A 141398-nucleotide genomic window follows, 5' to 3' on the forward strand; every position below is an offset into this window, starting at 1 on the left:
TACATCAGTGTAGAGGTATACAAATTAAAAATTGAAATGAAATATTTCCTTTTAGTTTTGTAAAGGAATGTTAACAGAGAATATTTATTCAACACACACATTAAATAAACAAGGGCATTTTTCACTGACCTGGCTGCATTTGGAAATATTTAATATAGAGGTCAATTTCATGTAGGTGCATATATGGGCATCTTAGAGGGCTTGTATTTATGCTTACTGTATCCATAATGTGAACTGATGGTGACATTCCATTATTCATGTATTATTATTATTATTATTATTATTATTATTTCTTTGTGGAATTTGCAATTATTTATTTTTCATGCAAATAAATCACCTTCCTGAGAAATTGTATGAGCAGAGGCAATAAATATACAAACAAATATCAGAAGCACAAACACACATAAGAAGGCAGGAAGAATCATAGAATTGTAGAGTTGGAAGAGACCCCAGGGGGTCATCTAGCCCAACCCCCTGCAATGCAGGAATGCCTGCTGGATCAGGCCAGTGGCCCATCTAGTTTTCACGGTGGAAGCCCGCAACCAGGAACTAAGTTTGTTTGTCATTGGCATCCGTCTAACTCGAAAGACAATGGAGTGGCCTTGCAGGGGTGAAGTCAAACTGCTGCAATAGCAGCACTGAAGTGACCTCCCAAAGCAGCATCTGTGCACACGCGGGTTGATTTCGGCGCTTCTGTGCACGCGCAAAGTGCAATTTAGCGCTTCTGCGCATGTACAACCGCCGAAACCCGGAAGTCACCTGTTCCGGTACTTCCAGGTTTCGGTGGTCTGCAACCCGAAAAAACGCAACCTGAAGCGGCTGTAACCCGAGGTATGGCTATAATAACAATATGATTCTAAGGTTTGTCCACTGTGTGAGCTATTTTATGCTCAGTGACAGAGTCACTGTGCCTGAAGCTTCTGGCTTAAACTTCAGCTTAGTTGGTAGAGCTCCAGGCGTCAGCAAACTTTTTCAGCAGGGGGCCGGTCCACTGTCCCTCAGACCTTGTGGGGGGCCGGACTATATTTTGGAAAAAAAATATGAATGAATTCCTATGCTCCACAAATAACCCAGAGATGCATTTTAAATAAAAGCACACGTTCTACTCATGTAAAAACACGCTGATTCCCAGGCCGGATTTAGAAGGCGATGGGGCCTGATCCAGCCCCCGGGCCTTAGTTTGCCTACCCATGCTCTAGACTCTTAATCTCAGGGTTTTGGGTTCAAGCTCCATCTTGGCCAAAGATTCCTGCATTGCAGTGGGTTGGACTAGATGACCCTCATGGTCCCTTCCAACTCTGCAATTCTTAGTAAGAGCAGTTCAACAGCGGACTACCTGGGAAGGTTGTGGATTGATCCCATGGAGGTTTATAAGCAGAGGCTGGATGGCCCTCTGTCATGGATGCTTCAGCTGTAAAGGTAAAGGGTAAAGGGACCCCTGACCGTTAGGTCCAGTCGTGACCGACTCTGGGGTTGCGACGCTCATCTCGCTTTACTGGCCGAGGGAGCCGGCGTACAGCTTCCGGGTCATGTGGCCAGCATGACTAAGCCTCTTCTGGCGAAGCAGAGCAGCGCACGGAAACGCCGTTTACCTTCCTGCCGGAGTGGTACCCATTTATCTACTTGCACTTTGACGTGCTTTCGAACTGCTAGGTTGGCAGGAGCTGGGACCGAGCAACGGGAGCTCACCCCGTCGCGGGGATTCAAACTGCCGACCTTCTGATCGGCAAGCCTTGGCCTCAGTGGTTTTTAGACCACAGCTGAGATTCCTACATTGCAGTGGGTTGGACTAGATGACCCTTGGTGACCCCTTAGAACTCTATGATTCTATGATTGAAAGAGCCAGGGGGTAGTGGGTTCAAATCTTCACTCTCAGCCCTGGGTTCAAATCTTCACTCTCAGCCCTACCTACTTCACAGGGTTGTTGTTGGTGATTAAATGTGAAAAGCCCTGCATGCCAACTTTTTTGCTTCTTGGAGGAAAAGGCAGGAAATAAAATAAAATAAAATAAAATAAAATAAAATAAAATAAAATAAAATAAAATAAAATAAAATAAAATAAAATAAAATAAAATAAAATAAAATAAAATAAATACCCCAAGTGCGGTCTGCAAATGGTACCTGAGCCCAACACCCCTCTCCCCATCTGCAATTTCTGGCAACTGACATTCACAGAATCATCGGATTGCAGCGTTGGAACCAAAGGCTCATCTAATTCACCCCCCTACAAGAAGCTCCTTGGATGGGGAAAAAAAGAGAAGTGAATTAGATAAATGCAATAAACAAACAGTACAAAAAATAAAAAAACGTGCTCAGGATATGAAAACTAGCCGGAGGCGTTAAACTCTCTCAAGTCTCCCGCTTTGATCCGAACAAGGTCAAAGCTCTCCATTCCGTGGTTGGGGGTGGGGGTAGGAGAGGGGACGACGACTTGGGAGGTCGCCACGCCTCCTGCCCTGCAACGACCCCACCCTTCTTTTCGGCAGCCGTGACTATTTATACCCTTCGTTTGCAAAGCTTTCTCACACGCGTTTGCGGGGTCGAGGAGAGGTCGCTGTCTTTTCTTCTCTGGGGAACGTGTGGATTACTGGAAATCATCTTTCGTCCAGTTTCCAGCAGCGCCCCTTTGGCTACAGAGAGCAGGATCGTCTGCCTAAAACCCTGAGGTTGGTTCCTTTTTACAATTGCTATGAAGTCTTTTTTCCTTTTCAAATTGCCCACGCAGCCAAATTTAGCTTAAACCGCTCGGTTGTGCTGGGTTTAAGCGACACATGGCTGCAGCGGCGATTTGAGAAACACAATTGCGCACTGTAAACACGTTACCGCATTGGCAGGGTTTTAAGAACTCTTGTAATTTTAGTAAGAACAAATTTAGTTGGTCTCTAAGGTGCTACTACTGGAAGGATTTTTTTTATTATCATTTTGCTTCGACTACGGCAGACCAACACGGCTACCTACCTTTTTTTAGGGACACTATAGAAAATCTGAAGGAAAAATAAGATATGCAGTAGAAAAAAATATGGTAAAGGAACCAGGAGGGGTGGTGGTGGAGGAAAGTCACGGGATTCAGGGAATCCCGGGGGCGGCGGGCGGTTTAATATTGCTTTAGTATATTTTTGTATTTTTCACTTTTGTTACTGTGCGTTTTTATTCTTGTGATATTTGTATAAAACCTAGTAAAATGTTATATATTTTCGCATTACGAAAGGCAGTCCAAAACATCCAGAGGGCAAGCCGATGCAGTTATTTGAAATTATGTTCTGCAAATAACACCATCGGCTTGCCCTTTCGATGATTGCGACTACCTTTCGTAATGCGAAACCTCCAGAGGTCTAGCAACTTGGCGTGCGCTCCCGTTGACGCAGGGATTTGCTCCGGGGAAAAGCGGAGTGTGTGTGGCTCTGTCCCAATTGATAGATCCGATCTTTAAAAATCAAATAGAGATGGGAGTAGCGGGATTGGGGGCCTGGACAGAGAGGGGAGTTTTCTGAAAACTTTTGCCGGCAACCAGAAACTCTTTTCTCTCTCTCCCGACACCGCCGTCGCCAAAAGGGGATGTTTGGCACGTTGGGGAACCAGGGGCGGACTGCATTGCAAGAAGGGTCAGTGGCGCAGCATATGCCGTCGCTGCCCAGGGCAGGCGCGTTCCCAAGGGGCGCGGGGGGCGCGCTCCGAGGGGCGCGGAGAGTGCGCTCCCAGGCGCGGGATAGCCGCGCGCGCGCACCCAGCGATCCGGCTTCCTTCCCGCTCTCTCCCCTGCTTGCTTGCTTGCATGCCTCCTCCAGCCCTGAGCGCGGGGCAATTACGCACCGCCTGCCCGTGACTCCCGCGCCTACAGCCAGGGGAAGGCGAGAGCTGCTGCTGCTGCGCGCTCCCGGCTGGGGAAGGCAGGCAAGCAAGCAGGACGGGAAGGAGACGCGCGCGCACCCATCAATCCGGCTTCCTTCCCGCTCTCTCCCCTGCTTGCTTGCCTTGCCTCCTCCATCCCTGAGCGCGGGGCAATTGCGCACCGCCTGCCCGTGACTCCCGCGCCTACAGTCAGGGGAAGGCGAGAGCTGCTGCTGCTGCGCGCTCCCGGCTGGGGAAGGCAGGCAAGCAAGCAGGACGGGAAGGAGACGCGCGCGCACCCATCAATCCGGCTTCCTTCCCGCTCTCTCCCCTGCTTGCTTGCCTTGCCTCCTCCATCCCTGAGCGCGGGGCAATTGCGCACCGCCTGCCCGTGACTCCCGCGCCTACAGTCAGGGGAAGGCGAGAGCTGCTGCTGCTGCGCGCTCCCGGCTGGAGAAGGCAGGCTAGTGAGCGGGGGAGAGGACGGGAAGGAGACGGGCAAAGCGGCACAGCAGCAAGAAGCTGTAAAAATGTGTGTTTGGAAAGCGGGGAGGCGAAAGCCCTGGGGAAAAATTTGTCTGCAATCACGGGCTTATTCAGGATTTTTGTTTGCTATGCGTTTTTCTTGCTTGGGTTCGGGCAGCTGCCCCCCCCCCCCCACGCCGGCTGCGCCCATGCATGCAAATGCAACAGATTGTGAGGTTGAAAAGGAAACGCTTCAGGGAAACCTCTGCACAACGACAGCCCTTCGGCCCCCCCTCGCTCATGCACGCCACCTATCTAGGCTCCGTTTCTCGCTCTTTGAAATCTCAAGACATGGGTAGGCAAACTTAAGGCCCAATTGCCTTTTAAATGCGGCCCGCGGACGGTCCCGGAATCGGCGTATTTTTGCATGAATAGAATGTGCAGTTTTATTTAAAATGCATCTCTGGGTTATTTGTGGGGCATAGGAATTCGTTCATCCCCCCCCCCCCAAATATAGTCTCCCCCCAGGGTCTGAGGGACAGTGGTCCGGTCCCCTGCTGAAAAGGTTTGCTCTTAAGATGTTCTGCCCTTGGAAACCCCTTTTGCATCCCGTTGGGAGAAAACTGAATGGGCAACTTTCAATCAGAAGCAGGGAAGATCTTTGCTCCCACCTCCCTTTAGAGCTATTTCATAGTCAACTCCCCCTCCATCAAAGGCATGAACCCTTCTCATGATACTATATTCCCATCCTGACTTTTAAACATGCCAGTGTCCATTTTTATTACTCCAGTTTGTATCCAACTAAGAACAAGTAGTTCATAGCTTTCTTAATTTCTGCAGGTCTCCTCTGAGTAAACCTGCTGAAATTAAGAAACCTATGAACTTCTGTGGGGCCTACTCTGAGTAGGACTAGCATTGGGCACAACGCCATATTTTTACGTTAGTTGCAAATTGCTTTGGCACTATTATTATTTATTGTGTAATGGGAGGTTATGTGTGGCTGTGTGTGCAAGTGTAAACACAAAATATATACGCAGCTCGAGTGTGTAAAACAAACAAACTTGTAGTGGTACCTTGGTTTACAACCATAATCTGTTCCGGAGATCTGTTTGTAAACCAAAACAGGTTGTAACCCAAGGCATGCTTTCGCCAATGGGGCCTCCAATTTTTTTCTCTCGTAATAATAAAAAAAGGGTTGTAATCCAAAAAAGGGTTGCAAACTGGGACACGCACTTCTGGGTTTGATGTGTTTGTAATCCAAAACGTATGCAAACCAGACTGTTTGCAGACCCAGGTACCACTGTAGTTAAAAGCAAATATTGAAAACATTCAGAAGATTAAAATCCAGGGCAGTTAGTAAGAAAGGAAACACTTCTACATGTCAGGATTACATGGTGTGTTACAGAAATTAATGGAAAATTTCTAAAAATTTGTTGCCCCCCCCCCCCCGCTAAATGCATTACACATAAAGTTAAGGGAGAAAAAGAGATGTTCAACAAATGGTTTTTTTCTGAGGTAAAGTTAAATTAGCTCTAGAAATGTACTGCAAAAAAACCAGTCATTTTTATCTTTCTTTATTAAAAAAATAAATGTCTGGATAGGCTTGCCTAAACAAAAATGTTTTAAGTGGGTGCTGAGAATAATACAGCGAGGATGCCTGTTTGATGTCAATAGACAGGCAGTTCCAAATTTTAGGTGTTACCACACGCTGCATCAATTTAGCACCTCTTTTTGCTCACCTGTATTTAAATTGTTCTATGTATATTTTTGGGAGAGGCCATTGGTCAGTCTCATCTGGGGTGCAGTTGTCTGGGGTTGCAGGGGGGCGACTGGGTGGTAGACCCATTACGTTTTGGGGAGCAGGGTCCCTAAGACAGCATCCCAGGAGCCCCAGCACCCCAAAAGCGACTTCTGCCTCACCACTGCAAAGTGCTGGTGCTATTTGCCCTCTTAGTAGCTAAATAGGTGCTTATACGCAGACTCACTGCAAAACATGCTCTGGAGCTTCATTAACTGCAAACCCTGAAATTTGGGGGCCCCTCCAAACTGGTGCCAAAGTTTTGCAATCCTTTCGCACTGCCCCTGAACCTTGTAATTGACTTGCCCCTGGTTCATAGTAATACATCAAACTGGGATCGCTAGAACAGGCATAGGCAAACTCGGCCCTCCAGATGTTTTGGACATCGGTTTTATTTGGTTAGATTATAGCCATCATCCCTGACCACTGGTCCTGCTAACTAGGGATCATGGGAGTTATAAGTTCTGTGTTTTTAAAAAATGTTCTTTTTTCACATCCAGACATTTAATAATGTTATGCCATTCTAAATTTCAATCACCCCACAGTTGCCTGTTCTGTAATGTGAAAGGAAGGTTAGAAATGTAGATCCTGCCTTGTTTAGTGTTGTAGCACCTACTCTACTTGCCTTCTGATCAACCGCTTTTACGGCTTAGAAGTTGAGGGAATTTTAATAAGTTTTAGTTTTTTCAAAAAAATGTTTCAAAATACAATGGGGTTCCCTCCCTTGATGTTACAGTATTATCTTTTTTTAATTGATTTGAGGCTTTTAAAAAGCACACACAAAAAACCCAAGCGGTATAGAAATTCTATGAAATAAATTAATGCTATATTTCCAATAGTTTCTGAAACAGTGCCATGACCACACATGTTTCCTATTTCTGATGTGAGGCTTTTGCTTGTGGAAGGAAGTGCAGCAACAGGAAAAATTTGTGTGTGGGGGGGGGGGAAACACATGGTTTGGAGAAGAGTAAGTGACAAACTTGCAGAGAATAAAATCAACTTTTCTGCAAATCATCTGCACCTTGTTGTGAGTTGCAATCACTATGAGGTCCAAAAGACCTTGGGGATCAGTACAGAACCTGCAGGTTCTGACTTGGGAAATAAGGAGTTTCCAGCAACTTGGATGAATCCAAAAACTACAGTGCACATTTAAGCTCATACAAATTGCCTTCCATTAAATTTCAATGGGTGCTTCTATTGAAAAGCAGTGATTGATTGATTTCTCTCTCTCTTTCTCTCCCACCAGAAAAAACTAGACTCTGCTGGATTGCTTCACAGTGACTGCCTCTTGCACAATGGGCAACCTGCAGAATAAGATGGAGAGGACAAACGAAAGGAACTGGTTGGGACCACAGTTCAGCATAAAAGAGGCATGGAGTGGTTCCCAAAACCCTATGGAAGTATCTCCACTGGAGCCTTCCCAAGAGGATCTTTTTGAGTTGGATGATAAGAATTTCGTTCTGGCATTGGAGAGCAGCATGGAGGAAGAGAAGGAACCGTCCAGTTCTGACGTGCTGAACTTGCCACTTCCAGCGCAAGCAGAAGCACATTGTGTCCAGGTTCCCCTGAACAGCACCCCAGGCGAGGTCCCAAAGTTGCGTAGAAGCAGGCGTCTCCTAAGACAGTCCTCCTCCCTTGAGCCAGAGGACACCACCACTATGGAGCCACCAGCAAAAAGGCAGAGGATCTCTTTTGTGTGGAGATACTTCACGACAACAAGCAAATTTGTGGTCCAGTGCCGTGTCTGCCATAGGGCTGTTCGCCTTGGGAGGCCTGATGGTTGCCAACTGGTGGGAACCACTGCAATGCACAGTCACATGATGAGAAAGCACAGGGACGTCCTTGAGAAGGCGTCAAAAAGTGGCAAGACTGCATCTTCCAGGCCTCGAACCCGGTCTGTCTCGGGTACTTTGGGATCTCACTCCGCTCTTAACAAGCCAGCAGGAAGTGGCCAGATGACACCCTCCAGGCCTCACACTCGCTCCATGTCAGGCAGTTCTAGATTGCAGTCCACTCCGCTGACCTGTGTGGCATGCCAGCCAATGGAATTCCCTTTGCTAGAGAGCAACAGCAGCCAAGATTTTGAGTCCAGGGATGGCAACACTATGCTGGTACCGGAGGACTGTGCAAAGGAAAGGGCACTACCAGGACTCAAGGAAGGAGGAGCCTCTGGCTTCAAAAGGCCCCAAAAGAACCCACTTCAAAAGGTTGCCGCCAACATGGAACCATCAGCCCATCGTGGGGAAACGTCTTTTGTGTGGAAACTCTTCGCCAAGGATGCCAATAGCAAATTTGCGGCCCGTTGCAGTCAAACTGTTAGTCTTGGGAAGCCCAGCGGCTGCCAGCAGATGGGAACCACCACAATGCACAGTCACCTCATGAAATGGCACAGAGATGTGGCTGACAAGGCCAAAAGAAGCAGCAATACAACACGCTCCTTCCCTCCTAGGCAGAAAGAAAAGGCAAATGACCGGCTCTGTGGAGGACAGATGGAAGAGCTAGGCTCTGTGGCAACTGACGCAGGGGAAAGAGCAGGGGTAGCTCCTCACGTCGTCCAGGCGAGGGGCAGTGTGGCAGCCTCAAAGAGAACCGCACAGGAGATCCTGGTTGAGGAGGACGTCCTTGGCTCTGATGCTCGGCGCCAACGTTTCAGGCATTTCCGCTACCAGGAGGCCGAGGGGCCCCGAGAGGTTTGCAGCCAATTCCACCGCCTCTGCCAACAGTGGCTGAAGCCGAGGAGACTCACCAAGGCTCAGATGCTGGACCTGGTGATCCTGGAGCAGTTCCTTGCTGCCCTCCCCCCGGAGATGCAAAGCTGGGTCAAAGATTGTGGGCCGGAGACCAGCGCCGAGGCAGTGGCCCTGGCTGAAGGTTTTCTCATGAGCCAAGTGGAAGACCAGAAGGAGGCTGAGGTGAGAGACTGTTTTGCTCTGGTAATTCCGAGGCCCTAAAATCCTTTATTTGCATTTGGATTCACTGCCTCGCGAAGTGCTGATCAATCTTCTAGCTGATAAATTAGACCCTCTCAGGTGCTGAGATCTGCAGATGGGGCCCTCTTGGTAGTCCTGCACCCTCAGAGGTTTGGTGGGTGGCAGAAGGCCTTCTCTGTGGTGGCCCCTAAGCTGTGGCACTCCTTCCCCACAGAGGCACATCTGGTACCTACATTATACGGCTTCCAGCGAATGCTGATGACGCTCATTTTTGCCCTGGCTTTTGAGGTGTATGCCTTTAGGACTCGCCTTCTATGAATCCAATTTTTGAATTGTTTTTAGTATTGTGTTTTACTGCTGCAACCTGCCCTGGGACCTTAGAGTGAAAGGGAGGGTAAATAATAATTATTAATGATGATGATACCGTATTGGCCCGAATATAAGCCGCTCCCTTCCTCGCTTTCTCCCTTCCCGGCCTTGGGGGAGAGGACATGGGACTACGCGTGGGACAGGCACCACTTTGCTGTGCTCCTGGCTGCATACTGGATAATTTTTGTAAGGTTGTGAATATAAGCTGCACTTTAACTTTTCACGGTCGGAATTTGGGGGGAAAGTGCGGCTTATATACGGGCCAATACGGTAATCATAACTTGAACATTTATTCATCTTGCGTTATTTAATGGCACCCCTGGCCTTTGCCTGACCTGTTTCCTGTCTCTCCCTCCCCCCCTCCACTTTCTTGCATGGGTTCCTATCTCAGGCGCAGGAGATGCCATCCACAGCAACCTCACGTTTCATGGAGGCAGAGAACACCCTCCCAGGTGCCACCGAGAGGCCGCTCTTCAGGGAGATCAAGCAGGAGGCTGACATGGGGAACCACCTGTCTGGGTAAGGACCATAACGGAGCAGGCTTCAAGATAGCCTCTCCTTCTCTTGACCATGCCTGGATCCTGTGGTTAAATTACGGAGCCTAAAACGCCTCCCCATTTTCTTTGTCTTCCCCATAGGATGTCGAACAACGTTTGGAGACAGCGAGATGGCCCCAGAGGTTCCTTCTAGGCCTCCTCCTCTTTGTGGTGGACTGGAAATGGCTTCTGCTCAGTTGGAACAGGTATGGGGTGGACAGAATCCTTGGGGAGACGGGCAGGGAACCTCCCAGGTTCCTTTTTCAGACCCAGCGAGAGGTGTGGGATTTGATGGGACATCCTCCTTTCAGGCTCCCGTGTCCCTTGAGGAGGTGGCAGTGCATTTTAAAGAGGATGAATGGGCTCTGCTGGATCCGGAGCAGAGAGCGCTGCACAAAGAAGTCATGGAGGAGAATTATGCGAGTCTGGTATTTCTAGGTAAGGCTCCTCCTTGGTTTTGGCTGCTAGATCCTGAAAGCAGGAATAGTTGCTGCTCTTTGTATGCGGCAGTGCATTGTGGGAAACGTCACGGCGTGTGACAGGGCCTTCTTTCAGACGTCTACATAGCTGTCAACTTTTCCCTTTTCTTGTGAGGAATCCTATTCGGAATAAGGGAATTTCCCTTTAAAAAAGGGAAACGTTGACAGCTATGCGTCTCTTAAAAACTTTACTTTTTAGTCTCATCTTTACAATATGGATTTCCCCTCCCCTTCAGCCAGCTAGTATCTGTTGCTGTTTTACTGATGTTTGTAAACACGTTTTACAGATATTAATTTTCATTATTTTAAAGTTTATTTATACTTTTCAAATTCATACATTTCATTAATTTCACAATCGTTTTAACATTTCAAAGTTTGGCTTCCTCCGCCCCCCACCCCTTCTGCAGTTCCTTAAATTTATTTTTTTAATATCTTCTGCATATCCAAACACATTTAATTTGCTCATTTAATTATCTACTTTAAATATAAACTCGAATGAAACTGCAGGTTATTGCAGTAATCCTGCCAATGTTTTTATCTGTTTGCAATTTATCTGTAAATATTCACTAAGTCATTTCCATTCTTTTATAAAAAGTTTATCTTGATTTCTTATTCTTCCGGTAAATTTCACCATTAATGCATAGTCCATAAGTTTTTGCATCCTTGCTATTGTAGTCGCATACATAAATAAATTTCTATACAATTTAGGTAGTTCTGTCGCTAAATTCCCAAAAGAGAAGGGTTTTTTGTTGTGTTTTTTTTAAGAAAGGTTATTTTGAACATCCTCTTCAATTGATTATATATCATTTCCCAGTAAGCTTACTGGCTTACCATTTTACAGATATTTATTGACTGATTTAATTGAATTTATGCCACGAGCTGCGTTGATATATGCTATGAAAGTGCAAATAAAAAAAATCAAATAAATAAATAGTCAGTTAAATAAGCTCTGGCCCCATCCAAGCTATACATTTAAGGCAGCATTATACCATTACCCAGGCCTATGGCGATTAAATAATCTATGACCTGTAAAAGTGTGGGGACTATTATTCTAATTAGGTTGTCTGTCAGAATGCTCTTTATTATGTTTTTGTCATTGATGCTGCGTAATGTGTTTTAACGTTGTACACCGCCCTGATAAAGGGCAGTATATAAATTGAATAAATAATAATATCTTCTTTCTCTCAAAAAAGGACTACCAGTTTCCAGATCTGACATCGCTTTGCAGAAAGAATGGGAGAATGCATTCACTGAGGGCTCTGAAGAGGAGGAGAAATTAGCAGGTAGGTGCTTAATTGAGATGGGACTCCCTGCATTTTTGGCCTAGCAAGCTATGAAGACACCTGGCAGACATTTTTATTTCTGTGTGACCAGACCCCCATGCCCTCCTTAATTAAACTGGTGGGCACCAGAGGCAGGCAGGACCCTTTTAGTAGTGTCTCCTGCACTCTGGAATTCACTTCTGAAAGATATACAACGGGGGCTCCCCTCAGTTTAAGAAAGTCTTTATAAAAGCTTACCTGTTTTCTCTTACCTGTAACTGAATGCCGAAGAGGTAGCTCTCTACCCTGGCCTTGAGACCTGAGACATGTTTTGAGAGCCTTCCCCTTTCCCAGGACTGTAATTTTTAAAATTCTTTTTAAAACTAAAAATTTTAGATTGTTGTAAACCACCCCAGGACCTGCTGGCAGAGGGTGCGTAATAGATTTACTAATGCTAATAATTTATGCTACTTATTTCACGCACAAAAATACTTAGCACTTGATTATAGAAAAACCTCAAAGCAAGGCACATGTTGTATCATCGAACTACAGCTATTTCCTTGCAGGATTTGGGTTGTGCTTCAGAGTTAAAACAGAAACCAAGGGTAAATTCAAATAATTAAAAATGGTAATAAACTACAAACACATCAGTATTGTAGATATCTGGGTAGACTTGCCTGAGCAAAAACATTTTTAGCAGGCACCAAAAAGAGCACAGTGAAGGCACAATATGCAGGGAGTTCCGAAGTATAGAGACTGCCATACTAAAATATCAATTTCCCCAAAATGCGGAACATATTATGTGGCATGTGCAACAGTATCAGTTATTATTTCCTTTTCACCATCAGAGGCTGTTTGATGGAATTGAAAGGGATCTGCCTCCCCACTTAATATTTTCTGCTTTCTTTGATTTCATTGAGTTTCCTTCCTGATTTGAGGACCTGTTCCTGATTTCTCTCTCGATTCTTTCAGGTGATGGGAGTGATAGTGATGAAGAAAACCGTCCTCAAAGTAAGAAAACTGAACAAAAGCAGAAGAAGCGCTTGACTTCTGAAGGGACTGGCTTCCGTGAAGTTTCAATACTGGCAGAACGTCATGCGGGAAACAAAAGTAATATGGAGAATGGAGAGAGGCTGTTGATGTGCTCAGAGTGTGGAAAGGGTTTCATTGGCTGGCTGAATCTTACTAAACATCAGAGAATCCACATGGGAGAAAAACCACATGAATATTCAGAGAACAGGAAGCCATTCTCTCGCAGCTCAGACCAGGGATTCCATGTTGGCACAAAGCCCTATAAATGCTCAGAGTGTGGAAAGAGCTTTGTTCAGAGCACGTACCTGCGAGTGCATAAAAGAATTCACACAGGGGAGAAGCCGTACAAATGCTTCGAGTGCGGAAAGAGCTTCGGCTGGAGCGGAAACCTCAACAGGCACCACAGAATCCACACAGGGGAGAAGCCGTATCAATGTTCCCAGTGTGAGAAGAGTTTCCGTCACAGATCAAGCCTTAAACTTCACCAGAGAATTCACGGAGGTGAACGCACTTTATAAACATCGAGGTTTTGGTGGAATGCATACGTTAATTCGCATTACAAAACTTGCACTTGGGAGAAACTCAACGGCCCTCCAGCTGTTTTGGGACTACACTTCCCATCATCCCTGACCACTGGTCCTGTTAACTAGGGATGATGGGAGTTGTAGTTCCAAAATACCTGGGGGGCCAAGTTTGCCTATGCGTGGATAGTGGAGCGTGGATATTCTGGTATCCCTTCAAGAGAAAGCACATGAATAACTACAGCAACCTTCACAATCTGGTGCCCTCCAAATGTTTTGGACTACAATTCTCATCGGCCGCGTGCATCACAGCCACTGGGTTCCCCCAAAGAACATGGGTGGTGTTTTGTCTTTTGTAGCAAAAATCCACCTTCCCACCAAAATACAGAACAACCACATAGGATTTGCACCAACCTGGAGCTACGATACTTTTGAATATTCATTTATTACAGTCCTGTTGTATTTGAAAGGAACTATTGGACAGCACTTTGATTGACTTGTTTATTTCTAGAGTCACGTTTTCTCTTACTGGCATTGCATTGCGGTAGGATGTGAGGTTTTTCATCGTTTCTGTGGCTCCTGGGCTGCCTCATGTGTAGCAGGCAAGCCTACTAAACCACAAATGCAATGCAATGAGCTATTTCTGCTTAGTTTTATACACAGCACACACATTTTGATAAATAACGACCGTAATGTTAATTCGCATTACAAAAATTTGTAATGTTAATTCGCATTACAAAACTTGCACTTGGGAGAAACTCCACAGCTAAGAGCAGGCGTAGGCAAACTCGGCCCTCCAGCTGTTTTGGGACTACAATTCCCATCATCCCTGACCACTGGTCCTGTTAACTAGGGATGATGGGAGTTGTAGTCCCAAAACATCTGGAGGGCCGAGTTTGCCTATTCCTGGCTAAGAGCCATGAATTGCATTCAAGAATCCACACAGGAGATGAGTTTGAGATGAGCATCCTTCAGAGCAGACCGCTTTAGGTCGTAGCAAAGAATGCCAGGAGAGCTTGGATATTCTGGTATCCTTTCAGGAGAAAGCACATGAATAACTACAGCAACCTTCACAATCTGGTGCCCTCCAGATGTTTTGGACTACAATTCTCATCGGCTGCATGCATCACAGCCACATAGGATTTGCGCCAGCCTGGGGCTTTGGGGAGTTGTACTCCAACAGCTCGTGACTTTGATACTTTTGAATATTCATTTATTACAGTCCTGTTGTAATCACAGCCACTGGGTTCCCCCAAAGAACATGGGTGGTGTTTTGTATTTTGTAGCAAAAACCCACCTTCCCACCAAAATACAGAACAACCACATAGGATTTGCACCAGCCTGGAGCTACGATACTTTTGAATATTCATTTATCACTGTCCCGTTGTGTTTGAAAGGAACTATTGGACAGCACTTTGATTGACTTGTTTATTTCTAGAGTCACGTTTTCCCTTACTGGCATTGCATTGCGGTAGGATGTAAGGTTTTTCATCGTTTCTGCGGCTCCTGGGCTGCCTCATGTGTAGCAGTGCAGAAAGGCGAGCCTACTAAACCACAAATGCAACACATTGAGCTCTTTCTACTTAGTTTTGTACATAGCACACACATTTTGATAAATAACGACCTTTTGCGTTGCCTTGGCGACATTTGAAAATAGGTCTTGGAGATGCCAGTTTTGTGCGGATGCCTTTTGGATATCTAGACTGGATTTGAACACATCAAAGAAGAGTTTCAATTAAACGTGTTGTAAATTTAAACAGGGAAATCCGGGAGGGAAAGATGGGACTCCACAGCGCCATCTGGTGGCAGTGTTATATTGCATACACAACACTTTCTTTATCAGCCTAGCAGAGTCCTTAATGTGATGAGCACTATGTATATAATGTGTTGTTTGTATTCTTATTTTGTTACTATTTGTATTTGTTATATAAGGTTATTTTTTATCTGTTGAATTTGCAAATAAACGGTTTTTTTAAATGAAACAAAATTTTTTTGGGTGGGGGATTGTGTTATATGATCTCGGCAGCCACTCCCAGTCACCAGTCTAGCTGCCGCATTCTGGATTAGTTGTAGTTTCCGGGTCACCTTCAAGGTAGCCCTACGTACAGCGCATTGCGGTAGTCCAAGCGGGAGATAACCAGAGCATGCACCACTCTGGCGAGACGGTCCACAGGCTACATTCTCTTACAACACATTCTCTTGCCCTTCAGAAGAGAAGGACATCCCTTCCTTCTCCATCCCTTCCCCTTTGAGCTTCCTTATCTCCTGGAAACCTTGCCCTTGGTCTTCAGGATTCCCTGTTACCGACACTCCTATCTCTCAGTTGCTGGATCAAAACCATTTTAAATGTAATCACTCCATTTTGGGGTGGTTATTATATTTACTGCATTTGTCAGACACTTTTTCTCAGTGGGAAAAAAAGAGTCTCAGAGCAACCTAACCAGATAAACTAAAACAGATAAAACCAGATAATTAAAAACATCTAAAATGCTCATCCGGCAACATCCATGCTTTTATCTTGTATTTATTTGTTGTTGTTTAGTTGCTTAGTCGTTTAGGACTCTTCGTGACCCCATGGACCAGAGCACGCCAGGCACTCCTGTCTTCCACTGCCTCCCGCAGTTTGGTCAAATTCATGCTGGTAGCTTCGACAACACTGTCCAACCATCTCGTCCTCTGTCGCCCCCTTCTCCTTGCGCCCTCCATCTTTCCCAGCATCAGGGACTTTTCCAGGGAGTCTTCTCTTCTCATGAGGTGGCCAAAGTATTGGAGCCTCAGCTTCACGATCTGTCCTTCCAGTGAGCAATCAGGGCTGATTTCCTTCAGAATGGAGAGGTTTGATCTTCTTGCAGTCCATGGGACTCTCAAGAGTCTTCTCCAGCACCCTAATTCAAAAGCATCAATTCTTCGGCGATCAGCCTTCTTTATGGATCTTGTATTTATAGTTTGCTTTTATTTTCATTTTATCCCAGAACTGCCCTGAGATCTTTTGATGAGAGATGGCATATAAATCTAATTGAAAAATAAAAAAAATAAAATTGGTTAAAAAAAATCCTACCCCACCTGATTAAAAGATGAGCAGCACCATGGAAGGCACCGGCTTGGGGGGGGGGGAAACACCTTTGGTGCCTGAAATACTTTCATCACATGATGAAAGGTTAGCTACTAGAGATAAAGCAATCAGTTAATCAGGGCTGGATTTAGAAGAAGAGAGGCCCTGGGCTGCTCCACTTGTGAGGCCCCTCCCCACCCTCACAGCTAAAAGAAAATGAAAGAGTGTTATAAACAGAACTGAATGAAGACAAGGATGCTCAAGGGTATTTAAAATTCTGCAATTCTCAATTACTCCTCCAAAGGACATAAGATGTTATTGTTAAACACCATGGTGATTTTAAAATAATGCATAAAATTAACACTGAAAAACTTTTGCAGTAACTGAACTTTGTACACCTTTTGTGGAAGCATTATTTTTTAGGAAAATGAAGTTGTAATGTTATTCTTTTTTTAAAAAAACACACATTGAGTTTACAAATATTGCCTGGGAAGTGTAAATAATATGTAAATAATATGTTCATGATTACCTGACAGTGTGGCACTTTTAGAATTTACTTTACGTTGTCATTAAAAAGTTTTAAAATACGTAAACTACAACCATCAAATACAGTAAGTAAGAAGTAAACTACAACCATCAAATGCAGTAAGGCTAAAATGTTTCCCCCTGCTAGCCTTCCTCATAGGAAAATCATCCAAAACTTCATCAAAATTTGTTTGTCTAAGTTTGTACAGAATGCTCAGTGCGGACACCCTTTCTTGAGACATTGTGGCCCTTAATTCATTTTTAATTCTTTTGAGTCTTGAAAAAAATCCTCTCTCCTGAGCAGCTAGTGACCATAGGGCTAAGAAATAGCTGCAAGATTGCTTCCACATTAGGAAAGGACACCTGGTGTCCCTTGTATATAATTTGATAAAGATGAGACAGAGAGTTCTCTGCTGTTTACAATCCAGGGGTATATAAGATTTCTGAAATAAAGTTTCCTGCAATGCAGGAATCAGAACGCGATCCTTTGCAGCCCTTTCAACTCTGCAGTTCTGTAATTCTGTGTGATATATATATATAAGACATTGCATATATAAATTGCAATTTCAGCTGAATTTGCGGGAACCACTTGAAGCATCCCTTGTGTTGAGCCATTTCCATTGCATTTGTTTATTTCCTCGTTGCAAACAGCTGAAAGTCTGTAAATGTTGATAATCAACTTGATTTTCAGTGGGTGGTTGAATAATTATAATTGCTACTGTAGATACATGCATATAGATTACATAGGTTTTGCCAGCCTTGGCTTCTTTCCTCTCCACCCCACCCCTTTTACATTTGCAAATGAAGCCCATCAAGCCAGGTAATTGCCCAGGGCATTCCCCATTGATAAGCAGATGAAGGTGAGGCTGGTGACCTACTTTTCTGCCCTCAAAGTCAAAGACTTGTTGCCATCCAGACCCCCAGGGGTCAGGTTAGTGATTAATTGGATTAGTTCAGTTTCACAGCCATAGCCTCACAGCTTTTGCCAACCTGGGATGTCCTTTTAAGTTTACAGATAGGTAGCCGTGTTGGTCTGCCATAGTCAAAACAAAAAAATATTCCTTCCAGTAGCTCCTACTGGAAGGAATATTTTTTTCTTTTAAGTTTAGTCAGGAGTGTGTCTGGATATAACTGAAGATTCTTTCTACCCTCTGCAAGGCAGGGTGTGTTTGAAGTTTCAACACTCCAGGTGCTACAGGTCATAAGAAGATTATTTTATTCTTCTTGTAAACCACTCTGTGAGGTTTTTGTGTCGGACAAGCAGTATCTAAATTGAGAATTTGAGAATTTGAGAGATGAATCATTTTACCATTTCTGGGGCTTACAGACTGCCTTTTATACATCAGTGTAGAGGTATACAAATTAAAAATTGAAATGAAATATTTCCTTTTAGTTTTGTAAAGGAATGTTAACAGAGAATATTTATTCAACACACACATTAAATAAACAAGGGCATTTTTCACTGACCTGGCTGCATTTGGAAATATTTAATATAGAGGTCAATTTCATGTAGGTGCATATATGGGCATCTTAGAGGGCTTGTATTTATGCTTACTGTATCCATAATGTGAACTGATGGTGACATTCCATTATTCATGTATTATTATTATTATTATTATTATTATTATTATTATTATTATTATTATTTCTTTGTGGAATTTGCAATTATTTATTTTTCATGCAAATAAATCACCTTCCTGAGAAATTGTATGAACAGAGGCAATAAATATACAAACAAACATCAGAAGCACAAACACACATAAGAAGGTAGGAAGAATCATAGAATTGTAGAGTTGGAAGAGACCCCAGGGGGTCATCTAGTCCAACCCCCTGAAATGCAGGAATGCCTGCTGGATCAGGCCAGTGGCCCATCTAGTTTTCACGGTGGAAGCCCACAACCAGGAACTAAGTTTGTTTGTCATTGGCATCCGTCTAACTCGAAAGACAATGGAGTGCGCTTGCAGGGGTGAAGTCAAACGGCTGCAATAGCAGCACGGAAGTGACCTCCCAAAGCAGCATCTGTGCACACGCGGGTTGATTTCGGTGCTTCTGTGCATGCGCAAAGTGCAATTTAGCGCTTCTGCGCATGTACAACCGCCGAAACCCGGAAGTCACCTGTTCCGGTACTTCCAGGTTCCGGTGGTCTGCAACCCGAAAAAACGCAACCTGAAGCGGCTGTAACCCGAGGTATGACTATAATAACAATATGATTCTAAGGTTTGTCCACTGTGTGAGCTATTTTATGCTTAGTGACAGAGTCACTGTGCCTGAAGCTTCTGACTTAAACTTCAGCTTAGTTGGTAGAGCTCCAGGCGTCAGCAAACTTTTTCAGCAGGGGGCCTGTCCCTCAGACCTTGTGGGGGGCCGGACTATATTTTGGAAAAAGAATATGAATGAATTCCTATGCCCCACAAATAACCCAGAGATGCATTTTAAATAAAAGCACACATTCTACTCATGTAAAAACACGCTGATTCCCAGGCCAGATTTAGAAGGCGATGGGGCCTGATCCAGCCCCCGGGCCTTAGTTTGCCTGCCCAGGCTCTAGACTCTTAATCTCAGGGTTTTGGGTTCAAGCTCCATCTTGGGCAAAAGATTCCTGCATTGCAGTGGGTTGGACTAGATGACCCTAATGGTCCCTTCCAACTCTGCAATTCTTAGTAAGAGCAGTTCAACAGCGGACTACCTGGGTACGTTGTGGATTGCTTCCATGGAGATTTACAAGCAGAGGCTGAATGGCCCTCTGTCATGGATGCTTCAGCTGTAAAGGTAAAGGGTAAAGGGACCCCTGACCGTTAGGTCCAGTCGTGACCGGCTCTGGGGTTGCGGCGCTCATCTCGCTTTACTGGCCGAGGGAGCTGGCGTACAGCTTCTGGGTCATGTGGCCAGCATGACTAAGCCGCTTCTGGCGAACCAGAGCAGCGCACGGAAACGCCGTTTACCTTCCTGCCGGAGCGGTACCTATTTATCTACTTGCACTTTGACGTGCTTTCGAACTGCTAGGTTGGCAGGAGCAGGGACCAAGCAATGGGAGCTCACCCCGTCGCGGGGATTCAAACTGCCGACCTTCTGATCGGCAAGCCCTAGGCTCTGTGGTTTTTAGACCACAGCTGAGATTCCTACATTGCAGTGGGTTGGACTAGATGACCCTTGGTGACCCCTTAGAACTCTATGATTCTATGATTGAAAGAGCCAGGGGGTAGTGCAGGACCTGGGTTCAAATCCTCACTCTCAGCCCTACCTACTTCACAGGGTTGTTGTTGGTGATTAAATGTGAAAAGCCCTGCATGCCAACTTTTTTGCTTCTTGGTGGAAAAGGCAGGAAATAAATAAAATAAAATAAAATAAAATAAAATAAAATAAAATAAAATAAAATAAAATAAAATAAAGACAGACCCCCCCCCCAAGTGCGGTCTGCAAATGGTACCTGAGCCCAACATCCCTCTCCCCATCTGCAATTCCTGGCAACTGACATTCACAGAATCATCGGGTTGCAGCGTTGGAACCAAAGGCTCATCTAATTCACCCCCCTACAAGAAGCTCCTTGGATGGGGGAAAAAAAGAGAAGTGAATTAGATAAATGCAATAAACAAACAGTGCCCATATTTTTCAAATAGCGTGCTCGGGATCTGAAAACCAGCCTGGGGCGTTAAACTCTCTCAAGTCTCCCGCTTTGATCCGAACAAGGTCAAAGCTCCCCATTCCGTGGTTGGGTGGGGGTAGGAGAGGGGGCGACGACTTGGGAGGTCGCCACGCCTCCTGCCCTGCAACGACCCCACCCTTCTTTTCGGCAGCCGTGACTATTTATACCCTTAGTTTGCAAAGCTTTCTCACACGCGTTTGCGGGGTCGAGGAGAGGTCGCTGACTTTTCTTCTCTGGGGAACGTGCGGATTACTGTACTGGAAATCATCTTTCGTCCGGCTTCCAGCAGCGCCCCTTTGGCTACAGAGAGTAGGATCGTCTGCCTAAAACCCTGAGGTTGGTTCCTTTTTACAATTGCTATGAAGTCTTTTTTTCCTTCAAATTGCCCACGTAGCCAGATTTAGCTTAAACCGCTCGGTTGTGCTGGGTTTAAGCGAGACATGGCTGCAGCGGCGATTTGAAAAACACAATTGCGCACTGTAAACACGTTAACGCATTGGCAGGATTTTAAGAACACTTGTAATTTTAGTAATAACAAATTTAGTTGGAATCTAAGGTGCTGCTACTGGAAGGATTTTTTTAATTATTATTTTGCTTCGACTACGGCAGACCAACACGGCTACCTACCTGTAACTTGTAATTTTAGGGACACTATAGAAAATCTGAAGGAAAAATAAGATATGCAGTAGAAAAAAATATGGTAAAGGAACCAGGAGAGGGGGGGAGGAAAGTCACGGGATTCAGGGAATCCCGGGGGGGCGAGCGGTTTAATATTGCTTTAGTATATTTTTGTATTTTTCATTTTTGTTACTGTGTGTTTTTATTCTGTATAAAACCTAGTAAAATGCTATATATTTTCGCATTACGAAAGGCAGTCCAAAACATCCAGAAGGCAAGCCGATGCAGTTATTTGAAATTATGTTCTGCAAATAACAGCATCGGCTTGCCCTTTCGATGACTGCGACTACCTTTCGTAATGCGAAACCTCCAGAGGTCTGGCAACTTGGCGTGCGCTCCCGTTGAAGCAGGGATTTGCTCCGGGGAAAAGCGGAGTGTGTGTGGCTCTGTCCCAATTGATAGATCCGATCTTTAAAAATCAAATAGAGATGGGAGTAGCGGGATTGGGGGCCTGGACAGAGAGGGGAGTTTTCTGAAAACTTTTGCCGGCAACCAGAAACTCTTTTCTCTCTCTCCCGACACCGCCGTCGCCAAAAAGGGATGTTTGGCACGTTGGGGAACCAGGGGCGGACTGCATTGCAAGAAGGGTCAGTGGCGCAGCATATGCCGTCGCTGCCCAGGGCAGGCGCGTTCCCAAGGGGCGCGGGGGGCGCGCTCCGAGGGGCGCGGAGAGTGCGCTCCCAGGCGCGGGATAGCCGCGCGCGCGCACCCACCGATCCGGCTTCCTTCCCGCTCTCTCCCTTGCTTGCTTGCTTGCCTGCCTCCTCCAGCTCTGAGCGCGGGGCAATTGCGCACCGCCTGCCCGTGACTCACGCGGCTACAGTTCAGGGGAAGGCGAGAGCTGCTGCTGCTGCGCGCTCCCGGCTGGGGAAGGCAGGCAAGCAAGCAGGACGGGAAGGAGACGCGCGCGCACCCATCAATCCGGCTTCCTTCCCGCTCTCTCCCCTCCTTGCTTGCCTGCCTCCTCCAGCCCTGAGCGCGGGGCAATTGCGCACCGCCTGCCCGTGACTCCCGCGCCTACAGTCAGGGGAAGGCGAGAGCTGTTGCTGCTGCGCGCTCCCGGCTGGAGAAGGCAGGCAAGCAAGCAAGCAGGGGAGAGGACGGGAAGGAGACGGGCAAAGCGGCACAGCAGCAAGAAGCTGTAAAAATGTGTGTTTGGAAAGCGGGGAGGCGAAAGCCCTGGGGAAAAATTTGTCTGCACTCATGGGCTTATTCAGGATTTTTGTTTGCTATGCGTTTTTCTTGCTTGTTGTTCGGGCAGCTGCCCCCCCCCCCCCCCCCCCGCCGGCTGCGCCCATGCATGCAAATGCAACAGATTGTGAGGTTGAAAAGGAAACGCTTCAGGGAAACCTCTGCACAACGACAGCCCTCGGCCCCCCCTCGCTCATGCACGCGACCTATCTAGGCTCCGTTTCTTGCTCTTTGAAATCTTAAGACGTGGGTAGGCAAACTTAAGGCCCAATTGCCTTCTAAATGCGGCCCGCGGACGGTCCCGGAATCGGCGTATTTTTGCATGAGTAGAATGTGCAGTTTTATTTAAAATGCATCTCTGGGTTATTTGTGGGGCATAGGAATTCGTTCATTCCCTCCCCCCCCCCAAATATAGTCTCCCCCCCCAGGGTCTGAGGGACAGTGGACCGGTCCCCTGCTGTTCTGCCCTTGATGTTCTGCCCTTGAACCCGGAGAAACCCCTTTTGCATCCCGTTGGGAGAAAACTGAATGGGCAACTTTCAATTAGAAGCAGGGGAGATCTTTGCTCCCACCTCCCTTTAGAGCTATTTCATAGTCAACTCCCCCTCCATCAAAGGCATGAACCCTTCTCATGATACTATATTCCCATCCTGACTTTTAAACATGCCAGTGTCCATTTTTATTACTCCAGTTTGTATCCAACTAAGAACAAGTAGTTCATAGCTTTCTTAATTTCTGCAGGTCTCCTCTGAGTAAACCTGCTGAAATTAAGAAACCTATGAACTTCTGTGGGGCCTACTCTGAGTAGGACTAGCATTGGGCACAACGCCATATTTTTACGTTAGTTGCAAATTGCTTTGGCACTATTATTATTTATTGTGTAATGGGAGGTTATGTGTGACTGTGTGTGCAAGTGTAAACACAAAATATGTACACAGCTCGAGTGTGTAAAACAAACAAATTTGTAGTGGTACCTTGGTTTACAACCATAATCTGTTCCGGAGATCTGTTTGTAAACCAAAACAGGTTGTAACCCAAGGCATGCTTTCGCCAATGGGGCCTCCAAATTTTTTCTCTCGTAATAATAAAAAAAGGGTTGTAATCCAAAAAAAGGTTGCAAACTGGGACACGCACTTCGGGGTTTGACGTGTTTGTAATCCAAAACGTATGCAAACCAGACTGTTTGCAAACCCAGGTACCACTGTAGTTAAAAGCAAATATTGAAAACATTCAGAGGATTAAAATCCAGGGCAGTTAGTAAGAAAGGAAACACTTCTACATGTCAGTATTACATGGTGTGTTACAGAAATTAATGGAAAATTTCTAAAAATTTGTTCCCCCCCCCCCCCCCCCGCTAAATGCATTACACATAAAGTTAAGGGAGAAAAAGAGATGTTCAACAAATGGTTTTCCTCTGAGGTAAAGTTAAATTAGCTCTAGAAATGTACTGCAAAAAAACCAGTCATTTTTATCTTTCTTTATTAAAAAAATAAATGTCTGGATAGGCTTGCCTAAACAAAAATGTTTTAAGTGGGTGCTGAGAATAATACAGCGAGGATGCCTGTTTGGTGTCAATAGACAGGCAGTTCCAAAGTTTAGGTGTTACCACACACTGCATCAATTTAGCACCTCTTTTTGCTCACCTGTATTTAAATTGTTCTATGTATATTTTTGGGAGGGGCCATTGGTCAGTCTCATCTGGGGTGCAGTTGTCTGGGGTTGCAGGGGGGCGAGTGGGTGGTAGACCCATTACGTTTTGGGGAGCAGGGTCCCTAAGACAGCATCCCAGGAGCCCCAAAAGCATATTCTGCCTCACCACTGCAAAGTGCTGGTGCTATTTGCCCTCTTAGTAGCTAAATAGGTGCTTATATGCAGACTCACTGCAAAACATGCTCTGGAGCTTCATTAACTGCAAACCCTGAAATTTGGGGGCCCCTCCAAACTGGTGCCAAAGTTTTGCAATCCTTTCGCACTGCCCCTGAACCGTGTAATTGACTAGCCCCTGGTACATAGTAATACACCAAACTGGGATCGCTAGAACAGGCATAGGCAAACTCGGCCCTCCAGATGTTTTGGACATCGGTTTTATTTGGTTAGATTATAGCCATCATCCCTGACCACTGGTCCTGCTAACTAGGGATCATGGGAGTTATAAGTTCTGTGTTTTTAAAAAATGTTCTTTTTTCACATCCAGACATTTAATAATGTTACGCCATTCTAAATTTCAATCACACCACAGTTGCCTGTTCTGTAATGTGAAAGGAAGGTTAGAAATGTAGATCCTGCCTTGTTTAGTGTTGTAGCACCTACTCTACTTGCCTTCTGATCAAGCGCTTTTACGGCTTAGAAGTTGAGGGAATTTTAATAAGTTTTAGTTTTTTCAAAAAAACGTTTCAAAATACAATGGGGTTCCCTCCCTTGATGTTACAGTATTATCTTTTTTAAATTGATTTGAGGCTTTTAAAAAGCACACACAAAAAACCCAAGCGGTATAGAAATTCTATGAAATAAATTAATGCTATATTTCCAATAGTTTCTGAAACAGTGCCATGACCACACATGTTTCCTATTTCTGATGTGAGGCTTTTGCTTGTGGAAGAAAGTGCAGCAACAGGAAAAATTTGTGGGGGGGGCACATGGTTTGGAGAAGAGTAAGTGACAAACTTGCAGAGAATAAAATCAACTTTTCTGCAAATCATCTGCACCTTGTTGTGAGTTGCAATCACTATGAGGTCCAAAAGACCTTGGGGATCAGTACAGAACCTGCAGGTTCTGACTTGGGAAATAAGGAGCTTCCAGCAACTTGGATGAATCCAAAAACTACAGTGCACATTTAAGCTCATACAAATTGCCTTCCATTAAATTTCAATGGGTGCTTCTATTGAAAAGCAGTGATTGATTGATTTCTCTCTCTCTTTCTCTCCCTCCAGAAAAAACTAGACTCTGCTGGATTGCTTCACAGTGACTGCCTCTTGCAGAATGGGCAACCTGCAGAATAAGATGGAGAGGACAAACGAAAGGAACTGGTTGGGACCACAGTTCAGCATGAAAGAGGCATGGAGTGGTTCCCAAAACCCTATGGAAGAATCTCCACTGGAGCCTTCCCAAGAGGATGATAAGAATTTCGTCCTGGCATTGGAGAGCAGCATGGAAGAAGAGAAGGAACCGTCCAGTTCTGACGTGCTGAACTTGCCGCTTCCAGCGCAAGCAGAAGCACATTGTGGCCAGGTTCCCCTGAACAGCACCCCAGGCGAGGTCCCAAAGCTGCGTAGAAGCAGGCGCCTCCTAAGACAGTCCTCCTCCACGTCGCTTGAGCCAGAGGACACCACCACTATGGAGCCACCAGCAAAAAGGCAGAGGATCTCTTTCGTGTGGAGATACTTCACGACAACAAGCAAATTTGTGGTCCAGTGCCGTGTCTGCCATAGGGCCGTTCGCCTTGGGAGGCCTGATGGTTGCCAACTGGTGGGAACCACGGCAATGCACAGTCACATGATGCGAAAGCACAGAGACGTTCTTGACAAGGCGTCAGAAAGTGGCAAGAGTGCATCTTCCAGGCCTCGAACTCGGTCTGTCTCGGGTACTTTGGGATCTCACTCCGCTCTTAACAAGCCAGCAGGAAGTGGCCAGATGACACCCTCCAGGCCTCACACTCGCTCCATGTCAGGCAGTTCTAGATTGCAGTCCACTCCGCCGACCTGTGTGGCATGCCAGCCAATGGAATTCCCTTTGCTAGAGAGCAACAGCAGCCAAGATTTTGAGTCCAGGGATGGCAACACTATGCTGGTACCGGAGGACTGTGCAAAGGAAAGGGCACTACCAGGACTCAAGGAAGGAGGAGCCTCTGGCTTCAAAAGGCCCCAAAAGAACCCACTTCAAAAGGTTGCCGCCAACATGGAACCATCAGCCCATCGTGGGGAAACATCTTTTGTGTGGAAACTCTTCGCCAAGGATGCCAATAGCAAATTTGCGGCCCGTTGCAGTCAAACTGTTAGTCTTGGGAAGCCCAGCGGCTGCCAGCAGGTGGGAGCCACCACAATGAACAGCCACCTCATGAAATGGCACAGAGATGTGGCTGACAAGGCCGAAAGAAGCAGCAGTACAACACGCTCCTTCCCTCCTAGGCAGAAAGAAAAGGCAAATGACCGGCTCTGTGGAGGAAAGATGGAAGAGCTAGGCTCTGTGGCAACTGACGCAGGGGAAAGAGCAGGGGTAGCTCCTCACGTCGTCCAGGCGAGGGGCAGTGTGGCAGCCTCAAAGAGAACCGCACAGGAGATCCTGGGCGAGGAGGACGTCCTTGGCTCTGACGCTCGGCGCCAACGTTTCAGGCATTTCCGCTACCAGGAGGCCGAGGGGCCCCGAGAGGTTTGCAGCCAATTCCACCGCCTCTGCCAACAGTGGCTGAAGCCGAGGAGACTCACCAAGGCTCAGATGCTGGACCTGGTGATCCTGGAGCAGTTCCTGGCTGCCCTCCCCCCGGAGATGCAAAGCTGGGTCAAAGATTGTGGGCCGGAGACCAGCGCCGAGGCAGTGGCCCTGGCTGAAGGTTTTCTCATGAGCCAAGCGGAAGACCAGAAGGAGGCTGAGGTGAGAGACTGTTTTGCTCTGGTAATTCCGAGGCCCTAAAATCCTTTATTTGCATTTGGATTCACTGCCTCGCGAAGTGCTGATCAATCTTCTAGCTGATAAATTAGACCCTCTCAGGTGCTGAGATCTGCAGATGGGGCCCTCTTGGTAGTCCTGCACCCTCAGAGGTTTGGTGGGTGGCAGAAGGCCTTCTCTGTGGTGGCCCCTAAGCTGTGGCACTCCTTCCCCACAGAGGCACATCTGGTACCTACATTATACGGCTTCCAGCGAATGCTGATGACGCTCATTTTTGCCCTGGCTTTTGAGGTGTATGCCTTTAGGACTCGCCTTCTATGAATCCAATTTTTGAATTGTTTTTAGTATTGTGTTTTAATGCTGCAACCTGCCCAGGGACCTTAGAGTGAAAGGGAGGTTAAATAATAATAATTATTAATAATGATGATGATACCGTATTGGCCCGAATATAAGCTGCTCCCTTCCTCGCTTTCTCCATGGCCTTGGGGGAGAGGATGGGGGACTACGCGTGGGGCAGGCACCACTTTGCTGTACTCCTGGCTGCATACTGGATAATTTGTGTAAGGTCATGAATATAAGCTGCACTTTTAACTTTTCACGGTCGGAATTTGGGGGGAAAGTGCGGCTTATATACGGGCCAATACGGTAATAATAACTTAATACTTGAACATTTATTCATCTTGCATTATTTAATGGCACCCCTGGCCTTTGCCTGACCTGTTTCCTGTCTCTCTCCCCCCCTCCACTTTCTTGCATGGGTCCCTATCTCAGGCGCAGGAGATGTCATCCAAAGCAACCTCACGTTTCATGGAGGCAGAGAACACCCTGCCAGATGCCACCGAGAGGCCGTTGTTCAGGGAGATCAAGCAGGAGGCTGGCATGGACACCACCTGTCTGGGTAAGGACCATAACGGAGCAGGCTTCAACATAGTCTCTCCATCTCTTGAATATGCCTGGATCCTGCGGTTAAATTACGGAGCCTAAAACGCCTCCCCGTTTTCTTTGTCTTCTCCGTAGGATGTCAAACAACGTTTGGAGACAGCAAGATGGCCCCAGAGGTTCCTTCTAGGCCTCCTCCTCTTTGTGGTGGACTGGAAATGGCTTCTGCTCAGTTGGAACAGGTATGGGGTGGACAGAATCCTTGGGGAGACGGGCAGGGAACCTCCCAGGTTCCTTTTTCAGACCCAGCGAGAGGTGTGGGATTTGATGGGACATCCTCCTTTCAGGCTCCCGTGTCCCTTGAGGAGGTGGCAGTGCATTTCAAAGAGGATGAATGGGCTCTGCTGGATCCGGGCCAGAGAGCGCTGCACAAGGAAGTCATGGAGGAGAATTATGCGAGTCTGGTATCTCTAGGTAAGGCTCCTCCTTGGTTTTGGCTGCTAGATCCTGAAAGCAGGAATAGTTGCTGCTCTTTGTATGCGGCAGTGCATTGTGGGAAACGTCACGGCGTGTGACAGTAGCTGACAGGGCCTTTCGTGTGGCAGTCTCCACCCTGCGGAACTCCCTGCCTTCTTTCAGGCGTCTACATAGCTGTCAACATTTCCTTTTTATTGCGAGGAATCCTATTCGGAATAAGGGAATTTCCCTTTAAAAAAGGGAAACGATGACAGCTATGTCTCTCTTAAAAACTTTACTTTTTAGTTACATCTTTACAATATGGATTCCCCCCACCCTTCAGCCAGCTAGTATCTGTTGCTGTTTTACTGATGTTTGTAAACACGTTTTACAGATATTTATTTTCATTATTTTAAAGTTTATTTATACTTTTCAAATTTCAACATTTCATTAATTTCGCAATCATTTCAACATTTCAAAGTTTGGCTTCCTCTCTCCCCCCCCCCTTCTGCTGTTCCTTAAATTTATTTTTTAATATCTTCTGCATATCCAAATTCATTTAATTTGCTCATTTAATTATCTACTTTAAATATAAACTCGAATGAAACTGCAGGTTATTGCAGTAATCCTGCCAATGTTTTTATCTGTTTGCAATTTATCTGCAAATATTCACTAAGCCATTTCCATTCTTTTATAAAAAGTTTATCTTGATTTCTTATTCTTCCGGTAAATTTCGCCATTTCTGCATATTCCATAAGTTTTTGCATCCTTGCTATTGTAGTCGCATACATAAATAAATTTCTATACAATTTAGGTAGTTCTGTCGCTAAATTCCCAAAAGAGAAGCTTCTGGGTTTTTTGTTGTTTTTTTTACAAAGGTTATTTTGAACATCCTCTTCAATTCATTATATATCATTTCCCAGTAAGCTTACTGGCTGACCATTTTACAGATATTTATTGACTGATTTAATTGAATTTATGCCACGAGCTGCCTTGATATATGCTATGAAAGTGCAAATAAAAAAAATCAAATAAATAAATAGTCAGTTAAATAAGCTCTGGCCCCATCCAAGCTATACATTTAAGGCAGCATTATACCATTACCCAGGCCTGTGGCGATTAAATAATCTATGACCTGTGAAAGTGTGGGGACTATTATTCTAATTAGGTTGTCTGTCAGTATGCTCTTTACTATGTTTTTGTCATTGATGCTGTGTAATGTGTTTTAACGTTGTACGACGCCCTGATAAAGGGCAGTATATAAATTGAATAAATAATAATATCTTCTTTCTCTCAAAAAAGGACTACCAGTTTCCAGATCTGACATCGCTTTGCAGAAAGAATGGGAAAATGCATTCACTGAGGGCTCTGAAGAAGAGGAGAAATTAGCAGGTAGGAGCTGAATTGACATGAGGCTCCCTGCATTTTTAGCCTAGCAAGCTATGCAAACACCTGGCAGACATTTTTATTTCTGTGTGACCAGACTCCCGTGCCCTCCTTAATTAAACTGGTGGGCACCAGAGGCAGGCAGGACCCTTTTAGTAGTGTCTCCTGCACTCTGGAATTCATTTCTGAAAGATATACAACAGGGGCTCCCCTCAGTTTAAGAAAGTCTTTATAAAGGCTTACCTGTTTTCTCTTACCTGTAACTGAATGCTGAAGACGTAGCTCTCTACCCTGGCCTTGAGACCTGAGACATGTTTTGAGAGCCTTCCCCTTTCCCAGGACTGTAATTTTTAAATTTTTTTTTTAAAATTACAAATTTTAGATTACAGATAGGTAGCCGTGTTGGTCTGCCATAGTCAAAGCAAAAAATTTCCTTCCAGTAGCACCTTAAAGACCAACTAAGTTAGTTCTTGGTATGAGCTTTCGTGTGCATGCACACTTCTTCAGATACCTGAAGAAGTGTGCAAGCACACGAAAGCTCATACCAAGAACTAACTTAGTTGGTCTTTAAGGTGCTACTGGAAGGAAATTTTAGATTGTTGTAAACCACCCCAGGACCTGCTGGCAGAGGGTGCGTAATATATTTACTAATGCTAATAATTTATGCTACTTATTTCACACACAAAAATACTTGGCACTTGATTATAGAAAAACCTCAAAGCAAGGCACATGTTGTATCATCGAACTACAGCTATTTCCTTGCAGGATTTGGGTTGTGCTTCAGAGTTAAAACAGAAACCAAGGGTAAATTCAAATAATTAAAAATGGTAATAAACTACAAACACATCAGTATTCTAGATATCTGGGTAGACTTGCCTGAGCAAAAAACGGTTTTAGCAGGCACCAAAAAGAGTACAGTGAAGGCACAATATGCAGGGAGTTCCGAAGTATAGAGACTGCCATACTAAAATATCAATTTCCCCAAAATGCGGAACATATTATGTGGCATGTGCAACAGTATCGGTTATTATTTCCTTTTCACCATCAGAGGCTGTTTGATGGAATTGAAAGGGATCTGCCTCCCCACTTAATATTTTCTGCTTTGATTTCATTGAGTTTCCTTCCTGATTTGAGGACCTGTTCCTGATTTCTCTCTCGATTCTTTCAGGTGATGGGAGTGATAGTGATGAAGAAAACAGTCCTCAAAGAAAGAAAACTGAACAAAAGCAGAAGAAGCACTTGACGTCTGTAGGGACTGGCTTCCGTGGAGTTCCAATACTGGCAGAACGTCCTGCAGGAAACGAAAGGAATATTGAGAATGGAGAGAGGCTGTTGATGTGCTCAGAGTGTGGAAAGGGTTTCATTGGCTGGATGAACCTTACTAGACATCAGAGAATCCACATGGGAGAAAAACCACATGAATACTCAGAGAACAGGAAGCCATTCTCTCGCAGCTCAGACCAGGGATTCCATGTTGGCACAAAGCCCTATAAATGCTCAGAGTGTGGAAAGAGCTTTGTTCAGAGCACGTACCTGAGAGTGCATAAAAGAATTCACACAGGGGAGAAGCCGTACAAATGCTTCGAGTGCGGAAAGAGCTTCGGCTGGAGCGGAAACCTCAACAGGCACCACAGAATCCACACAGGGGAGAAGCCGTATCAATGTTCCCAGTGTGAGAAGAGTTTCCGTCACAGATCAAGCCTTAAACTTCACCAGAGAATTCACGGAGGTGAACGCACTTTATAAACATCGAGGTTTTGGTGGAATACATACGTTAATTCGCATTACAAAACTTGCACTTGGGAGAAACTCCACGGCCCTCCAGCTGTTTTGGGACTACACTTCCCATCATCCCTGACCACTGGTCCTGTTAACTAGGGATGATGGGAGTTGTAGTTCCAAAATACCTGGGGGGCCAAGTTTGCCTATGCCTGGATAGTGGAGCGTGGATATTCTGGTATCCCTTCAGGAGAAAGCACATGAATAATTACAGCAACCTTCACAATCTGATGCCCTCCAAATGTTTTGGACTACAATTCTCATCGGCCGCGTGCATCACAGCCACTGGGTTCCCCCAAAGAACATGGGTGGTGTTTGGTATTTTGTAGCAAAAATCCACCTTCCCACCACAATACAGAACAACCACATAGGATTTGCACCAACCTGGAGCTACGATACTTTTATCACTGTCCCGTTGTGTTTGAAAGGAACTATTGGACAGCACTTTGATTGACTTGTTTATTTCTAGAGTCACGTTTTCCCTTACTGGCATTGCATTGCAGTAGGATGTGAGGTTTTTCATCGTTTCTGCGGCTCCTGGGCTGCCTCAGGTGTAGCAGTGCAGAAAGGCGAGCCTACTAAACCACAAATGCAATGCAATGAGCTATTTCTGCTTCGTTTTGTACATAGCACACACATTTTGATAAATAACGACCTTTTGCATTGCCTTGGCGACATTTGAAAATAGGTCTTGGAGATGCCAGTTTTGTGCGGATGCCTTTTGGATATCTAGACTGGATTTGGAACACATCAAAGAAGAGTTTCAGTTAAATGTGTTGTAAATTTAAACAGGGAAATCCGGGAGGGAAAGATGGGACTCCACAGCGCCATCTGGTGGCACAGTGTTATATTGCATACACAACACTTTTTCTTTACTAGCCTAGCCGAGTCCTTAATGTGATGAGCACTATGTATATAATGTGTTATGTGTATTCTTATTTTGTTACTATTTGTATTTGTTATATAAGGTTTTTTTTAATCTGTTGAATTTACAAATAAACGTTTTTTTTAAATGAAACAAAATTGTGTGACCAGAGGCCTTGTTTTTATTTATTTTTTAGCTAGTGATTTAAACTCCACAGCTTAAAGCCTTTGAAAAGCACAGCAGCTTGAGGCAGCCGTAGTTCTGAATTGCAGTTTCTGGGATTCGTGGGTGGGGAGAGTTCTTGCATTCAGGTCCTGTGTTTGGGCTTCCCATTAAAGGGATAGCTCCCGTTCACACCATACCTTTAAAACACTATTACAAAGTTGGAAGGGACCCCAAGGAATCTTAACTAAAGCATCCATGACAGAACTCTTTGGTTCAGACTCCTTTACTTCACATTGCTTTAAACAAATGTGCAGGAATCAATATAGGCTTATATTGTTTCTTCTAGAGGACATAGGACCTCACTACTTCTTTAAAAATGAAAGCTGCTTCTGCTTCTTTGGTGAACACTCATAGTCGAATAAGATTGTCTTCCATAAACACGGTTTTAACAGTGGGCCTGTAAGTGAGTGTGGAGGCCAATTCTGGATCCGCACGTCCTTCCACATTGGGGACATAGGTTTCCGGGTGGGAGTTGATCACAGTGAGGGTTTGCTAAGCATGCCTTCCTCTTAGCACGTTTCTCCCTTTCGTCCTGAGTTTGAGCATCTTCAAAGTCCAGGCCACCTTTGGTAAAGGCTGTTCTCCAATTGGAGCGCTCCATGGCCAGTGTTTCCCAATTGCCAGTGTTTATACTACTTTTTTAAGATTTGCCTTGAGAGAGTCTTTACACCTCTTTTGTTGACCACCAGCATTACACTTTCCATTTTTAAGTTTGGAATCGAGTAGTTGTTTTGGAGGGACGCGGGTGGCGCTGTGGGTAAAAGCCTCAGCGCCTAGGGCTTGCCGATCGAAAGGTCGGCGGTTCGAATCCCCGCAGCGGGGTGCGCTCCCGTTGCTTGGTCCCAGCGCCTGCCAACCTAGCAGTTCGAAAGCACCCCCGGGTGCAAGTAGATAAATAGGGACCGCTTACTAGCGGGAAGGTAAACGGCGTTCCGTGTGCTGTGCTGGCTCGCCAGATGCAGCTTTGTCATGCTGGCCACGTGACCCGGAAGTGTCTCCGGACAGCGCTGGCCCCCGGCCTCTTGAGTGAGATGGGCGCACAACCCCAGAGTCTGTCAAGCCTGGCCCGTACGGGCAGGGGTACCTTTACCTTTTTAGTTGTTTTGGAAGATGATAATCAGGCATCTGCACAACATGACCAGTCCAACGAAGATGTTGAAGAATCATTGCTTCAACACTGGTGATCTTTGCTTCTTCCAGTACACTGGCATTAATTTGCCTGTCTTCCCAAGTCGTGTGTAAAAATGATTGGGGGCGCCATTGATGGAACCTTTCGAGGAGTTAGAGATGGTGTTTATAAGTGATCCATGTTTCACAGGCATACAGTAACCTTGGTGGTACAATTAGCTTTGTAAACAAGCATTTTGGTTCCCCTGCAAATGTCCTGGGCCTCAAACACTCTGCACTTCAATCAGGAGAAAGCCACACTTGCAGAGATCTGGCGATGCTGGATTTTGGCATCAATGTTGGCCCTTGTGGAAAGATAACTGCCCAGGGAGGAGAAGTGATTGACACTTTCCAATGTAACACTATTGAGTTGTTTTGTGCTTGTTGGTGCAGCACTTTGGTTTTTTGGATGTTGAGCGATAGGCCAAGCTTTTCATAAGCTTCTGTGCAGGTATTTAAGATGGTACTTTAAAAATGAAAGCTAAGAGTCTCTTTCCCCTGCTAGTGCTGCAAATACTACTCCCCCTCAAATTTGCCACCTTGGACCCTGACCCCATTGCTCCACTCATAAATACACTTCTGCTGGTGAGGGTATGTTTCCGAACACAGCTAGCTATAGAAAGGCACTGGAAATGTACCGTATTTTTCGCCCTATAGGACGCACCGGCCCATAGGACACACCTAGATTTTTTGGGGGGGGGAATAAAGGGGGGGAAATTATTTCCCCCCCCCCCAGGCGCGGGGCGGGGGAAGCTTGGGCTTCCCCCTCCCCCAGCCCCCAGAACGGGACCCAGAGCCATGCCGAAGCTGCGTGCAGCTTTGGCATCGCTCTGGGAGCTTGCGGGGCTGGAGGAGGGGGAAGCCCTCCGCCAGCCTTCTAACCAAGTCGGGGGACAGCGGGAAAGGCACGCTGCGCCTCCCGCTGTCCCCCGAGTTTGCGGGGCTGGCGACGGGGAGGAGCAGGCTACTCCCCCCCCCCCGCCAGCCTTCTAACCAAGTCGGGTGACAGCAGGAAAGGCATGCTGCGCCTCCCCGCTGTCCCCCGAGCTTGTGGGGCTGGCGGTGGGGCTCTCCTGAAGCCTGGAGAGCGAGAGGGGTCGGTGCGCACTCCAGGCTTCAGCGAAAGCCTGCATTCGCCCCATAGGACGCACACACATTTCCCCTTCATTTTTGGAGGGGGAAAAGTGCGTCCTATAGGGCGAAAAATGTGGCGAATTGGTATTTTGGGGCCCCGCTAATTGATTTATTGGTCCTCAATTAGCTACGCATGGCCGCCCACACACTTCCCTGCGAGACTCTGCTCCGTCTCGCAGCAGCTCTTCAGTCACGCCTTAGCAGAGATACGCACAGCGGTGATGAAACTGTCACGTCCTTCACTTAGCTTCTAAACAAACACAGAGTCCAGGTTTGTCCATTTCAGCTCTTTATTCCGACATTCCCCCAGGGATCTCCTGGGCTCCTTTCAGCCATTACCGGCTACGTCTTTCTCCCTCAACGACCAGAGGGGAACAGGAAACTCCTCCCAAACTCCTCCCAGCTTCTAGAACTGACGTCTGAATGTTGAGGCATCATGGGAACTTCTTAACCTGTTAAGTTCCAACCCTAACACCCCCTCTATGCCTCGCATTCTGACGAGACCCTTTTGAGTTCAACACCTTGCCCTTTGCTTTGTGCCCCTTCCCGGCATCTTTCCCAGGCACCTGTTGAACCCCTTCAACATTCCCAGAATCACACTGTGCGACACTTTTTCACGCACCTGTGATCTGATACCCTACTGACCCTTTAAGGCCAGCAGTTGTGTCTTCTCCGTCAGACTCTTCCCCCTCTGACTTGACACCCTGTTTGTGAGCTTTCTCCATTACCGGAGATGAAGCCTCACACTTGGACACTCCTTTCACAACCCTTGGAGATGCCCAAACCTGCCCTGAACCCTGACCCTGGACTTGGTCCCCATCACCGGGATTTGAACCCTGATTCTGGACCTGGTCCCCGTCACCGGGCTCAGCCACAGCCTCCCTTCTCCCTTGAGAAGACTTTGCACCCGTCACCTGGTGACGTATTCCCTTTTCCTTGAAAAACTCCTCCAGAGCAGACCCAGTAAACTGTGACCCTCGGTCGCTCTTGAACCCTTGCACCCTGGTGGAAAACTTTAGTTCCACCTCCGCAATCCAAACCTGGATCAGTTGCGCCGCCTCCCCCTGTGACTTGAGAGAGAGACACCAGCCCACCTGGCTGTGGTCATCTGTCAGCGATGGCACATACCTGGCCCCACCCAGACTCTCACACCTCATGGGTCATGACAGATCTGTGTGAACAAGCTCAAAAGCTTCCTTGGCTACCCTCCCAAACCCGGGAAAAATAAGCACCTTTGCACCTTTGCATGCCCTGCACCCTTGGGACCTCCCACATTTCCGGAGTTTGTACCCTTTTGTGCACCTGTGCAACTTTTGCACATCTTTGGGAACCTTAGCACACTGCACCTGTGCTTTTTTTTCAGCATTCCCACCACCCTCCAGAGGTGTCACCAGAACAAAGAAAGTGTTCTTGCTCTTCGCTTTTGACCCGTTGTCGCCCCCCTCTGAAAATGGAACAGGTATCATTTTCAAAGCACATTTTTGAACCCCTGCGTCATTAGAGCAGATACAGATAACCGACAACAATTCAGTCCCGGCACAACGTAGATCTCTGGCTCCTCCTGTAATGGAGAGAAAACACGTCAGCCACAGCAAAAACCGACTTTTCATTCCGTCTGCTAAACAATTGTTCCTGTTGAAACAGCCCTGCAGTTCCGCAGCCCGCCAGGAGGCCTGCCTATCAGGTGCTGCCTGATAGCAGAAACCAAAACACCCAGCGTGTCACTGTGTCCTGGCTGGAGTTGTTCTGCACAGTTGCCATAGAAGCAGTGATGAGAAAACAACCCTCCCCAGCGTCCGAGACACGTCTTTCCCTTGCGTTCCCACGCTGGCCTTCTTCTCCCAGACTGGTTCCCTTGGAAACCCAGCTGGCTGACCTTGGCAACATCCTGTCTTGCCCCTCTGCTCCGGTGGGGGCAACAGCGTCGCAAGCGTCCCGTCAAATTGTACACGTAGCAAAGACGAACTCCAGTGGAAAATCACTGCTTGGGCTCCCAGCTGGCCTTCTTCTCCTTCTTCCGGAAAAGCACTCCTTGCCAGCTCCGCCCCCTCTGAACCTCCACTTCATTCCAGCACGTACAGTGGAAAAACTTTTTTGAACGTGCCTTTGGAAAAGTCCGCCCCCCCCACCTGCTCAGCAGCACTCCTTGTGGCTAAAGCATCAGGGACAGGGGCTTCAGCCGTCTCTAGTCTTTTGTATTCCTTCTCCAGGGCTCTGGCCTTTTGCTGAAGCTTCCCAGCAAATGCAGCACAATCCCAGATAGCCCTTTCGCCCCCCCTCTGGGGCCCACAGCCCTTCCCAGCTGTGCACCGGCTCTCACGAAGGTGGTCAGCGCCATCTTGCCTTCTGTCCTGAAGCAGCCATTTCCCAGCACTTGCTGTTGCCTCCAGCCTCATAAAACTCCCTGGAGCACTAGGCAAACGGCCTCTGGCTTCCTGGCACCCAGAACAGCAGACCTCAGGTCAGCAGCCAGGTTGCCCAGCTTCTTAAAGTGAGCATGGAATGTCCTCCAAGACCCGGCAGCCTGCCATCCTCTTCCGTTCTCCCAAGGGGCCCCAAGCTGTACTTACGGACCAGTTTCAGCTCCTCTGGCTCTCCCTTCCGTGGAGAAACGTTTCCTCGGCACAGGCAAACACTTTGCGTCTTTCAGCCAGCTGCTTTTAAACTCCGCAGCTCTCCTTGCCTTTTAACACCAGGCAAAAAAAACTCCTCGACATCAGGCGAGACTCACTGAAAGCAGCCTCCGACCTCCGGCCAGCTTCAAACGCATTCCGGCACTTCTTGAGTGACAGTTTTACAAGCGGTAATTACCCATAACCTGTGGCGAATTGGTATTTTGGGGCCCCGCTAATTGATTTATTGGTCCTCAATTAGCTACGCATGGCCGCCCACACACTTCCCTGCGAGACTCTGCTCCGTCTCGCAGCAGCTCTTCAGTCACGCCTTAGCAGAGATACGCACAGCGGTGATGAAACTGTCACGTCCTTCACTTAGCTTCTAAACAAACACAGAGTCCAGGTTTGTCCATTTCAGCTCTTTATTCCGACATTCCCCCAGGGATCTCCTGGGCTCCTTTCAGCCATTACCGGCTACGTCTTTCTCCCTCAACGACCAGAGGGGAACAGGAAACTCCTCCCAAACTCCTCCCAGCTTCTAGAACTGACGTCTGAATGTTGAGGCATCATGGGAACTTCTTAACCTGTTAAGTTCCAACCCTAACAAAAAATACGGTATGTGACAATTGTCAGGTTTTGCAAGACTGGGCTGCTGCAATGCACTCTGTATGGGAGTGTCCTTGTGCTCAGCCATATTAGCCAAACGGAGGATGTGTTTGCAATTGCAACAGGTTTGTAAATGGGTTGCTGGCAGCTTGGCTCAAAGTTAGCAGTGCCGAAACAAGACTTAGGCTCCACCTTTAAGTATGGAGGTCTGGCAGGAAGAAATATGGACCTTATTGGGACTGAGCTTCTCCGAGATTTGGTGTTTAATACCAAGGACTATCAAAAAAACCGGCAGAGAGGAACTGAGAGAGAATTAAGAGCCTCGGACGTGAGATCTCCAGGCTGACAGTAGATTGATTGATGGACGTTTGTTGGGGATTGAAACCGGGAAAGGGGGGGTGGAATTTGGGAATCCAAAGGGTGTATAACTATAACCTGTTTTGTTTTTTATCTTGCTTTGCTATATGTATGAAAATTGGGGAAATCGTGGAAGGGAATTTAGGTCGACTCTAGAATAAGGTTTTAAGAATAAGCACTGAGGTATAAATATTGATGTCTATAAGGATTGGTTTTTTAAAATGAACTAATTATAAAAAGGTTAAAAAATTAGGGTTAAGAACTTGTTGAAACAACATTGAACTGGAATACAAGAGGGGGAGGTGTGGGGAAGTCAGGGAAATATGTTATAGAAAATAAGGATTGAGAACTTTATGTGTTTTTAAACTTTTTTGTTTTTTCTCTTTTTTGATTTTTTAATGTATTGTGAAAAAATTTAATAAATATTTTATAAAAAAAAAACAAAGCTAGCAGTGCCAGCAGCCCAAAGGCATCCAACTGTGCAGAGAAAAGACAAGGAAGATCATATTTTTGGCTAGAACTCAAGGCCCAGAGATTCTAATCTCAAACAGTAGGAAAATCAACTGTTGCCTTTGTAATAATTCCATTTCCCCTACTCCCAGAATGAAACATTGTGTCCAATGCTTTCAAACACAGAAACACCCAAAATATTTGTGCCACTTCACCTGTTTGGGTAGATGCTCTGGAATGAACCACCTCAATAGCATACTGTCTTTCAACAGTTAGTCTGCGAGCACATAGAATAGGACACTGTGATTACTAAGACCCAGAACAGGTTTCTCAAAAGCAAATCTGATCTCAATTTCTTTTCTGATAATGATACAAGATAATGTTAAGTTCGAATCAACTTTCAGTCATAGGAAATTGGTAGGGCTATGGATGTTCCTGGCCTGAAATCCTGGTGTAGATCTACACTTAAGGTTTTTAACGCTAAAAAGGAGTTAAGGAATTATTCTGACAATCATATAACCATACGACTTTTAAAAAAAACATTCATAATGCATTATTAAAATGTGACACCAGAGGGCGCTGCAGAGCAACCAGAAACCAGGGAGGGAAAGCGAAACCAAAGGGGACTTTTGCTGCCTTTTACAATGATATTTCTAATATCGTTCTAATAACTTTTAAAAGGTGAGTGTAGTTCCAGCCCTAGACAGCCACTGCCAGTCAGTCCAGAAAATACTGAGCTGGACAGATAGATAGTATAAGGCACTTTGCTATTTTCCTACTGAGGCAGAGGGCCAAAGCTCAGTATCTGGGCATCTGGTTTGGCATGGTCCCCACTTCTGCACAGACCAGGGGTTGGAAGCCTCTGGCCGGTGAGCCAGACTTGGTTTGCCAGGCCTTCTCCTGTGGGCCACAAGTCCATTTTGGGCAAGTCACAAAACATCTGATGTGGGCAGGGCAGGGCTTCAAAGAAACAACCAGGAGCTTAAATTGAGTCCCTGATGGTTGGATTGCTCCCACCACCCATCAGCTGAAACTGCTGCTAAAATAACAACAACAATTTATTATTTATACCCCGCCCATTTGGCTCGGTTTCCCCAGCCACTCTGGCTGGCTCCCAACAAAATATTAAAAGCACGATAAAACAACAAACATTAAAAACTTCCCTAAACACACCTGCTTTCAGATGTCTTCTAAAAGTCAGATAGTCCCTGACATCTGATGGGAGGGCATTCCACAGGGAGGGCACCACTACCGAGAAGGCCCTCTGTCTGGTTCCCTGTAACCTCGCTTCTTGCAGTGAGGAAACAGTCAGAGGGCCCTCGGAGCTGGACTTCAGTGTCCGGGTTGAACGATGGGGATGGAGACGCTCCTACAGGTATACTGGGCCGAGGCCATTTAGGGCTTTAAAGGTCAGCACCAACACATTGAATTGTGCTCGGAAACGTACTGGGAGCCAATGAAGGTGTGTCAGGACCGTTGTTATACGGTCTTGGTGGCCACTCCCGGTCAAAACTGCTCAGAAGACTGAGCAAAGATTTGACTTGCCCAGATTGGATCAGAGACCTACCCAGTCTATTTTTCCAGAAAAAGAGGTAGAAGAAGAAGAAGAGTTTGGATCTGATATCCCACCTTTCACTCCCCTTCAGGAGTCTCAAAGCGGCTAATATTCTCCTTTCTCTTCGTCCCCCACAACAAACACTCTGTGAGGTAAGTGGGGCTGAGAGACTTCAAAGAAGTGTGACAAGCCCAAGGTCACCCAGCAGCTGCATGTGGAGGAGCAGAGACGCAAACCCGGTTCACCAGATTACGAGTCTACCGCCCTTAACCACTACACCACACTGGTGCCGGAACCCACCATGAACGCTTCCCTTTTTGTCTTAGAATGGCAATGGCACCCACATGAGAGGTGCTGGAACTCACCTGAGAGGTTCCAGAACCTACCTGAGAGGTGCTGGAACTTAGTTCTGGTGGGTTTCCCCCTGGAAAAAAAGCCCTGGACCTACCAACTCCACCTGGTACGCAGGCTGAGACCCTACCTGCCCACGGACTGTCTCGCCAGAGTGGTGCATGCTCTAGTTATCTCCCGCTTGGACTACTGCAATGCGCTCTACGTGGGGCTACCTTTGAAGGTGACTCGGAAACTACAACTAATCCAGAATGCGGCAGCTAGACTGGTGACTGGGGGCGGCCGCCGAGACCACATAACACCGGTCTTGAAAGACCTACATTGGCTCCCAGTACGTTTCCGAGCACAATTCAAAGTGCTGGTGTTGACCTTTAAAGCCCTAAACGGCCTCGGCCCAGTATACCTAAAGGAGCGTCTCCACCCCCATCGTTCTGCCCGGACACTGAGGTCCAGCTCCGAGGGCCTTCTGGCGGTTCCCTCATTGCGAGAAGCCAAGTTACAGGGAACCAGGCAGAGGGCCTTCTCGGTAGTGGCGCCCGCCCTGTGGAACGCCCTCCCATCAGATGTCAAAGCGATAAATAACTACCTGACATTCAGAAGGCATCTTAAGGCAGCCCTGTTCAGGGAAGTTTTTAATCTGTGATATTTTACTGTATCTTTGGTTTTTATGGAAGCCGCCCAGAGTGGCTGGGGAAACCCAGCCAGATGGGCGGGGTACAAATAATAAATTATTATTATTATTATTATTTATTTTTTTAATTTAATTGAAATTTTTGGATAAACAAAAGCATACATAATAACAGACGAGACACAGATAACGAAACCTGACCATGAACGTAATCCCAGTGCCAATTGTAAACACACAGAAAGAAGGGTGGGGACACAAATAATAATGGAGAAGATGTAGAAACACCAATAGGAAAGGCCAATAAATATAATTTATATATATATTTCTTTTTAAGAATGCATAAACCAGTTTAAGATGTAAATAATAATACAAACACTTCTTTTTGCATCCGAGATACCTTGCAGAAAATTAAATTGCAAGGACTCTGTGTGCAACCTTCACCATAGTTTCTACATTCAATAGCTAAAAATACCCACTAAATCATCTTACGTCTGCTAAAAGTTTTCAAACTTCGTCAGACAGAACTAATTTAGCAATAACTTTAAATGCTGAGAGTTAAATCTTAAGAACAAAGCCTAGGAATAAAGAGGACAGCAATGTATACTTTTAGAACCAGTAAATCACAATATGCAGGAAAACCAAGGTTAACCAAGAGATTTTTAAAATTCTTATGCAATAGCAAACCTAATAGATGTGTTTAGTTAACCATTACAATGGACGTGTGGGTAGATTTGCAGACCTGTGACTATAGTTACAGTTTCTTATAACCATTTGTCTCCAGATAATTTATACCTTTTCACGCTAAATGCCAAAAATGATTAGGCATGATATCAGTTCATAATGGAGGGTGGAGATTTAGGGTGGGGCAAGATAGGACAGCTCCCTCTTGTCACAAAACAAATGCAACAAATGAAAACCAAATAACTGAAAATGACACTTTAGATCTAAATTGTCTGTTATACTCCATGACTTTTACTGCAACTGGTCTAAATCACTGAGCCTAGGGCTTGCCAATCAGAAGGTTGGCGGTTCGAATCCCTGCAACGAAGCGAGCTCCCATTGTTCTGTCCCTGCTCCTGCCCACCTAGCCGTTCGAAAGCATGTCAAAGTGCAAGTAGATAAATATGGCCTAGCTAAATCGAAAAGCCTGGCACATTCCTGCCTGCTTTCAGAACTAGCTGCTTTTAGGTACTGCACGTAGCGAATGTCCATTCCAGAACACTGAAAAGAACAATCTGTTGGGATCTATGGTGACCGCTGTTTGCATGCAAGGAGAATTGGCTAGGCATGGCAATTGCGATTCATCTTGAATTGTTTTGTAGACAGATGAAAGAGGATATTGGGAGGCATTTAATGAATAGGAAAATTAGTCAAAGCCTAAAGAAAGAAAGAATAAATAAATGGTTATATGTCATCGCATGATATTATGGTAAGGGCTGATCTAAAGAGCCAGGTGATTTTGGTTGGTTCAAGGTGGGTTGCATCTATTAGGAATGCTGTGATCTTTTGATTGGTGAATAGTAATCACGTGTGTGATCTGGAAGTGTATAAAAACATTGCTTTGGATGGGATTCTTTACAGCCTCCTCTTTATTTTTGAGGCTGTCCCTGTGCACCTTTGTATTTCAATAAAGACCTAACTTTTCACATGGAGCCTGCATCCTTTTCTTTTGGGTTTCTGGGAAGGATACCCCCAGTCTAGGAACCCCCTTTTAATTTCTCCAACCACACCTGCTCTTAAGTTTCATTTTTGTTGCTTGACCGTTTTTATAAAATGTAAAATGTGTTACGTATGATGATGATGAATATATTTGTTTACTGCTTTGGGCTCCTTTGGGAGGAAGGGCAGGATATAGATTTAATTAATTAATTGGGTAATTAATTGACCAAAGCAGGGGCATACACAATGGCTACTTCTATTGAATTAATAATGGGACGTGGGTGGTGCTGTGGGTAAAACCTCAGTGCCTAGGACTTGCCGATCGTCAGGTCGGCGGTTCGAATCCCTGTGAGGGGGTGAGCTCCCGTTGCTCGGTCCCAGCTCCTGCCAACCTAGCAGTTTGAAAGCACCCCTGGGTGCAAGTAGATAAATAGGGACCGCTTAATAGCGGGAAGGTAAACGGCGTTTCCGTGTGCTGCGCTGGCTCGCCAGATGCAGCTTTGTCACGCTGGCCACGTGACCCGGAAGTGTCTGCGGACAGCGCTGGCTCCCGGCCTATAGAGTGAGATGAGCGCACAACCCTAGAGTCTGTCAAGACTGGCCCGTACGGGCAGGGGTACCTTTACCTTTACCTTATTGAATTAATGCTGCGGAAATTATTTAGCCTCGTCAAATTTAGTCTATTGGTCACACAAGCATCCTCAACGAGAGGTGGCCATTGCCAGGAAGTACTGATGGGGAAGTCCATTCAGAGCATTTGCAAAACCTTGTGGTCAAAGGATGGGACATTTCTCTGGCAAAGTAAAGTTCCACAACCTCAAACTCGTTGGTTTCAGCACTTAGGCTTGCATTCACACAGCAGCTACCGTATTTTTTGCTCTATAAGACTCACTTTCCCCCTCCTAAAAAGTAAGGGGAAATGTGTGTGCGTCTTATGGAGCGAATGCAGGCTGTGCAGCTATCCCAGAAGCCAGAACAGCAAGAGGGATTGCTGCTTTCACTGCACAGCGATCCCTCTTGCTGTTCTGGCTTCTGCGATTCAGAATATTTTGTTTCTTGTTTTCCTCCTCCAAAAACTAGGTGCGTCTTGTGGTCTGGTGCGTCTTATAGAGCGAAAATACGGTAATTCTGTTTTCTCAACGTTTGGCTCACAGTTAATTTCCATACTATATTTGAACTTCCTCACGACGTAAAAAACCACTTCTGGAAATATAGGGGAATATAGCACAAGTTCAGCGCTCAAATCCATGTTCTTTGTTTCCATGGCAGAAAAAATCCATTGGCAAATAACGTGGAGATGAACATGCACATTTAACTTGCCTGATTTCAGCTATATGCAACTGTAGGCGGGCTAGCTGAAATTGCATGCGTTAAATGCAAGCAAGACGGAGAGCTAAAAAGCGCTTTCTGCACCAGATCAACCAGGTACGTAAAGAGCTATTAAGCTCTCCACTTTCCTAGGCGGGCAAGGCCCACTCAGCACACTAACTCTGGGGTGCTCTCATGAGACATCGTGGCGCAATCTCATACCCTTCAAGATTTCTCGGATGAAAATAGGCACGACTATATACACAGGTCCCAAAAGATCTACTGTGGTTCCCTGTACATTTCCAAGCACAATTTGAAGTGTTGGTACTGACCTTTAAAGCCCCAAATGGCCCTGGCCCTGTATACCTGAAGAAGCATCTTTACTCCCATTGTTCAGCCCAGACACTGAGATCCAGCTCTGAGTGTCTTCTGCTGGTTCCCTCGAAGCCAGGTTACAGGGAACCAGGCACCTGCCCTGTGGAACATCTTCCTGTCAGATGTCAAGGAAAAAAACAGCTATCTGACTTTTAGAAGACATCTGAAGGCAGCCCAGTACAGGGAAGTTATTACTGTTTAATGTTTTACTGTGTTTGGTGTTTTAATTTGTTGGAAGCCACCCAGAGGCAATCCAGTCAGGGACGTTATTACTGTTTAATGTTTTACTGTGTTTGATGTTTTCATTTGTTGGAAGTCACCCAGAGGCAATCCAGTCAGGCAGGTGGGTGGCATATAAATAACAATTTCTTCCTCTTCTTCTTCTTCTTCTTCTTCTTCTTCTTCTTCTTCTTCTTCTTCTTCTTCTTCTTCTTCCCCTCCTCCTCCTCCTCCTCCTCCTCCTCCCTTTGTGGCTTAGGGCCATCGTATTTATAGGACCGCCTCTCCTGGTATGCTCCGCAGAGGACCTTAAGGTCCATGAATAACCATAGTTTAGAGGTCCTGGGCCCTAAGGAAGTCAGATTATCCTCCACCAGGGCCAGGGCCTTCTCGGTGATGGCTCCAACCTGGTGGAATGCTCTGTCCCATGAGACCAGGGCCCTGCAGGATTTAACCTCCTTCCACAGGGCCTGTAAGACAGAGCTATTCCGCATGGCTTTCAATTTGAACTTAGCCTGATCTTTTATTCCCCTTCCTTCCCTCCCCCTCCCCTTTTTATGAAGATTACCCGCTCTGGGGAAGACAGGAGTGCCTGGCATGTTCTAGTCCATGGGTCACGAAGAGTCGGACATGACTAAACAACTAAAGAAACAAAAAAAAACCCAACCCGCTCTGAGATCCCACAGCTAATTCTCCCCCGGTCTCCTTGCTGGCCCAAATAGGGCTAACTTAGCCAGCTAGCCCTGGTGATCATCTAATGTTTATTGGATGGTGTTTCCCCCTAAATTGATTTTTGAATTCTGAATTTATTGTTATTCATGTTTTAAACTTTATTTTATGCTGTTTTTTGTTGCATCAATTAAGTGTTTTCAATTTGTTGTTAGCTGCCCTGAGCCTGGTTTTCTGAACTGGGAAGGGCAGGGTATAAATAAAACTTTCACATCAAATAAAATCAATCTTTATTACGCTCCAGAGACCCAACAAAAATAAAACTTTATTATTTATTTATTATTATTATTATTATTCTATTATTATTCTCTGCCTTGCGCAGGCTCTGGGGATGTTATGTTCGCAACCCCTTCCCGCTTAGCCATGGGGCAATTCTAAAGGTTTGAGAGCCAGTGTGGTGTAGTGGTTAAGAGCGGTAGTCTCGTAATCTGGGGAACCGGGTTCGCATCTCCGCTCCTCCACATGCAGCTGCTGGGTGACCTTGGGCCAGTCACACTTCTCTGAAGTCTCTCAGCCCCACTCACCTCACAGAGTGTTTGTTGTGGGGGAGGAAGGGAAAGGAGAATGTTAGCCGCTTTGAGACTCCTGAGGGTAGTGATAAAGCGGGATAGCAAATCCAAAACTCTTCTCTGTTCTTTACTGGGCTGAGTCAAATGGCCTTGACAAAGTATTGACAAAGCCAAAACAATACCTTCCCTGGTGGAGACTCCTTAAAGGGAGTGAAAGGCGGGATATCAAACTCTTCTTCTTTCTTCTTCTTCTTCTTCTTCTTCTTCTTCTTCTTCTTCTTCTTCTTCTTCTTCGGTATATGGAATTTTCATGTATACAGTACATGATACACAAAACCCATGGAACCAAATCCCCATGTAAGACGTGGCTGTGCTCTATTCCCAGGTCCCTCTCAGGAATGAACCTGGGACCTTCTGTGTGGAAAGCAGATGTCCTGCCACCAAGCTCTTCACCTTGAATGGAGGGTTGGCTTGGGAACTTCAACCAGCTGGCTGATACAGGTTGAGAGGCTATGACAAAGTTTGATGCAGGCCCAGAAAGAACACAGGTGTGTGTGTGAGAGGTTACGAGGGTGGAGTGGGAGGGGGGAGAGAATGAGAAAGAAATTCAGAGGGACAGTCAAGGACTCCAAGTCCCTTTATCACTCTCAAGGACTGCCAGGGCTCAAGGCTACAGAAAGTCCAATGGATGTACAGTAAATACAGCCCACACAAGTTTGCTAAGACAATTTTGCAACTTCCACAGTTTTGGAAGCACAAGATGGTCACAAAGTCCAGTCATTTTGGATTTGGCTCTGTTGCAAGGGAGGGCTCTGTAGCACGTTCAGCTATTTTTTATTGCCTCATTCATCCCGCCCCCTCCCAGGATTTGTCAGATGAAAATTGTCCCTTTCCCTACATATGGTGGGACTGCCCATAGGTGTTTAAATTCTGGACAGCAGTTTGGCAAGAAGTGACCCCAAACCGAAAATATCCTGTTACATATCCCCATAGGAGCCAGTGTGGTGTAGTGGTTAAGAGTGGTAGTCACATAATCTGGGGAACTGGGTTCGCGTCTCCGCTCCTCCACATGCAACTGCTGGGTGACCTTGGGCCAGTCACACTTCTTTGAAGTCTCTCAGCCATACTCACCTCACAGAGTGTTTGTTGTGGGGGACGAAGGGAAAGGAGATTGTTAGCCGCTTTGAGACTCCTGAAGGGGGGTGAAAGGCGGGATATCAAATCCAAACTCTTCTTCTTCTTCTTCTCTACTGTCCCAATTAAATCAGGATATCCCATTTTAGGGCTCTGCACTCTCACGTGGGTCACTTGACTCGCCTGGGACTGCATCATGGAAGACTCACAGCCCAGATTTTGGCCATTCTCTTGACATGGATGCTGGTGGCTGTCAGAATGTGCCATAGATTTGCATAGCGGCATTATGATAGCACTTTTAATTCATTAAAGATCCCTAGCATAAAGGTAAAGGTAAAGGGACCCCTGACCATTAGGTCCAGTCGTGACCGACTCGGGTTGTTGCACTCATCTCACCTTATTGGCTGAGGGAGCCGGCGTACAGCTTCTGGGTCATGTGGCCAGCATGACTAAGCCGCTTCTGGCGAACCAGAGCAGCACACGGAAATGCCATTTATCTTCCCGCCAGAGTGGTACCTATTTATCTGCTTGCACTTTGACGTGCTTTCGAACTGCTAGGTTGGCAAGAGCAGGGACCGAGCAATGGGAGCTCACCCCTTGCGGGGATTCAAACTGCCAACCTTCTAATCAGCAAGTCCTAGGCTCTGTGGTTTAACCCACAGCGCCACCCGTGTCCCTATCCCTAGCATGGAATTTGACTTTTTCACAGTGGCCACACACTGGGTCGACATCTTCATTGATCTACCCACTATGACTCCAAGCTCTTGTTCCTGGTCAGTCACAGCCAGTTCAAGCCCCATCAATGTATATGTGAAATTAAATTATTATTTTTGCACTGGCATGCATCTCTTTACACTTGCTTATACCCAATTGCATGGGCCATTTTACTGCAGCTTGGAGAGGTCCTTCACAATCTCGTTCTGTTTTAATGACCCTCATCTGCAAACCTGGCCACCTCACTGCACACACATCAATGTCCCTTCGGGTGCTGAGATGTTTGCTGAACCTTCACAAACGGAGCACAATGCAAATGAAAGTCCCTTAAGCTGTGTGCTCCAAAGGGCATGTTAAAGCTACACAGCCTTATGCTTTGTTTGGCAAACAGCACCTGGCCAAACCCCGCAGAGGCATCCAAATTGGAGAAATACCTGGCACTTGCCATTTCCCCCAGTCCATCCTTTGTGGGAATGAGGAAATGTTCTCTTTTGATGGACATGCTCAACTATTTGCATTCTTCTCTCAGCTGCACCAGGAAAGACAGATGGCAGATTTCTTTGATATCATGTTTCATTCATTTAACAACTTATTCAAAAACATCTTAAACCTCCATTTGGTCAAATTTGGCTGCCCACCTGTAGATACACCTATTGAGACATCTGGATGGTTTATTTGGTGTATTGATTATTATTGTATCCTTCATGTGAGCTGTTGGTGTTCTTTTTTCTCCTTCACTTTCCCCCTCTTCCTCTACTTTCATTGTTTCTTCTTTGATTCTATAAATCATCATCATCCCAGAACATTTGTTGTATAAAAAGAAGAAGAAGAAGAGTTTGGATTTGATATCCCGCTTTATCACTACTCGAAGGAGTCTCAAAGAGGCTAACATTCTCCTTTCCCTTCCTCCCCCACAACAAACACTCTGTGAGGTGAGTGGGGCTGAGAGACTTCAGAGAAGTGTGACTGGCCCAAGGTCACCCAGCAGCTGCATGTTGAGGAGCGGAGACGTGAACCCGGTTCACCAGATTACGAGACTACCGCTCTTAACCACTACACCACATTAGCTCTGCAGGATTTCAGCAGAAAGTTATGGGATGCTCACTAATTGGAAATGAAACTGTTAGCTCAGCCCTGAAACTGTTAGCAGGTTCAATGATCCCCCCATAAAAATGTCTAACCTTAGGAAAACTTATCACTTTGGATAGAGAACTCAGACAGTGGGAGAGAATCACATGCCCACCTCATCTAGGCTGAGGGGGTGTGCAGAGGATGCCTTATTTGAGAGTCCCCTTCCCCCCCCCAAAAAATGGTCGCTATGGCACTCCAGCTATTATTGGACTCTCCTCTGCCCCAGGCAACATGGCCAATGGTCCAACTGCCTTCTGTGAGCTGCTCATTAGGCAGAAACAGTGACAAGCTATCTTCTTCTTCTTTGGCGATCCCTTGCAGCCGAGTAAGATTGTCTTCCATGGACACGGTCTTAACAGTGAGTCTGTAAGTGACTGTGGAGGCCAATTCTGGATCTGCACGTCTTCCACAGTGAGGACATAGGTTTCCGGGCGGGAGTTGATCATGGTTAGGGTTTGTCAAGTGTGCCTTCCTCTTAGCATGTTTCTCCCTTTCATCCTGAATTCGAGCGTCTTCAAAGTCCACAACACCTTTGGTAAAGGCTGTTCTCCAATTGGAGCACTCAAAGGCCAGTGTTTCCCAGTTGTCGGTGTTTATACTACATTTTTTTAGATTTGCCTTGAGACAGTCTTTAAACCTCTTTTGTTGACCGCCAGCATTACGCTTTCCATTTTTAAGTTCGGAATAGAGTAGTTGCTTTGGAAGACGATCATCAGGCATCATCACTTCAACACTGGTGATCTTTTCTTCTTCCAGTATACCGGCATTAGTTCACCTGTCTTCCCAAGTGATGTAAACACCTCCTTAAAGACCTATCTATTTAGGCAGGCATTCCCAGGCTCACAAGATTCATCACATTGCTCTGTTTCGCTATTTATTGATATTTATCAAATCTTTTATTGATGGCCTCTCTGTTTTTACTTATGTATTCCTTTGTATTTTTTGGATTTGAGTGTGGCATTTTGTTTTTGTTTTCTCAAGTAGCTTGCTGGGATTTAGGCAAACCGCTTTGGGGTTCTACATACTGAGAGGTACATAATATGCTTGGAGTGGCCCAGAGGGTGGCAGCATGAGAATGAGCCTTTTCAGTAGGGGCTCCCTTGTTGTGAAATGCTCTCTTCAGGAAGGCTCACCTGGTGCCTACAGGATAAATATTGACCTCCTGTATCCAGAATGCTTAGCTCTAGTTAATGCATGATGGGGTTAAGACTACAGTTTTGCAGGTTTAACTTGGTCATGCTCCCTCACCTTGAGAGGAAGGGCTGCCAAAGCTTTTTATTCCCTCTCTTCCACCATGTGAATCCTAAGCAGGAATGTGTGCATGCACGCTTCTTCAGATACATAGGCTTCCATTTCATGCAGCTCAATGTGGTGCCTTCCATGATTCTAGATTCAGGTGGGTAGCTGTGCTTGTCTGACGCAGTCAAAATAAATAAATAAAAATTACAAAATTGTCCAGTAGCACCTTAGAGACCAACTAAGTTTGTTCTGGGTATAAGCTTTCGTGTGCATGCATCTGAAGAAGTATCTGCAGAGGTTTACATGCACACAAAAGCTTATACCCAGAACAAACTTAGTTGGTCTCTAAGGTGCTACTGGACAATTTATTTATTTATTTATTTAGACTAAGCAAGAAAGTTAGTTTTCTTGCTGAGAAGGACTGGGGTGAAATAATCAAATCATCTGCAAATGCCAAAACGTAAGAAACTTGTTCGGTTTTGCACATGGTGTGCAAGGACTTGTCTGCATGATTGTGTGTACCCCAGCTGTGTGAGCAGGTTGTGTGGCTTCCCACTCCACGCTCTAACCGCATGTTTTAATCCAGAAAGCCCCTTCTGAAGTCTTAACCTCCAACATTTCTCTGATGAAATTAGGGGCATCCTAGCTTGCATAGTTTGACCAAAGTTTGACCAAACTGCGGGAGGCAGTGGAAGACAGAAGTGCCTGGCGTGCTCCATGGGGTCACGAAGAGTCGGACACGACTAAACGACTAAACAACAAAGCTTGCATACTTCCTTTGGTTTGATGAAACCTTAGGGCTGTTTCGTATAGATCTCTTCCAAGATCGGCCCATAAAAAAATGCCACTATGAGTTTCATTTGTTTAGAAAATAATACTCTCTTGGTGAGAGAGCCCCAGACCTGGATCTAGGCATCCAGGGAATTCTTATTTTACTATTTTAAACCAAATTACCATGAAAACACCCACAGTGCCATCATCATATATCTTTAGGCACCAGGCAAAAACTTTTCTCTTTAACTGTGGCCTTCTAGAGTAGGTGTGATTAGATCTGATTGTTTTACCCCATCTATGTGGGGTTTTTGTTCGTTTGTTGGTTTGCTTGCTTCCTTGCTTGTACGTCACCATGAGTTGAGCAAGAAAAAGCCACTAATAAATTTAATAAATAATAATAAGGTAAAGGTAAAGGTACCCCTGCCCGTACGGGCCAGTCGTGTCCGACTCTGGGGTTGCGCGCCCATTTCGCTTAAGAGACCGGGGGCCAGCGCTGTCCGCAGACACTTCCGGGTCACGTGGCCAGCGTGACGAAGCTGCTCTGGCAAGCCAGCACCAGCGCAGCGCACGGAAACGCCGGTTACCTTCCCGCTAGAAAGCGGTACCTATTTATCTACTTGCACTTAAGAGTGCTTTCGAACTGCTAGGTGGGCAGGAGCTGGGACCGAACGACGGGAGCTCACCCCGCCGCGGGGATTCGAACCGCCGACCATGCGGTCGGCAAGTCCTAGGCGTTGAAGTTTTACCCACAGTGCCACCCGCGTCCCAATAAATAATAATAGTTTATAAATAATTAGCGATGATGACAACGGAAACTGGATCACGTATAACTGCTCTGACACCATCACAAGCACAAATCGTCATGGGTGCACAATAAGGTAAAGATGTCTGCTGTGGGGGGCAAGTCCTGTCCCTCAGGATAGCCTTGAGACAAGCTGGGAAAGAGGGGGAATTGGATTCCATACCTGAGTGGCCTGCAGGGAATTTCAAGGCAGGACTGTGATGGAAGGGAGGCAGATTTTTCTCATTGAAGCGGACCAGATGTTTGGAGCAACGGCCAACGACTGAATAAAATGTGTGAGGCTCTGCCAGCCTGCTTGTGCCAAGTGGACAGCAATAGCGTTATGGAATGCCTGGGCCTGAAATGAATCTTCTTCCCAGCACCCAGGGTAGCTTCCTCCTTCCCTTCCCTCTGGGTGAAACACAGGACAGTGCCTTGCATAACAAACACTGCCAGTGACCTCTTTTCTCTCTCTCTGTCTCCCTCCCCTGTTTGCTTGCCAGGGGACATTCTGTGTGCTCTTTGTGACTCAAGAGCTGCCCACACTTCCAGCACCTCCTCCCTGGGGGCTGTTTGTAGAGGACGAGAGTCAGTTATAAAGAGACGGGCTGGACTGGCGAAGGCAGGAGCAGCACAGGGTGCAAAGGACCAGCCTCCACCTCGCCTGCCCATCGCTTGTATCCTGACCACCATGGGGAAGGGCCGGATCCTTGTGGGACCCAGCTTCTTTCTCCTGCTGCTGTTCCTCCTTCCTGGGGACACCTGGGCGTCCGCCACAGAACCGTAAGCTGCTTGCTGGAGGGGTTATCCCACCACACACACACAGACTTCCTTGCTTTCTGCAAAGTCCACCTCTGCCTCTATCCCCCAGAGAGCAACTCTCTTAAATCCCCATGCACAGCTTCGCGGAGGCAGAAGGTAGGGAGGCCGGCAGCAGGGGGTGCTAGAGCCAGCACTTACCTGATGGCTGAATGCTGGTTTTGCTGCAACTTACAGGGAGGGGAAGGGGCAAGGCAATAGGGAGGTCAGCGCAGTGTGGGTGCCCCGGCAGGAGCAGTGGAGCAGCAGCAAGGAGGTCGGTGCAGTGCGGACACACCTGCAGAAGCTCCATGGGTGCGTATGCTCTCTGCCAACCTCCCCACTGCGTCACCCGTCCCTCTGCGTAAGTGGCAGTGATACAGGCACCTATAAAAATAGCACTGGCTCTTCCTTTAGCTAGATAGAAAGGTAAAGGGACCCCTGACCATTAGGTCCAGTCGTGACCGACTCTGGGGTTGCGGTGCTCATCTTGCTTTATTGGCCACGGGAGCCGGCATACAGCTTCCGGGTCATGTGGCCAGCATGACTAAGCCGCTTCTGGCGAACCAGAGCAGTGCATGGAAACGCCGTTTACCTTCCCACCAGAGTGATACCTATTTATCTACTTGCACTTTGACCTGCTTTCGAACTGCTAGGTTGGCAGGAGCCAGGGACAGAGCAACGGGAGCTCACTCCGTCGCAGGGATTAGAACCACCGACCTTCTGATCGGCAAGTCCTAGGCTCTGTGGTTTAACCAATAGCACCAACAGCTAGATAGTCATAGTGTGACGCGGGTGGCGCTGTGGGTTAAACCACAGAGCCTAGGACTTGCCGATAGCTAGATAGTCACGGGGGGAAACAACAGTTGGGAGGAATTCCACCAAAGCTTTTGATGGGCCATAACTATAGTTGGGGCTTTTTTTCAGCCAGAACTTGCTGGAACTCAGTTTCGGCAACCTCTCAAGTTGGTGCCATTGCCATTCTAAGAGAACAAGGGCGGCGTTTATGGTGACTTCCAGCACCTATTCTTCTAGAAAAAATAGCCCTGGCTATAATGAGGAACCAAAAACAACGAGCCCCCGGTGTTGTCCTCACTTCCCGGTCCCCCTGACCTTTCCTGCTCACCTCCTCCCAGGCAATACTTGGTTCTGGTGCCCTACTTGATCCACACAGAGACGCCCGAGAAGATCTGTATCCAGCTGAACCACCTGAATGAGTCGGTGACGTTGAGCATCACTCTGGAGCACGGAGGGCAGAACAGGACCCTGCTCACTGACTTGGTGACCAAGAAGGATATGTTTGGGTGCTTCCCATTCCAGGTGAGAATTTATTGCTTGCCATTTTGCTCTATGCTCCTAAATCGAGGTTGCCATGCTCTTCACATTGTAGCAGGCACCCTCATGCCAGCCGCTATGGTGCTCATATCCACGACTGCTGGTTCCTCTGCTGCCACGAGAGGAGCACTGGGCCATGCTGCGCTGGGGGGGGGCACCTGCATGGGGGTTGAAGTGTAGGTGGATTCCCATGAGGCAAGACACAGTGATAACAGCAAGAACTAACAGAACTGGACCACAGGGGCAAAGCAACTGCTTATATACATTCCTGAAGGCCTGGCCCACTCCCAACGTGATTGGCTGTCTATACTTCTAAGCTGCAAATCATGACTCAGAGTTTAGGGCCCAATGGCAGAGGCCCAAATCCTGAAATGTTCTGTGATTGGACATCATGTATCAAATCCGAACGCAGGAGCTCAGAATCCTTAGTCCAGACTCAAGCTCAGGCAAACACAGACCACTGAATACATAATAGGGGTGCCTGCTTCAAACCCCCTCAAAAATTCACACCCAGAGCCATGGCCTCTCTAGCACCTCCTCCTCTCTTCGAAAAAGATGCACCAAACACATCAAAATGCAGCATTTCCTATATTAAGAAAAGGATAGGTGTGGATTAAGAATGCCACGTGTACACACGGCTTTCCAAACCAGCAGTGGGAGCCCCCTAGATTCCAGGTAAATGAGAGTCTATACACAGACCAAGCCTGCTCCTCTATTCCTTTTTCCTTCCTCCTCCAGGTTCCCAAATTGAGCGGTTCTTCTAGCTCCACAGAGGCATTCCTCACAGTGGAGGTAAAAGGGGATACACTGCACTTCAAGAGCTGGAAAGCTGTGCTGGTCAAAGACCTGGACACCCTGCTCTTCATCCAGACAGACAAGCCCATCTACAAGCCAGGGGAGACTGGTAAGTGAGAGGCTGGGGTTACGGGAAGGGAGAACCACTAGACAAATACCACATCCCCTTTGTAAACAAGGCTCTCTACAGACCATGTTCAGCCTGCGAACGAGAAGATGGAGAGAGGTGATATGATAGCCATCTTCAAATACCTGAAGGGCTGTCATCAGATGGAAGGGAGAGCAATCTTGCTTCTGCTACTATTTCAGAGGGGTAGGGTGTAAACCAACGGGTTCAAAATACAAGAAAGGAGAGTCTGGGGGGAAAAGTAAGGGACAACTTTCTGTCGGCAAGAAACACTCAACAGTGGAATAGACTCTCTCAGAAGGTGGAGGACAGAAGTCTGTCCATAGTTTGGACAGAACTGAGTATACATTACATCTGGGAAATGAGCCCAGTGGTGTAGCGTGGGGGCTGTGGCTCCGGGTGCAATTTTGTGAGGGTGGTGCAAGCAGGCGCCCCCACAACAGGCTTCTCCTTTGGGGCCTGGATCCGTGCAAGAAGGAGCTGCTCCTAGGTTGTGGCGCTTATGCCGGGCTACAGCTCCGCCTCTGGGGTCAGGCCAGATCCGGCGGCAGAGAGCAAGAGGGTGGGCGACAACGCTGCCGCTCACCTTCCTCAGCTGCAAGGTGCCTTGTGCCCGACTGCAGCAGCTCCGTCGCAGGGTCAGGCCTGACCTGGTGGTGGAGAGCAAGAGGAATGTGGGCAGCAGTTTCCCTGCTCCTCTTCTCCCCTGGACTGTAGCGCGCTGGAGGGGTGACCTCTGTGCCCCTTGGGGGTGTGCCCTGCATGCCCACCCCGGACAGCACAGACATATGCTCCGCTGCTGAAATGAGCCACAAGAGGGCCATGATAATTTGTGTCCTGGGTATGCCTGGACGATGTATTGACACATTGCCCAGGACCGGTTTGGGGGCCAGAGCATGACAGCGGCTTCACCTGGCAGTATATTGTTGGTGGGGCTTACCTGCACCTGACTCCAGTGCCCAGTGGGAGGGACAAGCTGCCTCGGCCCCAGCCCCACAAGGGGCTGAGGCAGCTTGTTCCTCCCTACACTTTTCAACATCATGATGCATTACCATATAGGGAGCGGGTGGCGCTGTGGTCTAAACCACAGAGCCTCTTGGGCTTGCCGATCAGATGGTCGGCGGTTCGAATCCCCATGGTGGTGTGAGCTCCCGTTGCTCTATCCCAGCTCTTGCCAACCTAGCAGTTCGAAAGCATGCCAGTGCAAGTAGATAAATAAGTACCACTCTGGCGAGAAGGTAAATGGCGTTTCCATGCACTCTGGTTTCCATCACGGTGTTCTGTTGTGCCAGAAGCAGTTTAGTCATGCTGGACACATGACCTGGAAAGCTGTCTGTAGACAAACGCTGGCTCCCTTGGCCTGAAAGCGAGATGAACATCACAACCCCATAGTCACCTTTGACTGGACTTAACTAGCCCTGGACTCTTTAGATTTGTCTGCCCATGCACAGAGCCAGTGTGGTGTAGTGGTTAAGAGCGGTAGACTTGTAATCTGGTGAACCGGGTTCGCGTCTCCGCTCCTCCACATGCAGCTGCTGGGTGACATTGGGCCAGTCACACTTCTTTGAAGTCTCTCAGCCCCACTCACCTCACAGAGTGTTTGTTGTGGGGGAGGAAGGGAAAGGAGAATGTTAGCCACTTTGAGACTCCTTCGGGTAGTGATAAAGCAGGATATCAAATCCAAACTCTTCTTCTTCTATCTGAAACCCAAGGGGTGCATTGGTTGCCAGATGCGAAATAAATCAGCATGATTTTCAGCTCTTGTAGCAGCTCTACATGGACACACCAGAGACTGAGCATGTCCTCTTCCATTGAATACTCTGTGCTTGCTGGGGCAACAGAATGGGGCTTCAAAGGGCACTTACCAGATTATCACTACATTGGGGTTTGAATTGCACACCAGCAAGTTCAAGTTATGTAATGATAGTTGATTGGGAAGTCTTGCATAAGAAACCTGCCTCCTCAAAAGGTCTCACTTTGATGTCATCTGTTCTCCCTACAAACCAATCAGAACGAATGCACATTAAGCAGGTTGTATGGGAACCCATGAAGAATGGGCCCCTTTTGTATTTGTGTTGAGTGATGCCTGCTATTTGGGGATTCCTTTTATATACATATTTATCTGCACTTAGAGCACCCATGCTACAAATCAGCCACAAGCCATCAGGACAGAACTGCAATTGAACATGCTTTTTTAAAAAATAAAATAAAAAAAAATCTTATTTCCTTTCCAGTTCAATTTCGTGTTGCCACCCTGGATGAAAGTTTCCGACCTGTTACTGAAAAAGTGAGTTTTTCTCAGTGCCAAAGTATGATATGCAGACGGGTGATCAGAGGGTAATACCCATTTATTTAATTATTTAATGTTAATTAAAGCATCAGTTCAGACCAAAAAGAACACCACTAGGACACTTGATGCTAGGAGCTAAATCCTGTACTAACATAACTCTGGAAGCTAAATTCTAAAGGTAGAAACTCTGTTTTTTAAAAACCAAACCAAACCAGTTTTCAGCTCTGTGGAAGGAGTAAAAAGAAAAGCCCACTATATTATAGTTCCACACAGTACAGATCTGGTTAATGGAAGAGTCAGTTTAGATTTTATTTTTTTTAAAAAAAAGATAGGCTTCCTCTTTTTTCAAAAAGTTCATTTTGAATTTCAATCTTCCTAGGTTAAAAAGGTTAGGTGGTGGCTTTTTATGGTGAAAAATGACTGAGCTGAAAGTTTCAGCTTTCAGTTCAGTTGAAAACCAGCGTAAAAAACTGATCCAGCTTATCAAAGTGAGAATATAAGTGGGGAAACAGTTAAAGTCGAAAACCAACTTTGCTGCCTCCTTAATATCACTGAATATCTGGCCAGCAGAGCTTTTCTCTGTGCTGAGGGGACTGCCGGCACCTGTCCCTGAAAACAGGCTGTTGGAACGATCAGGCACCTGCCGTGACACGTTTGTCAGGCAATTTGAGGAAAAGCTCCCTCAACTTCACATTGAGTGGAATGCTGCCATTATTGCAGCGGCAGGTGAAGTATTTGACATGCTACCTTGCCGATCCTGCAGAATTGGTTTCGGTCAGAGAGGCCTGAGGATTTGGACAAGAATGGGCCCTGTTTTACTTGTTAGAATTGCTGTTTCATTTGCTTTTATATACTGTATTTTTCGCCCTATAGGACGCACTGTCCCATAAGGCGCACCTAGTTTTTTTGGGGGGAAATAAAGGGGAAAAATTTATTCCCCCCCCCCCCAGGCGCGGGGCTGGGGAGGCCCGAGCTTTCCCCGACCCCAGCCCCCAAACAGGCAGCTCTCTGCAAGCCGTGGGAGCCCAGCGCTGGCTCCCGCTGCTTGCGGACAGGTCCGCGAAGCCTGGACGCGCTGATCTCAGTGCGCGCAGGCTTCAGCATGCAGGCAACTCTCCGTAAGCAGCGGGGGCACTCCCGCTGCTTGCGGAGAGGTCCGCGAAGCCTGGAGAGTGAGAGGGGTCGGTGCGCACCGACCCCTCTCGCTCTCCAGGCTTCAGCGAAAGCCTGCATTCGCCCCATAGGACGCACACACATTTCCCCTTCATTTTTGGAGGGGAAAAAGTGTGTCCTATAGGGCGAAAAATACGGTAGTTGTTTTACTGGATTTCGGTTTCATTTAAAAAAAAAAGTTTCAAAATAAGATTTGCAAACACAATAAACAAAACATTGAACTAAAATACATCATAAAAGCAACCCTAACGGCAAGAGGAGTAAAAAGGCATCATTATCACCATCATCAAGCTTCAAAAAGAATGAATAGTGTGATGAATGAATGTTGGGATACAACATTCATATTTATACGAAATATATCAGGTATTCATAAGTGTTGCCAGATAAAATTGTATTGAGTAGGAACATGCCAAACACAAGATTGTTTGGTCATATGAATCGCAAACAGCCTCAAAACAGGTGCAAATTCTGAGGGGGGCCACATTGCCACTGCCAGCACCTTATTCTATGGGTCAATTTTTCAGAGATGGGAATAAACTCAATTTTTTTCAAACCATAAGTTCCACGAGTGAAAATGATGAGTGCTTCTACCCTTGAGAGAGCATTAGGTGAGTGGGGACCAGCGGATATCAAATTAATAGTTGACGGAGTCCCCCCCCTTTCTTTAATGGATATTGCTTCTATGTTGTCCTCCCCCCATATTAAGCTGTTTAGAAAAGCTTTAAAAGGAATAAATAAGCCTAAATTACTGCTGGGGAGGTTGTGGGGTGGGATTTGCCTTTGAGGTAGTTTCTCATTCATGGTCATCTTCGATTTCTCTCCCCCTTCTACCTTTTGCTTCCACAGGTCCCATTGATTTACCTCCAGGTAAGTGGCCAGTTCATCTTCACCTCTCATCATAATAACCTATAGCTAGTTTGGGGGCAGGGAAACAACGTGCAAAGCAGAATGCAGCTATCCTTTGACGTTCGCATTTATCTGAATTTTGCGATGCAGTTCTCCAGCCGATGTTACCTTGGATAATCTCGGGCAAATATTTGCTACAAACAGAAAAAAAGGGGGTTTAGCTATTAACTGTGGCTACAATAATCCAACTACCTGTCAGCAGGTTCTGTTTAACTCAACAGGCCTTGCTTTAGAGTTAAACAACTATGTGTCTTTTTGTCAACACCTGAGGTAAAGGGACCCCTGACCATTAGCTCCAGTCGTGGCCGACTCGGGTTGCGGCGCTCATCTTGCTTTATTGGCCAAGGGAGCCGGCGTCTAGCTTCCGGGCCATGTGGCCAGCATGACCAAGCAGCTTCTGGTGAACCAGAGCAGCACACGGAAGCGCCATTTACCTTCCTGCCAGAGTGGTACCTATTTATCTACTTGCACTTTGATGTGCTTTTGAACTGCTAGGTTGGCAGAAGCAGGGACTGAGCAACGGGAGCTCACCCCGTCACGGGGATTTGAACCACCGACCTTCTGATCAGCAAGTCCTAGGCTCTGTGGTTTAACCCACAGTGCCACCCCTGTCAACACCTGAAGGCAGCTTTTAATGTTTGAGGCATTCCCCCCAGCCCCCCCCTCTGTATTTTGTCAGAAGCTGCCCAGAGTGGCTAGGGTAAACCAGTCAGATGGGTGGGGTTCAAGAACTGTTGTTGTTGTTTAGAGTACAGATGCTTAGGAGGTTGTGCTGACTGTAAAAAGGACATGAAGAAGGATTTATCTTCTCCCTGGCCCCCTTGCAAAAATAAAAATCTATTAATCAGCTCGTTTTAAAATAAAGAAAAGTCAGGTCCTGGATAGAACCAACTCAGCTGAAAACTAGCTTAGCCCCATTGCTTTGGGTTCGAGATCCTCTGGAAGGAGAGGAGCCCGGTCTTGGGCCTGGTCTTATTCAACATCTTTATCAACGACTTGGATGATGGACTCAAGGGCATCCTGATCAAATTTGCAGATGACACCAAACTGGGAGGGGTGGCTAACACCCCAGAGGACAGGATCACGCTTCAAAACGACCTTGACAGATTAGAGAACTGGGCTAAAGCGAACAAGATGAACTTTAACAGGGAGAAATGTAAAGTATTGCACTTGGGCAAAAAAAATGAGAGGCAGAAATACAAGATGGGGGACACCTGGCTTGAGAGCAGTACCTGTTAAGAGGAGTCTAGGAGTCTTGGTTGACCACAAACTTGACATGAGCCAACAGTGTGACGCGGCAGCTAAAAAAGCCAATGCAATTCTGGGCTGCATCAATAGGAGTATAGCATCTCGATCAAGGGAAGTAATAGTGCCACTGTATTCTGCTCTGGTCAGACCTCACCTGGAGTACTGTGTCCAGTTCTGGGCACTACAGTTCAAGAAGGACACTGTCAAACTGGAACGTGTCCAGAGGAGGGCAACCAAAATGGTCAAAGGCCTGGAAACGATGCCTTATGAGGAACGGCTAAGGGAGCTGGGCATGTTTAGCCTGGAGAAGAGGAGGTTAAGGGGTGATATGATAGCCATGTTCAAATATATAAAAGGATGTCATATAGAGGAGGGAGAAAGGTTGTTTTCTGCTGCTCCAGAGAAGCGGACACGGAGCAATGGATCCAAACTACAAGAAAGAAGATTCCACCTAAACATTAGGAAGAACTTCCTGACAGTAAGAGCTGTTCGACAGTGGAATTTGCTGCCAAGGAGTGTGGTGGAGTCTCCTTCTTTGGAGGTCTTTAAGCAGAGGCTTGACAACCATATGTCAGGAGTGCTGTGATGGTGTTTCCTGCTTGGCAGGGGGTTGGACTTGATGGCCCTTGTGGTCTATTCCAACTCTATGATTCTATGAGAAGAGAGAACTGCACACATTATCTGCAATTTCTTTAAATCAGTATATCCCAGGCGTAGGCAAGCTCGGCCCTCCAGATGTTTTGGAACTACAATTCCCATCATCCCTAGCCAACAGAACAAGTGGTCAGGGATGATGGGAGTTGTAGTCCCAAAACATCTGGAGGACTGAGTTTGCCTATGCCTGGTATATCCTATAACACATTCAGCTTCCAGACTTGGTAGGTGGCCTTGTTGTAACTTGTCCTGGCAAAGGGCAGGTAAGAAATGATGGTGATGATGGGGTGATGAGGAGGAGTCTAGCTTCAGCAGGCTGTGAGGTTCTCTTTGCCCGCCTGCCTCCCCTTCTCCCAGCCCCTCAGGAGTGAATTTGTTTGCATGGTTCCTCAAACAAACCCTCTGTCTGTTGAAATTGCTGGTTAATTGTCAACGAAGCCCCTCTTTGGAGGGTTTGAAGTAGGGCTGTGTGCAAGCCTGTTGATCTGCCCCCGATTTGCAGCCCCTAGATCAGGCCAATGCTCCCTGTGGCTAGAAAACTCCCCTTCTGTGCCGACAGAGCAGCTCTGGGATCCTAGGAGCCAGCTCCACGCCCAATAAAATATCTGAGGGGGCTGGGCTCCCCAAAGTTGATAGGCATTCAAATGGTGTGCGTGTGGCATGTCTTCTGGTCAGTTATGTGGGGCAGAGTTTACCTGGGCCTCCCCATTATTTATGCATTGGCACCCCTTTCTGAGCTGCTGCAGAGTCCCTACTGCAAATATAGTAGCAGCAGACCCTCCAAATGTCCCTATTTTCCAGGGACAGCCCTAATTTAGAGAAGCCGTCCCAGTTTCTGATTTCATCCTGGAATGTCCCGCTTTTCCTTAGGATGTCTCTCTTTTCATTAGAGAAATGTTGGGGGTTATGGAGTTATCCTACCCCCGAGCTATATAAAGACAATCCTGTATAGGGTAGTTTCTTAAATGTTTAATGTTTTATTATTTTTTTAAATATATGTAGGAAGTTGCCCAGAGTGGCTGGGGCAACCCAGTAAGATTTGTGGGGTATAAATAGTAAAAATTATCATTATGGAATGGGACACCCCTATTTTCATCAGAGAAATGTTGGAGGGTATGTAGCAGGTGTTTGACCACCTGCGATCCTGAATGCTGGTGGCATCTCATAGTTTATGTACTGAAGTGTTGACCCCAATACTCCCCTTTCATGCCTATTGCGTGGTTCTAGGGCTCTGGAGACAGACCTTGCATGGTCCCTGCTGCAGAAATAGCAATTGCTTTCCAACTCACCTACCCCAGACCATTACACCACTGGATATGTCCCAGCCTTGTCCTCTTCTGGAGCCAGAAACAGCCGTCCCTCCTTTTAACCTGTGTGATTCCCTCCACCCTTAACTTTCTTGTGACTTCCAGGATCCCAAGAACAACCGCTTGATGCAGTGGACCGAAGTGGAGCTGAAAGGGGGCCTGGTTCAGCTCTCCTTCCCTCTCGGCTCTGAGCCCCCCCAAGGCACCTACAGACTGAAGGTGCAGAAAGTCACCAATGCATGGGAGGAGAGAGCCTTTGAAGTGTCGGAATATGGTGAGGAGGATGGAAAGGTCCCAATTGGGCTGCAGGGAATTGGGCACCCAGGACGCTGAGCAGAAGGGGGTTGGGGTTTGTGATGTATCTATCCCTTCATTTATTTTTCCTGCTGCCTTGTGGAGTTTGCACCCAACAGGGGCAAATAATAATGAGAAGTGAGGTTACAGGGAACCAGGCAGAGGGCCTTCTCGGTAGTGGCGCCCGCCCTGTGGAACACCCTCCCATCAGATGTCAAGGAAATAAGCAACTATCTGACTTTTTGAAGACATCTGAAGGCAGCCCTGTTTAGGGAAGTTTTTAATGTTTGATGTTTTATCGTGTTTTTAATATTCTGTTGGGAGCCGCCCAGAGTGGCTGGGGAAATTCAGTCAGATGGGCAGGGTAATAATAATAATAATAATAATAATAATAATAATAATAATAATACAGTGGAGGAACGGCCGATAGGCTGTTTTGGAATCTTAGAGAGGTGAGGTTTGCAAGTCCAGCCAAAGCTTTCCTTCACCTCCCCTCTTCTTTCCCCTTCTGTAGTATTGCCCAAATACGAAGTTGTGGTCAAGGCACCTGAGGTCATCACGATTCTGGACGAGGAACTGGAAGTGACTGTTTGTGGAGTGTAAGTGGGACTTCTCGGTGGGACGAGGGTGCTGTTGTTGTTGTTGTTTAGTCATTTAGTCGTGTCCGACTCTTCGTGACCCCATGGACCAGAGCACGCCAGGCACTCCTGTCTTCCACTGCCTCCCGCAGTTTGGTCAGACTCATGTTTGTAGCTCCGAGAACACTGTCCAACCATCTCGTCCTCTGTCGTCCCCTTCTCCTTGTGCCCTCCATCTTTCCCAACATCAGGGTCTTTTCCAGGGAGTCTTCTCTTCTCATGAGGTGGCCAAAGTATTGGAGCCTCAGCTTCACGATCTGTCCTTCCAGTGAGCACTCAGGGCTAATTTCTTTAAGAATGGATGTGTTTGATCTTCTTGCAGTCCATGGGACTCTCAAGAGTCTCCTCCAGCACCATAATTCAAAAGCATCAATTCTTCGGCAATCAGCCTTCTTTATGGTCCAACTCTCACTTCCATACATCACTACTGGGAAAACCATGGCTTTAACTATACGGACCTTTGTTGGCAAGGTGATGTCTCTGCTTTTTAAGATGGTGTCTAGGTTTGCCATCGCCTTTCTCTCAAGAAGCAGGCGTCTTTTAATTTCGTGACTGCTGTCACCATCTGCAGTGATGAGGGTGGTGGTTCCCAAAGTGAGCAGTACAGCCCCCTGGAGGGTGGTGGGATTACGGAGATCCTTGGAGGCAACGTGGTGGTGATGGTGTTGGTGGGTGCTGCAGGTGGTGAGTCAGGACTCCTGCTAAGTGACTTTAAACCAGAAGTTGGGAAACTGGCATCACTTCAAGTCCATCTATCACATTCAGAATTTACTTCATTGTGGTTACTAAATGTGGTATCTGTCAGGAGTTCAGCCTACACTTGAGGAGGATTCTGGCAGAGACCACATGCCTGACAGGCATGTTCCCTCCCTCCTGGTTGATCGTTTGGGAACTTCAAAAGCTTTCTTCAGCCCGAACATCACAGCGACCAATGCCAACCGACACCGGCACACTTAGGGATCCACAGAGTTTGCACACCTTGTGTGACAGACCTCAGCAACTCAGCATTTTGGCTAATCTACTTTTGTTGTTGTTTAGTCGTGTCCAACTCTTCGTGACCCCCTGGACCAGAGAACGCCAGGCACTTCTGTCCTCCACTGCCTCCCGCAGTTTGGTCAAACTCATGCTGGTAGCTTCGAGAACACTGTCCAACCATCTAATCTACTTTATTTACATATAAACACACACGGAGCACTGCAACATGGCTCCCTCTCTCTCTAGCATCAGACAGCAAAGAGAAACAGAACAAAGGACAATAGTCCCACTTCATGGAACACAGTAACACAAACATCCTGTCTCCGTCACTTCCCAACATATACCGTCATATGAAAGACAACAATCCCATGACTGCAATCATGGAGCAGGAATTCTAACAGTATCTAAGACCCTTTCTCTACCACAGACCCTGGAGAGAAGCTGCTACAAGTCAGAGTAGACAATATTGGTCTAGAGGGATGGAAAGTCCTATCTAATACATATTCTCCTGTGTTCCTGTGAAAACTTCTTCACCAAACTCCGGACAATAAGCACCCACGAAAAATATACATATAAAGATTTTTTTTTTTAAAGGCAGTCGTGTCAATGTTCCCTATATCTCTGTATCCCTTCTGAGGGCTTCCCCACACTAACTTTCACACAACCAGGGCCGTCTTTAGCATATGTGGCACCGGGGTGCAAAAAACTGCCCAGCACCCAGGTGCCCCACACCCCTAGTGCCTATGGGTAAGCTGACCCGGCACACAACTCTGTGTCGGAGCAGTTTTTCTTACACCCCAGAGTTTCCCCCACAAAAACCTGCTCTTTAAAGCTGAAATGCAACAAATCTGGATTTTCCATGGTTTGCCATTTGCTCTGATGCAGCAGTAGAGAGTGGGTTTTCACGGGGAAAGCTCTGGAGAAAAAATAACCCCCAAAATGAGCACTCATAGCTCTAAAGCATAGATCCTGCCTGCAAAGCACGGAGGAAAAGTAAGTGTAAATAAGCCCTTGATCAATGCTATCTATGACTGTTTCTGTCTCCAGGTACACCTATGGGATGCCCGTTCCTGGACAGGTGAAGATACGTGTTTGCCGGAAATACAACGATGCCGCAAACCGACGGTACAACGGTTATACAAGCTCATGTTCCTGGGCAGAGCTGGGGGGTGTATGTGAAGAGTTCAGTGGAGAGGTGAGTCTCCAAAATAAAACTTAGGCTCAATACAGATTTACAGTATTAACTGGGAAGGGTTGCATCTCAGTAGAAGAACATCTCCTTCGCATGCAGGAGGTCTCAGGCTTGATTCTCAGCATCCCCAGTTAGGGCTGGGAGCTAAAGGAAGACTTGGACAGCCAAAGCCTTCTCAGTGGTGACAACGTGCCCCAGCAGAGGACTTGATTTCTGCCAGGAGCTGGACTTTTAGTGCTGCAGCTCCAGCCATCTGGACTAAGTTACCAGTTGAAATTAGACCGCTACCCATCATCAAACCATTTGGGCAGCTATTTCACACACACCCCAAACAAAAACAACAACAACAGCAACAACAAGTCTTCTCCTGGAGTGAGAGTCAGCCATTCTACATATAGCATATAGATGACCCTTGGGGTCCATTCCAACTCTTCACTTCTATGATTCCATGTTCTTTGAATTCTATAAATGGCTTTATTGTTGTTGAGGCGTTCACAAAGTGAAGGAAGGATTGAACTCTGATTAATAAGAATACACACAGAGGCTTGAACCAGCAAGACTTTGGGAAGGGTGCGTATGATAGTCTCTCTCTGAGTCTCCAGCCCCCCTCGGCCCAGGTCATTTTATTCACAAAAGAACTTTTTACAGAGTGTTCGTAAGAACCAATCAGATTTCCTCTGAGCATTTAAACAAACCCCAAGTGGGGACAAATTTAAACTATAAACACTAGTTAGGCATGCATACTTTGGAGTAAATGAATGAAAACAACAAAGGGGCGCATGCAGCAACCCCGGAGGTCATCAACAATCAGTACACATGATAAGAAAGATGGCCAGGAGGACAGTGACCATTATCACCTTAATGTGAAACCTGTTTCCTGGCCGTAAGATTAACATCCAAAGATTAATATATAAGAAAGCTACATCGACGAAGCTGCCCATTATCTTTGAGGACCCAGGGCGCCTGCCTGTCTAAGTGTGTACATGACTTGTGAAGCAAGAGAGAAATGGGCAGTAGAGGAAATGGCCAGAGATGCAGAGGGTTGTGGGATTTGGTCAGAAATTATTGTCAATGTATCAAACCCAGTCAACACAATGCATTAATCGTGGACACAATGGCTTGATGCATATTTTATAATTCCTCATAGTAATCCCACCTGACCCCACACTCTGGATATTTGCACTCCTACAGTTGTTTGTTGTTTTTGTTTTTAATTTGGGATGATGTTGTTTATTTATTTAAATGACTTTTACAGCTTGCTTTCGCCCCACAAAAACCTCAGAAGTGGCTTGCTCAAAAATAAAATTCACTAATAAAAATAACTATAGCATTTAAAATATAAAACACAGCAGCATTAATACCAACATTTAAAAATAATACTTTCACAGTGCTCTCTGAAACAAAATAAAAAAGGGGGAGGGAGAGAGACTTTCAGCATCTATCTAAAGATGGGAAGGGAAAGATTTGGATAAATTTCCCAAAGAAAATTCCAGAGTTACAGTGCCACTGTCAACCAGGCTCTGTTGCTAGGACCCATCTATCAAATATCTGCTAACAACAGGCTAGAGAGCAGGTCCTCTGATGCCAAGCTGAAGACCCAGGCAGGTTCATATATTTCAAGGTGGTCCTTTAAAAAATCTGGTTCTGGGTCATTAAAGGCTTTAAAGGCTTGCAGCAGCACTTCCACACTGTGGTGTTGCAGAGAGAGCCAGTTGGCTTGGGTAGATCTGGGTTGCAGAAGTAGAATCAGAATGTGTTTCTGTCATGGGCAGGGCTGGAATTCAGAGTCAGCTTTGTTGTTTTTAGAATTTGTAAAGATGGTTTTATTGTTTAGTTGTTTCCAGAGTTTGAAACACTGGCATGGTTTGCAGAGCTTACGTTCTTGTGTTTTATCCTACTTTTATCTCGTAAACAGCTTCAGTGGCTTCTATGGTTTATAAATTTGTTTAATAGTAGTATAGCAATAATAACACTAGGACAGAAAAAAAAAAAGAAATTGTCGTTGTCGTTGTTAACAACCTTGCAAATCTTTGGCTTCCCAAATAGGCCGATGCAAATGGCTGCTTCTCTCAGGTGGTGAAAACGAAAGTTTTTCAGATGAAGAGGGATTCGTCTGAGATGAAACTTGAAGTGGAGGGCAAGATCATTGAGGAAGGCACCGGTGGGTTTTGTGGAACAGAAGGGCTGGGTGTGCTGATCAGAACCAGTTTGGGGGCAGCGTGGCCACAGAAAGTCCATGTTGGGGCATGTGCAGAGTGCCCATTCAACACAACCACAGGTTGTGCTGACCAGTGGCGGAACATTCACTTTCCATTCAGAAGGACCCAGGTTCAGCAGCCAGCCTCGGACAGCTTTTTCCCAATCCTGAGGGCTGGTTAGAGAATCCTTTCTGGAACTCTGGAGAGCCTCTTCCAGTCAGTGTAGAGTCTGACTCAGCGCAAGGCAGCTTGCGTGGCGAGTCGCGCCTTGGAAAATAAAGACACAGGACACAGAAAAGGCCACAACTTTATTGATTGCAGGAATTGAGCAGTATTGGCTTAGGCATTGGTCCTATCGACTAACCGGCTTCAGCCTGATTGCATGAAGGCCGGGAAGGGTTAACCACCATTAGGGGGAGTCCTGCTGATGTACATCAACTAGGAGCTCCCCCGGGGTCACTGCTCGGGGGCATGCTTTAGGCCCACACCTCCATAGGCTTCGGACAGGGCAACACCCCCTGGAATCCTTTACCGGACTACCCTTCGCTTTGGGAGAAGGTGATGGCGCTTCCTTCCCCCCCTCTCCTTTGCATAACAATACCCCTACCAATGCCTAAATGCCAATGCCAAGAAAGTTGTGACGATTTGCTACGAGGTAGGCAAAAAACCAAATGGCTGGTGCCAATTTGCCAAGTGGAAAAAATTCCTATCAGGCCCCTTGACGGTGACCAACCAAAGTCCATAGCAAAGTCAGAGAGCCAAACCTAAGGGCGGGCGGGGTGGGAAACCAGAGCAGCTGGAACGAAGAAGAGAGGGAAATCCTCGGCCGCGCCAGCCCTAAATAGCCCGGGCCACGCCTCCCTGGCCAGCCGATTGGCTGGACAGGGAGATGACGCGCCTGAGGATTCCCTCATTCTCGCCGGGGCCTGTGAGTCAGCCCCTGCATGTGTGGGGAGGGCGTGGGCCTGTAGCCCCACCTCCTCTCCAGCTCGGAAGTGGCTTTCCTACATTCCTGTTTAAATAGAGGGCCATAGCTCAGGGTTAGAGCATTCGCCTCGCATGCGAAAAGATCGCCAGCTCAACATCTCCAGGCAGAGCTGGGAAATGTCCCTGTCCAGAAGCGCTGCTAGCAGCCAGTGTTGACAAAACTGGGCTTGATGGACCATGAATCTGACTTATTGGATTTTTTTATTTTTCGAAACAGAAATTTATCTATTTGATTTTTCATATTAAAATTTACATTCACACCACAACCGATCATATAAAAAGCGAGATTCCCAAGAACCTCCTGGACTTCCCTCCTCCCCTTTGTGGATCTCATTATTAAACTTTTCCTACTGCATCTTTTATAACAGTCCAGATTTTTATATCTCCATTATATCCATTGTTGTCGTTACATTACAAGTGTTATTGCAATCCCGCTAATGGTTTTAACTGTTTGCAATGGTTTTTAAGATAAATTATAAATTTCCCCCATTCCTTATTTCTGATTTTTCTGGTAGTTTTTGTCATTTCAGCATAGTCCATCAACTTGATCTGCCATTCTCTTGCATGGCGAGTTCCTGCCCCCCCTCAGTGGAAATAAAGACATGACACAAATATTAAGGTTAATGGGCTAAATAAGGCCACAATTTTATTGGTAACAGGTGATGAGTGGTATTGGGTTAGGCATTGGTCCTAACCAACTGTATCCGACTTCAGCCCGTCCGCTTGAAGTCCGGGAAGGGTTAACCACCAGTAGGGGGAGTCCTGCTGATGCACATCAACTAGGAACTCCCCCGGGGTCACCGTTCGGGGGCGTGCTTTAGGCCCCCACCTCCATAGGCTTCGGACAGGGCCACGCCACCCGGAATCCTTTATCGAACTACCCTTCAATATGCGGGGCAGGTGATGGCACTTCCTCCCCTCTTCCAACTACAGAATAATCCCAATGCCTAACCGCCAATACCAAGAAAGTTGTGGGTTGCTACGAGGTAGGCGAAAACCAAGTGGCTGGTGCCAAATTGCCAAGTGGAAATTTCCTACCAGGCCCCTCAACGGTGACTAACCAAAGTCCATAGCAAGGTCAAGGAACGAAAACCTTATAGGGTGGGAGGGTGGGAAAAAATAGAACAGCTGGCAGGCGGCAAAGAGGGAGATCCTCAGCCGCGTCCTGCCTTAAATAGGGCAGGCCATGCCCCCAGAGCCAGCCGATTGGCTGGCCAGGGGATGACGCTGCTAGGAATCCCCCAATCGCACAAGGCTCGGCCCGCAACTTCGAAGGAGGTGGCTTTCTGGTAAGGATTTTGTCTTCTTTCCATCTCTGGGCAAATAGCATCCACACAGCTGTCATCGCATACATAAACAGTCTTTTCTGTTCTCTTGGAATCTCAGCACCTAAAAGAAAAGCTTCTGGCTTTTTTGTAAATGAAGGCACCTCCCCACCTCTCCCACTAAATTTGTTGTTTCATTTTTCGCAGGGGTGGAACTGACCGGAAATGCTTTCTCCACAATTACTGCAACTCTCAGCACAGTTACCTTTGAAAAGGTGGACACTTACTACAAGCCTGGTATCCCACTCTTTGGGCAGGTATTATTATTATTATTATTATTATTATTATTATTATTATTATTACTGTTAATAAATTAAATTGGTATACTACCCTATACCCATAGATCTCAGGGTGGTTCACAAGATAAAATAGCAATATAAAAACCGCAAAATACATAATAAAACTAAAGACAACCCAATAATCCCCCTGTACAATGGAATTTAATGGAAAGTGCAACTTAAGCTATTCTGAAATAAGACACTGCAGTGCTCCCAATGTATTTGCCAATGTAGTTCCCTGTCTGAAATAAAAGTCTTCGCTGTGTATTTGCCCACCCAGGCGAAGCTCGTGGACGGTGCCAGTGTTCCGATGGCCAACAAGACCGTTGAGATCCGTGTTGATCAATCAGGACACAGAATCAACTACACAACTGACCACCAGGGGATTTTCCAGTTTTCCGTCAACACGACCAGCCTCACGGATAGTTCTATCAGGATCCAGGTGAGTGTCCCTGGGGACTGGAGGGGAAACAAGGGAGAGCTTTCACATTAACCAAGCCTGATGAGGAACAACTGAGGGAGTCGGGTCTGTTTAGCCTGGAGAAGAGGAGACCAAGTGGAGATGAAATAGCCATCTTCAGATATCTGAAGGACCATCGGCACATGGAAGATGGAGCCAGTTTGTTTGCTGCTGCTGCTCCAGAGGGTAGTTAGAAAGGAGATTCTGGCTAAACATTAGGAAGAAGGATAAGAGCTGTTTGGCAGTGGAAGAGAGGACCCTGGAATGTGGTGGACTCCCCTTCCTTGGAGGTTTTTAAGCAGAGATTGGATGGTCACCTCTGCTGATCTCTTTAGAATCTTCGGGCATGATTTATCTTTTAATCTGCTTCTTTGTTGATTTTAATTGATTTCTTCCAATGTTTTTTAAATAGGTGGTTTTGATTTTATTTTATTTTTACTGTTGATTTCATTATTTTATTCTTTCGCTAAACTGTTTTGAGTGTGGGTTTTGTTTTGTTTTTTTACAGTCAAGCGGTATGTGAATTTTATGAAATAAAGAAAATTATTACTGTCGTACCTTGGTTGTCGAATGGAATCCGTTCCGGAAATCCACCCGACTTCCGAAAACATTTGACAACCAAGACACGGCTTCTGATTGGCTGCAGGAGCTTCCTGCAGCCAATTGGAAGCCGCATTGGACGTTCGGCTTCCAAAGAACGTTCGCAACCCGGAACACTCACTTCCGGGTTTGCAGTGTTCAAGAGCCAAAACATTCGACTCACAAGACGTTTGGGATCCAACTATGACTGTATTGCATTTTGTTGTACGCTATCGTCATTGAAGCATCCGTGCCTTTCCTCTCCCCTCTTTTTGTTTTTGTTTTTAAACCAGGCAATTTATAATTCAGGCTTGGTATGTCATGAATGGGGCTGGCTCAGTCCCCATCACCAGGGCGCCTCTCATTCAGCCTCGCGCTTTTATTCACCAAGCGAAAGCTACCTCCACATTGAGCCCGTTCCTGGGACTTTAAGCTGCGGTCATACTCAGCCAGTCCGAGTGCATTACAGCCTGAAGCCTGAACTGGTGGAAGATAAGAAGATTCACTTTCACTACCTGGTAAGCCCAAATGGAGAGATCTTTGTTTCAGTAGCTTGGGCTAGAACTGTGAGGCACCACCCAGGGGGGCTGACTCTTAGGTCGTACAGCAGGGAAGGACCTCTGCCATTGACCAGTGCCATCGCTGTGTGTTGGTTGCTGCACGTGCAAATAGGTCAGAGAGGAAGCTGGGCATTGGTCTGATAACTGTTGATAAGACGGGGCTAGGTGGCTTGGAGCTGAAACGATCGATATTATGGCAGCCATATTTGCCTTATACATATGAAGTCCCTGACATTGTCAGGTGGGGCACTATGGGCAACTTCTGAGATTTGGTTCGCCTCTGCCAGGGGCTGAACCTTAGGGTGGCAGAGACTAGGGCTGCCATACTTCCAAAATTTCCCAGACCCAGCTGGGATTTAGGCCCCGTAAACAGCGTCTGGGTGGGAAATTGCTGAAATGTCTGGGGAAATCCAGACATATAGCAACTCATGTCGGAAGTGTAGATGCTGGCGAATTTCCTTTAAAATAACTCAAAACTTTTTTTGGCCAAAAAAAGCTCGATGGTGTGCCTGGATTTTCACTTTTTGAAATATGTCCTGGCAAAGTCCTTGCCCACAGAGGTCCTGCTTTCTTTCAAACATCCTTTAAAAAATTGCATTGTTCAAGCAAGCCCTTAGAACGTGAGGTTTTTCTTCTTCTACCTGTTAGCTTCTGTCAAAGCTTTTACTGTTCTTATCGTACTACTACTGTGTTCCTTGTGTTGTACCTCACCTTACTATTGCCTATGGAAAATACATATTCCCATTGTGTTTTTAGCCATCAAGCTCTCTTCCCAGAGAACTCTGAGGACTGTATCTCTGTGACGGGAATGGGGCTTTATCTTAATTGCAGCATGGCTAGAACCAGGAGTTTTGTTAGGGGGGGCAGGCCTTTTGTTGGGGGGCGGCAGAACCTCAGCTAGTTATTTTATATTGACTTTTATTGATTTGGGGGGGCAGTTGCCCCTCCCTGCCCCCCCATTGGCTATGCTCATTGCTTTCAGCACCCTTAACTAACCAGTTTCCAGAATTCTTCAGGGGAAGCCACAGCTGTTTAAAGTGGTATGAAAACTGCTTTAAAGGTAAAGTGCAGATGGGGTCTCTTGTAAAACACAGCAGAGAGATCCTGGAGGAGGGCATGCTCCTAGTGGGGCATGCTCTAGTTATCTCCTGCTTGGGCTACTGCAATGCGCTCTACGTGGGGCTACCTTTGAAGGTGACCCAGAAACTACAACGAATCCAGAATGTGGCAGCTAGACTGGTGACGGGGAGCAGCCACCGAGACCACATAACACCAGTCGTGAAAGACCTACATTGGCTCCCAGTACGTTTCTGAGCACAATTCAAAGTGTTGGTGTTGACCTTGAAAGCCCTAAATGGCCTTGGCCCAGTATACCTGAAGGAGCTTCTCCACCTCCATCGTCCAGCCTGGACACTGAGGTCCAGCTCCGAGGGCCTTCCACCCTCAGAGAGCCTTCTCGGTAGTGGCACCCGCCCTGTGGAATGCCCTCCCATCAGATGTCAATGAAATAAAACAACTATCTGAGTTTTAGAAGACACCTGAAGGCAGCCCTGTTTAGGAAAGTTTTAAATGTTTGATGTTTTGTCGTGTTTTTAATATTCTGTTGGGAGCTGACCAGAGTGGCTGTGGAGACCCGGCCAGATGGGCAGGGTATAAGTCATCATAAATTATTATTTGCGTGGCGAGTCCCCCCCCCCTCCAGTGGAAATAAAAACACATGACACAATTATTAAGGTTAATGGGGTAAATAAGGCCACAACTTTATCGGTTACAGCAGGAACAGCTGGCAGGCGGGGAAAGAGGGAGGTCCCCGGCCACGTCCTGCATTAAATAGGGCAGGGCATGCCCCCAGAGCCAGCCGATTGGCTGGCCAGAGTGTGACGCAGCCGGTAATCCCCCAATCGCGCGGGGCTGGCCTCCAGCTGCCACGCGTGTGGTGGGGCTGTTAAGCCCGTGACCCCACCTCTTCTGCAGGGCGGAAGTGGCTTCTTCTTCTTCTTCTTCTTCTTCTTCTTCTTCTTCTTCTTCTTCTTCTTCTTCTTCTTCTTCTTATTATTATTATTATTATTATTATTATTAAAGTTAATCCTGGTTAATCAATGAAGGCTGGTCCATTAGGGCAAAAGCGGCACAACCCCATCAACCTCAGCTGGACCCCATCTACCTGCCTTCTTCCTTAGAACCAGTCCAGGGCTTGTCACTGCTTGTCACCTTCCTTCTACTTAGTTACAGTGTTGCCCTTAGTCACAGCATGGTAGAGTACGGGACAGATTTATAGCCAGCAGGTTCCATCTGCCATTGCCTCTGTCGCCCCCTACTGTTGGGCTCCCCACATTCCACCCTGCCAGTTGGAAGGGCCACCAGCCACCATTGGCGCTGGTGCAGGAGTTGCTAACGTATCAGTGCTGCTAGACATTGGCCTCTTCCGCCCTCATCAGGGGTCTTCCTCCTTCCTTGCAGGTGATGGCTAAAGGGGGCGTCGTACATTCAGGGATCCACGTTCAGCCTGAAGAAGATGGGAAAGGTAAATGCCACCTTGTGCTGGGCCCAGGGGTTAACCCAAGCAATGCAGACCAGGTCTGGTCCCGAATCAAAGGATCCCACGAGGAGTCAGTCCAACAGGAAACCAGGCTAGGTAACAGGCAGGTTCCAGCAAGCAGCAATGTTGCTCCCGCAACCTGGGGCGGGGTCCGGCAGCCTTTTATCTCTGATGGGGTAACGGCTGGTCCTGATCCCCCGGCGACTCACTTCCCTGTCTTGCCCGAAGGCAAGCACTCCTCCTGCGAGTACTCAGGTCTCTCCTTCTCTCAGACCCGAGTCTCTGCAGCTTGGGAGATGTCGGTGGGTTACTAGACCCAGAGGCCACCTCAGCCTCCCCTGACCCAACCGGCAGTGGAGCAGCTGCACGTGATTTCCCAGCAGAGGGCAACGAGGTCATCCCCACATCTGGAGCCAGGGCAGGCTCAGGCCCCTGACTCGGCCCAGCTGGTGTTTGTTGCAGGGGAACCTGTGCAGACTGGGGCTCTTCTGAATCAGGCCCCAGACTCGGTTTAGATGCCGCCTGAGGCAGAGGATATGGTCCTCCGGTTCCGAGTCTGAGCCCGAGTCCCAGGCCATCACACAACTCCTTCCCATTTCTCCACTTCATTCTTGAATGCCAACCTGGTGGGTGTCAGCCACGTGCCATTTACATTCCACCGTTTCAATTGAATTGGTGCTGTCCCACTGGGAATGGTTTTGCTTCTTCTTCTTCTTCTTCTGTCTGTTTTTAAAAATGCACATTGTGTTGTTGTAACCCCCACACCCCTATCGGGCCTCATGAGGAAGACCAGGTAAGAAATCTTACAAATCAATAAATGGTGAAGATTTGACGTTTTCTCCCCCCACAAACAGTTTTTGATCTGGGCTTCCACTGGAATGAGGCTGCATTTTAAGTTGTACTTTAATCCGGTTTTAAAGTTGTATTTTAATCAATTGTTTTTATACCTGATGTTAGCTGCCCTGAGCCGGGTCTTGGCCGGGGAGGGCGTGGTTTCTTACCCCCATTACTAGAAGTTTAAAGGTTTTAATTTATTCCACGGAACCAACTTAGCATCAATATTACACTCAAATATTACTGCCATTTGTTTGTTTTGCCATATATGCATTATTGTGCTAATACTGGTTATTGCTGATTAATCTGGCATGCAAGACAGTAAAGGTAAAGGTAAAGGGACCCCTGACCATTAGGTCCAGTCGTGACCAACTCTGGGGTTGCGGCGCTCATCTTGCTTTATTGGCCGAGGGAGCTTCCGGGTCATGTGGCCAGCATGACTAAGCCGCTTCTGGCGAACCAGAGCAGCACACGGAAACGCCGTTTACCTTCCGCCGGAACGGTAACTATTTATCTACTTGCACTTTGACGTACTTTCAAATTGCTAGGTTGGCAGGAGCAGGGACCGAGCAACGGGAGCTCACCCCGTCATGGGGATTTGAACCGCCGACCTTCTGATCGGCAAGTCCTAGGCTCTGTGGTGTAACCCACAGCGCCACCTGCGTCCCTTTATGCAAGACAGTAGCCATAGATAATGAAGTATTTTGCATATTGAAGTGCAAGGGCAGGTTATTGGGTTGTTTTTATTCTGATTATGTATTTTGTAGTTTTATATTCTTATTTTATCCTGTGAACTGCCCTGAAACCTGCAGGTACAGGGGGGTATATAAATTTAATATAAAAATAAAAATAATAAAAATAAAAATATAAGATGGGCCAGTGGCCCATCTTGTCCAGCATCCTATTCTCACAGTGGCCAACCAGAGGACAGTTATGGGGAGCCCACAATCAGGATTTGAACTCAAGAGTCCTCTCCCCTCCTGCTGCTTCCAGCTACTAGCATTCAGGAGCATCACTGCCTCGTTACAAGAAAATAACATGCTATGCAAATGCCCTCCAGAGTGTTGCTAGAGTTATGAGTGCCACATGGAACTGAGGGCTTTTGACTTCTGGTTCTCATGCAGACTCCTTCAATGTTCCCTCAGCTTTATCCTCGTTGGTTGTCTTGAGAGCTGAAGCTCGGGCAAAGAGACCACATTGGAATTAATTCTCGTAACCTCTCTCTCTCCTCTGCCTGCTTTTGTGATTCTCTGCTTACCAGCCAAAGGGGTGTTTTCTCTGGACCTCCCTGTGGACGCAGACATTGCTCCCTTGGCCCGCTTGCTTCTGTACACAGTCTTGCCCAGCGGAGAACTTGTGGCTCACTCGGCAGACTTCACTGTTGAGAACTGCTTCAGAAACAAGGTAAGGCTGTGGGGACTCTCTGAGGCCTGTTGGTTTCTGTTTCAGCTGCTGCAAGTCACAGGACTATGTTTATCATTCCACAGTCCAGATACTGTTGGATTCCCACAGGAAAGGGAGATGGGATGTGACGTTTACTGGTTTCCTGTTTCCTTCGTACTGTCGTTTCTTTGTTGGAGTTGCTCTCTGCTTCTCACAGAGACAAGATGTATATTTGTATGCTCTCTGCATAGAGTAGTAATAAAGCTTAGCAATGTAGCCATACCTGCCTCATCCTTTCGTTGCGGACTCTGGGTGTTTATACTCTGCTGGGCTCAAGCCAAGATCAGCTGTATCAGCTCGGAGGCCAATAGCTCGTTCGTTCTCCAGGACATCACCGAAGATGTCATTTTGTTCACCCAATAGAGCATCGCTTTTACTGGTTGGGCCAGTAAATATCAGCTCGTTGGCAGTGGCAGAGGGCAACCCAATGAAACAAAACAAAAACAAAGAGGGATTATTTCATGCTGTTATGTACAGGAACAAATTCAACAAAGGCTTTTTTTATGTGTCCAGGTGGAATTGTGGTTCACTGAGCCCAAAGGGCTCCCTGGCAGCCAAACTCGACTCGTTCTTGCATCCGCCAAAGACTCCCTCTGTGGCATCCATGCTGTTGACAAGAGCGTCTATCTCTTGAAACCCGAAGCTGAGCTCTCCCCTCGGACTGTGAGTCTCAAGCTGCCTTTAAAACTGTCTTCAGGTAGAACATTTCTAGACCTGTTTTCTCTCCTGCTCCACTATCACCCATACTGCCTCTTTGGTGCCAGTCTTACTACTATCATTACTATTATAATAATTATTTCAATTCATTACTCATCCTTCTTCTTAAGGTCCCAGGGAGGGCTACAACAATTAAAACACATAATTGATAGTAAAACAATATACAGTGGTACCTCGGTTTTTTGAACGTCTCTGTTGACAAACGTTTTGGAACTCAAACGCTGTAAACCCAGAAGTAAATGCTTCCGTTTTCGAACGCACCTCAGAAGTCGAACTTCTGAGGTGGCTTCCTGTTTGAGTTTTCCATACGTTTTGAGGCTTCTGTATTTCAAACATTTCGGAAGTCGAACGGTCTTCTGGAACAGATTACGCTCAGAAACCAAGGTGCCACTGTATTGCACAATATTTCAAAAAGGTTAAAACAACTTAAAATTACAAAGGAAAATAAGGTAGAAGAGGCAGAAACATCTGGAAAGCCAAACAAACTTTGGAGAAACAAGCAATGGTTGGTTTGGTCCAATGTGGAACAGCCTGTGGTTAACTTGTGGTTTGTTAAACACACCATGGCTTCAGCTCAAACCAGGCCAATATAAGTCAGGCAGTTTGAACACCCTAAGGTGCTCTTACCTGGGAGTAAGTCCCCATGAACTTAGTGCGACTGAAATCTGAATAGACGTGTCCAAGATTGCACTGTAGGTTCTATATAAAAAGGCAAAGCATTATTCTGATTATAAGATGAGCTGAGGATGAGGGATGAGTAGAACCGAAGAGCATTTCCACTTTTGAAAATGTGTAGGAAAACATGGAGCGAAAAGTCAGCAATAGATGGTGGCACCTGGAATCAATTTGGCAATAGTGTAGAATTATGTATCTACACAATTTGGCAATTAGTGTAGAATTTCCCCCTTTCCTCCCTAGATAGGACATGTGCTGGGTATAAAGGACTGGGGGATGACCACCAGTATCAGAAGTATCAGAGCATTTTGGGTCATGCTGAATTGTGACTACTTCATTTTCAGATTTATGACTTGCTTCCTGTGAAGAACCTCAAAGGCTATCCACATGATAACCCTCATTTGAACGAAATGAACACTCGTCCCTGTGTGACAAGGAAAACAATTATTGTGAATGGCATCCGCTACAACCCTGATTCTTATACTTACGGTGAAGGGGACGCCTATGAAATTCTCAAGGTAAGCACTAAAGGTCACTGAAATACAGTGGTACCTTGGTTTCTGATTGTCTCCGTTGACAAACGTTTCGGAATTTGAACGCTGAAACATCACCTTGCCGACAAAGGTTCATATAGTTAAAGCTATAGTTTTCCAAGTAGTGATGTATGGAAGTGAGAGCTGGACCATAAAGAAGGCTGATCGCCAAAGAATGGATGCTTTTGAATTATGGTGGTGGAGGAGACTCTTGAGAGTCCCATGGACTGCAAGAAGATCAAACCTATCCATTCTTAAGGAAATCAGCCCTGAGTGCTCACTGGAAGGACAGATCCTGAAGCTGAGGCTCCAATACTTTGGCCACCTCATGAGAAGAGAAGACTCCTTGGAAAAGACCCTGATGTTGGGAAAGATGGAGGGCACAAGGAGAAGGGGACGACAGAGGACAAGATGGTTGGACAGTGTTGTCGAAGCTACCAGCATGAGTTTGACCAAACTGCGGGAGGCAGTGGAGGACAGAGGTGCCTGGCGTGCTCTGGTCCATGGGGTCACGAAGAGTCGGACACGACTAAACGACTAAACAACAACAACAATGTATTGCCACTTCTGGGGTTGGGTTTTTTCCTACTCAAAACATTTCAATGACTGTGGCAAAGCACTGGACTTTCTAGCTAGCTAGAAAGAGAGAAAGAGCGAGTCAGAATTCCACCTCACTACCATGCCTCTGAGGGACGTGGGTGGCACTGTGGGTTGAACCACAGAGCCTAGGGCTTGCCGATCAGAAGGTTGGCGGTTCGAATCCCCGCAATGGGGTGAGCTCCCGTTGCTCGGTCCCTGCTCCTGCCTACCTAGCAGTTCGAAAGCACGTCAAAGTGCAAGTAGATAAATAGGTACCGCTCTGGCGGAAAGGTAAGCAGTGTTTCCGTGCGCAGCTCTGGTTCGCCAGAATCGGATTAGTCATGCTGGCCACATGACCCGGAAGCTGTACGCCGGCTCCCTTGGCCAGTAAAGCGAAATGAGTGCCGCAACCCCAGAGTCGGCCACGACTGGACCTAATGATTAGGGGTCCCTTTACCTTTTCACCATGACTCCACATAGATCAAACCTTTTGATGTACAAAATTCCCACCCCCACCCCGTCTATGCGCTATAAAATGTTTCATAATAGCTCCTTGGCTTTTTTTACAGGACTTTGGCTTGAAAGTTTTCACGAGCACCAAGATACACAAGCCTCAGATATGCCAAGGCCAAAGACAGAGTAAGAACTGGCACTGGGATGAGGGGGCCGAACTGCAAAGATGATGAAAATACACTGGTCTTGCTATGTAAAGCCCTGCACAGCTTGAGACCAGGATCTCTGAATGATCACCTTGCCGTTTCTATCACTGCTTTCCAGATTTAAAGTTTTCGTTGTATATATTTTAACTGTAGCTTGCTAAGGGTGCTGAGAGGTGTCCCCTATTCCCCACGCAGAGATACAGTTCACAGGGAGGGGGATGTAACAGTAAACTCCTCTTCGCATGGAACACTGGGAAGCTCTGCGAGGGGAATAAGGATCTCCTAACAACTCTCAGATAGGGACGCGGGTGGCGCTGTGGGTAAAAGCCTCAGCACCTAGGGCTTGCCGATCGAAAGGTCGGCGGTTCGAATCCCCGCGGCGGGGTGCGCTCCCGCTCGGTCCCAGCGCCTGCCAACCTAGCAGTTCGAAAGCACCCCCGGGTGCAAGTAGATAAATAGGGACCGCTTACTAGCGGGAAGGTAAACGGCGTTTCCGTGTGCTGCGCTGGCTCGCCAGATGCAGCTTTGTCACGCTGGCCACGTGACCCGGAAGTGTCTCCGGACAGCGCTGGCTCCCGGCCTATAGAGTGAGATGGGCGCACAACCCTAGAGTCTGTCAAGACTGGCCCGTACGGGCAGGGGTACCTTTACCTTTAACAACTCTCAGAATGCTTAACAAACTACACTTCCCAGGAGGCTGTGGGGTGGGGTGGCGGCACTATGGCTGTTTAAAGTGCTTCACGCATACACTAACATGTTTTCATAACCTTCCGGGATCTTAGGGTGAAGGGTAGGCAATAAATTAAATCAAAATAACAACATTCATTACAATGAATAAGCAGTATGAATTATAAATTAAATAATTGATCATTATCAGTAGCGGTACAGTGGTACCTCGGTTTTCCAATGTAATCCATTCTGGAAGACCGTTCGAAAACTGAGACGCAAAGGGTGGTCTGCAATTTCAATTGAGAAAATTGAGGGAAAAGCACTCAGCGGAATCCATTCGACTTCCAAGGCACGTTCAAAAATGGACGCGTTTACTTCTTGGTTCTCGGCGTTCGAAAACCGAAACGTTCAGCTTCCGAGATGCTCGAAAATCAAGGTACCATTGTACTGATCGTTTTGTTAGTTTTTTCTTAATTTTTATTTTAACACTGGGGGGTAGGCGCTAAGTAGTGGCACAGAGCTGAATGGCCAACATGACTGAGTAGGGAGAATGCCTCCGGTGCTTTATAGCGACAATAAGCGTGCGCAAGTCACTGCACAGTTCAGAAGTCGGAACAGAGCTTGAGTGGATAGCTGTGGGCAATTTCCCCCTGAAAGTCTGGCAATGTGTTTTGACACCAATTAATAATGTAAATAATATCCTCTCCTCTTAGCTTCCTATGAACCTCAAGCTGGCTATGAGTCAAGATATGCCCAGCCGGTGGCGTATATTAGTAGTGGTGCTGGTGCTGGTGGTGTCTTCCTCGATTCCCCTGAAGCTACGAAGCCTGCCAGGAGTTTCTTCCCTGAGACGTGGCTGTGGCAACTGGTCGTATTGGAGTAAGTGGTATTAAGTAGTGGGTTGACAAAGCAGACGACACAGAGATTTCTCCAAGTGGTTCTTTATAGTAAGCTGGAGCTGAACTGAACAGCAAACAGCTCAGCCGGCCTGCTTTTATAGGCAGCCGGCTGTCAACATTTTAACAACAACCACCCAGGGTTTCCCGCCTAAATTAACTGATGTGGACCTGAGTGAAAACTATATACACAATACCCCTGGTGGCCAGGGTGAGAACTTCAATACATAACACCCCTCCCCACCGAGATAAGGCATTAGTTACAATCATAGTGGTTCCGTTATATACAGCAATGCCCTTATTGGTTTCAGTAAGGCACATAAACATATTAATTGACCCTATTCACCATACAGCTTTACATGTGCAGTTTGTCCGGTGAACATAGTCTTTTAAATAAGCTGGGTGCTTGGAAACCCTGCTGGACCGCCGAGGGCCAGTACCAGAGTCCGGGTGGCCGCCCGATTCTGGCTGCGACCAAATGTGGCTTTGAGCCCGAGTTCCCTGGCTCCCCTACTGTCGAAGGAACCGCCGTGAGCGGACTCAGCGGACGGTCAGGCACGGCGGTGGTCCGAGTCTCTGGAGAGCCAGGCAGACCCACCGAAATGGCTCGGCTCCATGTGAGGAAGTTTGTGAGGAAGATGTAGGTGGAGCCTCGCCTTCCATTAGCAACCCCTCTTTGAGCCTTGGGGAGAGATGGGGACAAGTGATGTGACAGGGGGCGTAGGAAAGAGGTTTTCAGGGTTAGGACCCGCAGGCCTCAGGGAGGTTCACAACATAAAAATCGAAATACAGAAACCCCCTCCCCAACACTTTTAAAAGGGCATTGGATGTCAATCAGCTATTAGACTAGTTCTTTAGCTACTAAGACACCATCAATATGTCAATCAGCCAAAGAGGAATGCTTTTGCCTGGCTCTTGAAGATGTATAATGAAGGTGCCAGACGAACCTCCCTGGGGAGAGCATTCCGCAGACAGGGGGCCACTGCAGAGAAGGCCCCGTTCCCATGTTGCCACCCTAGGGCATGCCTATTTTCACTGCAGGATCACACCGTCCAACGTACTCGGGCTTACGCCTCCTTCCCCAAGCCTGAGGGGTGATGCTCTGTCGGGGTCTGAGAGCCTCCTTCCCAAAGAAAAGGTGGTGGAACTGTGTTCCGGCGAATTCCACCAGAAAACCCCCCACTTCATATAGGTTCTCCATCAAAGCATATACAGTGGTACCTCTGGATGCGAATGGGGTCCGTTCCAGAACCCCGTTCGCATCCTGAGCAGAACGCAACCCGCGTCTGCGGGTCGTGATTTGCCACTTCTGCGCATGCGCGTGACGCCATTCTGAGCGTCTGCGCATGCGCGAGCGGCGAAACCCAGAAGTAACCCATTCCATTACTTTCGGGTCGCCACGGAACGCAACCTGAAAATGCTCAACCTGAAGCTACTTTAACCCGAGTTATGACTGTACTATAATTCCCACTACATTAGTCTGACACGGTACCCCCAACAGCACCCTGGCTCTCTTGCAGCGGTAAACCCCTCCAGGGAGGCTACTTGAGTTCTCCCACCCACCCCAACCGCTTGTTGAAAGGCGCTGTTGTGATCCACACTAACTCCCCCCTCTCTTTTGTTCACCTGTGTCCTTCAGCGGCGATTACTCAGGTACAGGGGACCTCTTTGGCCACTCAGAGAAAGAGGGTGGCATCGTTCCAGGAGAAGTGATTATGCCTGTGACCATACCGGACACCATCACGGAATGGCAAGTTGGAGCTTTCTGCTTGTCGTCAGACCATGGCATTGGCATTGCCCCGGTCGCCACCGTCAACGCCTTCCAGTTGTTCTTCACTGAGGTCACCCTGCCCTACTCTGTGGTGAGGGGTGAAGCATTCACGATGAAGGCCACTGCCTTCTCCTACCAGAAAAACATGATGAAGGTGAGGAATGCCCAAACTTGTCTCCCGATTTTGGGGGGGGGGGACCCTCTTTCCTCTTTCCTTGGCATAGGATTGGGATCTTGTGGGCATAAAATATACAATAATAATTGTGGTTGTAATGTGGAGGGTTTTTTTTTAAAAAAATATAGATTTATTTATTTAATAATAATAATAATAATAATAATAATAATTTATGTATACCCCACCCATCTGACTGGGCTTCCCCAGCCACTCTGGGCAGCTTCCAACAAAATACTAAAATAAAGTAGTCTGTTAAACATTAAAAATTTCCCTAAAGAGGGCTGCCTTCAGATGTCTGCTAAAAGTCTGGTAGTTGTTGTTCTCTTTGACATCTGGTGGGAGGGCGTTCCACAGGGCGGGTGCCACCACCGAGAAGGCCCTCTGTCTGTTTCCCTGTAACTTGGCTTCTCGCAGTGAGGGAACCGCCAGAAGGCCCTCGGCACTGGACCGACGGAGTGGAGACGCTCCTTTACAAACAATCAACAAGCAAACTAATAAAACAATTTCCATAAGTTCCCTTGGACTCACCCCTCCCTTTTGTGGGTCCTTATGTTAACTTTTTCTCTTGCATCTTCCCTGTTAATCCAGTTCTATTAAATCTCCGATAAAACCATAGTCCAGCGTTTGAGTGCAAACATCATTCCAGTCCTCCTAATAATTTTGATTGTTTATAATGATTTTTTTAGGTAAATTACGTATTTTCCCCTTTCCTTTTTGAAATTTTCATCTTCCTGATTCCTAATTCTTCCAATCAGTTTTGCCATTTCTGCATAGTCCATCAGTTTAATCTGCCATTCTTCTCTAGTAGGGACTGTGCCTTCTTTCCATCTCTGGGCTAATAGCGTCCAGGCAGTAGTCCTATGCATGAAAAGTCTCTTCCAGTCACTTGGAATATCGGCACCTACATTTCCTAAAAGAAAATCTTCTGGTTTTTTAGAAAATGCTATTTTAAACATTTTTTTAAAAAAATTCATTGTATATCATCTCCCAAAATTCATTTACTACTTTTACTACAAGTCCACCACATATGATAGAAGGTGCCTTCTTTTTCCTTACATTTCCAGCACATAGGAATTAAATACCATCAGTACATCATTTTCATATAATTTTCTTTCAAAGAATAGCATGCTGTAAGCTTTAAATCCCAATTCCATAACCTCTTCCATGCTGCTGATTGTACAGGTAAAGGTAAAGGTACCCCTGACCGTTAGGTCCAGTTGTGGACGACTCTGGGGTTGCGCACTTATCTCACTCTATAGGCTGAGGGAGCCGGCGTTTGTCCGCAGACAGCTTCTGGGTCATGTGACCAGCATGACTAAGCAGCTTCTGGCGAACCAGAGCAGCGCACGGAAACACCTTTACCTTCCCGCCAGAGCGGTACAGTGGTGCCCCGCAAGACGAATGCCTCGCAAGACGGAAAACCCGCTAGACGAAAGGGTTTTCCGTTTTGGAGGTGCTTCGCAAAACGAATTTCCTATGGGCTTGCTTCGCAAGACGAAAATGTCTTGCGAGTTCCTGCAGGGTTTCCCCCCCTTTTCCCCAAGCCGCTAAGCCGCTTATCAGCTGATCCACTAAGCCGCTAAGCTGCTTAACAGCTGATTCGCTAAGCCGCTTAACAGCTGATCCGCTAAGCCGCTAAGCCGCTTAACAGCTGGTCGCTAAGCCGCTTATCAGCTGATCCGCTAAGCCGCTTAACAGCTGATCCGCTAAGCCGCTAAGCCGCTAAGCCGCTTATCAGCTGATCCGCTAAGCCCGCTAAGCCGCTAATAGCGCTAATCCGCTAAGCCGCTAATGAGCTTGCTTCGCAAGACGAAAAAACCGCAAGACGAAGAGACTCGCGGAACGGATTCTTTTTGTCTTGCGAGGCACCACTGTACCTATTTATCTACTTGCACTTTGACGTGCTTTTGAACTGCTAGGTTGGCAGGAGCAGGGACTGAGCAACAGGAGCTCACCCCGTCACTGGGATTCGAACAGTCAACCTTCTGATCGGCAAGCCCCAGGCTCTGTGGTTTAGACCACAGCGCCAACCGCTTCCCTAATTGTATATTATATCCATAATAACTCACCCAGTGTATCATTACATATTTGACCTGTTCGCCTTTCGTATGCCATTCTAATAATAATTTATACATTTTTGAAAGTAATTTAGTCTTATTTTCTATCAGCTCCTTTTTAAATTTAGAGGTTTCACTAAAGAAACCTTTCTTTTTGTCCATCTTAAATATATCATTAAGTTGATGGTATTGTAACCAATCAGGTAGTAATCCCCTCTTATATCTTCAAACCTCTTTAGTTTCAACTCATGATCTGCTTCCATTAATAGTTCTTTAAAAGATGCCCAGTCATTTCTCATGTTTATTTTCCACCCAGAGATATTGCCTCCAGTGGGGAAAGCCACCGTGGTGTTTTTTGTTCTAATATTTTTAAAATTTATTTTCCCCATACTTCATAAACCACTTTCCTTACTACATGGTTTAGGAAAGCTCTATGTACTTTAACCTTCTCGTACCACAGATACGCATGCCAGCCAAATCTGTTATCTTGGGCTAGTCTGGTGTGAGAGAGTGAGAGAATTTGTTAAGAGGAGTCAGTCAAACAGTTGAGATAATCAGTCAGATGGTATTAGGAAGGTATAGGCCGGTAAAGAAACTAAAGTTAAGATACTGACAGGAATATTATCTGAGAAACCATAAACTTGTTAATGTTTGCAAAATAAACTTGTTTTTTGGTTCACTTTTAACAACTGACTGGACTCAGTGTTTTACCAGAGAGTAACTGGTTGGTGGCAGCGGGGAAGTGAGCACAGTGGTGGCACAGGGATCAATAGACCATTAAACGTCCGGGGACCCTTTGTGATCGCTACAATGACCTTCAAGATCTAAAACACAGAGTTGTGCCTGCCTCCTTCATTGTACAGCTTTTGAAGTACAGGGAAGATGCAGCCCTTTGCCCAGGCTTCTGGGCAGCTTTTAGGACCCACCTTGTTTTTATGGCTCTAAGTGGTTTCAAATTGTTTTTTAATGTCATTTCTAATGCTGTAATCCACTCTGAGACCTTATGGGTCATCTGACATCTCTCATGGCTTTCCGAGTGTCACCTTGATCTCTTCCTGCTCCTCCTTTGAATTCTGTTTGTGGTGTTCTGCTTCCTTCCCACCGTAACTTCTCTCTGCTCATGGACAGGTCACCATGTCTCTGGCTCCATCCCCTGACTTTGAGGCCATCCCTGTGGAGGAAGAGGCACCTTCTTGTCTGCCTGAAAATGGGAGGAAAACCATCTCCTGGTTGGTGACGCCCAAGTCTCTGGGTAAGCAGCAACGCATCACATCTTGGATTTGGTGGACGGGGTGATGGGGTGGTGGTGGTGAGGGTGAGAGGAAGAGGAGCAAGCCTGTCCCATCCTCATGTGGTAGGAAGACCATCTTCCTTCACCTTGGATCAGGGATATAGGTGGATGGAGGGGACATTATGCCTAAAGCAGAGTACAGTGGTACCTCGGGTGAAGAACTTAATTTGTTCCAGAGGTCCGTTCTTAACCTGAAACGGTTCTTAACACTGAGGTCCAGTGCCAAGGGCCTTCTGGTGGTTCCCTCGCTGCGAGAAGTGAGGTTACAAGGAACCAGGCAGAGGGCCTTCTTGGTGGTGGTGCCCGCACTGTGGAACGCCCTTCCAGAAGATGTCAAGGCAACAAACTATTTAACTTTTAAAAGACAACTGAAGCCGGCCCTGTTTAGGGAAGTTTTTAATGTCTGACGCTGTATTGTTTTTAATATTCGGTTGGAAGCTGCCCAGAGTCACTGGGTCACGACCCCTGACCATTAGGTCCAGATGTGAACGACTCTGGGGTTGCAGCGCTCATCTCGCATTATTGGCCGAGGGAGCCGGCATACAGCTTCCAGGTCATGTGGCCAGCATGACTAAGCAGCTTATGGCAAACCAGAGCAGCGCACAGAAACGCCATTTACCTTCCCGCCGGAGTGGTACCTATTTATTTACTTGCATTTTGACGTGCTTTTGAACCGTTAGGTTGGCAGAAGCTGGGACCGAGCAACGGGAGCTCACCCCGTCGCAGGGATTCAAACCACCAACCTTCTGATCGGCAAGTCCTAGGCTCTGTGGTTTAACTCACAGCGCCACCCGCGTCCCTCATTACATATATAAAACATTCATAAAACATATGGATAATTACAATTAAAAAACGCAAGTCCAGCCCTTTCGTTAAAAACAGTGTTGGTATCAGGAAGTCTTCAATAGTTGCCTAGGAATATTTTAAGACAGCTGATGCTAAATAGCTCCATAAATGGCTTGAGGAGAAGAAAAGGCTACAGAAAGAGAGAGAGAGAGAGAGAGAGAGAGAGAGAGAGAGAGAGAGAGAGAGAGAGAGAGAAATGGGCAGGATGACAAGATGGACATTTTCGTTCTAGGGGAAGTGAACTTCACCATCAGTGCCAAGGCCCAGCCCTGTGGGAATGCAATAGAGGTGGCGAATATCCAAGAACAGCAGGACACTGTGATCAAATCTGTTTTAGTGGAGGTAGGAGAGTTGCTTTAATCTCAGTGATGGTGGGGGCTTGCATGCATGTAATTGCACATATTTATGCTGGGAAAACGACACCTTAAAGACGGCAAAGTCCTGCTGCAGGAGGTTACCCTCCATGTCTTCCAAGAGCACACATTGGCTGCCTTGGGAGATGATTGACTCTCTTTCCGTGGAGGTTTTTAAGCAGAGGCTGGATGGCCATCTGCCATGGATGCTTTAGCTGAGATCCCAGCTTGCTGGGGGTTGGACTAGAAGAAGAGAGTTTGGATTTGATATCCCACTTTATCACTGCCCAAAGGAGTCTCAAAGCGGCTAACATTCTCCTTTCCCTTCCTCCCCCACAACAAACACTCTGTGAGGTGAGTGAGGCTGAGAGATTTCAAAGAAGTGTGACTGGCCCAAGGTCACCCAGCAGCTGCATGTGGAGGAGCGGAGACGTGAACCTGGTTCACCAGATTACGAGACTACGGCTCTTAATCACTACACCACACTGTCTCTAAGGACTAGATCAGCCTCAGAGTCCCTTCCAACTCTACAATTCTGTGATTGTATGATCATACAGCCAAGGACTTGAGCAACGATGGTTGCAACCTCCTTTTGATGCTTAAGGCAGTATAGTGTTCAACTAAAGAGTTGCACAGGTGCAATGGGAATGTCATTAGTGCAATGAGATTATCCCTCCCCCTCTTCTGCTCCATCCCCAAATCTGCTCTGGGTGGATTTAGCAGGCACACTGGGAGAGGAGAGGGGAAGAATATTATATTGCACAAAGAGAAATCCTTGTGCAGATGGATCATTGAAAATAACCCTTAAATTGAATGGATTATACCCAACTAACTCCTAATTAGAGAAAACCTATTACAGTTAATGAACACAGGTTTGGTCATGTCCATTAACTTCAATGGGCCCTGGCCACATTCACACCATACATTTAAAATGCTATGATGCCACTATAAACAGCTCCAAATAATTAGAAGAGCTGTAGCTGGTTAGGCTGAGAGGATGCTGAGACCCCTATTCCCCTTGCAAAGCTACAATTCCCATTGTGGTTTAATAATCAATTCCTTTTCCTAGGAGAGTCTGGGAATTGTAGCTTTGTAAGGGGAGTAGTCTTTGTCCATGGAGTTTTCTTGGCAGGGATACTGGAGTGGCTTGCCGGTTCCTGCTCCAGCTGGATCACGTTTGGTCAAAACTCTCCACTATGACCTGTCCATCTTGGGTGACCCTGCACAGCATAGCTCATAGCTTCTCTGAATTATTCAAGCCCCTTCACCACGGCAAGGCAGTGATCCATGAAGCAGCATATTAAAAAGCAGAGACATCACCTTGCCAACAAAGGTCCGTATAGTTAAAGCCATGGTTTTCCCAGTAGTAATGTATGGAAGTGAGAGCTGGACCATAAAGAAGGCTGATCGCCGAAGAATTGATGCTTTTGAATTATGGTGGTGGAGCAGACTCTTGAGAGTCCCATGGACTGCAAGATGATCAAATGCATCCATTCTTAAGGAACTTAGCCCTGGGTGCTCACTGGAAGGACAGATTGTGAAGCTGAGGCTCCAAGACTTTGGCCACCTCATGAGAAGAGAAGACTCCCTGGAAAAGACCCTGATGTTGGGAAAGATGGAGGGCACAAGGAGAAGGGGACGACAGAGCACGAGATGGTTGGACAGTGTTCTCAAAGCTACCAGCATGAGTTTGAACAAACTGCGGGAGGCAGTGGAAAACAGGAGGGCCTGGCGAGCTCTGGTCCATGGGGTCACGAAGAGTCGGACATGACTAAACGACTAAACAACAACAACAACAACAAACAACAACAAGGGGAGTAGAACTCCTCACAACTCTCAGCAGAGTCCCTCACAACCTATAGTTTCTGGTATCCTTTGGGTGAAGCCATGACTCTTTAAAGGTGCATGATGTATGGTGTAGATGAGGCCTGTCCCCTACTCCCCTCACACAATGCATTCATTTATTCTTCAAATTTAGATCTTATTTCCTTCTCACGGTAGGCATTAACTATTTTCGTTATCTCCTCAGAGTCTCTCATTCTAACCTTTCCCCTTTCCCATTCTGTCTCCACAAAGCCTGAAGGGATTGAGAAAGACGTGGTCTTCAGCAGCCTCTTGTGTCCAGCTGGTAAGTACCTGGTGGTAGGGCCTTCTGCAGAAAGCTCACACTATTGGTGAGATGACAATACCAAAGCTGATCTACAGCCTGTTGCAGATATTAATACTGTGACTCCTTTTGGAAGAAATCATTGTCCAGGCCCATAAGAACATTTTAAAAATTTTTACTTTCCAAAATCTTCAGAAACAGAACATAAGCATCAAAAATACAATCCAAATATCCATACAATGTCTTGTGCTGTCCAGCACAGGTTCTGCATCTTACAAAATATACAATAATTCAAACAGACCTAGAAGCAGAGGTCTTTCTCTTCCCACAGCATCCATTTTTTTGCCTGGAGCTGTTTTTCTCTCAGTCAGAGAGGGATTTTTACATGTCCTTACTTCACAAAGCCTTGAGGTAAAAGACACAAAGGCAACTCCCTTCAAAACGGAGATTTGCAACCCAATACCTTCATCACATGATCTAAGGTTACAACACACACATGTTAGCTACCAGAGAACAAAAATCAGTTAGTTAGTTAGTTAGTTAGTTAGTTAGTTAGTTAGTTAGTTAGTTATCTACTCAGCAAGAGCTCAGAGTGCTCTCCTTGATTTTAATAGAGCCCTATGGAAGATCTCCATGTTAAACCTTCAGCAATATACATTTAGCCATTTTTTCATTTCTGTGTCAATTAAACCAGTTATACTTCACACGGCCTTCTATCCCGATCAGTTGGATACTCCATTGAAGAAGAAGAAGCTGGAGCATCTGTAAGGGGCATTTCATGGTCTTTCAGAAACTGCCCATGAGATTGATGGGCAAAAGCATGATCAAAACTCTCTCTTTCTCTCCTGCTTGCAGAAAAGTCACAATCATCAGCACCTATAGCTTTAGCACTGCCAGCCAATGTGGTGGAGGGCTCAGCCAGGGCTTCAGTCTGTGCACTGGGTAAGTGGGGCAACCTTGGAAGGGCCCATGCTAGGGTTCCGGTTACTCTTGTAAAACCCCCTCCCCCCCAAAAAAACAGGCCCAAGGAGGACTGAGCATGCTCAAAGGTTGTGTAACACTGAGGGTGCCTCTATACTAGTTTCTGGTGGGATTCAAACACTTACCTTCAAACTCAGGTTGCTGTGATTGATAGGTCTCTTGTGCAGCAAACCTAGTTCCCCAAAAGATCAGACTTATTTGCGATAAATAAAAGTGAAGCACTGGAAAGCACAGGATGACAACTGCTTTGATGCAGCATAATCTAACCTCCCCGAAAACAAATCAGGACAAATGCTCGTTCAATGGCCAAGATCACCTAACCTCCCTGAAATCAAATCAACATGTGGATGTTCAATGAAGAGACAGACTGGAAGCACCCTGAGTGTCTGTTAGGGTGGATAGGCGGGTGGGAGAAAATGGGGGGGGGGGAGTGGTGGATGGCAAATGGAGTGAAGTGTCTTGAAAAGGGGCTTGCTGGAAGCCTGGATGGGAGCTCTCTGCACAATTCCACTTGCCAGTAAATAATAATAATAATAATAATAATAATAATAATAATAATAATAATTTATTATTTGTACCCCACCCATCTGGCTGGGTTTCCCCAGCCACTATGGGCAGCTTCCAACAAAGATGTCACACATTAAAAATTTCCCTGAACAGGGCTGCCTTCAGATGTCTTCTAAATGTCAGGTAGTTGTTTATCTCTTTGACATCTGGTGGGAGGGCGTTCCACAGGGAGGGCACCACTACCAAGAAGGCCCTCTGCCTGCTTCCCTGTAGCTTTGCTTCTCTCAGTGAGGGACCCGCCAGGAGGCCCTCGGTGCTGGACATCAGTGTCCGGGCAGAATGATGGGGGTGGAGACGCTCCTTCAGGTCTACTGGGCCAAGGCCGTTTAGGGCTTTAAAGGTCAACACCAACACTTTGAATTGTGCTCAGAAACGTAGCTTTCTTCCCAATTCCAAATGGTGCCTGGATCTTCTGTCTCCTCTCCTTGCACGCCCAAGCACCCCCTGCCCTATGGACTGCCTGAATTCAATGAATAACGAGACACGGCAGTCAAATCGGGGCAAGTTTTATCGGCTACAGGTGTAAGAGGTTTGGTATAGGCACCCACTTCTGACCAGCCTGTCGGAAGGACTTAAATTTGGGATGAACCATAAGTGAGGCAGTTCCTGACCCTGGTTTGCATCTGGGGAGTGCTGTGGCCCTAGTCCCCTTCTGGACGTCGAGACAGAAGCATCTCTCCTAGATCCCTTTAATGGGATAACCGCTTTTTCAGAGGGGCAGGCAGAGGCTACAACCTCCAATCTGACCAAGACTTTGCCTACGCAATGCCTAAACCGCCACTCAAGCAAATGCTCACCAAAGCTCCAAAATGTGGCCTGATCTTCCCCCCCCTCTCTTTCTCTCCCTCACCTCCCCTTCTCGTACCGCATCCCAGGAGACATCATGGGAACAGTCATAGAGAACATCCACCAGCTTCTCCAGCTGCCCTACGGCTGTGGGGAACAGAACATGGCCCGCTTTGTCCCCAACATCTACATCCTGCAGTACCTGAATAACACAGGGCAGCTGACGGGAGAGGTCAAGTCCAAGGCCATCGGATACTTAGTGGCTGGTGAGGAAGACTCGTAGCTCTGCGGGGAAAATTCTACTCTTCTTGTCTTCCTTTTGAGCTTTGGGGTGGGCAGGGAATGAAGTATCTGGCAGCTTCTGTCACTTTCTCATTTTCCCAATCTAAAATTCAGTTCTATATATTTTGCAACAATTTGCGCTCTCTCGCTCTCGCTCATCATTAAAAAATTGTCAGCCTTTTCATGTGAATGTCTCTAAATCAGCCTTTCTCAACCTGTGGCTCCCCAGATGTTGTTGAACTACAACTCCCATCACCCCTAGCTAGCAAGGCCAGAGCTCGGGGATGATGGGAGTTGTAGTCCAACATCTGGGGACCCACAGGTTGAGAACTGCTGCTCTAAATAATATACCTATAGGCAGTTTTGACTACTGCATGCATTTTTTTGCAAGCGATTTCCCTGAATACAATGCATTTTTTGTATGATGTTTTCAATAATAGCTTATTTTTATGCGCTCTCTCTCTCTCTCTCTCTCTCTCTCTCTCTCTCTCTCTCTCTCCCCTTTCCCTGGCAGGACTCAAGGCAGCATTTTTATAATTAATTATATAATTAACAATTATATAGTAATTCTAGGAATTAAAATATAATGCATTTCTGCAAACATTGATTGGTGAACTGTGTTCCAAAATTCAGATAAGTGCTAACTTTGAAGGGTTATTTATTCATTTATTTGAAGGGTTATTGTCAGGTTCAGGGAACTGGCTTTCTCCCAGCTTTGGCAGCAGATAAGCAGAACAAAGGGAAAGGAGTCTTCTTACCAGTTAGAACTTTACTGATCACAGCGAGAGAACAAAGAATCCATTTCTTAGGAATGAAGGTGCTCCCAATTAAGGTTTCCACCCACTTCCTCCTTAGTCACCCATGTCACTACCGCGTCTTGTAACCTGATCCCGCAACCACTGTGCTTTCTGTGCTGCCACCTTATCTGCTCTTCTTGACCTTGGGCTGAGCAGATGAATGCTTTCCAGCGACAGTGAGTCTGTTAACTCCCTCCCTCCCGATTCTTCTCCTCCTAGCTGTTCCCCAGCCAGTACTTCCCAGCTTCTGCCTTCTGAAGTATGTCCCTCTGCAAACCACTGTTCCAAATCTATACAGCCCTCCTCAGCACGGTCCCTGACAGTTATTCATTTATTTTTATATCCCACCTTTCCTCAAAGGAGCTCAAGGTGGCGTGCTTCCTCTTTCCTGCTTCACCCTCACAATAACCTTGCGAGGCAGGTGACTTAAAGAAAATGCAATCCGTTGTGAAAATGTAGAGTACTGAAGATAATAAGACTGGAAGAAGAAAAAACAAAAAACCCAAAACTAACAGCACCCGTCCGTTTTCAACTACAGCATTAGTTGTTTCATTTCTAGGGGCCAGATTCATCACGGGGGCTGTGAATTCAGGGCATCATTTGAAGTCAAATAAGCGTAAAGGGGAATGAAAAAGAAAACCATGAAACCTGACCTTTCAAACAGTGCGCAAGACCTTTATTAAGCAATATGTTGCCTTGCCACTTCCTTCCCAACGAGACACCTCCGTTGAAGTTAGGGTGAGATGCAAAGGTATCCCAACAGATGAAATTAAAATTTCACCTTCCATTTTAGGCTACCAGCAGCAGCTGAACTACAAGCACTCTGATGGCTCCTTCAGCACCTTTGGACAAAACAACTGGGAGCCAGGAAACACCTGGTGAGATTGACAGTGCCAGGCTCATAATTTCAGCGGTGTGTGTGTGTGTGTGCGTATGGTGAGATTTGGCAGGATGTCTGAAAAGTTGCAGTAGTGAGGTAGGAAAGCTGTGGAAGGGGGAATCACATCCGGCAACCTTGGGTTTCAGATAGTACATGGGTAGACAAGTGTAAAAAGCCCTGGACACAAATATTCATGGCCCTCTAGTGGTTCATTTACCAGAGGTACAGTCATAACTTGTGTTGCATCTGCTTCATGTTGCATCTTTTCGGGTTACGAACGTGTCAAACCCAGAACTGTTTACTTCCGGGTTTGATGTGTGCTCATGCGCAGAAGCGGCGCTCTAGTTGTGGACTTTTTGGGGTGCAAACAGCACCCCAGAACAGATCGAGTCTGCAACTAGAGGTACCACTGTAATGTATTTTGAGTTAACTCTGGAAGTGTCCATTCGATTCTGATCAAAGAGCGCAATATACCATATTTTTCGCTCCATAGGACGCACCTGTCCATAAGACGCACCTAGTTTTTAGAGGAGAAAAACAAGGAAAAAATATTCTGAACGAAACAGTGGGTGTATGATTTTTGTGGTTCATGCTGTGGCCACAGACATGTGATTTGATGGTGAATTTGGGATGACCCAATGCAAAAATCCTGAGGATCCATGTGGATCTGTGCTTTGTAACCACATTTTTGCGCCATTGTGGCCCCACGCAACAGTGGGTGAGTGATTTTTTTGGTGCAGGCTGTAGCCATGGACATGCTATGCAATCTGATGGTGAATTTGGGGTGACCCAATGCAAAAATCCAGTGGATCCATGGGCTTTTACCTCCCCCCTCCTAGGCAGCACCCTTTATTGCTAGCCTCCCTTATCTCTCTCTCGATCCCTTACCAATCAGCTGCTTCCTTTCAACACCCCCTTCCCTCTTGTTTGCCTTAGTATCTTTTCCTTTGCTGGAGCAGTTTTTTGCTCCTCCTTTTCTTCTAATTTCTCTCCTCATTGCTTTAGTCTTCCTGTCTCCTCTCCTTGCCAGTTCGCTGTCTTTACCTCCCCCCTCCCAGGCAGCCTCCTTTATTGCTACCGACTCTTATCTCTCTCCCTGATCGCTTGCTGATCAGCGGCTTTGTTTCAACACCCACTTTCCTCTTAAAAAAAAAAAAGAGGATTATCTGCTTTTCGCCCCGGGCAATTCAGCTCCAGGGACTACACATTTGCTCCATAAGACGCATAGACATTTCCCCTTACTTTTTGTTGGGATTTCTATCTCACCAGCTGCTCAGCAAGTAGCACTATGGTTGTTTATATCAAGTGAGTGTCTGAGAGCGTGAGACAGGAAGTCTCAGTGCTGTTGGAGGATTGTTGGAAGTTAGTTTCACTTCTGATTGTGATGTTTGTTCTGTGCTGCTGCTCAGAGAGAGCAGACATGCTGGTGGGTTCTCTGTATATATGTACTGGAAATAAAGTAGTTTATAACTACTTGTTAAGGGTATCGGGTGGCTGCTCGAGAGCAATCAGGCAAGATGCCTCACTGGTTTGTTCTAAAGCTTTATTATTCCATGTCTTGCTCATTCACTGGCAGAATCTCAGAGTGGGCGGTCCTTAAATCTTCCCCAGCAGAGCAGTCTCTTGACCCCCAGCCTACGCCTCCCCTCTCTCCGCGCAAGCCTACTGTGCAAGGAAGGCTTGGGTAACGGGGGACCTCCCTCCTCCCCGCTTTGCTCAGGCAAGGTGTCCTGGCACCACCTTGCATCCTCCAAGCCCTGCATCTCCTCCTCACTAGAGGCGTGGCTTCCTTCCTCTGCTGAGGAAGTGCTGCTTCCCACAATCTTTGGGGGCTCTCTGTAATCCACCCGCCCTTTCCCCTCTCGTCCCTGAGCCGATGGCAGTTCCCTGACACTACTGATTGTCTCTTTCTTCTGCAATGAGCTGCCAGAAGAGGAGTGTGCTCCTCTCAGGAGGGAAGGGTCACTTATCACTGGTCTCTCTGGACTGAGGAAGATTTACAGCCAGAGGGTGACCACCAGAGAGACGCCCCGGTGTCTTGGTAAGCTGGTGGCCTTCCTGGGCATTTTCCCAACACTTTTTAGAAAGAAAAAAGTGCGCCTTATGTTGCGAAAAATACGGTATATAAGGAGACTTAGTTTGGTCAGGCAGAGCTCCTGAGAAGGGTGACCAAGAGGATAAAGCAATCCAGAAACCAACCCTTATGAGGAACGCTTGAGGAAGTTTGGTATGTTTAGCCTGGAAAAAAGAGACTGAGAGAAGATAGGATAGCCATCTTCAAATATCTCAAGGGCTGTCACATGGAAGATGGAGCAAGCTCGTTTTATTGTGCTCTGGAGGGTAGGACTCAAACCAATGGCTTCAAGTCCCAAGAAACACTGACTAAACACTAGGTGAAACTTTCTGGCAGTAAGAGCTGTTGGGCAGTGGAATGGACTCCCTCCAAAGGTGGTGGGTGCTCTTTCATTGGCAGTTTTAAAGCAGAGGTTAGATGGCTACCTGCCAGGGATGCTTTAATTGAGATTGCTGCATTGCAGGGGGTTGGACTAGATGACCCTGGGGGTCCCTTCCAATTCTGTGCTTCTTGAAAGCAGTATGCATCTACATTGGCTCCCAGTACGTTTCCCAGCACAATTCAAAGTGTTGGTGCTGACCTTTAAACCCCTAAACGGCCTCGGTCCAGTATACCTGAAGGAGCGTCTCCACCCCCATCATTCAGCCTGGACTCTGAGGTCCAGCTCCGAGGGCCTTCTGGCCGTTCCCTCACTGCGAGAAGTGAGGTTACAGGGAACCAGGCAGAAGGCCTTCTCGGTGGTGGCGCCCACCCTGTGGAATGCCCTCCCACCAGATGTCAAAGAGAACAACAACTACCAGACTTTTAGAAGACATCTGAAGGCAGCCCTGTTTAGGGAAGCTTTTAATGTTTAACAGACCACTGTACAGTGGATGCTCGGGTTGCAAACGTGATCTGTGCAGGATGCACGTTCGCAACCTGCAGCGTTCACAACCCTGCATGTCTGCGCACACGTGGGTTGCGATTCAGCGCTTGTGCGCATGCGTGACTGCCGAAACCCAGAAGTAACCTGTTCCGGTACTTCCTGGTTTTGGCGGTCCATAACCTGAAAAAACACAACCTGAAGCATCTGTAACCCGAGGTATGACTGTATTTTAATACTTGGTTGGAAGCCCAGCCAGATGGGCAGGGTATAAATTATGATGATGATGATGATGATGATGATGATGATGAACAAAAAAAGCATACTGCAGTTTGTGCAACAGGTTTTGTTTGCTTGCTTTGATCGACTCTCCTCTGTGCTCACTTTCAGGCTGACAGCGTTTACACTTGTATCCTTTGCCCGGACCAAGTCCATCATCTTTGTGGAAGAGAAGCACATCACCGACGCTCAGGCCTTTCTGGCTTCCAGGCAGAAAGAGAACGGCTGCTTCCATAGTACTGGGACCCTCCTCAACAACGCCCTGAAGGTACAGAGGGTTGGAGGGAGACTCTATGGTGAAACATCAGCACAATCATAGGGCAAAACTTCTCAGCTTGTTTGGGTTGGCCTATGGGACTTGGAGTTAACTTGGAGAAACTTGTTCTGTTTTGCTGAGTTTTACTTCCATTTTTGGTCCTGAGCCTTCAGGGTGGGGATTGCTCTAGATATTGCTGGAGCGACAATCTTGCAACTTACCATTCCAATAGTTCTGGTGCAGCTTAGCTGCTGCCACAGCAAATAATAATAATAATAATAATAATAATAATAATAATAATAATAATAATAATATCAGTGCCCAGTGCAAGACACTGTGCCTTCTGATGAAAGTGGGCTTTTCCTCCTTTCCCCGCTTCTTCTCGCAAGCGTATCTTTTAAAAAGCCTTTCTCAGTATCAACCAGCTGTGGCCCTGAGATTTGCAGTTGAGGTCTTCAGTCACCAGGAGGTGTTCAGAGGGTGCTGACCCATGGCAGGGCCTGCTCAGTGGTGGTACCCTGTTTGTGGAATTTATTTGTTTCATAAAATGTATATACTGCTTGCTATTGCTGGGAACCGTCTTGTCTTGGGAGACAATGGAAGAATGCGACTTTGGGGTGAAGTCAAACTGCTGGATTGTAAGAAAGAAAGAAAAACACTTCAAAGTAGTTTACAAAAAGAATGGTTTATGCCTTCCTTCCTCTTTACTGAGTTTCATGAGCGGTTGGAAAATGTCCCTGTTTATTCTTGCGTTTGATGGCTGAATGACACTGTTCCTGGCAACTCTTTCTTTCTTTCTTTCTTTCTTTCTTTCTTTCTTTCTTTCTTTCTTTCTTTCTTTCTTTCTTTCATGTTTTTGCCATACTGGGCTCCTTTAGGAGGAAGGGTAGGATATAAAATTCAGCGATCAATAATGAATAATATTTGGAGAGCAGTAGATTGATCTCGCCAAAGAATTGATGCTTTTGAATTATGGTGCTGGAGGAGACTCTTGAGAGTCCCATGGACTGCAAGAAGATCCAACCTCTCCATTCTGAAGGAAATCAGCCCTGAGTGCTCACTGGAAGGACAGATCGTGAAGTTGAGACTCCAATACTTTGGCCACCTCACGAGAAGAGAAAAGACTCCCAGGAAAAGACCCTGATGTTGGGAAAGATGGAGGGCACAAGGAGAAGGGGATGACAGAGGACGAGATGGTTGGACGGTGTTGGCGAAGCTACCAGCATGAGTTTGACCAAACTGCGGGAGGCAGTGGAAGACAGGAGTGCCTGGCATGCTCTGATCCATGGGGTCACGAAGAGTCGGACACGACTAAACGACTAAACAACAACAACAACAGATTGATCTTGGGGTGGGGGGAGTTCCCTGGAAATGGCAAAGGGCTTTCCTGTACCACATGGGGGCTGAGCGGTTCCCATCTTCTTTCTTACAGGGCGGGGTTGATGATGAGATCACTCTGTCTGCTTATATCACCATCGCCTTCCTGGAGATTCATCTGCCTGTCACTGTAAGTAGCCATCTTTTCCCTTCTGCAGTTCATCAGGGATAACCATTCAGGATGGGTAGAGGGTATTATAGCCTGAGATAACTTCCCATGAAGCTAAACACTCCAGCAAAGAACCAATAACCAATCAAGCTCTTATTGGGCCAAAGTCTTGAATCCATTTAGCCTAATTCAGAAAAGATTTTTCCAAAATAATTAGTTGATGGACTCTGCTTTTAAATGTTACCTGTTTTTTAAAAAAAGATAGGTAAAGGGACACCTGACCATTAGGTCCAGTTGTGACCAACTCTGGGCTGCGGCGCTCATCTCGCTTTATTGGCCAAGGGAGCTGGCGTACATGTGGCCAGCAGGACGGTACCTATTTATCTACTTGCACTTTGACGTGCTTTCGAACTGCTACGTTGGCAGGAGCAGGGACCGAACAACGGGAGCTCACCCCGTCGCGGGGATTTGAACTGCCGACCTTCTGATCGGCAAGTCCTAGGCTCTGTGGTTTAACCCACATCGCCACCCGCGTCCCAATAGATAGATGTGGATGTTGCTATTAACCTATTTGGGTTTTTTAAAAACAACATATTGTCGTACCTTGGATCCTGAATGCTGTGTGACTTCAGCATTTTGTTAGTGTTCCGGTTTGTGTCTGATGGCTTCCGGTTGTGTTCCGAGGCTTCCAGTTGCATGCAGGAAGCTCCTGCAGCCAATCAGAAGCTGCGCCTTGGTTGTCCAACGTTTTCAGAAGTCAAATGGAGTTCCAGAATGGATTCCGTTCGACAACCAAGGTACAACTATAGGTAAATTTAAAAACAAACAGGATGTTGGGCAAGATCGGCTCTGTCCTGGTCCAGCATGCTTTTACGAGACCTTTTGAGAGGGTTGTTACTGAAACTGAGCCCAATTCCCTATTCGAGCTCCTTGGCACGCTGAGAGTACAGTAGATATGGCTTGTGAATTTGGCAAGAAAATTAGATTTTCCCCTGTTCCAGTCACACATAGAGAGATGCTTCTAGAGCAGTGTTTCCCAACCAGTGTTCCGCGGCACACTAGTGTGCCGCGGAACGTTGCCTTGTGTTCCGTGGGAGGGAGGCGGGCGAGTCGGGCGGCGAGAGGCGGGGCGGCGGCGGCGAGCACACGCGGGGCGAGCGAGCGAGCTCCCTCCCACATCCCATCGCCGCTCGCTTCGGCCGGCCTACTGGAGGAAGGCGCGAAAACCTCGCGCATGCGCAGGCCTTCCGCCTGCGACAGCCCAGTAGGCCGGCCGAAGCGAGCGGCGATGGGATGTGGGAGGGAGCTCGCTCGCCGCCCCACGTGTGCTCGCCGCCCGACTCGCCCGCCTCCCTCCCACGGCACACCAGCCTACCTCCGTGGGAGGGAGGCGGGCGAGTTGGGTGGCGAGAGGCGGGGCGGCGGCGGCGAGGAGAGGCCGCCCAGCGCGGGGCTCTCGCCGTCTGCCTGCCTGGCTGCCTGCGAGCTCGGCGGGCAGCGCTTCCGCCCGCAGCGCCCGCCTCGCGGCTCTCATTCCCTGCCCCTGCCAAAGCTCACCCAGCCAAGCCGCGCTCTCCTTCCTGCCTCGCTTTGCTGCCTCCTCCCCCCCCACCCCCAAAGCTTGGAGGTTCCCCGGCAGGAAGGAGGGAACTTAATCCTCTCCAAGGGCTGCGGAAAACAGACATGCAAATGGGGGCTTGCCAGCTCTTCAAGCGCCGCCGGCTTTCTTCGGGAATTACCGTCCGCCGAGCCCGGTAACGCTGACAGGCCGAGCCGCGGGGCTTGGCAGCGCAGCCGGCAGAGTGTGGGAAAGGGCGGCCGCCACGCGCCGGGCAAGGCGAGACTCGACGGGGAGGACACCGGCAGCAGCGCCCCCCCCCCAGAAACCCGCTCCGGGCAGGTAATTCACAGAGAGTGGACAGAATGAAGCCTTAAAGGGCTTCAGCCTCCCAGAGTGGCGGGGAATAATAATAATAATAATGATAATAATAAAATTGACAGGGGGTGTTTTTCTAGGTGAGGGGGTGGGGACTGTAATAACAAAAAAATCAGCTCTATATCAACCGCTGTTTTGCAATGAGGAATTGCAAATAAGGAAGATCAAAAGGAGAATGTTTTTTTGGGGGGGGGACTCTCTTCCTCTTCCTCCTCCTCCTCTCGTTCTTGCTCCTCTTCCTGGCAAAAGGGCTGCTGAGACCCCTTCTCTCTTGGGTGCTGGTGGGTGCTGTGACGTTGACGCTGCTGTGGCAAGTGCCTTTACTTAGCAGAGTGCATTCCCCTTTACACAGGAGGGGAGGGGAAAAAATTGAAACTTACACTTTCGTGCGTCCCTCCCGGCGCGACGCTGCGTGCTGACGTCACGGGGCTGTAATGGTGGTGTGCCTCGAGATTTTTTTCATCAAGCAAGTGTGCCTTTGCCCAAAAAAGGTTGGGAAACACTGTTCTAGAGGAGCGTCTCCACCCCCATTGTTCAGCCCGGACACTGAGGTCCAGCTCCGAGGGCCTTCTGGCAGTTTCCTCCCTGTGAGAAGTGAAGCAACAGGGAACCAGGCAGAGGGCCTTCTCGGTAGTGGTGCCCGCCCTGTGGAATGCCCTCCCATCAGATGTCAAGGAGATAAACAACTATCTACTTTTAGAAGACATCTGAAGGCAGCACTGTTTAGGGAAGTTTTTAATGCTTGATGTTTTATTGTGTTTTTAATATTCTGCTGGGAGCCGCACAGAGTGGCTGGGGAAACCCAGCCAGATGAGCGGCATATAAATAGCTGCTGCTGCTGATGATGATGATGATAATGATGATAATGATGAAAGTAATGAAGCGGCTTGTTACACACACCTTGGGTAGAAAAGGTTTCCCATTCTAACCTAACTAATGCAGAGACGACAAAGGTAGCCATGCTTTCTAACTGGGAAGATAGATCCCTCTCACCTTTAGGTCCAAGAGAGAAGTGAGATGAACAGGAGGAAGTTGTAAACAGGATGCAACTTAAGACATTTCAGTATAAACATCGAAGAGGTCGGGAGGTCAGCAGAGAGGTTGAAGTTACAGGGATAGTCTGGGAATCTGGAGGTCTCTTTCTCGTTTCTTTTACCCCACACCAACCCATCTCAGTGTGCTGAGTTGCACCCAAACTTCCAGCGGTTTTGCTGAGACTTTGCTTTTTCCAGCAATATGCTGCCAGAAGGCCTGATCCTGCCACTCAAGCCACCTCCAGTAGCCTCCTGTCAGGTCTCTGGAAATGGCTGCAGTGGCTTGAGGCAAGCTTCTCCTGCTTTCTCTCCCCAGCACGCCGTGGTGCGCAACGCCCTGTTCTGTTTGGAGACGGCGACGCAGGCGAAAGAGATCAACACTTACACCAAAGCCCTGTTGGCTTTTGCCTTTGCCTTGGCTGGGAAAGAGGACAAGAAGCAGGAGATGCTGCGTTTGCTTGATGGGGAAGCTGTGGCAGAAGGTGAGAAGAAGAAGAAGTGTTTGGATTTGATATCCCACTTTATCACTACCCTAAGGAGTCTTAATCTCCTTTCCCTTCCTCCCCCACAACAAACACTCTGTGGGGTGAGTGGGGCTGAGAGACTTCAGAGAAGTGTGACTAGTCCAAGGTCACCCAGCAGCTGCATGTGGAGGAGCGGAGACGCCAACCCGGTTCACCAGATTACGAGTCCACTGCTCTTAACCACTACACCATGCAACATATTTGCCTTCTCCTCATTATGCCCCTTTCTGGTTTCCTGATTGGTGCAGAGCTGGGTTGGGGGGGGGGTCTGTCAACTGCTTCTCCATATAGAAGAAAACTGCATTGCAGAATACGGATACAGTGGTTCCTCGGGTTACAGACGCTTCAGGTTACAGACACCGCTAACCCAGAAATAGTACCTCGGCTTAAGAACTTTGCTTCAGGATGAGAACAGAAATCGTGCTCCGGCGGTGCAGCGGCAGCGGGAGGCCCCATTAGCTAAAGTGGTGCTTCAGGTTAAGAACAGTTTCAGGTTAAGAACGGACCTCCGGAATGAATTAAGTACTTAACCCAAGGTACCATGCTGTATAAAATTTACAGCATGTTATGGTTTAAGAGAAAATCATATGAAAATGATATATCATTGGTATCTAACACCAAGTAAACTGGCAAAAATGTATAAATCTAAACCAAACAAATGTAAAGATAAAGAATGTTCTTTTTGTCATATGTGGTGGTCTTGTAGTAAGGTTAAAGCTTACTGGGAAATGATATATAATGAATTAAGAAGGATGTTCAAAATAACTTATATTTTTTTTAAAAAACAGTAGTTTTTCTTTTGAGAATTATAGGGACAGAACTACCTAAATTGTATAGAAACTTATTCATGTATGCTACTACAAGAATTCAAGAATTCAAGGATTCAAGAATGCTACCTGCTCAAAAATGGAAAGAAACAGAAGTCCCAGCAAAGGAAGAATGGATACAAAAACTTACAGAATACGCAGAAATAGTGAAACTTACCGAAAGAATAAGGAATCAAGATAACAAACTTTTTAAATAAAATAATGGAAATGGTTTATTGAGTATTTACAGATAAATTGTAAACATTAGCAGGATTAGTGTAATAACCTGCAGTTTTATAAGAGTATCTATTTACAGTAGGAAATTAAATGAGCAACTGAGAAACTGAATGAAAATTCAGGCTTATATTAGTTTGATACTTGTTTTAGAAAATGCTTTTGGAGCCACTGGTAAGCCTCGTTTTTTGAAATGCCTGTAGTAGTGCCAGGATCGTCTGACTCGCATGCTAATTAATCTCTCCCTTTCTGAAGCTGATGGCTCTCTTCACTGGCAGCGGCCTGGAAAGCAAGAGGCGGACGCTGACCTTCCATTCCATCGCTTGCCCCGTGCGCCTTCTGCAGAGGTGGAGATGACAGCCTACGTCCTCTTAGCGTATCTGACCAAGCAGCCGGCGCCATCGCAGGAAGACCTGGCGAAATGTGCCCGCATTGTCAAGTGGCTTGTCAAGCAACAGAACCCCACTGGTGGATTCTCTTCTACTCAGGTAAAGTTCCTCCCTCCTTTCCGGGGACCCAGGAGAGGAGGATGTTGGGAGGGACACAGTCGGGCTGTTTTGGTTCATTAGAGACAAGGAGTCCCATCAGGGCAAAAACTCCTCGGAAAGACATAGGCCTAGAGAAAAATAAAGGTCAGAGAAAGTTGACAATGTTGCTCAAGTTTAGGTTATTGGCTCTAGATACAACCTTCTCATACTCCATATTCCCACCATAATTCCCCGTCTTACCATAGTCACATGTTAATTTATCATTAATAGCTATTGTCAGGGAACTGCCATCAGTGCCGGAGGGAGAGAGCAAAAGCCAGAGGGATTCCAGAGAGCGTCCAGGGATCGGGAGGAGCAGCCCATCTTCTGGGGAAGAGAATCAGCGTAGCACCAGTGGAGAAGGGGGGCAGATGGGGGAAGCGGCGAGGCAGTCCCATGACTCCTTGCCTGGGACCAGCGGGGAGAATAGGGGTCCTCCGTTGCCCACGCCCTCCTTGCGCAGAAGGCTTTCGCGCAGAGAGAGTAGGAGGAGACTAGGCGTCAAAGAGCTCCTTCGCTGGAAGAAGTTTAAGAAACGCCCACTGACGGATTCTGCCAGCGATTGAGTCAGCCACGGGTGAGTGGCTGTCCGGACAGAAAAGGTTCACTTCGGCAACCCAGCCAGGTGTTTGCACCCAGCTGGGGAGATAAGCACCGGCTTACGCACAAGCAACCCCCTAGAACCATTACAGCTATATCCCACGAGGGATGTGGGTGGTGCTGTGGGTTAAACCACACAGCCTAGGACTTGTCGATCAGAAGGTCGATTTGAATCCCAGTGACAGGGTGAGCTCCCGTTGCTCGGTCCCTGCTCCTGCCAACCTAGCAGTTCGAAAGCACGTCAAAGTGCAAGTAGATAAATAGGTACCACTCTGGCGGGAAGGTAAACGGCATTTCCGTGTGCTGCCAGAAGCGGCTTAGTCATGCTGGCCACATGACCAGCTGTACGCTGTACGCCGGCTCCCTTGGCCAATAAAGCGAGATGAGCGCTGCAACCCCAGAGTCAGCCACAACTGGACCTAATGGTCAGGGGTCCCTTTACCTTTAGCTATTTCCCACACCTCTTTATACCATTCTTCCATTTTATATTCTGCTTGCCCCTTCCACTTCCACGCTATCATAATGCGTGTAGGGACAGAATAAATTGGTGAGCAAGTCCTTGGATGTTTTTTTTTAAGGAAAGGGAGTTTAACCATGCTGTACTGTATATATAAGTACAGCTGGAGAATGTTGAATCAGGCCCAGTATCTTGGAGCAGGAAGCCCTTCAAAGGGAGGGATGTCCTCTTCCAGAGAAAGACACATGGCTCACACTCCCCTCCCTGTGGTCTCTGTTGCAGGACACTGTGGTGGCGCTCCAGGCCCTCTCTCTGTATGGGGCTTTAACCTACTCCAGAAGCAGCACAGGCACAGACTTGTCTGTGCACTCCGGAGCGAATGCCCTGGGAACTTTCCATGTGGACAACACCAACCACCTGCTTCTTCAGTGCCGATCTCTGCCCCAAGTGCCAGGAGACTACAATGTTGAGGCGACAGGAGATCGCTGTGTCTATATCCAGGTGAGTAAGTGCCCAGGCAGGGTACCTGGGAGAGACAGAACGTGTGATGGTGTCAAGCTTCGAGGAATCGGCTTTCTCCCCAGTGGCAGTAAATCAGAAGATCAAATGAAAGGAACGTCTTACCAGTTAGATTCTTTAATAGTCACAGTGAGAGACAAAGATTGTGTCTCGATAGAATGGCGGTGCTCCCAATTAAGGCTCACTCCCCTCTCCTTCCCAATTAATCTATGTCACTCCTATGTCTTGTAATCTGAGCTTATACCCTCTGTGCTTTCTGTTCTGAGACTGTCTGAGCTGTTCTCCACCTTGAGGGAGGGCAGTGGAGGAATGCTGTCCAACAACTGTGAATCTGTTGACCCTCCCCCCCCCAGTGTTTCTTCTTCTTCTAGCTGTTCCCCATTCAGTATTTCCCAGCTGCCACCTTCTGAACTGTGCCCCTCTGCAAACCACTGTTCCAAATCTACGTTGTCCTCCTATTCCTGGGAAGATTCAGGATCAGGGGGAGGGGGTGGCTCCCACCATTCCTCCTCAATGCAGCCCACCACAGCACGGTCACTGACAGATGGTTTCCAAGCCACCATGTAGTCCCAAGTCATACGAGGGAAGAGAGTTCCTGGCTAAAGCAGAGCGTACCTCTCTGCTTAATTCACCCTTCTACTTTTTTCTTCTTCAACAAAATCATTTTTATTGATTTTCCGATAAAAAACATCCAATTAATATATCCAATCATAATACTCCAATTAAAATAAAAAAAGACCAAATTATAGTCCAGATTAATTTATTAATTTTTTGGAGCTCCCCATGGTCTGGATCTCTGAAGCATATCTCCACATCTCAGTACTACCTCTCCTCGTTGTTTCTGTATTTTCCACATCTCGATTTTAACGCTTTATAATTCTTTGTCCCTGAGTCCAGGATTCTCGATCATGTCAAACATCATATAATTTCATCCCTCGAATACAGCTTTATTAGTATATCTTTTTCCAACTGTCTTTTTATCAGCGCAGCTTGCTCTGGCTCCATTCCAATCCGGGATGTTGTCCAAATCTGTTATCTGAAGTTTAATGGCGCAGCAACTCCCAATCATTTGCTCACCCTTCTACTTTTAAGAACTTTCTGCCACCAGATCATAGAATTGTAGAGTTGCAAGAGATCCCGAGGGTTCTCTGGTCCAACCCTCTGCAATGCAGGAATCTCAACTAAAGCATCTTCAGCATTTAGCTGGGTTTCCTGCATTGAATTAGATGACCCTTGCGGTCCCTTCCCACTCTGCAATTCTATGATCCATGACAGATGACCACCCAACTGTTTAAAAACCTCCAGGGTGTCCTGCTGCCAGAAACGTCTCACATACCTGAGTGTTGTTTCCCTTCCAGACCACCTTGAAGTATAATGTGCATCCGCGCCCAGAGGACTCGCCTTTCAAGCTGGACGTGTACACAGTCCCTGAGTCTTGTGTTGGACCCAAAGCTCACAAAACGTTTGACGTTGCTGTAAATGTCAGGTAATCCCTTCACAAAGCCCGGGCTGGTTAGCTAGCTGCATCTGTACAGGAGCACAGCATCTCTGGTCCTTGGTTCGGTTGATACTGTGCTCTGTTTCTTGAACTGTCTTACAAATTGTTTGATAATCGAGTTGTGTTGTTGTACAGTGGTGCCTCACAAGACGAAATTAATCCGTTCTCCGAGTCTCTTCGTCTTGCGGTTTTTTCGTCTTGCGAAGCACGGCTATTAGCGGCTTAGCGGCTTAGCGGCTATTAACGGCTTAGCGGCTATTAGCGGCTTAGCGGCTTTAAGAAAAAGGAAACAAACTCACAAGAACTCGCAAGACGTTTCGTCTTGCGAAGCAAGCCCATAGGGAAATTCATCTTGCGGAACGACTCAAAAAACGGAAAACTCTTTCGTCTTGCACGTTTTTCGTCTTGCGAGGCATTCGTCTTGCGAGGTACCACTGTACTATGTTCTGGGGTAGCTAGTGGAGTCCTAGCCATTACACAAGGCCAGTTATTCATAAGGATGAAGCATAGTTAAAAAATATCCTTAATAATAAACCAGCCATTTGGAACAGGCCCCATCTAAGCCCCTACAAACACTGTGGGGCAAACCATGGTGGAAATCTATATCTATATCTTTACAATACAGTCATACCTCGGGTTAAATATGCTTCAGGTTGAGCGTTTTCAGGTTACGCTCCATGGCGCCCCGGAAGTAACGGAACGCGTTACTTCCGGGTTTCACCGCTTGCACATGCGCAGACACTCAAAATGACGTCACGCACATGTGCGGAAGTGGCGAAACACGACCCGTGCAGACGCGTCTTATGTTCACTCAGGATGCGAACGGGGTTCCGGAACAGATCCCGTTCGCATCCAGAGGTACCACTGTATATGTACTGTTGGATCGTAAAAAAACCCCCACTAAATGAAACCTCAAAGCCATTTACAAAAATGATAAAATTATCAATTAGAGGAATTAATAATTCCTCTAATTAATTTTACACTTAAAAAGTAAAAATCACATTAAAAACAGATTAATCATCAACTATCTACACATCTACATGGGCTTGTCCAAACAAAAATGTTTTTCTCAAGTGGCAACAAGACTATAATAAAGGCACCTGTCTGATATCAATAGTCGGGGAGTTCCAAAGTTCCAGATATCATTGATATAAAGCTCTCCCACGCCATCCCTTGGAGGGAATATCATAATTAGTTTTAACCATAATTAGGGATGGGGAGAAATATAATTCAGTTTGGATTTAGAGGCATCCAATGGGAAATAACGGTCACTTTTTGAGCCAAATTTTGAACCGAAGCACAACCATCCTTAGGAATTCATCCTTCTCCTAATTTTTGTAATCCGGTGCTTCAGCCAAGTAATGTGTGCAAAACTGCCTGTCGTAGGATAAAATGTGGCTATAAATGCACCATTAGGTCCAATCGTGGACGACTCTGGGGTTGCGATGCTCATCTCGCTCTATAGGCCGAGGGAGGCGGCGTTTGTCCACAGACAGCTTCCGGGTCATGTGTCCAGCATGACTAAGCCGCTTCTGGCGAACCAGAGCAGCGCACGTAAACGCCGTTTACCTTCCCGCCAGACCGGTACCTATTTATCTACTTGCACTTTGACGTGCTTTCGAACTGCTAGGTTGGCAGGAGCAGGGACTGAGCAACGGGAGCTCACCCCATCATGGGGATTCGAACCGCCAACCTTCTGATCGGCAAGCCCTAGGCTCTGTGGTTTAGACCACAGCGCCATCTGCGTCCCTATATATGCATACGTCATTGAAAATAACAAAAGAAAAACACATACAGTCGTACCTTGGTTCTCGAATGGAATCTGTTCTGGAAGTCTGTTCGACTTCCGAAAACGTTCAAAAACCAAGGCACAGCTTCCGATTGGCTGCAGGAGCTTCCTGCACTAAATCAGAAGCCGTGGAAGCTGTGTTGGACGTTCGGCTTCCAAAAAACGTTCACAAACTGGAACACTTCCGGGTTTGTGGCATTCGGGTCACAAGGCATTTGAGAACCAGCGTATGACTGTAATATGAAGGAAAATTGTTTTGCAAAAAAAGTATGCATTAGGAAAGATTGGAATCATAAAATTTTGAGTTGGAAGGGACCCTGAGTCCAACGCTCTGCAATGCAATGCAGGAATATGCAGCTGTCCCATATGGGTATCGAACCTGCAACCTTAGTATTACTGGCACCATGTTGTAACCAACTGAGCTATGCAGGCTGCTCAGGGACCACGAGAATCATCTAGTCCCACTCCCTGAAATGCAGGCATCTTTTGCCCAACGTGGGGCTCGAACTCACAACCTTAAAATTAAGAGTCTCATGCTTCACCCAACTGAGCTATCCTGGACAAGTAGAGCCAGGGGGGGCAGGAAAGATTCCTACCTGAAACCCTGGAGAGACACTGTCCCTTGGTGTAGACAATATTGAGCTAGGTGGACCAATGGTCTGAACTCAGTATAAAACAACTTCCTATAAATAAATAAAATGTGCCTAGTGGGAGATATTCACACTAGAATACTGTAGAATTTTCATGAGGATTTTATTTTTTTTAATTTGCAAGCTGATGTAGAAATGTGGACAACTAAATTGAGGGAAAACAAGAAACTGAAAATGGACATATTCATCCACGCTTAACCATAATAAAAAACATTGAATTTGTAACCTGCCTTAAAAACACACACACAAATGTACAGAAGGCAATTGACATAAAACTGACACACAGGACAAAATGGTGTTCCTTTTTTATCCAATCAACAAGCCCATTATGGAGGTTTCCCTGACAATTGGTGACTTCCGCAAGGACAAACATTTTGTCTCCAGCTGCAACACAGTTGGGTCCCTTGCGTTGCTTTGCTTTGAATGTACCTCTGGTTGCGAACGGGATTCGCCGCTTCTGCGCATGTGTGTGATGTCATTTTGCACATCTGTGCATGCGCAAGCAGCGAAACCCGGAAGTAACCCGTTCCATTACTTCCGGGTTGCTGTGGGACACAACCTGAAAACGTGTAACCTGAAGCAAACGTAACATGAGGTATGGCAGTATTATAAGCCAGATTGGGTGGCTGTGGGAGGTCTGGTGGTCAGGGATGACAAGCATTGGAGTTCTGGCGTGAGAATTCTTTCCTTTCCCGCTTTGATCTCTCAGTTACATTGGCAAGCGGCCGAACTCTAACATGGTGATCATTGATGTGAAGATGCTCTCAGGATTCATCCCGGTAAAATCGACTGTAAGACAGGTAATGGCTATTTGAGTGGCAGTGCCCCCACCCCCAAAACTCCCTTGGCTATGTTGTTGTTGGCACCCGTCTGACTTGAGAGATAATGCAGTGTACCTCTGGGGATGAAGTCAAACAGTTGCATTAGCACAGGGGTCCCCAAACTAAGGTCCGCAGGCCGGATAAGGCCCAAGGGACTCGTTTATCTGGCCTGCGGTGACCCCCGCCACCCGCTGCCGCCACCCGCTCTTACCAGTGCTGCACTGCGTAGCTGCCCACTTCTGGGTCGGAGGAGCACCGGAAATAGCTTGTGCGCATGCGCAAACGTTATTTGCGCATATGCAAGCGTTATTTGCGGTGCACATCTGGGTCGGAGGAGGCCCGTGCACATGCTATTTCCGGTGCTCCTCCGACCCGGAAGTGCGCCGGAAATAGCATGTGTGCACACGTATGGGCACATGCTCCCCTGCCCTCTGGCCCGCCGCACTATCAGCGCTGGAGACACCGGCCGAGGCGTGGTAAGTTTGCTGACTCCTGCCTTAGCAGCACCAAAGTGATCTTCCTGAGGCAGAAGCCTGGGCAGTGTGTATAGAGATCCTGGGCTGCCCAGAAGACAAGAGCCCCTCTTGGCCTCGCTGATGTGGTTCAATGGAAAGCAGAGCAATACGTTTGGCACCAGCTTGGCCGCAGGAGTTGCCTGAAGGGAATTTAATCTTAATTATTTACAATTTTTGTTTAACCCGCAAGAAAGAAGGGCCTTTTCGCTGGCTAGGTTCAATTCTAATCCTTCTAACCTCCTTTGGGGTTGGTTTGTGGGTTTGACAGAAGGAGATAGGATCTGCCCATGTGATGCCCACCTGGTGGAAACTCCAGCTCACATGGCCCTTAACTGTAAAATGTATGATGATCTCCGCCAACAATTTCTAGACCATCTATGTATTCCGACATGGAAACCAGAGACAGAGGTTTTGCACTTCTTATTACAGGGGAGAGACCAGGAGCTCACCAAGACAGTAGCTAAGTTCCTCTATTTGATTTTTTTGTCACCGAAGTACGCTACAGGATCCTGCCCTTGCTGGAAACCTCAGAGATGAGGCGGATTGCTCGCCCCTTCTGCCCTTTGGCAGGTGACTATGCCATTGGGGTGGTGATGAGATTGCACTGGCCTATCTATTCTGACGCGGGGACGCGGGTGGCGCTGTAGGTAAAACCACAGTGCCTAGGACTTGCCGATTGTATGGTTGGCGGTTCGAATCCCCGCGGCGGGGTGAGCTCCCGTCTTTCGGTCCCAGCTCCTGCCCACCTAGCAGTTCGAAAGCACCCTTAAAAGTGCAAGTAGATAAATAGGGACCGCTTACTAGCGGGAAGGTAAACGGCGTTTCCGTGTGCTGCGCTGGCTCGCCAGATGCAGCTTGTCACGCTGGCCACGTGACCCGGAAGTGTCTGCGGACAGTGCTGGCTCCCGGCCTATAGAGTGAGATGAGCGCACAACCCTAGAGTCTGTCAAGACTGGCCCGTACGGGCAGGGGTACCTTTACCTTTTATCTATTCTGAATGTATTCTGAATGTTCTTATGTGATGCCAGTAAAGGGTACTTGACTTGAGTTGCCTGAAGGAGGTGTACTGTTCACTGTCCTCGCAGTGGCCAACCAGATGTCTGTGGGAAATCTGCAAGCAGGATCCAACCACAAGAGCACCCTCCTCTGATGTAGCTTCCAGCAACTGGTATTCAGAAGCATTATTTCCCAAAGCCATGGACACAAAGCATAGCCGTCCTGGCCGGAAGCGCTAACAGTAATCCTTTCACTGACAGGCACCTGATTTCTTTCTTCTTTGGTGATCCCTCGTAGCCGAGTAAGATTGTCTTCCATAAACACGGTTTTAAAAGTGAGTCCGTAAGTGACTGTGGAGGCCAATTCTGGATCCACACGTTCTTCCACAGTGGGGACATAGGTTTCCGGACAGGAAGTGATCACAGTGAGGGTTTGCTAGACATGCCTTCCTCTTAGCACATTTCTCTCCTTCATCCTGACTTCGAGCGTCTTCAAAACCTATGACACCTTTGGTAAAGGCTGTTCTCCAACTGGAGCGCTTGCAGGCCAGTGTTTCCCAGTTGTCGGTGTTTATATGACTTTTTTAAAGATTTGCCTTGAGTCTTTGAACCTCTTTTGTTGACCACCAGCATTACACATTCCATTTTAAAGTTCAGAATAGAGTAGTTGCTTTGGAAGACGATAATCAGGCATCTGCACAACATGACCAGTCCAATGAAGTTGATGTTGAAGAATCATTGCTTCGACACTGGTGATCTTTGCTTCTTCCAGTACACTGGCATTAGTTCACCTGTCTTCCCAAGTGATGTAAACACCTCCTTAAAGACCTATCTATTTAGGCAGGCATTCACAGGCTCACAAGATTCATCACATTGCTCTGTTTCGTTATTTATTGATATTTATCAAATGTTTTATTGATGGCCTCTCTGTTTTTACTTATGTATTTCTTTGTATTTTTTGGATTTGAGTTGAGTGCTGCATTTTGTTGGTGATGTTGATGATGTTGGCATTAGTTCACCTGTCTTGCCAGGTGATGTGTAAAATTGTTTGGAGACACCGTTGATGGAATCTTTCAAGGAGCTGGAGCTTGATTTAGCACTATGTTGAATACAATATTTACACTCCTTGGGGCTTCAGGCAGAAGCAAGGATGGTGGCTTGTCACAATTACTTGGGAATAACAAATCTCTCTCTTCTCCCACCCCCCAATCCCCACCTCCAGCTAATGGCTAAAGCACAGGTCAAGCGGACAGAAGTGAGCACCAGCCACGTCATTTTATATTTGGAGAAGGTGAGTGAGGAGATGGGAAAGCAAGGAATGCATCCTTTGGGGAACGCCAACATCTAGAACCCTCTGCCTGCCTGATGGCACACACTTGCGAGGTCTTGCTTTGCTGGGTGTGTGATGGCTTATAACAGCTTACCCAACCGGCTTGCCCACAGGTGGACAATGTGACCCAGAGCCTATCCTTCACGGTGGAACAGGATGTCCCTGTCCAGCACCTGAAGCCTGCCCTGGTGAAAGTCTACGATTACTATGAAACAGGTAAGAATGGGCTCTGGTGCCACACTCGAGAGCCAGTGTGGTGTAGTGGTTAAGAGCGGTAGTCTCATAATCTGGGGATCCGGGTTCGCATCTCCGCTCCTCCACATGCAGCTGCTGGGTGACCTTGGGCCAGTCACACTTCTTTGAAGTCTCTCAGCCCCACTCACCTCACAGAGTGTTTGTTGTGGGGGAGGAAGGGAAAGGAGAATGTTAGCCACTTTGAGACTCCTTAAAAGGGAGTGAAAGGCAGGATATCAAATCCAAACCTCTTCTCTCTCTTTTGGTACTACAGAACTGCTCAGTATATAGTAGCGTTACAAGCCACCCAAACTCTGAGCAGTGAGAGATTACAGGGGTTCCAACCACTTCTCCAGGGTTCAGTTACCTTGCAATGAAGGCCAACACAGGCTGTGGTTTCTTTAGGATATGTTGTTTTCCCTACACACATATATACAACCTAAGCCTAAGCTGGAGGGGCTCACAACATTAATCCCCCCACCCCCAAAAAATATTACTTCTCCATCACTCATAGCTTGGGATCCAGCACAGAGCAAGCATGTCTCTTGTGTCTCCATCTTCCAGCCAGCTTCCAGCCCAGTTCACAAACACCACACTGGCTATTGTACTCTTACCTAGGTGAAGTCCACCCATTACCCTGGAGGGCATGATCAGTTAGTTGTATCTCTCACAGCCTGCCTCATTCTTTTGGGATGCTGAGGAGGACACTTAAGTGGCCAGCTAAGTCATTGTTTTACAAACAGACTTGTCTGACTAGTTCAGCAATAGAATCCTCTATTAGAGTCTAACTCCCACTGGGTATAGGACCCGAAGATTTGGAAAAGACTCAGACTGACCTTCCAAACCCACAACAGTATTGTCGTCAAGAAGGTTCATCTCGCGCTTCTTAGTTAGCTCTCAAACTGCATTCCCAAAAAACCCTGTAAATCCGCCATGTTGTTGTTGTTTAGTCGTTTAGTCATGTCCAACTCTTCGTGACCCCATGGCCATACAAAAGTAATAGTTCTAAATGTTCTAAAGCCAACCCACCGAAAAAATCCACTAGACCAAAAATCTAGTGCAGGAAGTTGGAGGAGCCAGAGTCTTTCCTGACCATCTTTCCTTGTATTTCCAGGTGACAGTGCCATTGCAAAGTACAGCACCCCCTGCAGTACAGGTAAAGTATGAATAGTGATTGCCTCTCACCAACCCTACATGTGAAGCAGATCGAAGAATAATAATAATAATAATAATAATAATAATAATAATAATAATAATAATATATTTATACCCCACCCATCTGGCTGAGTTTCCCCAGCTACTCTGGGCGACTCCCAATCAAGTGTTAAAAACAGTACAGCGTTACATATTAAAAACTTCCCTGAACAGGGCTGCCTTAAGATGTCTTCTGAATGTCAGGTAATTCTTTATCTCTTTGACATCTGATGGGAGGGCGTTCCACAGGGCGGGCGCCATTACCGAGAAGGCCCTCTGTCTGGTTCCCTGTAGCCTCACTTCTCGCAATGAGGGAACCGCCAGAAGGCCCTCGGCGCTGGATCTGTGTCCGGGCTGAATGATGGGGGTGGAGACGCTCCTTCAAAAGGAGGAAACCACAAAAGGCCTCTCTAGGCCAGCACCCATATTTCTTCTGTGTCCAATCCAGATGCCATTGTGTAGACCCATAGTCAGGACATGATTTAGGGTCCTGCACCAAAATCTCTAACACTGGCAGCTACATCAAACAAAACAGCTGGTGGAATGGAGGACTGGACTCCCATTCTGCAGGATGAGGGGTCCCCAACCTGGGCTGATAGAGTTGGGAGAAGGACATGAAAGGGGGACAAACTGTAAATTCTCTGGCTTATGGGGTGGCTGGTCACCATATGGATGTTCTGTCTCCGACCCCTAAAACATCTTGGGCCATTTCTGGTTGAATGCTTGGCCAAAGGAGATTCTTGTGCTTTCCCCTCCACTGCAGATGACATTAAACAGGGGAATGCGTGAGGAATGAAGCCCATCACCCCCAGTAGACTCTGTTGGCATCTTCCTTCCACCATCAGACGCGTGGACAGAGCAACCAGGACAGCAACACAGAGAGGGAAGCATTTATCCCGACACAGCCAACAAAAATCTTCTCTGCTTTGCTTGCTTATTCCACCATTTGAATAAGTCCTGTATCCACCTTTTCTCATTTTGAGATCCTTTTCTACATCTGCTACTACTTCCCTCTACTGGATGAAAAAGAAAATAAAAGGAATCCATTCATTTCTTTTTAACCTGTCTGGCCTCATATTTTCTTCTGGCCCAAATCCAATACAAAATTAGGGCTTGAGCTACATGTTTAACAGCAAACTCATGTCTTAGGATGATGCTGAATGACTGCAAAGTGTCTCTCTCTCTCTGTGTGTGTGTGTGTGTGTGTGTGTGTGAGAGAGAGAGAGAGAGAGAGAGAGAGAGAGAGAAGGAGGGAGGGAGGGAGGGAGGGAGGCGGGGGATAGAAGGATCTGTCAAATACATTTTTCTCAGGTTCTCATTTTTTTCAATCTTAAATCCAGTTCTCCAGATTTCTGCAGCAGCAACTCACAAATTTTCTTTTACAAACAAATGATCATGAAGGTGTTGGAATGCCAAGAAAATAAGGAGGTGCTCTTTAATGAGCTGTCAAAATGGTATACATCTAAACCAACTTTCCAGGATGCAATCCCTATGGGGTGAAGGGGGTCTTGTCTCTTGAGGAGACAGGGGTCAGCTGAAATTCCCCCGTACCTAGAAGGACCCACAGAGTCCCAGTCAACTTCTTTAATGCCTCCAGCTGAATAAAAAAAGGTGTCCAGATAAAACACACTGAAACACATTGATCTATTATACAATAAAAAAGAAAAAGAAAGGAAGGAAGGAAAAATAGAAAGAAAAAGAATAAAAAAGAACATTCAACAAATCATCTTTTCAAGTACATACAGTAATTTAAGGAATACAAACTGTCATCGTCATTATTATGAACACATATTTCAATATGAGATTCTTTTCACATCACCTTATATTTTTCTCCTTGCGACTCTCACTTTCTTATCTATGTCTAATCTCTGGTTTCATTCCTGTGATTTATTTGATGACTTCCTTCTGCCTCCATGCGGTTCTTAATTTTTTATATCTTAAAATTTCCGCATCCATTTTAACATAGTGGAGAACCGTTCTATTATCTCTGTGGAATTTAGTCTATGCGCAACCAATTGTGATCGTTGGAACTGTATTTCATCATGTAATTTTTAAAAACATCCCATTCTTTTCTGATATTGTCTCCAGATTGATTTCTTATTACTTCTGTTGATTTTGCCAGCTCAAGATACTCACATAATTTTAGGTGCCATTCTTCTTTTGTCAGTATTACATTACTTTTCCAGTACTTTGCTATCAGAATCCTGGCAGCCATAATTGCATAAAGAAATACTCTTTAATTAATTCCTGGGATATTCTTTATAAAGATACCTAATAAAAATAATTCTGGTTTTTTAGGAAATGTGTATTTTAACATTTTCTTCAATTCTTCATAAATTGTGACCCAAAAGGATTTATTTTTTGGACATGTTCACCACATGTGGAAAAGGTTTCCATTTTAATGATAACACCGCCAACACTTAATACTATTTTTTTTTGCTTTTTTTGCCAATTTTGATGGGCTTGAATACCACTTGTAAGCCATCTTCATAATATTTTCTTTAATCAGTTAGCATGCTGTGAATTTCATATCTTTTTTCCAAAGGTTTTCCCATTTCTCCAATTCTATTGGATAACCAAAATCTTGGGCCCATTTAACCATCACCTCTTTAACTTCTTCATCTTTTAGATTCAAATCTTATAATAACATACATTTTTGAGAGATTTTTATTATTTAATAGCAATTCACTTTCAAAATCTGATAATTTAGTATCAAATCTGTTCATTATTTCCCCCCCTTCCTTAAAAAATTCATTTAGCTGATGGTATGGTAACCAACTTATGCCCATTTGTTTAAGTATGTCATATTAATTTAAGTTGGTTGTACTCTTCTTCCAATAATTCTTTGTATGATTGCCAGTTAGTTTCTGTATTTTTCCTTTTAACTGCTATGGCTTCCATTGGTGAAAGCCACCAAGGGGGTTTAGGCTCCAACAATTTTTTTTCTTTCGCAGACTTCATAAAGTGCTTTTCTAATAATATGATTAAGAAATCCTTTATGTATTCTAACTTTATTGTAGCCCAAATAGCTGTGCTAACCCACTATATTATCCCATCCTTCAATAGCTAATAGATTTGCATTCTTTAATGATATTGTCAGGGGCTCAGGAGCAGAGGCGCAGGGGAGAGAGGAAATGGAGAGCGAAGGGGAAGAATCTGAGGGCAGCGGAGGGCAGAATGACAGTGACCCGAGAGATTCCATGGGCCTCTCCAGTGAATCAGATGATTCCCAGAAGGGAGCGCCGATGGCCAGGGCAAGGGGGGTCCCAGGGAGGACACACCAGAAGCAGGGGGCCAGCGGAGACTCCCAGAGCAGTAGCTGGAAATCAGGGCCAGCTTCCCCACCGGAGCGTAGTGGGGGGGAAGAGTCTCATAGGTCAGAGTCAGCCTCTCCTCCGGCAAGCAGCGACAGAAGCAGTATAACGGTCAGAAGGAAGGTGGCAGGCTGGGCGCGCGCGCCAAGTTCAAATGTACAGGCGTGCGGGACAGCAGAAAGCCCGGATTGGGAACCAGGTCCTAAAGCCCGCCGGAGGGAGGGGGAAGACTCGGGGGAGTCAGCGTCGGAAGAGTCCAGAAAGGGGGAAACCCCGGCGGGCAGGCGGACCCAGAGGAAAAGGGAGCAGAGGAAGAGGTGGAGCAAGGCTAGGGTCTTAAACTGGTGTCTAGGGGGAGGAGACTCAGATGGAGCTTCGACGGTCTAGGGTTTCAGACGTAGGGCTGCGCGCCGCGGCTGGAAAGCGAAACTGAACTTCAATAAAGACTTTTGTATATAAAGAGATACTGGCGTAGGTCCTCTGTGAGCTGGGACCTGAGGCAGCTCTGACAGATATCCATTCTTTAATTTAGAGATTTCATTTCTACACAAAGTCCACATTAGGGATTCCATGGAACAACTCTAACAATACATGCTCAACCATTTCCATGCCACGTCAAAAATGATATAAAGATAACTGGGTTTTACTACATTCTCCCTGTGCCCTATTTCTGGAAAGCATATAATAACTGATCCATATTAGCATTAGCAGCTTAAAGGCTTGGTTATCTAGTGGAAATTAGGCAGAGATAAAGCAGAACATATTAAAGATTCAGCCCAGTAGCCATTGCAGTTATTACGTAATCATTTTGTTTATTCATGATGTATTCAAAGTGGAGAGATCTATATGGATAAATAATCTGAAGACAAGTAAGTGTGGTGGGCATAGTCAACATTGAATCATTAAAGCATAAGATGTCATCTTAAGTTTTTGTAGTCAGGTGCTCCTTTGTATTCAGATCAGGTCTCAGCACAATAATGTAGCACTTGGGAATGAAGATGCAGCCCAGAAGCCCAGCACTGGAGGCCAACATAGAGAAGACCTGCACGGCTACCATGTACTTCCCCTTGGTGCTCAGGTAGGTGGGCACAAAGGACACCCAAACACTGCAGAAGACCAGCATGCTGAAGGTGATCAGCTTGGCTTCATTGAAGGCCCCAGGCAGCTTCCTCGCTAGGAAAGCCACAATGAAGCAGATGGCTGCCAGGAATCCCATGTAGCCAAGAGCACCATAAAACATGGCCACAGACCCTTCGTTGCACTGCAGGATGATCTCTCGGGGCTGGGAGTGCATGTCAGACTCCGGGAAAGGGGGAGACATGCTCAGCCAGATGGTGCAGATGACAACTTGGACACTGGAACAGAAAATGACAATGGAGTTGGCCAGACTCTTCCCCAGCCATCTCCTCACCCTGCTTCCTGGCTTTGTGGCCATGAAGGCCAGCACCACCATTATAGTTTTTGCCAACACAGAAGAAACAGCAACTGAGAAGATGATGCTGAAGGCTGTTTGCCTGAGAAGGCAGGTCACTTTCCTTGGCTGGCCAATGAAGAGGAAGGAGGACAAAAAGGAAAGCAGAAGGGAGACAAGCAGAAGGTAGGAGAGATCCCGGTTGTTGGCTTTGACTATTGGAGTTTCCTTGTATTTAATGAAGATTCCTAATATGGTGCATGCTGTTATAGAGAAGAAGATGGCAATGGAAACCAAGGTGATCCCCTGATGTTCTTCATAAGCCAGGAAGATGATACTCTTGGGGACACATTGATCTTGGTCCTTGTTTGGATGCTGATCTTCTGGGCATTTGCTGCAATGTTCAGCATCTGTGGAAGTGAGATAGAGTGGCCTCAGCCTCACTTACATCTATAAACAACCATGTTCTATGGAGAAACACCCTCACAACATGAACAAGCGTGACGACACATCCCGCTTGCCAGACATCTGGAAATTAGCCCTCCCCACAAAAACTGACACCAGATCCAGAGGCACACAGAACGCCATCACCAATCAACCACACCAGACCCAAACCCAGACCCTCTCCACAGATAAATTACAGACACCATCCAGTAGCCAAACCATGGTGGCACCTCCGGATGCTGCACCCCCCTGCAATCCCTACACAGATCTGGCTGGCACAGGCCACAAAACCACAGCTCGCCCCTATACACGAAGCCAAGCCAGAGCACAACTAAATGTAGTACACATTTAAATATATATATGCAGGTTTTGGTGTCCTCGGGTGTCTTCCCGTGTAAAAGTTGGGGTGTCTAGGCGACGTTTCGACGAGGTCTCACTCGTCATCTTCAGGCTGGTGCTTTCGGCTTCTTGTTACTGGAACAGAGCAGGATCTCAGTGTTTGAGTTCCTATAAATACTGTTGAGGAGGTGTGGTGTATAGCCTCCAATGTTCTGGGCAGAGAGGAAGTTCCCAGGCTAGTGTGCCTTTTCTTCTTTTGTTCCTTGATTGCTTGAGGGATATCTTGAGTGATTTCTTGAGTGATATCCTGAGTACCACTTAGGTGGGTCATTAGGTGTGGATTAGTTGCTAAAGCCTTTGTGTCTTGACCTCTTGAACTTTGTGAAGAGTTTTTCTGAGAAGATGGCTGTACTGCACTTAGTTGTGCTCTGGCTTGGCTTCGTGTATAGGGGCGAGCTGTGGTTTTGTGGCCTGTGCCAGCCAGATCTGTGTAGGGATTGCAGGGGGGTGCAGCATCCGGAGGTGCCACCATGGTTTGGCTACTGGATGGTATCTGTAATTTATCTGTGGAGAGGGTCTGGGTTTGGGTCTGGTGTGGTTGATTGGTGATGGCGTTCTGTGTGCCTCTGGATCTGGTGTCAGTTTTTGTGGGGAGGGCTAATTTCCAGATGTCTGGCAAGCGGGATGTGTCGTCACGCTTGTTCATGTTGTGAGGGTGTTTCTCTATCTCGATGGCTTCCATGATTATTCTCTTGTGGTGATGTTCCATGTTAGAGAGCAATTTGGAATCTGCAAAATTAATTTCGTGTCCTGTTTCTTTCATGTGTTGGAAAAGAGAGGAAGTTTTTTCTTCTTTTTTGACGGCATTCTTGTGTTCTGCGATACGTGCATTTATTCGTCTGTTTGTTTGTCCAATGTACGTGGCTGGGCAGACTTTGCAGGGTATTTCATAGACCCCTTGGTTTTCCAACTGGATTTTATCCTTGGGGTTTCTGAGGATATTGGCTATCTTTTGGTTGGCGCAAAAGGCTGTTTTGATATTGTGTTTATGGAGGATTTTGCTAATTTTATCTGTAGTGCCCTTGATATAAGGAAGGAGGGCCATGCCATTGTTTTCTTCTGTGTCTTGGTTTTTGGGGGGTGTTTCTTTTTGGATTAGCTTCGTAACCCTGTTTTGCTGGTATCCATTGGCAATTAACACATTTGAGAGATTCTGTAACTCAGTTGTCAAGTGGTCTTTGTCAGCCAGGCGTTTGGTTCTGGAGATGAGAGTCTTGGCTACGGAGTTTATTTGTGCAGGGTGGTGGTGTGATTGTGCATGTAAGTAGCGGTTGGTGTGTGTTTTTTTCCGGTAGATAGTGTGTCCTAGGGAGCCATCAGGTTTTTTGTAGATTAGGACGTCAAGGAAGGGAAGTTGGTTGTTGGCTTCTATTTCCATAGTGAATTGTGTTTTGGGGTGTAGGCTGTTGAGATGTGTGAGGAAGCTGTCCAGTTTTTCCTTCCCGTGTGGCCAAATTACAAAGGTGTCGTCAACATATCTGAGCCAAAGTTTGGGTTTGTGTTCTGACTTGTCTAAAGCATTGGTTTCAAAGTGTTCCATGTACAGGTTTGCGATGACCGGTGAGAGGGGTGATCCCATAGGTGCTCCTTCTATTTGTTTGTATCTTTGTCCATTGTGGATGAAGTACGTGTTGGTTAGGCAGTGGTTGGTCAGGTCCAAGATGTATTCGGGGGGATTGTATTTGTTTTGAATGGCTGTCAAGGCTTCATTAATGGGCACTTGTGTGAAGAGAGATACAACATCGAAGCTCACAAGTAGGTCATTGGGATGTAGGTTTTGCTTCTTTATTGTTTCTATGAACTGGAAGGAGTTTGGAACGTGTGAAGAGATGGATTCTGCATAGGGCTGAAGTTGCTTGGCGAGAAATTTAGCGAGATTTTGTAGAGGTGAGCCTATGGAGCTGACTATTGGTCTGAGTGGTGTTCCCTCTTTGTGTATCTTGGGGAGGCCGTAGAGTTTGGGGCATCTGGATGATTTTTCTCTGGGGATGATTCTTAGCTGGATTTCTTCACTGATAGGAGAGGCTTTTATTTTGGATTTGGTGGTTTTTTCCAGATAGGTGGTGGGATCTGTTTTTATAGGTTGGTAGGTAGGGTCTTGGAGTAGATTTGATAGTTTTGCTTGGTAGTCCGATGTGTTCATCACAACAGTGGCATTACCTTTGTCTGCTGGGAGAATGATTATGTTGTTGTCTTTCCTCAGGTTGGTGAGTGCTTTCTGTTCTTCTTTGTGTAAATTGCTTCTGGGTGGTTTGCTGGAGCAGAGGATGTTGGTGACTTCAAGTCTGATTTTATTGGCTTCATCTGGGTTGATTTTGGTTAGGCTAGCTTCGACTCCGCATATGATGTTTTCCGTGGGGATGCGTCTCGGGGCGACTGCAAAGTTGAAACCTTTGGAGAGTACTTTGGTTTCAGTTGAGGTGAGGATCCTGTCTGATATGTTATGTACTGTTTGTTTCATGGGTTGTTGTGGAGGGTGGCTGGGCTTCTGGCGTTTCTCTAGTTTGTGGAGTTTGTTGGTGTGTGTGTCTGTCTTATGTGAGGTCTCCGTTTCAGCTCTCCAGACGGCTAGTTGTTTGCATTTGTCCCAGAGTGCAGGGTGGATTTTGTTACAGAGTTTGAGGTGAAGAGTGAGCAGATCTTTGTTGGTTTGGTTTAGTAGGTATCTTTTCTTGTGTAGTTCGTTTCTGATTAGGGATAGTTCAGTTCGTTTCAGGATCCTTTCGGTAGCTGGGGTTTTAGAGTGGAATTTAAGTTGGAAGCATGTGGGAATTAAGTTGTTGTCTCGGCAGTTGCGTAGGAACAAGAGATCACATAAGATGATGCTGCACCCCCCTGCAATCCCTACACAGATCTGGCTGGCACAGGCCACAAAACCACAGCTCGCCCCTATACACGAAGCCAAGCCAGAGCACAACTAAGTGCAGTACAGCCATCTTCTCAGAAAAACTCTTCACAAAGTTCAAGAGGTCAAGACACAAAGGCTTTAGCAACTAATCCACACCTAATGACCCACCTAAGTGGTACTCAGGATATCACTCAAGAAATCACTCAAGATATCCCTCAAGCAATCAAGGAACAAAAGAAGAAAAGGCACACTAGCCTGGGAACTTCCTCTCTGCCCAGAACATTGGAGGCTATACACCACACCTCCTCAACAGTATTTATAGGAACTCAAACACTGAGATCCTGCTCTGTTCCAGTAACAAGAAGCCGAAAGCACCAGCCTGAAGATGACGAGTGAGACCTCGTCGAAACGTCGCCTAGACACCCCAACTTTTACACGGGAAGACACCCGAGGACACCAAAACCTGCATTCCTGTACCCGTGAAAATCTACGAAAGCAAATATATATATATATATATATATATAAAATCTCCCTCTATCTATTTATCTATCACCATATATATATATATATATATATATATATATAAATTTTATTCATACTTTTCAGATATATACATTTCACTGATTTTACTGTCATTTTGACATTTTAAAACTTGACTTCCTTCCCCCTCTTTCTGAGGCTCCTTAAATTTATTTTTTAATATCTTCTGCATATCCAGATTAACTTAACTTGCTCATTTTTATTTATATATATATATATATATACACACACACACACACACACACACACACACACACACACACACACACTCATATAGCTACAGGTTATTATAATAACCCTGCCAGTGTTTTTATCTGTTTACAATTTATCTGTAAATATTCAATAAACCATTTCCTTTTTTTTTTTTTTTTTAAAGGTTGTTATCTTGATTCCTTATTTTTCCGGTAAGTTTCACTATTTCTGCATATCTCATAAGTTTTTGTATCCATTCTTCCTTTGTTGGGACTTCTGCTTCTTTCCATTTTTGGGCAAGTAACATTCTTGCTGCTGTAGTCGCATACATGAATAAATTTCTATACAATTTCAGTAGTTCTATCCCTATAATTCCCAGAGGAAAGGCCTCTGGTTCCCACCCCCAAATGTTATTTTAAACATCCTTTTCATTTCATTATATATCATTTCCCAGTAAGCCTTAACCCAGGGGTCAGCAAACTTTTTCAGCAGGGGGCCGGTCCACTGTCCCTCAGACCTTGTGGGGGGCCAGACTACATTTTTTGGGGGGGCGGGGAATGAATGAATTCCTATGCTCCACAAATAACCCAGAGCTGCATTTTAAATAAAAGCACACATTCTACTCATGTAAAAATACCAGGCAGGCCCTACAAATAACCCAGAGCTGCATTTTAAATTACAGCACACATTCTACTCATGTAAAAACACACTGATTCCTGGACTGTCCGCGGGCCAGATTTAGAAGGTGATTGGGCTGGATCTGGCCCTGGGGCCTTAGTTTGCCTACCCATGGCTTAACCTTACTCCATATGATAAAAAGAACCTTCTTTGTTCTTTGTTCATTTCCAACACTTATTTGATTTAGTTTTATACATTTTTGCCAGTTTACTCAGTGTTAGATACCGTCGACAGTATGACACTGTTCAAAATAAAACCCCCCACAAAGGCCTTAAATATGCAGTGCTCAGGAACGTTTTTGTGAAATTGTTTCCTAGGCAGGCACATTATGTGACCCAGGAGAGCAGCAAAATAACCAGACTACACAACGGTGATAGGATAAAATCAGGCCAAATCTTTATTGACAGCAGCAGGCAGGGTAAGGGTTGGCCTGGCATTGGGTCCCAGGATCAGTTCATCATTCCATAAGTCCCATGTTGATGGAAAGGATCCACTGGGTTTGGATCACTCCAAACCTGTTCCATGGGAGTTGGTCAGTATTGACCCTTGCTGTGGTGACCAGGGTGCAGATTCCTAACAGGCAGACACCACAACACCAAGCTTGGGGGTGCCGTGCTCAATCTTTCCCTCAGGGCCCCCCTTATACTATGCCCAACGCGATTTCCACCCTCATACACACAACATACTTCACCTAAGAAAGGCCATAATTTCACTGAGCTAAAGAGGGGTGGGAGAACAACCCAACCAAGTTCCATTCAAGCCCTGTCAGCCATTGACCCAAAATTGCTCAGTGAAGTTTATAATTTGCCAGTAGGTGGGCAGGAAGGTCTCAAGGCAAAATGGACCTGAGCTCCAGGGGAAGCAGCCTTATATAGGCTTTCCCATCCCCTCTGCATGGGACAGCTTTTTCTATCCCACCACACAAACATGATCATGGGTGAAACCTTGCCCAGTATTTTGCTGCAATCTGTGGACCACAGTGCCGCGGGGAAAAGGTGCCCCATGCTTCTTGGGCATGGAACGAGGCATATTGGAATTAGCTAAATGAACACTATTTCTGCAGTTCTCCATGTTATCTCTAATAAAGAAAGGTAGCTACAGCAGAAAAGGCCTTCACAGGTTTATTGACATATGAGATCAGCATATCTGTGGGATATGTGGCTTTGTCAAGTACCTCCTCTCCCTCGGTCAAGTGAAGGTGTCTTTCTACATACAGATTTCCACAAGATCTAGGACCTTGAAAGAAGATTTCCCACAAAAATAATTGTTTCTGGTGACCCGGAAACTACAACTAATCCAGAATGTGGCATCTAGACTGGTGACTGGGAGCGGCCACCAAGACCATATAATACTGGTCCTGAAAGATCTACTTTGGCTCCCAGTATATTTCCGAGCACAATTCAAAGTGTTGGTGCTGACCTTTAAAGCCCTAAACGGCCTCAGCCCAGTATATCTGAAGGGGCGTCTCTACCCTCATCATTCAGCCCAGACATTGAGGTGCAGCGCCGAGGGCCTTCTGGCAGTTTCCTGAGAGAAGTGAGGTTACAGGGAGCCAGGCAGAGGGCCTCCGCAGTATTGGCACTCGCCCTGTGGAACGCCCTCCCATCAGATGTCAAAGAAATAAACAACTACAGTGTTACCTTGGTTTAAGAACAGCTTAGTTAATGAACAACTTGAATTAAGAACGCTGCAAACCCGGAAGTAGGTGTTTTGGTTTGTGAACTTTGCCTTGGAAGCAGAACATGTTCCGCTTCCTGTTGAGTGTGTTCCATTTGTAAACTGAGTCCCCTGCTGCTTTGGAAAAGCACGCCTTGGTTTAAGAACACTTTGGTTTAAGAACAAATTTCCGGAACCGATTAAGTACGTAAACCAAGGTACCACTGTATCTGACTTTTAGAAGACATCTGAAGGCAGCCCTGTCGGAATCTCAAGCATTGTCAGAGGAATTGGCCACTCTCCAGGCACCCGGCTTGAGTTCCTTGTTGACCTTCCCGTCTGCGACTCCCGGCAAGATACAGGCGAAGGTCTCTATCGGCGATCCTCCTCTAACGTGAGAAGAACACACCACTCCCCCTCCTCCCTGCTATCCCCAGGGAGGGGAAAGAGACAGACAGAAATGTATTTACATGCCTTTATTTCTGTCTTTTCCAGCAGTACAGAGAAACGTGTCTGCACTCTCTAAACACCAACAGCAGAGAGAAAAAACTCCTCCCCTGTACTTCCAGTACAGGTCAGATGACACTCTGAGCTAACATCCGGTGCTCAGCACAGTGAATAGACTGTCCCTTCGTTCCCACGGTACAGTCCCAAACATCAACATCCTGTCTGGCTCTCCAGCCAGCTGGAGCTCGCTACTGCATTGCTCCTTTTTCGTAACAGTTTTTGATGTTTTATTGTATTCTTAATATTTTGTTGGGAGCTGCCCAGAGTGGCTGGGGAAACCCAGACAGATGGGTGGGGTATAAATAATAAATTGATGATGATGGTGATGATGTTTGGAGTATGTTGTCAGCAGTATGCTGATGACACTCAGCTCTATTTCTTCTTTACATCTGCAGGTGAGGCAGTGGAAATGCTGGACCGGTGTCTTGCCTTGATAATGGACTGGATGAGAGCCAACAATCTGAAGTTCAATCCAAATAAGACTGAGGCACTGTTAGTGGGTGGTTCCCTAGACCAGAAGGGTGGAAGATCACTTGCTCTTGATGGGGTTACACTTCATCTGAAGGAGCATGTTTGTAGCTTGGGAGCATTATTATTATTATTATTATTATTATTATTATTATTATTATTATTATTATCATCATCATCATCATCATCATCATCATCATTATCCACATTTATGACAATGGATTTCAGTTTGCAAATATGGGGAAGGCAATACCTGCCATGGCTGTAGACTTTGATGTTCCCATTTGCCTCCTTCACCCACCACCAGCATCTGGCGTGACCTAGTTGACAAAGCAGCATTTAAGGCCTGAGCCACGGCATGAACACTGATGTAAGTGCTGTAGCTGTCCGTGGACAGGGCTCTCTCCAGCTCCTCTTGGGGCAGTGTCTCCAGTTTTTCCTTCTCTCTGCATCTTGTCCGACCTTTCACAGACAGCCCAGGCTTTGAATATGAACAACGAAATGCTTCCTCAAAAAATTCCCCGAGAAGATTACTATGTTCATCATAACCCTGTTGGGTGCTTCTTATTTCTGTATTTATTACAAAGGAGAAAGAACCATGGATGTACTGGAAGTAACGAGGGGGGAAAGATAAGATGAAGTTGATTTCCTGAAAAGCTGTTGTGATCCAGACTTCCTCTCCTATTAGCTTCTTATATGCTTTGTGCAGCTTCACAGACACAAGGAGAAACAGGGGATCAGTTACATGGTAAACTAATACATTGACTTGTCTCCAGATGGATAAAGTTTCGCTTGTACTAGTTATTAAATTGTGATTATTCTCTGATATCCTTTTGGAGAAGGCAATGCAAATCCCTCTGCTGACCAGCATAGGTGTCAAAGCACCCACAAACCTCTCTCCACTGTCATTGTCTGGAGCAAGGAGGCCAATTCAATTCCATCTGAAATGCAAGAGTAACTCGACAATCCCCTGATACTGAGTTTCTTCTCTGGGTACCATGCGGTAGACAAAAGGGAACTGGGTTTTATCTTCAAGAACCTGGGCAACGAAGCCATAACTGATCTAGTGATGAAAGGAAAATGTATTTGTTTTGCTTTGCTTTCAATATAATAAACAAATGTTTATTAAGCTATTGGTAAAAGTAAAGGGACCCCTGACCATTAGCTCCCGTCGTGACTGACTCTGGGGTTGCGGCGCTCATCTCGCTTTATTGGCTGAGGGAGCCGGCGTACAGCTTCCGGGTGATGTGGACAGCATGACTAAGCCGCTTCTGGAGAACCAGAGCAGCGCACGGAAACGCTGTTTACCTTCCCGTCGGAGCGGTGCCTATTTATCTACTTACACTTTGATGTGCTTTGAACTGCTAGGTTGGCAGGAGCAGGGACCAAGCAACGGGAGCTCACCCCGCCGCGGGGATTCGAACCACCAACCTTCTGATCAGCAAGTCCTAGGCTCTGTGGTTTAACATATAGTGATTGATATATAAGAAAATTTGCACTGGCAGGGACCAACGCCGGTTGTAGTTGGAAAAATCTGGAAGGTGCCAAGAGGGTGAAAGGCCGTGTTTTCAAAAAAAGAGCCGTAGGTCCATAGCTCATGATTTTCACATTTTAAAAAAATGTTCCTCCTTGACCCCAAAGAGAAAGTGTAGTTTGTTGTAGTTGAAATTTTACCTTGTCCCTGCATGCTCCCACCTTCATACCTGTGGGATTTTGTAGATGGCTGGCATTGCTGAAATATCTTTTGCACTTAAAGAATTGCCTCTTTCCAGAACAGCCAGAAGATGATTCTGCTCCCCACAGTTATAATTTGGAATATTGATTTCACCGCCTGCAAGTAGCTCTAGCATGGCACCAGAAGCCATCCTTGCGTCTAAATAGTTCTCATAAAGGTTGTAGCCCAGGGTGATGTTGGGTAAGAGTCTGAGATCCTGGTTGATCTCCTGGACGGTGAACAAGGCGGACAAGAAATGCCAATAGGAGATCAGCGTCTTGCTGCAATCAATCAATCAGTCGTCAATGATCTGTCTCCACTAATGAAGAGAGCACATGGCCTATACTATATTTTATTATTTTATTTTATTTCCAAGCATATTTTAGCCCTGCCTTTCAGGCAAAAAAATAACCCAAAGCATCCTAAAATTTCACTTTTATGACAATCTCTGTCCTCAGGCTTATAATTTTAAAAGGCATGGCATAAAAGGAAATGGACTCTGGATGAAGGAGGAAAGCTTTTGTTCAGCTGAGAAGGATTTTCACATGATCTGCTCTTAGTTTAGTGTGGCATTCCTCATATAAATTGCAGAAACAAATTGCAAATAAATAAAATAAAATAAAATAATGGACGGTACCATGGAAATTGAGTTTCATGCCAGCTTCGCCTCCCTCCTGCAGGTGGGATAAACAAAAGCAAAACATCTGATCCACAATCAGATTCACTTCCATTCTCATGCCCATGTCTTCAAAAGGCAACAGTGCAGCAAAGCTAGGAGAATATTTCACCAGGGAAAACCCAGGGAGGGAGAAAATAAGTAAGTGTGTGAGGAACTCATTGCTGGACTCCAGCTCCTATCAACCTCTGACCCTCCAAGAATCTCAATTTTCCAGGGACAGCCACAGAATTATGAGAACCATCCCAGTTTCTGATTTGATCCCAAAATATCCCTATTTCCCCTGCCAGCCACCAGCCCCACACGACACACTGGCTCTGAGGACATGGTCGAAAGGGGGAGAAGAGGGGAGAGAAAGGAGTCTCATTAAAAAAAAAGTTTTTGCATCTGCATCTAATCTTGGCCCTTTCTCCAAAGATGGAAAGAGGAAGCAGTCCCGACCAAAGAAGAATTGCAAACCAAGTTAATGGACTATGCTGAAATGGCAAAACTAACTGGAAAGCTCAGATATCAAGAAGACAAGAAATTTAAAAATGAAGAAGAATGGGAAATGTTTATTATGTATTTGCAAAAGTATTGTAAACAACTCCCGACTCTGGGGTTGCGGCACTCATCTTGCTTTACTGGCTGAGGGAGCCGGCGTACAGCTGGTCACAGTGGCGTAGCGTGGGGGGTGCAGGGGGGGGCCAGCCGCACCGGGCGCAACATCTGGGGTTAGGGCAAATCCACGGGTTAGGGGGCGCAAATTACTTGCCTTGCCCTGGGTGCTGACAACCCACGCTACGCCACTGGCTGGTCATGTGGCCAGCATGACTAAGCCGCTTCTGGCGAACCAGAGAGCGCACAGAAACACCGTTTACCTTCCCACTGGAGCGGTACCTATTTATCTACTTGCACTTGGATGTGCTTTCGAACTGCTAGGTTGGCAGGAGCAGGGACCGAGCAACGGGAGCTCACCCCTTTGTGGGGATTTGAACCACCGACCTTCTGATCGGCAAGTTCTAGGCTCTGTGGTTTAACCCACAGCGCCACCCTCATCCCTTCCAGTAGCACCTTAAAGACCAACTAAGTTAAAGGTACTACTGGACTATTTTATATTTTTTTATTTTGACTGTGTCAGACGAACATGGCTACTCACCTGAATCTTGGAGTAAAAATGATATGCAGTTGAAAAGAAACTTTAAGGAACCAGGGGTTGGGGGCAGGGAGGAAAGTCATGGGAATCGGAGAATCCCATTTTATGGATTTGATATTGTTTTTGTGTAAATTTTTCCTTGATTGTAGTTCTTGTTTTGGTGGTTTTTTATTTTTGTTATTTTTTTGTTGAAAAATTAATAAAAATATCATTAAAAAATAATAATAATCTGAGCCCTTTCTAAAATTTATTTACTGCTGCATGTTTTTCCTTTTGTCAATCCACCAAAGAGTCAAATCAAATTGGGATCAAGAGGTTTTCTCAGGGTGGAGTGTGTTCTGTGTCCCATTGATCTAGTGGTGGTGGCACTCGCCCTTCTTTTAATAGGAAATTCTCTGCAGGGGGGGCATGCCAAAATTGGGGGAGTCAAGTTGTGGTGAGTGAGAAATGCCCCTACTTTCATCTGAGGAATCTTGAAGTGTCAACCAGCAAAGCCAAAGGCCAACGACGATGGGAGTTGCAGTCCAGCAACCTCTGAAGGGCCCCAAACCCCCCCAGTCCTGAAATGGGGGCTATTTCCCTGCAAAATAGGAGAGCATGGCCACCACCTGCATAGAATTACTTACTCCTCAATCCTGACAAAGGGAGTCTTGGAAAAGACATATGGTTGTAGTTTCCCAAACTGGCGTGGATGCATAATCCCACCAATCACGAAGTCTCCAGGCCGGTAGTAATTGAATGCTTCGTTTTGTTCCCTGATCAGATTCAAGGGGCATTTTGCCTTCAGTTTCCCACAGACTCCATGGGGCAACAGCAGCAGCAGCAACAGCAGCAGGGGTCTCATTCTGGCTCTGCCTCCTAAACTTCTTTCTTCGGTGGTTCCTCTCACCTCCAAATCTTGCTAGCCAGAATCATCCATGGATTGTTGCAGTACCAAAGCTGCAGTGACTTCCCCAGTTCTGGCAGGGCTCAGCTCGGTCTTCAGAGCTGTGGAAGCATCATGCAGGCTTATACCCACCACCCCCGGCCTTTGATCTGCACTAAATGTTGACTCGGTCTGTCTCTGACACAGAAAATATTACCTGCGCCGACTCCCCCCCTCCCCCGGCACTGTGCAATTAACGATGTCACACTGTTGATGATCCTGGTGCTTAGGCAAGTCTTCAGAAACATCTCTTGAGCCTTTAGAAGAATAAATCACTATGATTTTCAGAATCATAAGTGGAAGACGCTTCACCTTGACAGCTTTCCGGAGTCTTCTATGGCTCAATGGGAAGGTGCGGAGCTAGGGGGAAATATGTTTGTGATGCATGCATCTCCAAAGTTTGACATGAGTCAAAGTCAGGAGGGTGGCAGGAGTTTGGGCTGAAGTTTGCTCACAAGGAACTAAGAAGAGCCCGGCAGCTGGATCAGATGAAAGGCTCATCTAGTCCAGCATCCAGCATCTCATGAAAGCAAATTAGACCGCTCTGGGAAGTGCACAGCCAGGGCAACAGGGTCCCTATGGGGCTGGTCACACTTTTTCAAGCACCATCATAGAGACTCGGGTGGCGCTGTGGACTAAGCCACCAAGCCTCTTGGGCTTGCCAGTTGCAAGGTCAGCAGTTTGAATTTGTGTGATGGGGTGAGCTCCTGCTACTTTGTCCCAGCTCCTGCCAATCTAGCAGTTCAAAAGCATACTAGCGTGAGTAGATAAATAGGTACCGCCGTGATGGGAAGATAAACAGCGTTTCCATGCGCTCTAGCTCTTATCACAGTGCTCTGTGTGCCAGAAGTAGTTTAGTCATGCTGGCCACATGACCCAGAAAGCTGTCTGTGGACAAACGCCGGCTCCCTCAGCCTGAAAGCTGAGATGAGGTCCACACCTCATAGTCGAATTCAACTGGACTTTACCATCCAGGGGTCCTTTATGTAGGCACCCTATGTAACACACCCTAATAATTGCCTTAGATGTTCTTAAGGTTTTAAAACATGTTTTTAAATTTGTATTGCTGCTTTGTTGTTTGCTGTCCTGGGCTCCTTTGGGAGGATGGAGAGGACAGAAATATACTACTACTACCAATATAATGTCTAGAACCACAACAAGGAAGAACAGGCTGGCAGGGTAGATGAGAAGATGGGTGTCCCACAGCTTATTTGGGTATTGGGTAGAGGTATATACTGTCCAAGCATCCTGATTTTCCAGGGACAATCCCAAAATTACAGAAGCTGTCCCAGTTTCTCATTTGATCCCAGAATTTCCTGGCTTTCCTCCGGAGCTGTTGGTGACCTCCTTGCAGAACTGTACTGGTCACCAGTGTTACCATGGAGATGTTCTAGGCTAGATTCATGATGTCACAAGCTGGACAAGCTGAAAAGTCTCGGGGTTCATCCACACTTCTCCTTGTCCCACTCACTTATTTTCCCCTGGGCAAACCACTCTTTAGCACTCTATCCCAGCAAATGGCATTTTGGGTTTTTCTCTGGATTGACGTTTGCTCCAGTTTAGCATCAAGGAGGAGATGTTCCCTGGAAAAGGCTCAGGACAAGGGGAGAACCGCTCAGACCTGTGCTTTCTAGACACAAGGCAAGCTGCAGTGTGCACGATCGCTCAGCAAACAGACAGTCAAATGTCAAAGCTGGGCCTGAATGCTCTCATGGTGAATCTTCAATACAGGCAATAAAAGGTTTTTTTTATAAAAATTGTGGCTGTGCTAACTTTTACAGTAGGGGGAGGTTTTTTGGAACAATTTGCAGAGGGGGTTTTGTGTGTATTGGTGTATCTGTTTAGGGAAGCTTTTAATGTTTAATAGGTTATTGTATTTTAGTGTTTTGTTGGAAGCCGCCCAGAGTGGCTGGGGAAACCCAGCCAGATGGGCGGGGTATAAATAATAATAACAACTTCTTCTTCTTCTTCTTCTTCTGTCATGTCTACATTTTGGTGCCCATTATACATCCAACCAGCCAATGCACTCTGCAGGGAGGGTTCCTTATGGACCCAGGGCCTTTAGCATGGTGGCACCTTCAATATGGAACTTGATGCTTTTGAATTCTGGTGCTGGAGGAGACTCTTGAGAGTCCCATGGACTGCAAGAAGATCAAATCTCTCCATTCTTAAGGAAATCAGCCCTGAGTGCTCACTGGAAGGACAGATCGTGAAGCTGAGGCTCCAATACTTTGGCCACCTCATGAGAAGAGAAGACTCCCTGGAAAAGACCCTGATGTTGGGAAAGATGGAGGGCACAAGGAGAAGGGGACGACAGAGGACGAGATGGTTGGACAGTGTTCTCGAAGCTACTAGCATGAGTTTGACCAAACTGCGGGAGGCAGTGAAAGACAGGAGTGCCTGGCATGCTCTGGTCCACAGGGTCACGAAAAAGTCGGACACGACTAAACGACTAAACAACAACAACAACCAGTTATATATCGTACCTTTTGGTGCTTTTGAATACCTTTCTTCCTGAACCAGCCAGTTAAGCAGAGAACTTTTTCACAGTCTGTATCTGTATTGGATTTGAAATTGTTTTTATATATAGGATTGTTTTCAGATATGAAAGACCTTTATTTATTTCTTATTGTTGTTTCGTAGGAAGAAATTCGTAAGTGAAATGAACAAATAAGAGGAAGTTTCATGTGTGCATACTCTTAAGAAATGACCACACCATGCTGAGTGTGTAATTGAAATCCATCCTGGTTATCATGACCCTTTGGATGGTGAGTTCTCACAGATTTAGGAGGCACATTAAATGAGGAGGTGGGGAAGTCCCATCACATGAGGGATTGTTGCATCCATGTATGCAACAAGTTCATTGAATCCCACTCAATGAACCAAAGTTAACCATGTATATTCATTTCAATGGGTCTACTCTGAGTAGGACAAACGTTGGTAACACCTCTTTTGTGTGTGTGTGTGTGTGTGTGTGTGTGTGTATTCATACCCTAAAATAATACCTCACTCTGATGAAAGTGTTTTGTCAGGAAAGGCCAGACCAAGCTCACATGTCCTCCCCACCCTCCCAAACTGACCCATGTCGAGACCAGAGAGCCACCTTCTGCAAGTTCTCATAAACATGTTTTCCTCCAACTTTGCACTTGGGCCGTAAGCCACACAGAGACTCCAGGATGTTGCCAAGGTGATGCTTCTCCCCCTTATAATTATCCTTCTTCCTGCCAAAGCTCCGGGGATTTAACTAGAGATCGCCTTTGAAAAAAATCAACTAAACATCAGACTCAAGAGCAATATGAGGTAACTTCTTGCACTGGACCTGAATGGTTCCCTGCCTAAACATATGTGCTCTTGAGAGCCTGTCTTCCAGATTCCCAAGTGCCATAACTTCCATGATATTGTCTGAGGTCTTCCCTATTCCTAGGATTTCAGTAATAGAAGTCAGAGCTATTTAAGTGCTACCTTTCTTCTGACATGCCCTCACAGCCTCAGCTGGTTCGTGCACCCAAGGGGGCATCTCCCATTATTCTTCCACATCAGCCCTCCATTCCTCCTTCTAACTCCCACAGCAGAACGGCCTCCAACTGTCACTTTCCCAGAGTTCCAATTTCCTTGGCAACCATTGTCAAGAATGCCTAAAACTATTCTGACTAGATGACTTCCCTCCACCATTCCCTGAGTTCCATATTTGTCCTTTTCTACTGCGTAATTTATATCAATCAGATATTCCATTTGTTCATTATATCCCAAGTCTTTGTTACCTTCAAGTGCTAGATAAGCCCTGTTAAAGGGTTCAGTTGTTTAGAGTGGTCTTCCAAATACGCTATAAATTTTCCCTACTCTTTATTAAAGTCTTGATCTTCCTGGTTTCTGATTTTCCCAGTCATTTTTTGCCATTTCAGCCTAGTCCATCAATTTAATTTGCCATTCCTCTATGGTAGGGACCTTGTTGTCTTTCCATCTCTGGGCCACAAGCATTCTAGCAGCTGCCATTGGGTACATAAACAGCCTTTTTCTGCTGCTTCAGTATTTCTGCACCTATAATTCCTAATAAGAAAGCTTCTGGTTTTTTAACAAACGTTATCTTAAACATTTCCCCCCCCAATACATTATATTTCATTTCCCAGACTTCTTTCATTATTTTGCAATTCCACCACATATGATAAAAGGTGGGGAAGACCAATTCCTAAGTCCTGTGTCTGGTTGGGGGATAATTTTGCTTTGCTCTGTGCTCATAAAGGAGCCCTGAGCTCACACTTCCCCCCTTTATTTCTGCTGCCTGAAAAGAGAAGCAGGAATTGGCAGTATAGCCAAGCAACATAGGGACGCGGGTGGCGCTGTGGGTAAAAGCCTCAGCGCCTAGGGCTTGCCGATCGAAAGGTCGGCGGTTCAAATCCCCGCGGCGGGGTGCGCTTCCGTTGTTCGGTCCCAGCGCCTGCCAACCTAGCAGTTCGAAAGCACCCCCAGGTGCAAGTAGATAAATAGGGACCGCTTACTAGCGGGAAGGTAAACGGCGTTTCCGTGTGCGGCTCTGGCTCGCCAGAGCAGCGATGTCACTCTGGCCACGTGACCCGGAAGTGTCTCCGGACAGCGCTGGCCCCCGGCCTCTAGAGTGAGATGAGCGCACAACCCTAGAGTCTGTCAAGACTGGCCCGTACGGGCAGGGGTACCTTTACCTTTACCTTTTACCAAGCAACATAAAGCCCAACATGGTGGATCAGGTACCAGATATGAATCAGGCTGTGATAAAGCAATATGTTTTAGACACAACTATGTGTGTTTGAGTTCTGTAGTACTCAATATAATCAATTTTGAATATTTTAAAATATAAATGTCATCTTAATCTTTTGTTGTCAGGTGCTCCTTTGTATTCAGATCAGGCCTCAGCACAATCATGTAGCACTTGGGAAGGAAGATGCAGCCCAGAAGCCCAGCATTGGAGGCCAGCATAGCGAAAACCTGAACAGCTGCCATGTATTTCCCCTTGGTGCTCAGGTAGGTGGGCACAAAGGACACCCAAACACTGCAGAAGAAAGACCAGCATGCTGAAGGTGATCAGCTTGGCTTCATTGAAGGCCCCAGGCAGCTTCCTGGCTAGGAAAGCCACAGTGAAGCAGATGGCAGCCAGGAAGCCCATGTAGCTAAGGGAACCATAAAACAGATGGCAACAGATCCTTCATTACACTGCAGGATGATCTCTCAGGGCTGGTAGTGCATGTCAGACTCCGGGAAAGGGGGAGACATGCCCAGCCAGATGGTGCAGATGACAACTTGGACACCGGATCAGGAAATGACAATGGAGTTGGCCAGACTTTTCCCCAGCCATCTCCTCACCCTGCTTCTGGGCTTGGTGGCCAGGAAGGCCAGCACCCAGTGGCGTAGCGTGGGGGGTGCAGGGGGGGCCGGCCGCACCGGGCGCAACATCTGGGGGTTAGGGTTAGGGGGCGCAAATCCACGGATTAGGGGGCGCAAATCCACGGGTTAGGGGGCGCAAATTACTTGCCTTGCCCCGGGTGCTGACAACCCACGTGTTATGTACTGAGTTGAATAGGATCCAAACTGCAGCAGTCTGATTGGTCCTAGAACAATAGGATCCAAAAGGCAGCAGTCTGATTGGTCCTAGAACAATAGGATTCAGAATGCAGCAGTCTGATTGGTCCTAGAACAATGCAGCAGTATGATTGGTTGGCAGGAACTACCCAATCATGCTCCAGATAGAAGTGAATCCACAACCTGATTGGCTTACAGTAGAATTCCGGAATTAGCCAATCATGTGCAGCCCATTGTGTAAATAATGTATATAAAGCAGATACTTTGAGGGGACTTCCATTCATTCCTCCTCACCACCATGAGCTGAATAAAGAGCATGAAATCACTTTGCGACTCTGAGTATATTTCACCACGCTACGCCACTGCCAGCACCACAGTGATATTTTTTGCTAATACAGAAGAAACAGCAGCTGAGAAGATAAGGCTGAAGACTGTTTGTCTGAGAAGGCAGGTCACTTTCCTTGGCCAGCGTATGAAGAGACAAGAGGATAAAAAGGAAAGCAGGAGGAAGACTAAGAAGATGTAGGAGAGGTCCCAGTTTTTGGCTTTGACTAGGGGAGTTTCCTTGTATTTAATGAAGATTCCTAACACAATGTCTGACATAACAGACAGGAATAGGGCAATGAAAGCTAAGCTGATCCCCAGATGTTCTTCATAAGCCAGGAAGGTGATAATCTTGAGAACACATTGATCTTGGTCCTTATTTGGATGCTGATCTTCTGGGCGTTTTGTGCAATGTTTGCCATCTGAAGAGGACCAATTTGGCATGCCTTCAGCCATTTTTATGCGAAGGGTCCAAACTGCACCGCTTTAGATGCATCTGTAGATCCTGGTCTTGGTGGCTCCATGTTCTGACACAGAAGGTGCTGATGTACGCAACCATATCTGCTATCACTTTGGTGCCTATTTAAAACCTTACTTTCTGAACAAGGGTTGTAAGCAGAGATAGCGCTGGGTCAAGACATTTTGATGACTGAGCTGAAGGACAAGTCGATGCCCTCCCACAAGGCACATGCAGAAGCCAATCAGAATGGCAATTGAATCTTATTCACAATACTGGTGAACGTAGTGTATCTTCCAGTGCACTTGAGGGCAGCCAGCTAGTGTAGGGGGGTACAGGGCAGAACAGCTGGCTCTCACAGCTCTGTCCTGTCTCTGCCCCATGGCATCTGCCACCTTAGGCAGCTGTCTCATTTTGGGGGTGACCTTGAGTGGAGATCTTGCATATGTATTGAATGTGAAATTGCTTTTCTATATGGAATTGTTTTAATATAGGAAATGGTCCTACTATATATTTCTTATTGTTTCATAGGAAGAGTTCACACATGAAAGGAAGTGAATAAATGAAAGGAAGTTTCATGTGCTCATGATGTTCAGAAGTAACAACCCCATGTTGTGTTTATATTCAGATACAGCCCAGATATTGTAAAAGCGAGTTTTCACAGATTTAGGATGTGTGTTCGTGGGGGAGAGGCAGAAGGTCCTGTCATGAGTATACTTTGCTTCACGCATGCAACAAGTTATGTTCTCGTGTTCTCAAGTTAGTAGAATCCCACCCAATGAACCCAAGTTACTCATATCTATTAATATCAATGGGTCTACTCGAGTAGGAATAAGGTTGGTTACAACCCTAACACTCCATATTATGCATGTATATTCATATATGCTCTAAAATAATACAGTGGTACCTTGGGTTAAGAACATAATTCGTTCCGGAGGTCCGTTCTTAACCTGAAACTGTTCTTAACCTGAGGTACCACTTTAGCTAATGGGGACTCCCGCTGCCACCGTGCGATTTCTGGTCTCATCCTCAAGTAAAGTTCTTAACCCAAGGTACTACTTCCGGGCTAGCGGAGTCTGTAACCGGAAGCGTTTATAACCCGAAGTGTTTGTAACCCGAGGTACCACTGTATATTGGTCCTCTTGACTATTATCAAGCTGTTTTGTCAGTAAAGGCCAGTCAAAGTTCACCTTTCCCCTCACATTGACCCATGTCAAGATCAGAGATACTTCTGCAAGTTCTCGTAAACATGTTTTCCTCCAGCACTGCACCTGCTCCTCAAACCACACAGACTCCAGGACTCCACTGCCTAGCCAATGCTACTCCCCCTTATAATTTTTCTTCTTCTACTCAGGGATTTAACCAAAGATGGACTGTGGGAAAAAATCAACTAAACAGCATTTCAAAGCGCAAGGTGATGTAACTTCTCCTTGCGCTGGGCCTGAAATGTTTGCTATTCAGAGTCTATGTTTTGCATTCCCCAGTGCAATAACTTCCATATTGTTTGAGCACCTGAGGTCTGAGCCGCTAAAGTTCATGTCACTTTTTGTCTGGTTTTTTCCATGTACAATGACAATGAACAACTTCCTATTCCCAGGATTTTGGTCATAGTAGTCATAGCTTTTTTCATGCTCTTTTTCTTCTGACGTGCCCTCGCAGCTTCAACTAGTTGGCAAACCTGAGAAGGCATCTCCCACCCTTCTTCACTAGCCCTCCATTCCTTTTTCATCTGCCCCTGAAAAACTGCCCCCTGCCCCAATTGTCCCTTCCCCAGCATTCAAATCCTTGGCAACCGTCACCAAGGCTGCCCAAAACTATCTCGCCTTGGTTAGATGATTATGTTTCTTTTTAATTTAAGATATAAAGGCCACAGAAGAGTGTGTCATGAGTTGCCTTCTTCATTCAGTGAGAAAGAACACAGAACTCTTAAATCAGCCTTTCTCAACCTGTGGGTCCTCAGATGTTGTTGAACTACAACTCCCATCACCCCTAGCTAGCAAGGCCAGAGCTCGGGCATGATGGGAGTTGTAGTCCAACAACATCTGGGGACCCACAGGTTGAGAACCGCTGTCATAAAGTAACCAAAGGTCTTGTGGCATTTTAAAGTCTGAACAATTATATTATAGAGCAAACTTTCATTGACTATAGTATGGCTCTTCAGTTCTACGAAATGTTGAACTGGTTCCTTGTTTGCGGGTGGGGGGTGGTTCTCATTTACTCTTTAAAATTATATTTTAATTCTTGTTTGGTATAGAGGCAGCTCTTCTCCCACATGTTGCTGTCTGCCTTGCACTGCACTTTTAGACCTACTGTATTTTTCGCTCTATAAGACGCACCAGACCACAAGACGCACCTAGTTTTTGGAGGAAGAAAACAAGGAAAAAAATATTCTGAATCTCAGAAGCCAGAACAGCAAGAGGGATCGCTGCGCAGTGAAAGCAGCAATCCCTCTTGCTGTTCTGGTTTCTGGGATAGCCGCGCAGCCTTCATTCGCTCCATAAGACGCACACACATTTCCCCTTAATTTTTAGGAGGGAAAAAGTGAGTCTTATAGAGCAAAAAATACGGTACATAGCTGCCCTGGATAACATGATGAGCAAAAAGAACAAGCGTGCCCACCTCTACCTTCATTTAATGAACACCTTCAGACTGGTGTTTTATTGAGGGTCTATTCTGCAACATGTTCTTGACACAGTATTAGGGGGAAGGTGCATTCTGCATTAGTTTGTCCTGTGATGCTTACCCAATGGTCCCCCATTGCTTGAGAAGGCTATAGCAGGAGAAAAATATACCATCCACTGAACACATTGCAAGCACATCTAAATCTCTCTAAGAGTCACGGCTTCAAATAAACCTGGATACTGTAGTTTATACTCCGGAGAGCTGTGAGTCTGGCCAACTCCACTGTCATTTCCTGTTCCAGTGTCCAAGTTGTCATCATGTTCAAATATATAAAAGGATGTCATATAGAGGAGGGAGAAAGGTTGTTTTCTGCTGCTCCAGAGAAGTGGACACGGAGCAATGGATCCAAACTACAAGAAAGAAGATT

At 46.5% G+C, this 141398-nt stretch overlaps 6 protein-coding genes across 6 annotated transcripts; 5 read left to right on the forward strand and 1 right to left on the reverse strand.

Moving 5' to 3' along the window:
* Window positions 1-2584: 2584 nt before the first annotated feature.
* Window positions 2585-9912, forward strand: LOC144327064 (uncharacterized). Its single transcript, XM_077925279.1, has 3 exons — window positions 2585-2665; window positions 7337-9002; window positions 9781-9912. The coding sequence occupies exons 2-3, from the start codon at window positions 7386-7388 to the stop codon at window positions 9910-9912; spliced, it is 1749 nt and encodes a 582-aa protein (XP_077781405.1). The 5' UTR covers window positions 2585-2665; window positions 7337-7385.
* A 96-nt stretch (window positions 9913-10008) lies between these two features.
* Window positions 10009-13371, forward strand: LOC114590228 (zinc finger protein 2-like). Its single transcript, XM_077923381.1, has 4 exons — window positions 10009-10131; window positions 10237-10363; window positions 11598-11687; window positions 12639-13371. Exons 1-4 carry the CDS (start codon window positions 10057-10059, stop codon window positions 13214-13216), a joined length of 870 nt encoding a protein of 289 aa, XP_077779507.1. The 5' UTR covers window positions 10009-10056; the 3' UTR covers window positions 13217-13371.
* Window positions 13372-20588: 7217 nt separating this feature from the next.
* LOC144327065 (uncharacterized) lies at window positions 20589-27894 on the forward strand. Its single transcript, XM_077925280.1, has 3 exons — window positions 20589-20775; window positions 25239-26895; window positions 27682-27894. The coding sequence occupies exons 2-3, from the start codon at window positions 25288-25290 to the stop codon at window positions 27892-27894; spliced, it is 1821 nt and encodes a 606-aa protein (XP_077781406.1). The 5' UTR covers window positions 20589-20775; window positions 25239-25287.
* A 41-nt stretch (window positions 27895-27935) lies between these two features.
* On the forward strand, window positions 27936-32422 carry LOC114592498 (zinc finger protein 2-like). Its single transcript, XM_077923380.1, has 4 exons — window positions 27936-28031; window positions 28137-28263; window positions 29548-29637; window positions 30800-32422. The coding sequence occupies exons 1-4, from the start codon at window positions 27957-27959 to the stop codon at window positions 31375-31377; spliced, it is 870 nt and encodes a 289-aa protein (XP_077779506.1). The 5' UTR covers window positions 27936-27956; the 3' UTR covers window positions 31378-32422.
* A 20134-nt stretch (window positions 32423-52556) lies between these two features.
* LOC114592448 (alpha-2-macroglobulin-like) lies at window positions 52557-116172 on the forward strand. The gene is made up of 36 exons (XM_028720577.2): window positions 52557-52718; window positions 53870-54053; window positions 54807-54972; window positions 57225-57277; window positions 59300-59320; window positions 62674-62842; window positions 63377-63461; window positions 65523-65670; window positions 67714-67828; window positions 70325-70434; window positions 70736-70897; window positions 71788-72012; window positions 74515-74578; window positions 76689-76831; window positions 77384-77533; window positions 78607-78780; window positions 79944-80013; window positions 81416-81581; window positions 83238-83523; window positions 86730-86853; window positions 87971-88080; window positions 90168-90219; window positions 91054-91140; window positions 92622-92798; window positions 94405-94489; window positions 97818-97974; window positions 99395-99469; window positions 102735-102900; window positions 104238-104470; window positions 105849-106067; window positions 107444-107571; window positions 110732-110822; window positions 113576-113644; window positions 113797-113899; window positions 115032-115073; window positions 115875-116172. Exons 1-36 carry the CDS (start codon window positions 52627-52629, stop codon window positions 115898-115900), a joined length of 4527 nt encoding a protein of 1508 aa, XP_028576410.2. The 5' UTR covers window positions 52557-52626; the 3' UTR covers window positions 115901-116172.
* A 3045-nt stretch (window positions 116173-119217) lies between these two features.
* On the reverse strand, window positions 119218-127828 carry LOC114591172 (vomeronasal type-2 receptor 26-like). The gene is made up of 2 exons (XM_077923629.1): window positions 127822-127828; window positions 119218-120279 (listed from the first exon to the last, which is right to left on the reverse strand). The coding sequence occupies exons 1-2, from the start codon at window positions 127826-127828 to the stop codon at window positions 119348-119350; spliced, it is 939 nt and encodes a 312-aa protein (XP_077779755.1). The 3' UTR covers window positions 119218-119347.
* Between the last annotated feature and the right edge of the window lie 13570 nt (window positions 127829-141398).

This window comes from Podarcis muralis, chromosome 2 (genome assembly GCF_964188315.1).
Source record: "Podarcis muralis chromosome 2, rPodMur119.hap1.1, whole genome shotgun sequence".
NCBI classification, from domain to species: domain Eukaryota; kingdom Metazoa; phylum Chordata; class Lepidosauria; order Squamata; family Lacertidae; genus Podarcis; species Podarcis muralis.

Excerpts from the sequence above, each read along its gene's own strand:
- LOC144327064 (XM_077925279.1), top strand. The coding sequence starts at position 7,386 with ATGGGCAACCTGCAGAATAAGATGGAGAGGACAAACGAAAGGAACTGG. Across the intron at positions 9,003-9,780 it reads AAGACCAGAAGGAGGCTGAG|GCGCAGGAGATGCCATCCAC; the intron begins GTGAGAGACTGT and ends TTCCTATCTCAG.
- LOC114590228 (XM_077923381.1), top strand. The coding sequence starts at position 10,057 with ATGGCCCCAGAGGTTCCTTCTAGGCCTCCTCCTCTTTGTGGTGGACTG. Across the intron at positions 10,132-10,236 it reads CTTCTGCTCAGTTGGAACAG|GCTCCCGTGTCCCTTGAGGA; the intron begins GTATGGGGTGGA and ends TCCTCCTTTCAG. Across the intron at positions 10,364-11,597 it reads TGCGAGTCTGGTATTTCTAG|GACTACCAGTTTCCAGATCT; the intron begins GTAAGGCTCCTC and ends CTCTCAAAAAAG.
- LOC144327065 (XM_077925280.1), top strand. The coding sequence starts at position 25,288 with ATGGGCAACCTGCAGAATAAGATGGAGAGGACAAACGAAAGGAACTGG. Across the intron at positions 26,896-27,681 it reads AAGACCAGAAGGAGGCTGAG|GCGCAGGAGATGTCATCCAA; the intron begins GTGAGAGACTGT and ends TCCCTATCTCAG.
- LOC114592498 (XM_077923380.1), top strand. The coding sequence starts at position 27,957 with ATGGCCCCAGAGGTTCCTTCTAGGCCTCCTCCTCTTTGTGGTGGACTG. Across the intron at positions 28,032-28,136 it reads CTTCTGCTCAGTTGGAACAG|GCTCCCGTGTCCCTTGAGGA; the intron begins GTATGGGGTGGA and ends TCCTCCTTTCAG. Across the intron at positions 28,264-29,547 it reads TGCGAGTCTGGTATCTCTAG|GACTACCAGTTTCCAGATCT; the intron begins GTAAGGCTCCTC and ends CTCTCAAAAAAG.
- LOC114592448 (XM_028720577.2), top strand. The coding sequence starts at position 52,627 with ATGGGGAAGGGCCGGATCCTTGTGGGACCCAGCTTCTTTCTCCTGCTG. Across the intron at positions 70,898-71,787 it reads ATAGTTCTATCAGGATCCAG|GCAATTTATAATTCAGGCTT; the intron begins GTGAGTGTCCCT and ends TTTTTAAACCAG. Across the intron at positions 76,832-77,383 it reads AGAACTGCTTCAGAAACAAG|GTGGAATTGTGGTTCACTGA; the intron begins GTAAGGCTGTGG and ends TTATGTGTCCAG.